This window comes from Pezoporus flaviventris, unplaced genomic scaffold, assembly GCF_033815535.1.
Source record: "Pezoporus flaviventris isolate CSIRO_AGI_PZ_B2104156 unplaced genomic scaffold, CSIRO_AGI_Pfla_v1 ptg000025l, whole genome shotgun sequence".
Classification (NCBI taxonomy): Eukaryota; Metazoa; Chordata; class Aves; order Psittaciformes; family Psittacidae; genus Pezoporus; species Pezoporus flaviventris.
In genome coordinates, this window is record NW_026892573.1 from 22237703 (window position 1) to 22381881 (window position 144179).

At 39.5% G+C, this 144179-nt stretch overlaps 1 protein-coding gene across 1 annotated transcript; it reads left to right on the forward strand.

Moving 5' to 3' along the window:
• The first annotated feature begins 10037 nt into the window (after nucleotides 1-10037).
• On the forward strand, nucleotides 10038-96249 carry TRPC6 (transient receptor potential cation channel subfamily C member 6). The gene is made up of 12 exons (XM_061457832.1): nucleotides 10038-10352; nucleotides 63598-64372; nucleotides 70847-71032; nucleotides 71431-71595; nucleotides 76267-76480; nucleotides 78321-78548; nucleotides 80468-80732; nucleotides 83535-83730; nucleotides 85365-85568; nucleotides 92641-92724; nucleotides 94596-94671; nucleotides 95623-96249. The coding sequence occupies exons 1-12, from the start codon at nucleotides 10210-10212 to the stop codon at nucleotides 95772-95774; spliced, it is 2688 nt and encodes an 895-aa protein (XP_061313816.1). The 5' UTR covers nucleotides 10038-10209; the 3' UTR covers nucleotides 95775-96249.
• The last annotated feature ends 47930 nt before the right edge of the window (nucleotides 96250-144179 follow it).

Genomic DNA, 144179 nt, shown 5'->3' on the forward strand with positions numbered 1-144179 from the left:
CAAAAAGCTGCTAAAGCTTACCTGGAAATGTTGAGTGGGTGAATTTAGTTTGTCTCTTGATGGTCCTGGTTTATAAATAAATTTTTCTAAATATCTTTTTTCCCAGATAACATTTCTCTGGGTAATTTCTTTAATGTGTTGAACATCATTACTATTTTAAACACTGATCATGTCCATAAGTTTCTTAACTTTCAATCTACTTTTGCTTTTTACATACATATTTATCCATTCCTCATTAATCCTACTTGTCAGGAACAAACTGAATACCCCAGATTCCTTTTGTGGTGTTTGTGCACATTGATACCTTGCAGAATTTCATTACATGCGGTGCATCTGGTCTCAGGGGATAAAAGGAGACCCTGAATATTTATTGAAAAGGAAATGAGCATAACAATTCAATGCATTAATTTTCACATCATATTTCTCTGCTAGCATGATTTACAAATGCACCAACCATGCAGACGTTTTGCAAAGCTTGAACAAAAAAGTATCCAACCAGATTTTCATATTGCTATTTTATTAATTACTGATTCCAGATGGGAAGTTTTCTTTAGAGAAACTGCAGATGTGCCATGATCTGTTTTATCATTTTCTAGTTTGAAATTGATTTTACTTAATTTAAATGTTTAATGAATATATTTCTTGTAGCTTTTCATGGACTGCAACAATTTTTTATGTGCCTTAAGTTTCTTTGTTCTATGCTATTGTGTTATCTAGCCCCTTTCTTACTATCATACAGTCACAGAATCATCTAGGATGGAAAAGAACTTTAAGATCATCAAGTCCAACTGCTATCCCAGGACTGCCAACTCCACCTCTAAAACATGCTACTGCTTTCAGAATTTCCGCGGAACAAATAACAGCAAGTTTCTCAAAGCAAACTTCCTGACTACAGACCAGTAGCAATCCAGTTGAAAATACATGTTTTGTATCCTGAAGTGGAAACGAAGTCTGTGTTAAACCACAGTCTGTTTTATGGGCTGTGCCTTTACTTCTTGGAAATACTATGGAAGAAACCATTTGACTTTAACAATGCTTATAACATTGTGACATTGTGGTGTCACAGCCAGACACAATGAATCATGCATAAGTATGTCAGGGATGTAACCTCTGAAGGGGATAATAATTTAATGTTCCCAGAATTAATATGTTTAACAAGACCAAGCAATCTCTCAGACCGTGTGTTCTGCATCAGACAGCAATAGATGCCTAATACTGTACAAAATAAGGCAAATATAAGATGAAACCTCCCTTTTTCTTTTTTATTAAAGGTCCAGTGTATTGTATTTCAGAAGCATTTTTTGAGTCCATTAATATCCTTCTGCTTAGTGAAAACTGGTATTAATGCATTCAATTAAAAACTCAGCTGTCAGGTTATCAGTGCTTGCTGATCCTACAGACTGAGCTTCCACAAATCAGTGAGGCTGGCATTCATGGAATAAGGGTGTTTCCCTCACAGAGGTGCACTGATTGCTAGATGTGTCATTCCAGGAGCAGAGAAATATTCCAAACAGCCATGATGACTCTAAGCAAACAAAATCTACAGAAACACTACACATTTTCTATCTTGAAGACATGTCATTTCCCCCCCCAAATCAATATTGTAACAGTCCAACACTTGTATAAAGACTGGTAGCATCTATTAAGTTTTAACATCTCCTATTCTAGAGTGTATATTTATCAGGGGTTTAGAAGGTAGGCTTAGCACTTTAAGAATAATTGAAGTGAATAAGACCCTGACTTTTTTGGCTAATTACTACAGCAACCACCCAATTTCCTCAAAGTGATTACGATCAGAAAAGTTACAACATAAAACTGAAGAGAAGGAATGACATGAAAATCATCTGCTCTATATCACAGCTGCTAGCTCACTCAGTGATGCCACATGCAATTTAAGTTTCATAAAATACAGGTAAAAGATAAATAAACACCAGACTCTACCATCCGGTGACAGGACATGGAGTGACTACTTGCTGAGGTAGCAGGAATGATGGGTAGAACTTTGTGTCAAAGCACACCCTGGCAGATGCCACCACAACTCAAATTGTTGGATGGAGAACATATATATGCAGAATATATTTATACAAGACTTTATCTTATCCAGAATGTCAGGTAGAGCTTGTCAAATTGCTTGTGAGAAACCCACCATGTAGCAGAGTTGTTTCATGTTTTCTAGATCAGCCTGTTTTCTTCCTCAAGAAATAAGTATGACTATGTTATATACACTGTATTTAATATTTAATAATTTATTTCCTAGAATTAAAAACAAAAGTATGTAAACAAACTTAACCCCAGAAATCTGTTTTGTGCTTTGTGGTTGTTTTTTTTTTCTGAAGTTATGATAAGCAAATAATTATCCAAGTTTTATGATATTTTGTCTTCTTTATGAATGCCCAGTGCTACTTTCAAAAAAAAAAAAAAGAACAATAACAGCAAGTAAATGAACAATCTTGGCCACATGTGACCACTGATGTGTGATTACAGACATGAATTTTCTCTCACAAGAGTTATGCAAAAAAATCCCTTACTAATAATCCAGCATACCAAAACATAGAAGCCATGAATGCAGAGGAACCAGAGTCACGCAGATGGGAAGGCTGGTGGTGAACAACATAACATAGGAAAGCCCATGGTCCTTAGGTACCACATCCTTTCATGCAACACAACATCCTTTTCCTAACTCATTTTTACTCTATTTCCAGACCAAATAGATCAGGCAAATCATCTGCAGCAAGAACACATAGAAGATATAGTGATAGAATGACAGTGAAAATGTGTAAAATACAGGCCTGCCTGCAGGAGCCAGAGGGGAAAGTCTCTGATAGTTGGTGGATGCATTGCATCAGCAAACAAATAAAAAGATGGGTCTGAGCAAAGGTAATCTCAGCTTGATGTCAGTAAATACAGCATGATGTTTTCTCTGAAACACTGATGCTCTCAGACCTTGGAATTACAAGAAAAAAAAAAACCAAAACAAAACAACCAGTTTTAGAAGATGGAATCCCCCCAAAGAGTAATGCTGAGAAGTATTAATGCCATCTACTACCGAAGTCACTGAATAAGATGGTGCAGCATCTACTTGTAGCAAAAGAAACATAAATGCAAAACAAAATATTATTCCAGACTGGGTTATTTTAAATCTTAGAGCATTGATAACAAGAAACTTGGGGTAGAAACTGATTTACTATAAAAGAACATGATATACATACATAAATCAGAGAAAACATAAATAAGAGATCATGTGGTTAACTTAGAAAACATATCTTTGGCAGATGAAGTGTTCTGAGTTACTGCTTTTAACACAGCAGGATGAAATCAGTGAGATATCGATGATTATGAATTCCAGCTTGAAGTCAGCATTACAAGACTAGTATCCATCATGTCAGAATCTCTATATGATGAAGTCGACAGAGAAGTGAGACATGTTCAGCAGGTACTCACTACAGTGAGTCTGCTTTTAAATGCGACAAATCTGTTGGTCTCCTACCAACATATTTTTCACATGTTATGCTTTCATCTGTTTCTCAAAGGGGGCAGAAAATTGCTTGTGTTATGCTGGGCAAATAACTGATAACTGTTATACAATATCATCCATAAGCATGGGGACCCTTCCTTACCAAATCATAAAATAATGTCCCTATGCATGACATTTGGTTTAAGAACTGTAGTAACATCTTTTAATATGACAGAGGCAAATCTGAATGTTAAACCAACAGGGCTGACTCAAGATTTCTAGTACTCACCAGAAAAAAACCCTTCACACCTTAAACTTATAAGTTATTGGAAACTTCACTCCTTAAACTTATATATACTACCTAAATCAAAATGAAAAGGAAATCGAAAATGTTGCAACTGTTATGAACCACATAATTCTCATGGCTGTATGTGATCACGTCAAGCTAAACAACTCATTTGTACAAATACACTTCTTTGCCTGTAAAGGCTAAATGTCGTTAATAATTATTTGATATTTTAAGACCATATCTTTGCTTTAGTTTATTTGTCACTATTTATGGTACTTGGTTATCCTTTATCCACTAGTATGTCTAAAACTCAGATCTCCAGTATAAGTACCGCATACTGATTCTGTAAAATATGTCTGTTAAAGGCTTCACTGTATCACATTCTTTACTCCTGTGATAAAATTAGGCAACAAGTGAAGATGCTTCGAACCAATTGGGCAGGATGCAGAAGTTAATATGATATCTTGAGTGAACATGGAAGGCAAATTGAAAAGCTCTTATGTAAGTCATGAAAAGGACAAAGGGCTATTGACAATATTTTGTTACTTTATGTAATGACAGAAGGTAGACAAAGGAAAAAACCTAACTTTGATCTCACACTGATTTAATAACTCTGTAATTCTATTAACTATTGTTAGATTACTCCGGCTTTCTACAGCATATCTGATATCTGGTCCAACATCTCTTTACATATATATACACTTTTTGGAAGTTTCATATTTTTCCACTTTCTTGGAAACTAGCAAGATATTTTCTACTTAATTCTATATAGGTTTGACTCAAATATCCACCTACTCACTTAGAAATCAGAAAGAGTATCATATTATCTGTAATGGGAATAGGGGCTTGATCACTAGTAGTGTTTTTACCTTTGAGCAGCTTGCTTCAGACTAGTGGGTTGGAAACACCGTATTTATCCCAAAACCACAGAACTATGTATCCTGGTTTTGTCTGGGATTGAGTTATCATCTCTTTTTTTCTTACTAGCCAGTACTGTGCTGTGTTTTGGATTTAGGACAAGAATAATGTTGATAACATACTGATGTTTTAGTTGTTGCTAAGTTCTGTTTATATCAAGTCAAGGAATTCTCAGTCTCTCAAGCTCTGCCAGTGAGGAAAGGCACAAGAAGCCACGGGTGGGGGGGAAGGGGAGCACAGCCAGTACAGTTGACCCTAGCCAAAGGGGTATTCCACAGCACAACACATCATTCCCAGTATATAAACTGGGAGGAGTCGGCTGGAAGGGGCCAATCACTGTTGATAGGCTGTGTATTGGTCAGCAAAGGTTTATTCCCCTCTCTCTCTGGTCCCTCCCTTTCATTACTATTAGTATAATATTTTATTTTATTTCAATTTTTAAAAGGTTCTTATCTCAACCCACAGGTTTTTTCTTTTTCCAGTTCTCCTCCATGTTCCACAGGTGAGGAGTGGGGGAAGCGACTGAGTGGCTGCTTGGTGTTTAGTTGGTGGTTGGGGATAAACTGTGACACTAATGAAACTGCAATGGATTTAATGACAGTATTTCAGTTGTACTCACTGTTGCAGTGTAGACACAGTACAAGTGGGTGTTACTCCATTTTAGATTTTTAAAACTAATTGACAATAATTAATTATATCATGTAAACCAAGGCAAATGTAGCATGACAGACCTTGTGTGAAAGTGCATAGAGAAGAATCGAATGTGTCTGACAGCAAAAAATAGTATAATGGCTGTGTGGGATCCTGTGTTGTGTGTGTGTGCACATGGCTAAGTGACGGCGGCAGGAACATCCCTGACAGGCAGCAATAACGATGATCATAGAAATCTCTGTCTGCGCACAAACTGGAATCCTCAGTATAAATATCCAGGTAGGAACACATCCTTAAATTCATTCCTTCTCATCACAGACTCTACTTCTCTCCCTTCTCTTTTAGAGTGCAAAAGTCCTTCAGCATCTCCAGTCCCTGAAAACCCCAGACTCTCATTAGCCAGGACATTTTGGACAGTTTCTGAAAACTTTCTTGTGTTTCTTTGATCCAGTCCTAGTGTTCTCACCCGGGTGCTCACATCCAGTAGCCATCTGAGCCCACCTCTTGATCAAGCCCCCCTTTGCAGAAAAAAGACTCAGTTGTAATTTTTGACAGTGATTAAAATTAGCACTTCAGTTTCATAAATGTATCCAGGCAGCATTCTGTGGGAAGAAAAGGAGTACAGTTATGAAAGCTTGGATGTGGAGCAGTAGGCTGGATCATGGCCAGAAAAGACTATACAGAGTAATAATTTTAGAAACATGAAAAGTTTTTTGGTGGCGCAACATGTTTCCGATCTCATTCACATTTAGACAAAGGCAGAAATTACCTGTGATTAGAATTAGTAGTTGACAATAGTTATTCCATTTTTTCTTAAGGAAAGAACTAACAAAACCACTGAGTTGCAATGGTTTGATATGTTGGCTTTTTAAAAGTGAGTTTTGTGTCCTGTACTATACAGTAGGAAGGAATTCCAGGAGGCATCTTTCACACTTCCAAGAAACCAGCATTCCTTTGCTGTACAGCATACTTTGGTTTCCAAGTGATGCTGACACTAACAGCAGTGACACTGCTTAGCCATGGCACAAGTATGCTGACTTGCCCTTTTCCTGGCTTACTCAAGTGTGTCTTTGACAGTATTTCAGTGCAGAACAGAGCCAGGAAATTATGACTGTGGTGTGTGCTAGAGCACCTTTGTTAGTGCCTTCTAACCAGCTCACATAACAAGAGGTTGGTTGAACACAAGCAACTGAACATCATTCTATGAAACACTGAAAGTTTCTGGAAACTACAGGTAGAGGTTGCCACTTTCTTTGTTCCTAAATGGGTTTAGATTAGTCTGCAAGTAAGCAATACAATTGCACCTATGTTCTGCTGTACAGTGATAACCTTTATGCAAGTTATTCAGTGAAGCTGAATCATGGTACTGTGCTGTTCTGCACGGCTTCCTTTGCAGCTTTCATTGCCATGGTACCCAAGTGACTTCTAGCAGTGCATTAAGCAACGTGCCTGTCACTTGTCACACAAGTTCACTCTGTCTCTCATCCTTTCCCCTGTACAGGGAACAGGAGATTTCAGTTTCTCTTTTTCATCTTTCTGAGTGAAATATCTCAGTCACCATACTTGATTGAGTGAATGATGATGGAATAGTTTGTAACTTGCTGTCTGTAACACAACTAATTAAGAAAGCTCTAAAGTAAATAAAAGCAAAGCTCTAAGCTCCATTCCACACTAAATACATCAATCCTTTTTATCCAAGAAGACAGACGTATTTTCAGATTCTGTAACAAAAAGGGTGCACAAAAGGGAAATATTAAGCAGGTAATCTTCTCAGATTTTATACCACCAGACAGAATTACAGATTTTTTATTTCAAAAGAACAAAAGGTTAATATGCGTACAAGCCAGATAATGTGGAGTGTTGACCCTGGCTGGACACCAGATGCCCACCAAAGTTATCTATGACTCCCCTCCTCATTTGGACAGGGGAGGAAAATTGTAACAGAAGGTTCATGCATTGAGAAGAGGACATGGAGAGATCATTCACCAATTGCTGTCATGGGCAAAACAGACATAACTTGGGTAAAATTAGTTTAATTTATTACATATAATCAGAGTAGGGTAATGAGAAATGAAAACTAAATCTCAAAACATCTTTCCCACAGTGGTGCGGAGGTACAGAGATTGGGAGTTGTCCCTGCCACTCCTTCCTCCTCAGGGGGAGGACTCCTCACGCTCTTCCCCTGCTCCAGCGTGGGATCCTTCCCATAGGAGACAGTCCTCCATGAACTTCTACAATGTGAATCCCTTCCATGGGCTGCAGTTCTTCATGAACTGCTCCAGCATGGCTCCCTTCCATGGGGTGCAGTACTTCAGGAACAGGCTGTTCCAGCGTGGGTCCCTTCCATGGGGTGCAGTCCTTCAGGAACAGGCTGCTCCAGCATGGGTCCCTTCCATGGGGTGCAGTCCTTCAGGAACAGGCTGCTCCAGCATGGGTCCCTTCCACGGGGTCACAAATCCTTCAGCAAACCTGCTCCAGCGCAGGCTCTTCTCTCCATGAAGCCACAGGTCCTGCAAGAAGCCTGCTCCAGTGCAGACTTCCCATGGGGTCACAGTCTCCTTTGGGCATCTCCCTGCTCTGGTGTGGGGTCCTCCCTAGCCTCCCAGGGCTGCTCCACCATGGGCCTCCATGGGCTGCAGGGGCACAGCCTGCCTCACCATGGGCTTCAGCACGGGCTGCAGTGGAATCTCTGCTTGGCTGCCTGCAGCATCTCTTCTTCTCCTTCTGCACTGATGTTGGTGTCTGCTGGACAGTTACTCTCACATATTCATTCCTCTCTCTGGCTGCAATTGCTCCTGTGTGGTAACTTTTCCCCTTCTTAGCTATGTTATAGCAGAAGCACTAGCACCATCACTGATAGTCTAACCTTTGGCTAGTGGTGGGTCTGTCTTGGAGCAAGCTGGAACTGGCTCTATGGGATATGGGGGAAGCTTCTAGCAGCTTCTCATAGAAGCCACCCCTATAACCCCCTGTTACCAAAACCTTCCCATGTAAACTCAATATAGGTTCAGAAAAAATAGTCCTTTTGTCTAGCTCTGTATGCACGCTGACTTAAAACAATACCTGGATGGGAAAGACAGCAGTGAAGATCTAATAACTTTCTAGAGCAAATACAGCTATTTCATTGTAATTTGATTTGCAATTTACATGTCTAATAAAACACTGTAAAAATACCAATAATCATAGAAACATAGAATGATTTGGTTTGGAAAGGACCTTAAAGATTATCTAGTTCCAACCCACCCACCACAGGCAGGGACACCTTTCACTAGACCAGGTTGCTCAAAGCCCCCTTCAGCTTAGCCTTGAACCTGCCAGGGATGGGGCAGATACTGCTTCTCTGGGCAACCTGTGCCAGTGTCTCACCACTCGCATAGTAAAGAACTTCTTCCCAATATCTAATCTGAATTTACTTTCTGTCAGTTTAAAGCCATCCCCCCTTGTTCTGTCACTACATGCCCTTGTAAAAAGTCCCTCTCCTTTAGGTACTGAAAGCTCCCCTAAGGTCTCCCCTGGAGCCTTCTCTTCTCCAGGCTGAACAAGCCCAACTCTCTCAGCCTGTCTCCACAGCAGAGGTGCTCCAGCCCTCTGATGATCTTCGCGTCCTCCTCTGGCCTTGCTCAAGCAGGTCCATGTCCTTCTTATAGTGGGGTCACAGACCTGGACGCAATTCTGCGGGTGGGGTCTCACAAGAGCAGAGTAGAGGGGCAGAATCACTTCCCTTGACCTGCTGTACATGTTCTTTTTGATGCAGCCCAGGATATAGTTAAATACAAACACTGACAGTAGTTCCAATACATGAACGTGGCTGAGGATGTGAGAGAGATTTTATCTGGATGCGTGCATTTTTAACTGCACACACTTTTAACATTTACAAAATTTAGTTTTAAATGATCCCTTATTAAGTAGTAAGTCTATTATGTTTAATGTGAAAGATGCCTACAGGTCTCACGTTATTTCTTCAGTGCCTTACATTTTGTCCTAGAAAGGCTTGTAATTATTTTAGTATATTTAAGCTATTACAAGCTAAGCAAGTAAAATGAGAATATCATCAAAGTGAAGCAGAACTGAGAAACACAAGTGGACTGCAGAACTATTGGTGAGGGTTTTGCTATTAAGGGTGGCATTTTGCCCCGGGTCGCCTCTGGAGTTATTAAAGATGATAAATACAAGTTGTGTGAAGCGTTTGTAAAAGGACACATGCACAGCACACAGTGTATTGCCCATCCAAACCAAAGGCAGACGACCCGTCCTGCTCCTGCACCGCAGCAGCGGAGTCAGCCGCACACTCTCCGTCCTGCCTTGCCCCCAAGCACAGCTCAGCTCTTCGGCCAGGCTGTACACGAGGCGGTGGAAGGGGAGCGCTGTCCGTCTCGGCGCTGTCTGTAGAACGACCCCGCTCGGAGCACCGGCAATGCACACCTCTGCTCGGGAGGCTGCACCGTGCAGGTGCAGGTGAGACGGTGCCACCGCGGCAGACGGGCGGTGCCGACCTCCACGTTCGTTCGGGTGGCGGGAGCCGGGGCGGGACCGGGAGGGGGCGGTGACGGCGGCGCGGAGAGGGCACCGCAGCTCCTCGGGGAGGCGAGTGGGCTCCGCCGCCCTCCCAGCGCCCGCCCCTCGCCGCCGCCCGGGGACCGCCGAGCCGCCTGGCTCGCCGCAAACTTTCCTGCGGCCGTTCGAGCTGCGCCTCGCCTCAGCGGGCGGCAGCTCTCAGGGCGGCGCGGAGCGGCACCGCTCGGTACAGGCACCGCCCGGCGGGGCGCGGTGGGAGCCGCTACCGCGCTGCGCTGTTCCGCCGCGGGACGCAGGCTGCGAGGACACCGAGCGCCCACCGGCTCCGCGCTGCTTCCGCGCCGCGCTGAGCAGCCTCTGTGCGCCCCAGCCGCGGGGCACCATGAGCCAGGCGCAGCCCTACGCCCCGCGGAAGAGCAGCTCCCCGGAGGGCGGCGCCCGGCGCAACGACAGCCAAGACTACCTGCTGCTCGACGCGGAGCCCTGCGAGGAGAGCGCCCTGCCGCCCTACGCTTTCTACCCAGTGTGAGTCCCTCCGGCCGGGACCGGCCTCCCTCCTTCCCTGCCTCCCTTCCTCCGCGGGTGGCACCAGTTGGGTACATCAGCCGCGCCGAAGGAGAGGGTGCACAGTGCAGGAGTGTTCATAAATCCGTAATCCTTTCATAACTTTGTTTTGTCAAAATCTTATAGCCTTGTGTGTTTTCATTAAATTTTGTTGGATAGCTGTGGTTTAGGGTGTAAGAGCATACGCAACAAAATCTAAATGAAATAGAAATTGCAAGGGTCCCAGGAACGGCAGTTTGTAACATCCAGTCCAGTTGACATTCAGTGTTGACAGTGACCCTCTGGTTACCTGTTGTCAGCAGGACTTACGTAATTACCGCTTGTTAATGCTTCTGAGAAGCTATCCCACAGAGGGGGAAATGAGTATTAAGCAGTGCAAGATGAGCCCTAAAATCTCAGGTGATTACCAGAAAATGTACACTTCATTTGTACGAATTGTATTTTATTGCTTGACTGGTAAGTTCCAGTTGTCAATCTCTCCTAATTTTTGCTGGTTTATCTGTGAGCAGGTTAAAAGCCACTTGACAACTACCTGGGTATAGGAAAGGAGTAATAGCAACAGAAGTGGCAACACTCTCAGTGTTTGATTATTTATAAACTCAGGTATGAACAATCAGAGTTTTCAGAATTCACTGCTGTATTGCTCTTCTAAGTGTTTTTGAGAGTACTAGTTCAGTGTGCTCATGTAAGAGCACACATAATTGCACATTGGACTTAAAACTCCATATCAAAATACATGAATTTGCACATTGGACTTAAACTCCATATCAAAATACATGAAAAACCTCATGATGATTAGTTCAGAGATTGGTTCTGACTAGTGGTCTTCAACTTTGCACTAATATGGCAATTCTGAAGTTCCTTTGCTGTGTATTTATTCAGAATGGTTGTGCAGCTGTGAGAGAATGTATCTTGCAGAAGTGATTCAGAGCATTTCTTCAAACAAAATTGTCAAGGTCAGTGGGGTGCTGATATTTTCCCTTCAGCAGTATAAGCAGGTCTTGGTCCAGTACACAAGTGTGGAGATTGCCTTTCATCCTCTTACAGTGGCTATAAGGATAGTATACATCCTAATCAAGTGGCTGTGTAGAACTAAGGGTAGCACTAAGTGCAGGAATTTATCTTCAGTTATGTCATGTCAAGCTCTTAGATGACTGATTCTGTGTACAGGTAGGTCCATGACTCTAGAATCCCTCCCTGATGGAAGATGCTTCCATCAGTCTGAGAGAATAAACAGAAGCTACCTGATATATGTGGTGGGTATAAATTTGAGGAATGTGCTCCTTCACAAATGTATATAATCTTTACTAAAAAGGGTACTTTAGTGGGCAGTGTTTGTTTTTTACATGCACATTAAGCATGGGGAAGCTGTCCTTTGAGGCTTCTCTGAGTGTGGAAAGAAGCCACCTCATAGGTGCCCATAGACAATGGCTATACACAACTTTTATGCAAGGACTTCCTTGGCTGGCAGCGGTGAACGCAGGGAGTATAGGCTTCTCCAGGGTATGCTGATTACTAAGTACAGATTTTGAATTTTCCTGCCCTAAATTCCACCTACATCATGTTTTTAGGTACATTTTGCAGATCTGTCTTTTCAGCCAGAAGTTAGTTTTACTAGTGGCCTTTGTATGGCCAAGAACAGAATCAGCTGATGTTAGGATATACTGTTTATAATCTTTGTCATCTACATGCAGTAAGAATACTTTTCTCTACTTTATCTGAAAATCCCTAAATGACGAGTATTTCCTGATGTTACTATGGTACAGAGTACTATATGAATCTTACCTTGTATCTTTAGAATTGTAAGGTCTCTGGATATTCTGAGTATACTGCTGATGGAGGGTCTGTATGACCCCAACAGATAAATTATTTAAAACCAGTATTTTATGTGCTGTGAATGTACTTGGGCTCAGCATACATGCCTTATCAAGTCTGCCCATACATGGCTTATCAGTCTTTATTCTTTAGCTACTTCTCCAGAAATGTGGCAGCTCAGGAAGCTGGTCCTGCTGTCAGATGCTATATTTTTCCTTTAAAGTCCTTGTATGTATCTCCAGTGGCCATTCGATTATGAGTCTAAAGTATGGGTTCTGTGGGTCTGTCCATTAGGAGGGAGCTCCGTGTTCCTTGAGGTTGAATGGTATGTCTGTGCTTAAATGCAAACACAAGAAAATAACCCTCCAGATTACATTAGTTGATGTATTAAAATGTTTTAACTAAAGTTACATTTCACTTGGAGTATTTTTTGGTATATCTAATTGCTAGGGTGTTTTTATATTTTAAACTAAGTGGAAAATTATAGGCATCATTTGCATGGGCAAAAATGCCCCAGGAACATCTTTTTGGTGGTGATAAATGCAGAACAGTAATGCAGGGTACAGCTGGCATCCAAAAAAAGCTGAAGTGTCCCTCCTTTTGAACATTATTGAGAGGGTATCGCACTTGCTGGTGTAATATGGCATGTTACTGTCACTTGAAAAGTAGTCTGATACTGAGCAATAGTTTTCCTCAAGTGGTGATTTACTGCTAATGCTGACGTTATTGCTTTTGTTGTTTATAGAACATGTTTTTCATATGTTGTTTTGTGATTGCCTTTAAGTGATTTAGTGCCTGAATAATAACCACAATAATAGAAAACATTTAAAGAGACCTATTTCTTGTATTTGTAGCTAAAGTCCTAATCCATCAAACTAGTTCAGTGGTATTACTCCTGAGCCTTGATATACAGCCCCTTTATAACAGCAAAAAATTGTCTGTTTAATAAAAGGCATGGAATTTGCTTTTTTTTTTCCCCCAGATGATTTTTCAGATGATTCACTAATTGCAAAGTAACGGGGTCACATTAAAGATCAGAGTAATTGTCAGTGTTCAACCCAGCTGGCTCGATGTTGTGTCAGTGAGTTCAGCAGTGCTGACTGGGTTATTAGGTTCAGGCTGAGACGTTATGGTGTGCTTAAATATTAAGTTACCTGTAAACTGGAAAAACATTTGAAATACTGAGCTGTCAGTGCTAACTGACTCTGTGATTATGCAGCAAGAGACCCGACAGATTTACAGATATTGTTGAGGCTTTCAGTTTCAGTACTGGTGCTCAACAGGCTGCCCAGGGAAGTGGTTGAGTCACAGTCCCTGGAGGTAGTTAAAAGGTGTAGATGTGGCACTTAATTTAGTGGTGGACTTGGCAGTACTGGGTTAATTGTTGGATCCGGTCACCTTAAAGGTGCTTTCTAAACTAAATGATTCTATATTGAATAAGTATGAATTCAGTACCACTCTTTCTGAAGAACAGCTTCATTGTGTCTGAGGTAGCTGCTAACTGTTGCAAACAAGACTTCAGCAAGGTACCTTGGGCTCATTAGCTATGCCAAGTCTTTTGGCAGTAAGTGAACAGAAGACTCTTACCTTTATTTGCGGTATGGTACAAAATGAAATTTTAATGTGATTTTGTGCTGAAAAATCTTGCTTTTCTTTTGAATTTTGAACCTTTGGTAGGAAAACCGCACTTCAAGATATCTGCAGAATTTGTAACTAAATGGTTTCCAAGAGGTAAGGCTACTTTTTAAGAATTGAATAATTGTGTATTAGAAATTATGTGCAAGTAAACACTTTCTTTCTGGTAGTCCTTTTCCACCTAGTCAGCAAGTCTTGCCCCTGATGTATCAAAACCTACATCGCAATCTACATGTCAGAAGATTGCCTCCTGAAGTACAAAAATGTGGATCCATTTTATTGTCTCTTGTGCAAGTATTTCATTGGCAAAAGGCCCAGTTTTGTAGGTTAAAACAGGATAGAAAGTGCATTTTCAAGTCTAACCCCAAATCTGAGTGCTGATGTGTGGTGGGATTTGAAAGTGATAGCACTTGTATGTAAACTCGCTACTGAAAAAACATTATTGACGAACAGCTTGTCAGCTTACTAAACTAGTGAGAATACGCTAATTCAGTCAGACATCTGGTTATATTGAAATTGGTTAAATTTGAAGGTTTTTGCCCTGTGAAAAATAAATATGTTTTCTTGTACATGTGAGGAAGGGTAATTATGCGTTAAAATGTTAGCTGTAAAGTAAATGAGGCACACAAATTATCAGATGAAAACAGAGGGGGAAAAGGGTTCTGATGTGCATAACTGCCTTCAGGCACAGATTATTCCTCAGCTTTTGTGGTTTTCAGATCAAGTGTTTTTTGGCACTGTCGAACCCAATGCAGACTTTTAAACCATTTCTCTGTTAAATAATATCCTTAATAATTTCTTTCCTGCCTGCAATATTACAGTTTCTGCTATTGGCATAACATCAGTTTTATCTTCAGCCTCAACTATCTTGCTTGAAATGACCTGTAAAATTATCTTCCAGACTCTTCATTAGACATAATCTCTTCAGGGAGTACTGCGCAGCGTGGCAGCTGCGCTTCAGATTGCTCGTCTCTTTGCTGAGATGCTGTGTCCTCTGAAAATATGTTGCAAGGGTTTTGTAAAAGGTAGAAGAGTTAGCATGGGGGAGGGGGATTATTTCCTTTTACAGCCTAGTTGATGGAACACTTTCCTATGAATTAGGACTAATGGATCTACTTCCTGCTGGGCTCAGGAAAAAAAAATCATGTCTAGATCACTCATATTCTGGGTGACTGAATTTAATCCCCGAAGTCTTGGGTTAAAGAACATCACCATCGTTACCAAGCACCAGAAGAAATTCCAGCTTTTAGTTCCCTCTGCATTTCCTACCAGTATCTGGAAGGGAATGCTTCACTTTCAACATTAAGTGTGTCTTTAGTTCAGTTCTACTTTTTTTTTTTTCCCCTGCGTAAGTTCGATTTTGGTGAAGATTTGTGAGATTTGTTGTGTTTAGTTGTTAGGCACTTTTGTATTCACTTGTTGCACTCACTAATTTGGCTGTGAGCTTCCTTTTGTGGGCTGCATTACCTGAACGGTTTCCTATGCTAATACTTCATAATTGATTTTTGTTTCACCTATTGTGGCATTTCTGTAGATTTATATCTTAACCCTTACATGGTTACTGAACAAAAGAAATTAATCTCCCTGTGGGGCCTAATTTTATGAAACTGGAAGCTTTCCATGTAAGTAATTTGTTAAAATTTGCATGAGGAAGGTGGAGTAGTGATTAAGAAACGTGTGGGGTATGTACAGCGTACTTTTCACTGTAAATGTTAATAACAAGTGTGTTCTTTGTCGAGCACCCGCACAGCAGTATTTGTCACCACAGAAGCTGAAGGTTGTAATAACTGGCTACTTGAAGAATTCCTGCCAGCTCTCAGTGTCCCCAAATGAAGGTGACTTGGCATGGTGGGTCTACCTTCTCAAGCTGTGTTTAGACTTTCCAGCACTGCAAACATGAGCAAAAGAGAATTTTGGCAGTTAATCTGTATTCATCAATTTCTTTATAACTTGGTTTCATTCCTCAAACTGTGATGCAGTGCAAGGCAATGACTTAGTAAAGGGCTTCAATCTTAAAGCGCATAAAAGAAGTCTTACATACATGTTTGCGCACATATTTGTGAGTATCGACACTTGCACACAGGGTCTACTCAAACTAGAGGCTTAAAAGTTTTGTGCTGATAAGCAATATTTAAATGTAAGTTTTGGTAATTAAATGTGTACAGAAAGGTTAATGGTAATTAAATTACATGCGGTTTTCTCTGGAAAGGATTATCATTTTTATCTTCCAGTAGAATGGTTATTATTGGTTTAACAGTGACAATTTAAATACATAATGAAGTATACTATTTTTAGCAAAATACAAGTTATGGAATATAATGTGAAAATGACTAATTAAAGCCTGGATTTATTTTCTGTATCTGTTTCTATACAACTGTGCTATTTCATACCTTTAGTACAATCGACAGCAAAGCTCTATTGTCCCCCAAACCTAATATATTTAAATAAATGTCAAGATCAAAAAAGAAGAAAGAGGAAAAGGCAAGCATTGGCACTAGGAATGAAATGTGAGATTGGGCTGAAGAACCCCAAGTAAGTGGAGTAACAAAGGAACTCCGTGTCAAGGACTGTCATTTTAGGTGTATTCTCTAAGCTATGTGGGAAGTGTGGATGGCTTGTTTTCTGCCAGAGCTGAATATTTTGTTTAAAAACTTTTACTAATTTGAACAAATGGCAGTGGTGTGGGTGAAAGCTTTGTCGTGGGTGGGCCATTTTCTTTTAATGTGGAGTAGTAGTGATAAAATAAAAATGACAAATAGTAATAATAATAGTAATTGTAAAGAAGTAGATGGGATGCCTGCCTCTTTGTTCAGGCGTTCCTTCAGTAGTGCCCTTAGTCATACCGCTGTTAAAGTTCTGCCTTGTACATCAGTAATTAAAACTAAAACCAACCTTGGCCGCTGCCAGCCCAGGAGAACATGACTGAGTTGCTTTTTGCCCTTAGAAATTAATTAAATACAGGTTTTGGTGTCAGATTTGTTTAATCTCTGAAGAGATTAAAGAACTGAGAGATTTTTAAAAATTCTGTAGTATCTATGAGGTCTTCACATGCAGGTAGAAAGAAGGATCATGAACCAAAAAATCACCTTTGAAGCAAATTTGATTTAAAAATACCCCAGAAAACAGATCATGGATCACATTGTCTAGTGCTGCACCACTAGCAATTTTACAGAATACTCAGATTGGAGAATTTCTGTGAAACTCTGATGCATGTTACCAAATCTTGGATGAAACAGGTCAATTCTTACAAATGGCACCTCATATTCTTCTGAGTTAAATCCTGATCTGTTGAATGTAGTGTGAGTTTTGGTGGTAACTCAAGCGTTTGTCAGGTTTATATTAGAAATTGACTCAGTTGTAAATGACCTGCAGCAGCAGCAACTGCAGCAGCCCCTTCTGACCATCTGCACAAATAGCTGTTTCAACAGATTTACTCTTGGTGTACGCCAGTAGCTGTGCATGTTGCAGATTGTAATCCCTGAGCTGCACAGACCTCACGCATTTCTAAGGAGATGCTGGTTCATTGCTGCTAATAAGGGCAAATTACTGTGGAGCCAGATGAATTGTTGCTTCGAAAAGAGGACCTGGGTTTCACCATGACACATAGGGACCCACTATGTGCAAGCAGGCAGTGTCTAATTCAGAGGTGGACAGTAACTAGCCTGAAACTGAGGAGCTATTGAAGAGACTTGGCAGCTACAGCTTTCCTGGTTCTTTCTGAAATGTTATTTTTATTCATCTTGGTTAGCTTAACTAGCAAATAAGTATTTGCCCAGCAGGCTGGCAGGTAGACTACAGACTACAGTGCTAGTTGCACTGGTGTTAGTTCAGACGGACACTTGGCAGTGCTGATTTTCTCTTGGCCCATTCTGTGTTTCTCCTGTTGTGCACATTGACTGAATTTAGGAGTGATGACTGATTGTTTAGAAGCCTTTCAAAAGGAAAGATTCACTCATCTTTAAGGAGTGATTTACATTTTCTTTTCTGTTAGTTTTTTGCCTGTGGTGTATGTGTTTCAGTTCTTCTAGACATGACTTTTGTCCCCTTTTTTAGGACAGGTAGCCAGGTCAGACTGGTGAACTTTGTTAGAACTATTGTGTGTGCATGTCTTAGGCCTGCCAAGTGGTATTAACCCAACACTTCGTGCTTTTTGTAAGTTTCTTGAAGTGCATTGCAAACAGACCCATTGCACACAGTCTGGCTGTCAGCCTTCCAGCTGCTGGATGTTTGGCAGCAGAGAGAGCAGCTCTTTCAACAGCAGTGTTTTAAATCACGGACTGTGTCAACTAAACACCTCTACAGCACGTGGCACATTGCAGGAGAATGTAAGGGCAGTGCCACCAGGAAATACTTGCAATTGAGGTGCAGCTTGTGGGAAGATGCTTTGGAAACTGCCATTGCCAAGCTCAGAGCAACTGTGCAATTAAGACTTGAGCCGTGAACATCATAAATACCATTTCTCTGCTGATTATGTTGTAGGAAAGTGCCCTACCTTCCCCACATACTGATGTGCATGTGAATCGCACGTGGCAGAAGCACACTTACGAGTGGGAGCTTGTGATGGGGACAGTGTCTGACATGCTTGATCACTTAGCAGTGGACTCCTGCATCCCTCCCCCATGAAATAGATGAGCTTGAGAGATGTGTGTTGAGTTGGAAGACCCACCGCACAGGGAAATTAGTGCTGTGGAGGATCCCAGATATTAGTTAAAATAGGGGATTGTGTGTGTTTTTTTTTTTTCTCTAAGCATTAGCAGTATGTGCCAATGTGAGACCAGAACCATCATTTTGAGGTTTGTTTTTTTTTTTTTTTAGTTCTTTCAGAAAATACTTTGAGCTTCTTTGAGAATTGTTCCTAATCAGCTGAGGGGTTTTATGATTGAAGAATGTAAACCAATTTTCTCTTCTACTTTGCGATGCAGCAATTGATTTTTCTATATTAGTTTAGTTCTGCTCTGCTAATCTTTGGTTTTATGCATTATTTCCTTAAACTAATTTAAAATTTCAATTCTCAAGTGGTTTTTTTTAATTTATTAATGACATATCACATTTCTATATTATCCTATTCATTTCTCAAGAGAGTTTTTGTAGAATGCTGCTCTCGTGGCTTGCTTAAATGAATCTTAAAATCTTGCTTCTACCCTTACAATACCTGAATTTGTTTGTCTCTCTGTAAGTGTAGAAATCCAAACTAAAAAAATGCAACAACTGACAACAATTGACAACAATTGGATGGAAGTGCTGTAGTGATAACAGAAGTTAGTTAATATAATTTAATTTTCAGGTAGTAGGACTGGGATGAAACTTTCCAAGGATACGAGGTATTTTGTATGACCTTATGTATGGCAGTCTTACTTCAGGATCTTCAAAACTAAGCCATACAACATCTAAATGTCTGGAAAGTTTGGGCAGCAATCCATGTTACTGCTCAAGTCCCAAGAGGGTTGAGAGTCTGTAACAGCCTCTTGCTGGCCAGAAAAGGATAAGGAGCAACATGGCAGACGTGGTGAAGGAAGAATAGCAGTGTCTTGACATCTAAGCAACAGATTAAACAAGCAAAAATTAGAGTGAGAGAGGAACGTAAGTTTCTGAAGACAGCAGTTTGTATAATCTAAAACCTTTCCTAGAGCACTGGAACAAAAGTCAGCAATAGCAGTATCTCCAGGAGGTCTGCAGAATGAACACTGCCTGCGGTATGAACCAGTAGCAGTTAATGTTCTTCACTTTTCTGCAGAAAAAAAGCCCCAAAACTTAGAGGATTAAGTCAGAAATATATTTAATCATTTAGTAACATCTGATGTGAGCACAGTGGTAGGTAAATAGTGACTGATGTGATCGTGAAATTTCAGTACTGCTTTGTATGATAAAATAATGATCTTATCTAACAAGTCGATATATAAAATATACACTGGGATTTCTTACCCCACAGCCACTTCCAATCAAGGGAAACTTGAAAAAAGAATCTTAAGACTTACAGACAGCAAGGCTAATTTCTCTAGTCTTACTAGGCTGTTTGAGGATCTTTAATGACCGGAGGTTTCCATGTTATTCATTCTTACAGCAAATCTGAAAACCAGCAGAAATTTCCCCAGTCTGTGAGTGAGAACATTGATAATGCCTTAAAGGTAAAGAATATCCTTTGTGGATTACTCAGGTTCAGTTTGTGCATGTCTCCCTGACTCAATGAGGGGCAGAGGTAGCAGCCTGGCCGGGGGTCGGTGTGCCTTTTCTGATCTCTGGCTGTGCATGCATGTCTTCATATCCCCAGAGGGTCAGAAAAGGCATGGAGGTACACAGTGAGGAAGAGGGGAAATAAGGGGACTCACTGTGCTGTGGGGGATATGGTGCAGTTCCTGTCTGGATTTCCTCATTGGAACTGGAGTGCGGGGTGGGAGGAATGGTGCATGTCCAGGTATCACTCCAAAGACAGCATGCATGCGTGCCTACAGGAAGGTGCAGGAACTCGGGAGCACTCCTAGTGGTGGTGATGTATACTTCTGATGCTTCATGTTCCTAAGTTCCTGATTTCATGAGTCTGGAACTTCTAGATCAGGTAACAGACATTGCATATTGTGGATAAAACATAGTAAGGCTGGTAGAATCTCCATGTCCATACATGGTTTATTTTCAAAATCTGTATACTTTAGTAAAATATCAGGAACTTTACCACTTTCTTTCGATTTAGACATGGGATTTGAGGTTATAAGGTAAAAATCTTGCTGGTACCTGCTTTCATCTCTCTCGTGGTCTTCAGGCTTTTAGTTGCTACATCTTTGACTGCTGATTTTGTGACAGGAGTGGCAGCAAATGTAGAAGAGGCTGAGAGGTTTGTCTGAAATGAAGCATTTAGCCTGACCTTGTGGTCTGGGCTCTTTCTGTAGTGCATAAAAGAGACAGGCACCTTCAGGGGCTGGCTCATCAGATCTGTTTCAGGACTGGGTAAATCATGCTGGTGTCTAAAATGCAGGAGATTGTTGACAAATGGCAAATCTATATTGTACAACATGCAGATGCATTGGCGCTCACTTCAGTGGGATTTGTGTTCATGTATATGTGAAGGATATTATCATCAGTCTTCAATATCCCATAATGTATATTTTGTGCTGTGTTTCACTGTTTGTGTTTGGGAACAAACTACAGAAATGTGAAATCTGCAATAGACAGTGAAAATCAGCATGTATGTCTTTGGTGAAAGCTAAAATCTGGCATATGTATATTTATATAGATGAATTTTCTGACCTTTGGCTACTGAACTATACAACATTTAGATTGACTATTTCGGGGAGAATTAAGAGGGATACTCTGCATGTCAATCATCTGCACTGCATTAGTGAACAGAAGCAAGAAGAACAGGATATATATGTAGACCCAAATGGTTTTGCCTTTTACCAGAAGTAATCTTGGTTCTAATCTTAAATTCAGATTTGAGCTAAGCAACTAGAGCATAATCTTTCATTTTCATTAGAATGTTTACTAGCAATTTGCAAAAGTATTAAACCTGACTTTTTTTTAAGTAAACCCGAAAGATAGATTCCATAAGCATCACAAAAGATTTTGCAGAACTTCCTGATTTTCCAGTTGGTTGTCGCAGGTAAAGTAGCATTGCTAGTGGTCGTGTAACTTTGTCTCAAAACAGGTTTTCCTACAGTTGAGGCTGTTTAGTGACATTCTGTGATATCGGATCCTGTTCTTCCCTCTTGAGTTACATTCGTGGCTGTATCACCTTTAATTAATTTCATGCTTCTGCAGTCTGCATGCAGGCTAGTTCAAACTGAAGGTGAGGCTGTACCTTAGTTATAACCAGGATGTTGCTCTGCAATTATTTTAAATTTTAAAACATTAATTGCATAAAACTGGCATAAAGTTTACGTAGAAAACAGGCACATTTTCTGTTCAGGAATTAATTAAGTTCTTAATTTTCAGTGTCTTGGTCACCTGAACATTCGTGCAGAATGATTTTTCTCCATTCACAAAGTATTTACACTTATACAGGTTTTTGTCTCAGGTGGCTAGAAACTCTTCCTGGAGTTTAAGGAAGGATCCTGCCCGTTTGGAGACATGAGGACAGTTTTGGTGAATCAGAATTGCATGAATCAGCACATTGCCTTTTCTGAGTGAGAGGTAATTTCTTTATCTGGAATTGCTCTTTTAAATGTATTAGTGTTATATTGGGAGAGGGAGAATGTTACCCCAAATACAAATTACCAGCCAGGCATCCCCTGGGCACTGGCACATTGCAGCTGGCTGCTTATTATTGTAAGAAATAAGTAACAAGATTCGGAGTGCTGAATGCTACCTGAAAATTCGAGTTCATCCTTGTGTGCAGGCTCACAACTGGACCCAGCAGCAGGGTGCTGCTTCTTGGTTTGTATGGGGTGTGAGTTGGTTCTTTTGGTGTTGGGATTCTGCCTCTCTACCTGCTGGGGTTGTGTTGCTCTTCTGTGTGGTGATAGCAAACAGTCAAGATTGTTGCAACTTTATCAGCACAATATCTCACCTGTTTGTATGAGGAAAGCATATTTTTCTGTGACACTCGTTGGGCATGTTTGCATGTTGCTGGACTTACAGCGTTTGTCCTGAACATAGGCAATGTTAGGGGAATGTGTTCAGTTATACCCATTGGTATCACTGAATTGGCTAAAGATTCAGTGATCAATAGGATCACCTTGCCTCTTGCTCTGCTTAATAACCCCTGAGCTCAGAACTGAGATAGATGGTGGAAGAGAACAAGAAAATATCTAATGCTGCTGTTATGTACATCTGAAAGTATCCATTCTGAGAATGTAAGGTGCAGTAAATACCAAATAAAAAACAAAAACCCAAACAAAATGAAACAAACAAACAAACAAAACCACCGAAAAACCCAAGATGCTAAAAATGTAACTGGAAAGAATGCTTGAAAGGTATGTAGAAAGTTAGGGATGTACAAAATGAGAATTCCTTCTTTTGCTACCTGTTTCCAATCATCAATAAACACCTTCCTAAAAATTCAAGGTAATTTCCAGAAAACAGCAAAGCCAGTTGAAGCTGCTGTACATTCCTGTGCCCTGGACCTGGATACTGCAGAGTCCCCCATCATGGGGGAGAGAGACTAAGAAACTATTTCATGACACTTTTCATATGCAGCATCCAGAGAAAAGATAAATTGTCGAAGTTAACTTTGTATCCCAGAGATTATTTCTGCATGAGGGTGTGACTCTTCGTTTCTCACACTTGTGCATTTACTGCTGCTCCAGAGACTACAGAGTATAACACTTACAAGAGGATCATGGGGGAAAAAAAAACAACTTCTAAGTAAATAAAATTGTAAGTGAATCTCTGCAAGTGAGATATCTCCCCCTCCTCTCCCTCATCATTCTAGAGTGTTGCCTTGTACACTTGGCAAAACAGAACAATTTCATTTTCCAATAAGGGAACACTGTGTTCCCACTTTCTCAAGTCCTATGTAAAAGTGAAAGCTGAGTAAATGTGGAATTTCTCTTCATATGTAATGTTACTGTTTTGTGTCTGTATTCATGGTTAAAAGAATTACAGTTTCAGTTGGTTTATTTTGCCAAACAAGTCTTGTCAAAACTGTTCTCAGAAATACTGACCATTTACTTTTTGATCCAAAGTGTTTCAATATGTCTGAAATAAGAATGTTTAACTTGGCTTGTTGAAGCCACCCTCAATTACATGTGAGTCGATTTGATATTAACTGCTTTTGTTTTCCCCCACGTGACTGTATAGAGGACAGTTTAAGCTCTCTGCTGAACTCTTTTCCATAGTATGTGTGATATGACTGCCTTGGCAGTCAGCAGCATTCAGAGTGTATGTGGGTTTGTGTTCAGACAATGGTGTTCTCTCAGGTTCAACCCAGGCAAGGCACTTCTGACCAAAGCTACAATTCAGTCTCCCTTCTTTAGGAAAATGTAGTTGTTCTGTGGAACACTAACAAATGCCCACATTGTCTTTTGGTTTTGATTCACTGAATTCTCTGGGTATTAGTGTTAAGTTATAAAGGATGGTGTTTCTATGTAACAAAAGTTTTAATTAAATGATAGTTCTTCTTGAGCATATTGCAAACCCAGTATAATGTGATACTAAGTAGAATTAAGTAGGAACTATTTTCAGGTGATGTTTACGATTGCACCATGATGTCAAATGCCCCAAAATCTACTTTCATATGTCAGTTTGAGTAAATACCCCTTCGGAAGAATTCTTTTTTCTCAATTTCACCATGGTGAATTACTGAGTGATAAGGTATGTTTGTGTGGTGTCAAAGACCAGGTTGCAAGAAGTGTTTCAACTTGGGCAGAACAGAAATCTCAGTCCACAGTTGCTACCTCCTAGAAAAATGTCAGCAAGGTAGAGCCATTGTTCTGTCTCTTCCTTGTGTTTCTTCTTGAAGATTATGATCTTGAAGTTTCCTCAGTGTATTTTGAAACTTTTATTTTCTGCTGTGAAAGTGAACCTCTTGATTTCCATTTAGATATAATTACAGTCTTTGTCAAGTAGTTGTAAAAGCTTCCCTATGCTGTCCTATTATTACTACATAACTGGACAACGTCAATAACTAATTTTTTTTTTCAAATATACTGGCCCATGGATTTCTTTTTTTCTGTGGGATCAAAGGCAACACAATATTCAGTGGATGCCAGGGCTTTTTCCTTTCTTTTGAGGGAGGGGACAGAAGGTTCTTGAAATTTTACAGTTGTCACAGGAAAATATTCTGCAATTCCGCGGTAGCAGTAACTGTCAAAGGTCTCATTTTATGGTTTTGACCTACCAACTTAGGTCTCTCTTTTACATTGTTCCGTTTATTGGAATTGTTTCTACACCTCAGGTCTGAGAAAGGCAATTTGTGTGGGGATTGCATGTACGACTTGACACCAGTTTTCACTAGATATGTCCCTGAGGTCGGGATATCAAATATTTCATTTGTGCGTAGCAGAGAACAATAAACATCATCATTGTTTCTTTATAAGGAAGTTCTTTACTGTGAGGGTCATGAGGCAGTGGAATGGGTTGCCCAAGGAGGCAGAGAATGCTTCATCCCTGGCGGTGTTCAAGGCCAGGCTGGATGGAGTCTTGGGTGCCGTGATTTAGTGTGAGGTGTCCCTGCCCATGGCAAGGGGGGTTGGAACTAGATGATCTTAAGGTCCTTTCCAACCCTAACTATTCTATGATTCTTACAGAGTAATTACTTTTTAATAACAGTAATTAAAATTATTAAAAAAAAACCCAAAGTAATTACTTTTTTTTTTTATATATACATGGTTTTCCTTTGGGATTTTCTTGGGGTTTTTTGTTTTTGTTTTGCTTTTTTTTTTGTCTTTTTGAGGTTTTTTTTTTTTGATGCTGAATACATATTTCTTCAGGCTGCTTTGCAGCAGATAGCGGGTAACATCTACAGAAATAACTCTTCTCACTGGGATTCAGTTTAATGCTTTTAAATTGGTTTTAGTTTTTTTTCTGGGTAGCAGCACTCGGCTATTTGTTTTGTTGAATACCACTTTGGTTTTTAAGCACTTTTAAGGTGAATTTTATCGTATTGCCTTGGTTCTTCCATTTAATTAGTAATACATCATGTTTGCATAATGAGAATTGCTGCTTTTGAACATAGATGCATGGAACATTGCATTATTTTCCCACAAGCAGATAAGGGTAAAAAAAACCCAAAAAAACCCCAAACTCCTGTACTGAAACTAGAATTACTGTGAAAATCGTTATTTTACTGAAGAAGGAAAAATTGGTTTAGATTTACTCTTTTCTCTGAACTTGTTAAAACCCAGAGCTGCTAGTTAACATCAGCATTTCAGCATTGGTTGAGTTACAACTGAAACTATTCTGGGTAGCTTTCAGTTTGTAGAAGTACTTGGTTACACCAACATTCATGTTGCTGATGGACACATTTCACTGTGTTACAGAATATGATGAATGAACAAATAGATAAACAAGGTCTTTAATCAGTCAAATATGACTACTAGAATAATCATACCCATTACCTTTTTGGAATTGTGTATATGTATTATTGCTTGTCTGTTTTATGGGAAACAATTATTTCTAGGTTAATTGCTGTCTTTAATACAGTTATACCCTCCTCTGCTTTTCTTGTGATGCAGAGACAACTTCTTGTCTGCTCTTTCTTGGGTGCTGAGCAGAATGTGTATGTGCTGCTTCTGCAGAAGGTAGTTCTCTTGTCACCAAGCCCTAGTCACTTGCCTAATTGCAGCAGGTTCTCCTATTGTTCTTTCCTTTTCAGGCATTTATAAGACCTTTAGTGTTTTTTCCCATGCTGTGAGTAGTTCTGAGGTGAGAGTTGTCATTTTCCTAATCAGTTGTTTACATGGCTTTCATTTCATATCAGTCCCTTTTACCCACAATTGCATCTTCTCATACTTACCATATTAGTCTTGTTAGAATCATAGAATAGTTAGGGTTGGAAAGGACTTTAAGATCATCTAGTTCCAACTCCCCTTGCCATTGGCAGGGACACCTCCCACTAAACCATCTCACCCAAGGCTCTGTCCAACCTGGCCTTGAACACTGCCAGGGATGGAGCATTCACAATTTCCCTGGGCAACCCATTCCAGTGCCTCACCACTCTTACAGTAAAGAACTTCCTCCTTGTATCCAACCTAAACTTCCCCTCCTTCAATCACAAGACATTTGTGTTCAGCATGGAGAATCCATGATGTTAAAATTCGTGTTTTTCTCCTCATGTTATTGGCAATTTTCTTCCATTCAGAACCCTCACCCATGAAGTTGACAAATATGATTAAAGCACAGTTCATTCCTATGTTTGAGTGTTAGTTCAGTTCTGACCGGAGGGCTTGCTGATCTGTCATATCCCTGTTGCAGGCTTGCTGGTCTCTGTTGTACCAGTAGGTTTTACAGATGAACCATGCAGGTGTACTTCCTCTAATTCAATAAACCTGTTTTTGTTTCTTCCACTCTCTTCTATCTTTACTGGCATTGCATGTGGAAATATTGAGGTGATTTTACTTGCTACATCATTTCCCATCGAGAATTCATACTTTGCAGCTTGATGGGGTTTTATTGCCAACTCTGTGCTACAGAAAATAAGAATTATGCTACTGAAGATCTTAATTTTTGTGCATTTTTTTCTTAAAAGATGCCCAGTAGTCGTGTTTAGGACAAGCAATAAAAAATGTGAATAGCTAAAATGAGTAAAGGTTTAAAACACCCAAGTGATTGTTTTGTATTTAGTCATATTTAGACAATACCTTTGGCAGCATTTCTCTGACCAGGTAGCAAAGGAAGCATCTAGCTGAAATGCTGTCTTGTTAAGGCATTTTCATTGTTTCTATCATCCTTTTCGAAATCCTTTGCAGCTCTTCTATTGGAGGTACTTTTTCTTTTTCTCTGACCTTTTTGCTGATATTGTAGCCTATTGCTTGGAACTACAGCTCTGTATAATAAGTTGTGCTAAAGGTAATGGTGAAAATTGTGTCTGACTCATGCCAGGAGAAGTAATTCATACCACTAGGAGAACAGGGAAAAGGAAGAAAAGGCAACCTTTTGAGTTTGGTCTGAACTCTGTGCTGGTGTTTCACCCCGTGCTTGAATCTCCCCGTGCATTTCCTGGATTGCTGTTGGATTTAGATACATGAGTGGCTGGGATGAGCTCATTAAACTGTGCTTTGTAATACATGTTTGTTTTCCCTTCTTTTATAAACCTACCTATAATACATACATGCACTGATGTGTGTACCCTTTTTGAAAATAGATGGCATTAAATTGAATTAAAGGAAATCACTCCGTGTTAAATGACAAAGGCAATGAGAGCTCAGCAGAACTCTTGGCAACTGCAACACTGGCTTGTGTTAGCCTGTCAGAATAGTGTCATGTTGCTCCTCATCAGTTGGAGTCCTGTGCTTAGATGGTGGCTGCACCTTACATGGGTATGAATTGTGTGAAGGCAGTCAGGAGCTGCTTCTCCCTCCCCATCACCCTTGAGGGGCATTGCAGCTTCTGAGCTAAGTAAATGTGTAGCACTGCTGCCAGAATACCATATGGCAGGGTAGCCAGAAAACATAGAGAGGGAGAAGACAGGATCATGTCTCTGTCTCAGAGGTACACAGAAGGGGTGGCCAAGGTAACCAGTCCTGTGGGATGCTGAGCAAGAGTTATTTTGCATCTAGTACATGCAGAACTGTTTTCTCTGGGTTAGTTTTTGCAATGCAATGTGAACTGCTGCATGCCAATTCATCTCTCTTAAATTGACATTGTCTAAAGGCTTGGCCAGTTTGAGCATGAGTTTTAGGGGGAGCTGGCATGTCCTAGCATCACACCTTTTAAATACAAGCCTACGGAAGCTCTGAAGCAGAAAATCTCAGTGCCCGAGCACCCACTTGTTATTGCAATAATATGGTTAAGCATGTGTTCTAGCATTTGACAAGTGATTGCAAACATAAGCAAAGCAGTTGAGTCAGACTATGGCATTTTCAAATAAGGCTCCACAGAGCTAAAGACACAAATATTTACTGCTTGAGCTCAAATCTGTTGCCTGGAAAGATTCTTGGTTTTTTATGTTGACCAGGCATACAGCTGGGAAGGCAAAAGGTGGAGTCCTGGTGAGCGCTGTCACGGACAGGGCTTGTTTGCCAGCCTGAAATCAGTTTTACTTCCTCTGTTTCAGCATAGCCTGGCTAATATTTTCATACTTTGTAACAGCTGCCAAACAGAAGATGCTGTCTGTGCAACTCTCCAGGTTATTATGGCTAGAAAAAGACAGTGCTCTGTAGAGCTCACCTAGTGCTGATAGATCATTACATTAATAAGGAAAGCAGTTAAATACTGTTTAAATATTGAAAAATAAACATATGTTGAAGAGGTTGACAACTGAAGCATAAGAGATGTAGCTTGAGCACTTTCTAAAGAGAACTGTACTAAACATGGGACTTGCACTGAAACAATTCAGATCCAGCCAAATGCCACAAAATCTAGTTTGACAAAAGCAGCAGTCAGTAGCTTTATAATGCAGACGTTAAAGTGAAGGGTGCCACAGCTGTCCATCTGGCTTTCCCAGTTTCTGTGTTCTGCTTAATCACAGATGCCAGCCAGGGAGGTATTTGTGTCTGCAGAGGCATAACCCCAGGCCTGGGAAGGGCCAGGCAGTGTTACAGAAACTGCTATATCTTCTATGGCTGTCTCTGCATATGGGGATTCCCTTCAAACAGAATAGCCATCAACTTCTGACCAGGAAAGCATGACAGGTTTGTTATTAGTAGTTTAAAATCAGAGGGCTATCAGGCACCCGACAACTATTGGTTTGTTTTCACAAATGTGATTATATGAGCTTAAATGGCAGCTCTGTTAGACTCTCTTTTGCTTTTGAATTCATCTGTACACAACTGGAGTAGGGAGCAGTGGCAAGTGGTATGAAAATGTAAATTATCTGTCTACCCATAAGGTTGAACACATATGAAAGACCCTTCCAATTCAGAAAGCACTTGAGCTTGTGATTAAGTCTTCATGGTTTTAATGGAACTAAAGTGTATCCTTAAGTGAAAACTTTTAGTTTACAGAAGAGGAAATGGAAAGAACCCATTCTGGTATTTTACTATTTTTATGTTCCTTATGTGCTTTTAAATAATTTAAATTATGGTTCTATTTTATATTTCTTTTATGTTTTTTTTCATTGGGAAGCAATAAATCAACTTTTCTGTAGTGTTCATTTGAATAATAATGAGTCATTTAATTGAGATGATAATAACATGAGTTAGAAATTTTGTAAGACATAAAAATTTAAGTTCCAGTCTTTAACATTAATGAACAGTATTCATTTATATGTTAAAAAGATGGGTAGGCAGAGAGGTATTTGTTATACCTATATTGACCTAATCCATTTCTGTATGTGGATTTTATAAAGCTTGTTGTAAGGCTTTAAAGCACTTGTCAGTTTTGCAAATTTAGAAGGGGATAAAAGGACAAATTAATATGCATAAATAGAGATTGAAAGATGATTTGCACAGATAAACAATAGGACCTTACCTGCTAAGAGGTTCTATCAACTGTAAAATGTAAGAATGAGAATTAGTTTAACACTAATGCTTTCATTTTGGTACCTGAGACAATTTAGACATGTCAGCACTGAGTAGTGGTGGTAGCTGACAGGAGAGAATCACAGTATTTCACGCCTAGTTGAAGAACAAGAATTTGAAAGTGAGTACTGCTCGCAACAGGAAGAAGAATCAGTCACTCATTTAATTTAAAGAGCAAATGAGAGTACTTAAGCACTGCGAACCTAAGTATATCTGAGGAAGTCTTTAAGAACATGGAGTGTATCTTGGCTACAGTCAAGCTGTTGAACTTTCTACTCTCAGAACTCCAGCTGTTCTTACAGATGACAGAGAACATGAGAACACCAGTGCTGCAGTGTTACAGCTCTCCTGAAGTAGGCCTGAAATTTGTGGCTTATGTTACAGAGAAGCAAGTTTCAGCTTAATTTAGCCACCTAGCATCTCTTCAGTCTACTTATTGCAGGTGAACTTGATTTGACTAGGTATTGTTATACTTACTCAAGACTTTATTTTCTAGTTATAAAACATGTGCTATGTTTTCTGCAGTTCTCCAGATACTTACCAGTTATCTTCTCGGTGTGTAGGCTGAAGAAAGTCTGTGTGAATTCCTGATACATCCATGACTTGCATTCTTACTGATTAAACTGCCTTTTGTGTGTGTTGTGAGGGGTGCTATGTTTTGATTTGAGAACTTTAACAATTTGCATTTTTAGAAGTTAATTGTGACTGGATGATTTGTAATGTGCTAAGCTACCAAAAAAAACCTTTACTACCATCCACTTTCTTTAATGACTGTTCAGATATCTTTATGGTTATCTTTAGAATTCCCATGAATTTACAAAACAGAACTTGGCTGGGGAGCAGCTTTGTGGAAAGGGACCTGGGGGTCCTGGTGGACAGCAAGCTCAATATGAGTGTGCAGCTGTGGCAAAGAAAACCAGCAGGATGCTGGGTTACATCAACAAGGGCATCACCAGCAGACGTAAAGATGGCATCATCCCACTCTACTCAGCACTTGTCAGGCCACACCTCGGGTACCGTGTTCAGTCTTGGTCCCTCATGTACAAAAAGTGTGTGGACAGGCTGGAAGAGGTCCAGAGGGGGGTTACAAAGGTGGTCAAAAGACTGGGAAGCCATATGAGAAAAGGCTGATAGAGATGGGTTTGTTCAGCTTGGGGGAAAAGAAGGCTCAGAGGAGACCTTCTCAGATGTTTCAGTAACTAAAAGGTGGCTACAAAGGAGATGGAGACAACGAATCATGTGGAAAAAATGATGGGTGATGGACACAAGTTACTCCTTGGAAGATTCCAGATGGACACTAGAGCAACGTTTTTCACAATGAGAACAATCAGCCATTGGAATAATCCCTTCAGAGCTCGTGGATTCCCCCAAACTGGACACTTTTTAAGATTCGGCTCGACGGGGTGCAGGGACACCTCGTCTTGGTTATGCTTTGCCTGGAAAGGTTGGACCATATGATCCCTGAGGTCCCTCCAACCTGGCGTTCTATGATTCTATGATACCTTAGGATAGTGGTACAGGTAATGTCATAAATGCAATTAAGTCAGACACAGATAAATGCTATGGTGATAATGGGGTGTTTATGCATGTCAGCTGGGAAAAGATCAGTAGTTTTGTAACAGCTTACACCACCTCCAGATCACCTTATTTATGGCATGGTTTGGGGGAAGGGAGCAGTGTTCAGACAAATTTTATATGGAAGGGAAACATTGAGAAACGTTTTATTTGAAGACCAAATTATTATGAACTTTAAAAAGCCATTTTTGCCATACATGCAAAGCCCTGCAAATGATAAAATTGTTTTAAAATTTTAAAGATTAGTCTTTCTGATTATGAATGCTCATTTTTAAGCATCACTTCTAGAATGAGGAACTTATTTTAAGGGCAGTTGTACCTCCTGTGAAATAAATGCTTTTGATTACTTGTATCTGATACTGGATTTATGAGATTTTTGATTTTGAGGCTTACACATGAATTTGCTAAAGTGAGCTTCAAGGTTGATAAAGTCACCTGTGTATGATTATAGCAGGAGGTTTTTTTATATGCATTCTGTCAGATTTTATCCTAAATCTGAAAATGATAAGTACTAGTATGTCAGCAGTTCAGTACTCGGCTATATTTCTTCAGTTACAAATGTAGTAACTTCAAGGAAAGCTAATGGTGACCTTCAAGTATGAACAACACTGAAACATTCTCTATTTTGAAGTTATATCTCAAGATATATAGTACACTTACAAGCTGTGAGTTTTCATTAACTATTTCTATACTGTGAGTTGATCTAATTTTGATTTTGGGGGTTTCAGCTCAGGGCAAATGGTATTCTTGATATTCTTATGCTAGGGCAAGTTTAGTGAGGCAGTTATTATCTGTGCTTTCTTTTTCCTAAAATGTACATTTCATTATGACCAAAACTCTTGTTTAGGGCAGGAAGGCCTCACCTCACTTGACACAATAATTAGAAACGAAATAATAATTAAATGGAATAATAATTATATGCTGTGTGAAAGTACCTTTCCACATTTGACATTTGTTTAAAGTTTACAATATTTACTGCACATTGCACAGAAATGGGGACAACTTTCAATTATAATAGGTCCTACTTCTCATTCATAAGGCAATTCTGATCCTTTTACTTATGTTGGAGAGAGCCAGACCCAACATATGACCAGAGTAATACTTGGGAAATGTTTTGTTTGTTCCCTTCTTAAGATGTCAGGTAGAGGATTTCTAAATAAGCTTCTTGGAAAGTACCAGAAATACAATTGATTTCTCAGGGACTTTGGGTTTGGAAGAGGCAAAGACCCCAGAGAGGTCAGTGGCCTCTGTGAGAATCCTGAGAGTGGAGTCAAGGCATGAATGTCATGCACAGTGTGTGAAACTTGACAAATGCGCAACAGTTGTCAAATAACTTGACTCTGAACAAAGGTGAGAGAGCAAAGTGTATCTGGTAATGTTAATTACATCATTTGGTGAACTACTCAAAGGTGCTGAAGTGCTACGTTGAGGAGTCCCAAAAATTCTTAGAAGAGTGACACATATTCAGGCTGAAAATATCAAGAGAGCTATAGTGGTTTAAATGGTACTACAGTAATAATTAGCACAGCTAAATTGTTATAAAACCAGTCATGGGTGTTTTGAAAGAGCAATTCTCTGATTTGAACTTTCAGCATCACCAGACATCACTTTAGTCATCACTGTCCTTAAAAAAAATAAAAATGACTTGCACTGTGTTGTACATAATATACTTGCTCATTGATAATGTGATTAATTGGATCACTCGAGTTACCCAAAGGTCTATTCATAATCAGTAGAGAGAAATAATTATCTTTAGTGCACTGTTTACATCAACCTGGATGTAAAACTGTTAAGATGTCTACAGCAGTGCAAAATAGGTGAGGTGTACCCCAGGGGTTTCTGGTTCTGCCAGTTAGAGTATGAACGTGTTGCCAAGCTCATGTGTCCCTTTCCATGCTGTATTCCTATGTGTCTGTTATTTAGATAGCTGCATAGAAATGCAGAGCACAGCATATCTCCATGGTGGTGTAGCACTCAAATGTGTACAGGAGTTGTGTTTAAATTAATCTTTCAGGCAAATTACATGAAATATCTGAACTTCTGTAGATTTCTTTCTGCTTCAAAATAATCTATTTTCATATGGGTATTGAAATGGCAAAGGGTCATGTAGGCCATCCAACTAAAAGTCCATTAAAATGAGAAGCTTTTTCATCTTGAAACAAGTAGAACATGACCTATGAGAGGCACAGCTCTGCCATCTTTTGCTCTGTTGTGTCAGTTAAGAGGAGATATATTGAGCAATGTCTGATCCAAAATAAACTCTTCATAGCCTTTTTTTGATTATATATTTGCTTTTTGATTGTGAATCTTTGCTGATTTAGTCTTTTTCTAAATACTATTAACTGTGAAATGATCCCTTTATCTCTTTATTATCTTTTTTTTTTTTTTAAATAAAAGGTCAGTGAAGACTAATGCCAGCAGTACATTAACTGCTTTGGAATTCTTAAATACATCGACTGTAGCTCTCCCTTGTGGTGAAGTACTGGACCAAGACTTGTCCTGGTTCCCTGCTTCCTATTAATGTGGTTTTGGAATAATCTCTGACTATTCTTCAGGCATCTTCAAGCTGTTTGAATTTCATTTCCTGCCCCTATGCTTTCTGCTTCTATATTCTTTTTCTGTGGTTTTATTATTTCTTAGGAAACTGTCACCTTAATTTCCAGTACTTTCCTCATGTATCCAAAAAGGCCCATGGTTTGGTCAAGATCATCTGTTAACCTTTTCTTCTTTCACGACAGAAAAACATGCATTTCCTTTTTTCAAGATTTATTTACTGTTTCTTGAGATACATCCTGCTTAATCTGCTTTTTTCTTTTTTTTTTTATTTGCCATTATACTTCCGTCTTGTATTAAAACCATTTCCCTTTCCATTTATTTACAAGGTTCTCATTTTCCTGACTCAGGCAATTTGATCTCAATGCATAAAATTAACTTCCTGTTGTTCCTCAACTGTTTTGTAAACAAAAAACCAGATAGGTGATTGAAATGAATTTATGAAGTATGATCAATAAAAAATAGGCTACATTTCAATCAGATAGAAGCTCAAAAGAAGAATTATAAGACAGTCTCTGAAAATGAAAGTTCATGTTGGTGGATTAAAAACATGCTATAAAAGGAATAGGGAAATATTACAATCATTTTTTTCCAAGGCTAACAGAAGTTTTCAATTTCTAAAGGCAATCTTTCAGTTTTTAATAGACCTATCAAATAGGAGTGATATTTCATGACTGGTGAATGGTAGATGTACTAACCCTGTTTTAAGAACAGTACACCAAGTTCTAGAAAAAAAAAAAAGAAGGAAAGAATAATTAGACAAAATGAAATAAAATGCATCGTAGGGTAGTGCAAGACTATTTTTATATGACTAGAAAAGAGAAGAGTTAATTTACCAGAACTCAGTAAAGCATTTAATATCATGTCATGTAGGAAATAATTTGTTAAGTTGGAAAAGGTTGTTGTAATTGAAGAAATTGGTTTATTGGAAGGCAACAGTGTTGAGTTCTGATTTTCAAATCTTTAACTTTTACAGTTTTTTCTTGATGTAACACCTTGCTTAGTCCAAGGGAATAGTTACTCCTTTCCTCTTCGAAGCATTACTTGCCTGAAAACCTTTTTATATAATGGAAGTCTTTTTATATAATGGAAGATTGAGAATAAACAACCCAGTTCCTTCAGTTTTTTCTGAAGAGCTGTTTTCTTGACTTCTACCATTTTATTGCCACATGTTTGCTGGTGATGACTGGGTCCTTATTCAATCATTTGCAAATCTCTCAGATTCATATCTCTCCTGGAAAACTGCTTTCTCTCCAGTTGGTCTCCAGCTTGTTGCATTGAGTTAATCCATCCCAGGCATAAGATTTACAATTGCCTTTTTTGCTTTTACAGACACAATGTTGAAAAATGAAGGTTATGGTGTTCCATTTGGCCCATTTCTCTAGGCTAATCTCTGAATAGCAGACCTACATTCCAGTGTATCAAACACTCCCACCATCTTGCTAAAGGTGAGCACTGTCTCATCATCTGTGTCATACATTAAACACTGTTTTCACTAGAATCATTTGTGGACAATGCAGTGTTAACCAGCTGCAGCTGGACTTTGTAGTGTTTATCACTACCTTTTGAGCCCAAACATCCTGGCAATTTTCTGCTCACATTATCACTTCCCTCTCCAAACCATATCCTGCCAATTTGTCTATCCCACCATGGGATCATGTTGAAGGCCTTGCTAAAATCAAGCTAAGTGGCAGCCCTTGGTCTGTAACAGTACAGTGCAGTCACAGAGGGCAATCAAGTTGGTCAGGTATGATGTAGCCTTTGGTAAATTGATGATGGCTGTTCCCTTTTTCTACTCATAAGAATCAGGAGCCTTTCTGATAGGAAAAACCTTTCAAACATAGTAGAGGGCAACCTTGCAATGGTATTGACAAGCTTCCTCAACAACTTTGAATGTGGCTGATGAGATCTATTGCAGTTATGTATATCCAATTGGCCCAACTTCATTTTAAGGCAGATAATGCTTCACTCCCTGGACTCTGATAGTTGGCTTGGGGATCTTGGATTGGGATAGTTGGACTGAGGGTTAGTGACTGAGATAAAGAAAACACCGAGTACCTCAACCTTACTCACGCCACTAAGTTCACTGTCACATTGATGAATGTTCTCTTTAGCCTTCCTTTTTCACCACTGTATCTGTAAAAGATTTCTAGTTGTTTTTCACATCCTTTCCTAGTATTTTACTTGAACTTATGTTTACCTAACTCCATCCCTGTGTGGTTAGGCAATATCTTTGTATTGCACTCAAATAGCTTGTTCCTTCTTCCACTATCCCTACGCTTCCTTTCTGCACCCGTGGTCAGCCAGGACTTTATTCATTCATGCTGGCCTTCTACCATGCTTGTCTGACATTTGTTTGGAACAGCACCAAGGACTGTCTTCGTACTTTGAGGAGGGTGACCTGAAGATCAACAAGTTCTCCTTGACTTACTTGCCTTCCTACAGAATGCTGCCAAGCATGTCCCTGAATGAGCTCATGTTTGCTCTCCTGAAGTCCAAGTCTCTGGTTCTACACTTTGTCTTGCTGACTTCTTTCAGGGTTTGAACTGTACAACCTCACAGTCCCTGCAGACAAGGGAGTTGTTGACTTTTGTATCTTTAACCAGTTCTTTATTTGTGAGAGGCAAGTTCAAAAGTTCCCTGGTGTGCTTTTTGCCTAAGCTGTCTAGTCTCCCAATTTCCTTCACAGTTTAGGAATTAAGAGTGTTGGAACTGTTCCCAGTTGTTGGGTTTTCATGCAGCCGCTCTGTTTTCAACAGTGAGATAGTTTATTGTAACTGAGCACAGTGGTCGTAGTTGTGGGCTACTAGATGGTATTAGTGACCTGAAACACTCAGTTTTTACTAGTGCAGACATAGCCGAGGGTTAGTCTCCACAGCCAGCCATGCAAGCAGTTGACTAAAATTGTGAAATTTGCTGTACCACCTAGTACCAATGAAAAGAACACATATCTTTGTCCTGTGAAAGCATATACATATATGTATAAAGAATTTCAGTCAGAAAGTTGTTCAAGATTCATGTTTTCAAATAAACAGCCTCTTTTATATGAGTATGTGCAATGTTTCATGCTAACCTAAGAGCAAGCAGCACTGCAATAAAGTGTGAGAATGTGGTAATGATAAAGTTAAGAATCTTTTCCTCCTTGAATGGATTCACATCTGAAAATTGAAGGCAGGTTTCTTGAACCTGTCTCCAAGCTGTTCCCTGAGAATTACATAACACCACTGAGATTTTGTGGTGATAGGATACAAGGACTTACACTTCTGTATAATCAATTCAAATCCACTCTGCTATCAATAATGTGGGAAAGATGCTTGCCTAACTGAAAATATGATACTTCATGGAACTTCAAGCATCTAGCTTCTAAATTATTAGTAGCCTCTTGCTTTGTATTCATTGGAAATTACTTGCCATTCTAATTTTAGTTTCACAGGTTCTATGAGTATAATGCTTTTGGCTGTCCAGAAAACATTTCATATGCATGGTATAGATGGCTTACAGTTCCCACAGAGATCCTGTGCATGGATACATATGCAACGTGGGTGCCAGGCTGGCCTGAACTTGCTCTTAGCTTGTAAATGCCATTGGCATGGCGCAGCTTCTGGGTTACGAGCTCTGCCTGAAGGCGAGTGGCTCGAACTGAACTTTGGGGTTAGCTGTGGTTACTCAGCTTTGCAGTTAGTGGAGGTTCACATCAGGCCAGCTTAGAAAGTCAGGAGAATGAATGCTTGCCTGCAGGCAAAGATTATACAAATGCCAGAGTGTCATTTTTGATGTCCATTAATGTTTGTGTCCAGGAACTTCAATAAGGCTGTTTCTACTAAGTGAGATAAAAAGAAAATCTCCAGTGACTACTAGCATATGGTCTATTTTTCTACGTTATCTTAACTATAATTAAGCCACTGAACTGTCCCATATCAATAACATTGATTACAATCTTTTTCTCCCACCAAAACATTAATTTCCTAACAATTTTATTTTGATTTTAAATTTAATAACATTTTTAAGGCCTTTGTTTCTTCTTACTGCTCTATTTTCCACTCAGTTCAGTGCTTACCTTCATGAGCAGGTGAACGATTACAAATTGCCTACATAGGAGGATTTAAAAGACCCAGAGGATCCCAACAGTTAAGATGAAATTGCTGTGCTATCATTTTTGGGTGGATTTTCCTCACTTTGTTTCATTTTCTAGAAAATATCTTAATATATCATTTAACAATTGTAGTCCTAGACTGATCGTTGGTTGAAACTTAAGATGCTATAGATTGTTTTAATTTTTAATTCTTCAAGCCCTCCATTTACAGAATCTACAAGTTTCACATAGTCATTAGAGCAGATCCCTCCCTTTTTTTATTAGGTTACAGCTAACTTTTAATTTTAAAATAATATTTACATTTTTAAATTGCAAATAATATGTCCAGAAGAAAACCCCGGTGGCTTTTTTTTTTTTCCTAGTAGGTTTAAATCTGAATTGATTAGAAAAGAATTAAAGAAGACTGAAGAAAAAAAGCCAGTGTATTTTCTTGTAGAAAGGACTTTTTTGGTTTTAGGAAAATCATCCATTCTTCTCAAATCCATCAATAGTTGCATGGCATTCTTTCCTTCTCTTTGTTTTGTTTCATTGCTTGTCCTTGGAAATATGTGAGGGAGAGGGAATCTTGTCATTCAGCTACCCATGTTTCCTGGGATATGCAAGGTTTATTATTTGTTTTGGAAACACAGGAGCTTTATTAGGGTTATTCTTGGGCACCATGCTCTCTCCACATTTTTCTTTCAGGACCAAATGTGCCTTTTTCAACTTTCTATGAGTACCCAGGAGTTTCACAGAGCACCTGCAAACAGAATCAGTAGGTACTAGGAATTGAAATGAAATTTACATTTTTGTCTTCCTCATAAACTTGTTGGTCACAAAGGTACTGTTTTTTTCATATGTCTCTGAACAGCATCTCACACAATGGGTTTCTGCTCAATGAGTGGAGTCCTTAGGCTATGTCTGTACTAATAAATGAATAAATGCCAGGGAATATTCCTAGGCAGCAGAGCTCAGTTGTCTGTACAGCTAAATTGTTAGCATGGCCCCTGATATGGTTTTGGGCTAAGTCAGCTAGTGCTCCCAAATATTCCCACGCACTACTCAGGAGTTAACTCAGGTCATTGCAAATTCCCATTAGAGTCTGAATGCTGCCACCCTGTTTTGGTAACTAACTGAGCTTAATAAAGGGTCATGGGCTGTTCGGTGCCAATTCACTTCAGTGGCCCCAGCACACTTCACTATTTAGTGCAGATACAGTCTTAGAGCTTTTCCTAATTCCCAGATGTGTGTCCCACTGATACTCTAGCTTTACGTCAGAGCAAGACCCAAGAACTCAATATTTTCTTCAGATTTTCCTCCCATGTCTTGAGGCTTCCAAAGAAAGAAAATGAGTCAGCTGGCTGGAAAGTGACCATAGCATGTACCAAACAGGTCCGTGGTCTGATCAGGGCCAGGGCTTGGACGAAGGAGTGCGCAGCAGAAAACACCTGCCATTCCGTAACTCTGTAACCTTACATAACATGTCCCATTCTGAGCATAAAACAATTATTTCAATTCTTATTTCCTGTATTAAAATGGAGGAGTCTATATCTTATTGGGAAATCACTTGTATTGCAGGAAGCCTGTCATTCTCTTCAGGACCCAGTGTACCAGAAGCAGCTCATTAGCCTTCCCTGTGATCCAGGAACTCACTGCACCTGGCATTTGAGAGCAGTAATTGTGAGTGAACCAAACTGTGGCAAGTTGAATGCAAGAGAAATGAATGAGCTTCATCCTCTCTATCTGGGATCCCATCTGTGAACATCTGTATCTTAATTACAGGGCTAAAGTCACCTGCATACCTCTACCAAAAATGTGATATGCACAATTTTTTCCAAGTTTACACAGATTGACTTATGTTTTGCATAGAGCAGCAAAGCAGAATACATTTGTCTTTGAAGAGTTGTAACTCTTGACATTGCCAAGTCAAACAGTGAAGTCCCAGCCTCATTAAAGTGGGCAGCAAAGCTTCTGTTGTCTTTGATGGAGTAAGAGTTTTATTCCTGTTGGATTTTGTTGTTTTTTTTTTTTGAGGGGTGTTTTGGGTTTTTGTTAACATTGATGTTACCATGAAGTGTGGTAAGATGGCTGCTTATTTTAGCAGTGATTCATCTCTTCCAAACAGATAGTATTACTTCATCTCATCACAGGACTTTTCAGACCCTTTTTGACCATTAAAGGTCCAGACCAGTTCCCACACAAGTCAGTAATACTTGGATCAGATCCAAAGAGATGTTTGGCTTTGTCTATCTTATGCTGACATAGTACAAATGCCTGGGGAATTTTCACAGCATTTTTTGACCTTTTGCAAGAGCTTTTAGAGTGAATATCAGAAAACTATGTTTTTGAGAGGGCATTGGTTCTTGTGTAAAATTCTGGGATCCATGCTTTAAATCTAATTTTTGGCATGACTTCAAGCATAATTCTCTGCATTCTGCTTTATAGATAGAGGGGCTCAGTTTGAAAAGATAGTATGTTTCAGGTTCCAGAGTCAATGTTCTTATAGTCAGAATGATTTAAGGATGTTGGCAAGGTAAATTTTGTGTATAGATGTGATACCTTTCTTGGACCAAGTAGTGCAGACCTGAGTCAGATTATGAAAACCTCTATTTCTTCTCTGATAAGTAGTGAAGTATATGTAGGTATCTACATTTCAACCAGGCATGCTTAGCTCATTTCATAATCAGTGGTGATAAATAGGCATTTCTAATGTGCAGTTTGATTTAGACGTTTACTTGGGGTGGTGAATCATGCTGTGGAAGGGCTTATTTCTGTCCATCAGCAGTGCTGGAGGTTTGGGGTGCCGAGCTCAGTTGCAGATGTCTGCATTGTGTGCATCTATATTTAGTCAAATCAATCCCATCTTATTGTGTCACACATAATGGACATGATTAGCCATTATCTCATTTTCCAAGTCAGTTCTGGTGTCAACATGAGTTACATTACAAGCCACCAGATTGTTTTCTACAGTGCTGAATGACTAATGTTTAAATTTTTTGAAGAAAAATACACCATACTGACATACATTATGTTTCCCACTAGTGGGTTTCTTCTGGAGCTTAAGTCAGAAAAATCTGGTGTAGTAATGTAGACTATGCACAACAGGAGAGAGCATGCTTAACAGAACAGCTCCCTCCAGATCTCATTAGTGGTAGAAATGTGAATGAGTCATAGTCCTGAGTTCTTTTAGGGAGTATTTGGAAGTGCCCAGGACATTCTGCTCAGGTGTGTTGAACAGAGATTTCCTGTGGCCTAATAAATGTGTGTATGGTAGTTTTTAGCAAGGATCCTATAATGCCCTCTAATGAATAGCTTGACAAGAAAACATCAGAGAAGTTGAAGCAGAGACATACTTGTGGGGTTGCCCTTGTATTGTGTTGGCAGGTGCTCACACATGAATGCAGCTGCACAACCAGTTTTTACTCTCTGAAGTTAGACAATACTAAGGACACCTGCAAAATAATAAAAAAAGAAGTATGTAATTAAAGGAATTTCAGGCCTGGAAAGGGGATTATGTCTCCCCTGCTCTGACTCATCCTGCCACATCCCAGGCCCTGAGTAAAAGGCCATTGCAGGAGGTCGTGGCCAGGCAAGTCGTCCCAGCAGGAGATGTCATGCGTAGGGCAGGTGGTTTGAATTTTGTCCCTTTATGAGCTGAGTCACAAACTGAACCTTTTGCTTTGGAAACTGAGATGATAAAACATTATCATGAGAGAACATTCTGCGAAACCTCTCAAAATCAAGCCTACGGTCACAATCATAGGAGACCTATATGCTTGCCATAAAATGGATCAAAGTAATGGGGCATATATAGAGAACCGAGTGACAGCTGTGATACTTAATGACTGGTTTTGATTGCCAGTTTGTCATCTTTCAAAGAATGTTTTTGTGACAGATGGTGCTCCTAGAGGTATAGATCAAGATCCCTCTAAGTTCTTATAAGCCTTCCTGGGTGGGGCAGCCAGCAAAATAAGAATTAGGAGGCTTTAGATGCTGTATCAGGAAATAACGGCATAACCTTTGTCATAGAATGAGTGAAATTTATTTACTTATACATAGTAATTTCAAAGAACTTCTGTCACATCATTGAATTTAGTGCATCTGAAATGGATGTGCCTTTTTATTCTGTGTCAAAAGGGGTTTCGGTGTATGCAGTCATGACCAGATATGGGATATGCAAAGCGCTGTGCCTGCCCATCACAAAAGCAATTTCAGAAGCTCAGGAAATAGAACATAAACAGTGATATTTCACAAAGCACAGGACATTTATTAGTTCTTTACCAAGCATTTAGGGCATATTTAATCCTAGCAAAACAGGTGATTTGGGAACATTATTTAGCTTCTGATAGTGTTCAACATAAAATCACCCTAGACATAGCAATGCCTACTACCACATAAATGTAAGAGGTTGCATTTTACTCCAGATTTATTTTATTATATTTATTATTCAGTTTCTTATATTTTTGCTTTTTTAAACCCTGAGGAAAATCATACTGTTGCTTAGGGATCTGGTAACACAATGATATTGTTTCCAGAAGCAAAAGCAGACAGAAATTGATTGTTATGTTTCAGGGCTGCTAACACCAAGTCTGAGATGCTAAGACAAGGCTTATTTTTCCTTTTGACGCACAAAAATGGCAATTTTTGGCAACTAGCTTGTGAACCCTGAAGATTAGGATTAAAATGTGTCCTTTTGATGCTGAGCAAAGTACTTAAGACATTGTCAGCTTTGTACAGGTGGGCCTGCAGAGAATCCCACGTTAATATTCGGGTTTTGCTCCATGCTTGCAGTCACTGAAACCTTTCATTTCCTTGCTAGTGAATTTCAGGACAGAAAAAGAAGTTCCCCTAGAAAGCAAGCTGCTTCATCCATTAAGTTCCTTTGGTGCTATCCCAAATCAGTGGGAAGCTTTTCCTTTGTTGTCTGGTTTTGGATTTGAGTTGCTGTTTTGAGGGAAGAAATATAGCATAAACCATTACTTTTTTGAGTGAAACAGAATTGGCTAATAGATATAAAGCCAAATAGATGCTGGATGTCCATGTCAGTTTCAAGTTCCAGGTAGTAACATCTGCAATTGACTTTCTCCCTTGAAAGACTTACTCAGCGGGGAGCTCAGCTGGTAGGTTTACCGTGGTTTTGTGAAGAGATAATAGGTGTAAGAAGCCTTTCCTGGGTACAAAGTTGCATGAATTTTGGCAAACTAAGGAAATAACATGTTCAGACTGTTCCTTACACGTTACTGATGATGCCTGTGATTTCATGTGAAAATAATAACCAGAATGCTTCACCACCTGCTATTTCATTGACTTTTTTTTTGTGCTGCACAGAGAACCTGGTTGGTAGTAGTACGGCTGTGAGTAGAACTGGTGTAATCCTGTTATGCCAGAGAGGCACTGAAGCTTCAACATGGAGCTGTATATTAGTTCTGTTTCTCGCAGTCCATTTATCCACAGCAGTTCCTATATATAAGCTTGTGCAGCATGTCTATTGGGGAGTGGCATTTCAGAGATGTGTATCATCAGATCCATAAATCTTTCACTGCTCTGGAGAAACACATTTAGACCACCTCACTGGTTATTGTACTTATGGGAATGGAGAATACAAACGATGATTTTATTTTTCTCTGTATCTCTGTAGCTGTTTGGTGGTACAGCATAAGGACTCCCTGCTCTCTTAATATGCAGAGGTGATGAGTTTGGACTGAGTACTTTCACTGACATTGAAATCCAATTAAATATTTTGTAGGGCACAAGAATTCTTCAAGTAAAACAAGGAATATAGAGTTCATAAAGAACACAAGGCGCTTTTTTTCTGTCATTGAGGAAAACTTGATTTAATGGCACAAAAGAAGATGGGGGACATACAGCCAGAAAAGGCCTGATTGATAGCGCACAACCTTGGAGTGTGTATGGTCCAAGCTCAGGCCATCTCTGACACCCATGAATTTTCATTTTGCAGAGAAACATCCAAGATCATACACTGCTTCAGGAAACTGAATCTGTATTCTTGAGTAATTTCCTGACCTGAGGTCCTGGTTGTTAACTTTTTCTTAAATTTTCTCATGCTCTCCCCTATTTAAAGAACATTTTTCCCCTTTGGATCATCTGACTGCCTTCTTGTCATTTTTTAAGTGCCTTAAATAATCCAGGTGCCAGTATGAGAAGTATGTTTATGAGTCAGATTTCTTACATTTTTTAACTTCTTGTCAGCATGGCTTCCTGATACAGCTGTGGAATGATAACACAGCCCTTTTAGGTCATTCAACCAATTTTTTATCGGCAAGTCCTCCTCAGAAGGCTAAGACTTCATTCAGTTTTGGTGTTTTTCTCTAAGAAAAAAATCTCCAGTGAAGACTGATACTGTTGATGATGTTTCAATTATATTGTTTGATATTTGATAGTATTTATTTTGATTACTTATTTCCTGTGTTAATTAATTTAAAAATATTTTTCCTGCTTTATTTTAGTGTGTGTTTCTCATTCTTTGTTAGTTGAAATGAATCAAAAACTGGAAAAATCTTACCCTGGAGGCAGCAGAAATGAAAGAAAATAATGTGGTTTTTGCCTTGGGATAGCTTTTTTTCTCTAATCAGTTTGCAGTAAGTTTAGCATCCTTTCAGCAAGTTCATTATTGCTACTCTAAAGCTGTCATGATTGTTCAAGCAATTGCAATAAGCAACAATTTCAAGAGGCACAGTATACATGAAAAGTTATGCAAAGGAATGCTGAAGAGTTAGACCATGATAAATAGACTGTTATGTTTGATCATGCAGACAAATGGAATGTAACGTATGAGACTTGCTTTCTCCCTGCTATGGCAATGAAAGACATTGATTGTCTTAGAAAAGATGAGGCTGACACAGCATATAAGCGTACTTTTGCTATTACTGACCTATCTATAAAAATGACAAACTATGAGGAAATACAGTAAATTCATTTAAAATCTCTGGCCTAATTTTGGAAAGGTTTGTAAGATAAGTGGTTAATGACCAGTGTATAAACAGATGAATAGAGAACAGGAAGAAATAGTACAACTTGTATATGAAGACTTGAGAACAAAGTCCCTACATTTTGTGTCTGTACATAATTCTGGCCAATTCCATACAGAATATATTGATCAGGAGAAAGGTAAAATATAATGACATTTTTTAAGAAACGTAGTAATCTTTTTGTATCTGTCTTTTCTGCTGTTTCTACTGTATTTCATCTTTTCATTTTATTCAGTCTTGAAGTTATATTTAATTTGTTCTAAAGGTCGAAAGAGGTGATCCTGCCCCTCTGCTCTGCTCTTGTGAGACCTCACTTGGAGTATTGTGTGCAGTTCTGGTGTCCTCAACATAAAAAGGACATGGAACTGTTGGAACAAGTCCAGAGGAGGGCCACAAGGATGATCAGGGACTGGAGCACCTCCTGTATGAAGATAGGCTGAGAAAGTTGGGGCTGTTCAGCCTGGAGAAGAGAAGGCTGCGTGGAGACCTCATAGCAGCCTTCCAGTATCTGAAGGGGGCCTATAGGGATGCTGGGGAGGGACTCTTCATTAGAGACTGTAGTGACAGGACAAGGGGTAACGGGTTAAAACTTAAACAGGGGAAGTTAGGATTGGATATAAGGAGGAAGTTCTTTATCGTGAGGGTGGTGAGGCACTGGAATGGGTTGCCCAAGGAAGCTGTGAATGCTCCATCCCTGGCGGTGTTCGAGGCCAGGTTGGACAAAGCCTTGGGTGACATGGTTTAGTGTGAGGTGTCCTTGCCCATGGCAGGGGGATTGGAACTCGATGATCTTAAGTTTTTTTTCAGCCCTAACTATTCTATGATTCTATGATTCTATTCTCTTCTGCATGTTTCTTCTCAGACTCTCTTGTAATGCTTGTCTTTTTTCTCCACAACCCTTTCCATTATTGTCTTATGATTTGAGAAATAGAAAACACAATAACCAAAAGCATGCCAAACTCAAAAAGAATGACTTCTTCAAACACATTTTTTAACTAACTTCCTGTAGTGCCAGGGGTTGCACTGCTTTAAGGGGACACAAAAGGTGCTTCGGTAAGAAATTCATCCATTCTGAAATTAAAGGTAGACTTAAATGAATCAATACACTTTTTTTTTTTTATGATAGCTGAACTAGTTTTTGTCCAGTGAACTTGGCTCAGATGCTTCCCGTCATTATTACTTATTTATAGGTAAAATGTAATGTATTTTTAGAAAAAAAAAAAAAGCCCATTCTTTGCTTACAAGAGTTTTTTATTTAGGTCACATAAAAAGAAGGGAGTGGGGAATTTTATGCAATATACATGAAATATGAATAAGGAAATGTAGTTCTTGCTGTGTTTCTAAAGATACAGCTCTAGATTGAAGCTGCAATGAGATCTGTAGGAAGGTGAGGAGAGAGTAACAGTTATACCAACCACTGGCTTCTTTCAGCTAAATTCAGCAAAGCTCTAGGTGCTCTGAATTACTTTTTCTGCTTCCACAAATGAATTCATCTCATACTTTTTTCCTTTTAGTATTAAGTACTGGAATGTGGAATGCTTTCACTTGGGTTTTCTGAGTGGAGATCATTTGCTGTTACTTTTCTTGTGTGTGGAGTTACCAGGCATCTCTGTAGAAAGTTTTTCTTTGGGCAGCTTGAGGAGATTTTGTTTTTTGGTGTAATAAACTAAAGTTTAGACTTTGGGATGGTTCACTTCCTCTGCTTACTGCAGAAAAATATTATTCAGGGTGACCTCTAGAGTCTTGAACAGTTGGACCAATGTTGAACAAGCAGTTGAATGGGTTGATTAGATACTTTCTAAAATTGTCCAATATGTTTGCTTAATATTCTTTTATCAGTGTGATATTGAAGCATTGCACAAACTCGTAGATTAAATGACAGGACTTCTTTTTTTTTCTCATTCTCTCCTAGTTGATGTTCTACTTTATTATTTGCATGTGAGACTATCTTGCATCCACTGATTTTTTCGCTGTGTACAGAAACTGATGTACAATGAACCAGTGAAAGTCAAAGCTCAGCACTCAGCAAGGAGCACTCAAAGCCACTGGCTTCTGCTCCAGCAGACCTCTGAGTGGAGTGGCCTTGACCTGTGTTGCTCTGCTTCTTAACAGAGGGTTTCCAAGTATTTGAACCCGGTTTGATGACACCTTGTGTGAACATAATTACCTTACTTCATCCCAGTCTGTTTTTTTTTTCTTTAAAGTAAGTTGTGGATTTTTATTTCACCCAAATTGGCCAAAGCAGAAGTTGACTTTTTTGGGGTTTTTTTGGAAGATCAACACTCACATGGATTTTAGGTAGATTTTGTTGTATTTGTGTTGTGAGAGAGATTTTTAGAGTAATGCAGAGAGAAATCTATTAAGCAGAACAGAGCTGGAGACAGGTAGCAGTGGTTTAGTACTCAAGTTCAGTTTAAACTTGCACAGCCTGAAGTACTTGCAGAGGTGATGTTGAATGGATTCTTTTCCGTCTCCTTTTATCTACTTCATTTCTATATGATCATGGTGATTGTAGGTGAAATGAGGAATTTGCATCAGGAAGATCCATCTGTTACCTGTCATGTTCTGATTTCTCTGCACTACCAGTTAATTGTGAAAGCTCGGTCAAAAAAAAACCAAAAACAAACAAAAAACCCCACAAACAAACAAACAAACAAAAAAAAAGAAAGAGGAAAGAAAACTGAATGCTTTAAAAGGCACAGAGAGTGGATGTATTTTTTATTAGCTTAATTAAACAATCTTCAGAAATAATTTCTTCAGTGGCTAGAAGAATAATGATTTTTGTTCCTTTTTCTCCCCCTTTTACTCTGCAGAGAAAATAGTGATTATCTGGTCTCAATTTAATATCCATGTTATTACTTTTAAAATGGTCAGCAGTGCTAGAAGGTAACCTGCTCTTTGTACACGTTTGCTTGCTATGGGATGGAAATTTATCACTTTTGGAAATAGAACGTGAATCCAAGGTTTGTGTGGCAAGTCCATCTAGGAGTGCAGCTTGTGTTCCTCCTGTGTTATTTCCAGTTTCTATGGCCATCTTTCATTCAGTTGCTGGACTGTTCAAAGGGAAAGAATTTGGAGAAACAGCTATATGCAGTTTGTACAACTATAGTATTTTAATTTGGTAAATGTTTGTTATATGAACACTGAAGTTTCTGTGATTTGAGGAATTGGAGAATCCCTGGAAATAGGTGATATAGCTATCAAAGGTCCAGGAGAGTTTGAAAACAAGAAAGCATGCCTTGTAATTTTCTGAAGTCCTTTTAAAGTACATTAAAAATGTTGCATCAGATAAGTGATACTCCTTTATGTTTTCTAAAATCCTCTGACAAGATTCCTTGCTGGAGATTATGAGCTGTGGTAATATGGTGTTGAGTGAAAGATGAAATAGGATATTGGCTTATTCCCAGGAACCAAGGAACAGCCATAGATGGATCTTTTCATAATGGAAAGGAGCTAAGCATGGAGTAATCCAGCAGTATATTCCTGTCAGAAGGGGAATTTTATTACACTGCTGGGCTTGACTCAGAGGTGAAAGACAGCTGAAGAGTGGTCATAGCACAGAGAAGAGAGACAAACACTGTCCTACATCCTAAAAAAATTGGACCATGTGCTCTGGGAATGTAAACATACCCTTTGTATTTCAGAGAACCAGAAATGGAAATGGCAGTCGAGGTGGGTTTTTTTTTTCTGAAAATATAATTTGGTTGGGATGTTGGATTTAGGGTAAAACCTCTACACTTATTTGTTACATCTGCAAGGCAAAAGAGATTTTGAGCACTGATTGCCTGGGTAAGCAGCTGTCTGTCTACCGGAGTCTGGTGTATCTCTATGCAAAGTTTGTGCAGCTTTTCCCCTGTCACATAGGGGAAATTCCCCTGTATTCCCTAGAGGATTTCAAAGTAGAGTGTCTTTTCAGCATGTTCTGGCACAGCTGATTTTAAACTGTGTAAAGTGCAGCCTACTACTGCCCTGAAAGCTTTCATTTTACACCTAAAATCACCTAAAGCCCACAGGTCTGCAAAGAAGGGTGCTGTGTTTTTCAATTTTTGCTATAGTATTTTAGTTTTACTGTGTGTTATTCTTTCTAGGCAATTTATTACTGTCTGCTGGCAGGTTTCGAATGTGGATAAAGAAGGTGACAGTATTGTCTCTAATGAGTGTTGGTTTAAAAATAAATGAAGAAGTTAAGAAAATGCTTGGGGAGAAGCATTTCACAACTGAGGTTAATTATCACATATGAGAGTAAGCAGGGTTCAGTTTAAGAAAATAAAAGCTAGCAGAATGAACAAGGGCTGTGGTAAAGGGAGTAAGATACAATTAAAATAACCTGAAGAGGAGCAATACTAGCAAGAGTGTCTCTGCTTTTAAAATATCTTCCCGAATGTGACAGCTTTACAAGCTGAAGTGAAATTAATCTTTAAACATGCAATCCACTGTTATCGGAAGGCTAATGCCTCAGGACCATAATAGGACATCTCTTCATATCTGAGGCATAACATAAATATATCCTTGTCCAGCACTGCTTGAGTTTTCTTTCTCCTTTCCTTTTTACTTTTTGGTCAACAGTATTCAACCAGGACTTTTTCTTGTCTCTCAATGCAGTATCCCACAGATTGACCTATTCCAGCAAGCAAAACAGAATACTCCATGATATTCTGTTACTAAAGGCTGCCAAGTTAGGTTTACCATGATTTCGCAGATTTAGGCAGTCTTTTACCTGCTGCACCTACCTACAGTGTTCAGCTGTGGTGACTACTGATGGTGTCACTTCCCTGGCCACAAACAGCCTGAAATTGCAGCTCCACAGGTATGAACTGCCCAGTTATTCCAAATTATATATCTGAGGGTTTCTGCCTTTATTTCAAGGTCGCCTGCTCCCAGCAGCGTTAAGCCTTACATGTAGTAAAGTGCTATTAAATGGGATTAAATGTACCTCACTGAAAATCCCTTGTAGTTGCATCTTGTGGCTTTTTTCTTCTAAAGGTCAAGCTATGCTATGCAAAGTATGTTTTGTACATTATTGTGTGTACTATTCAGAAGAGGGTAACTACTTTTAGAAAAAGGTTGTGAGCTGTCAGATACTTTAAAGGACTTGAACTTCAAAGTAGGGTTGGAGAGCACGGGGGAAAATTCTCAGCTTTTTACAGTTGACTACTCTTGTAGGTAGAAGTTCATCACCAGAATCATGAGGCTTACGTCTTCTGGTGTGTGCCATAGTTGTATAAGGTTTTGCAGAGGCAAGAAATGTTGGGTGTAGAGGATGATAGATGATGGTACAGTAAATCAGAGTTGCTGCAGAGTTTATGGGCTGTTGCTGCATCATCAAGAGCTCATGCCATTGAACTTTGACATTTCAGCTCTGGAATTTGCTGATGAAGAATGGACTGCTACATTGCAATGGTTGATCTCCCTGTCTTTCTGAAACATTGTACTCAGATGTTACTGTCTTTTAAAGCTGTTTTTTTAATATCAGACGTTGATATTTATTAGAAGGGAACCTAAATCAAGATCAGCTGTCTGAACACTTGACTTCTTCACATTCTAAAGAAAATATGTAACTCAGGCTAGTTTCTAATCCTTACACTTGTTTGCACTAATCTCTTTAGTATATTTTTCTCTTGGGTGTGAAGTGATTTTATAAACATGAATCCATTAACTGTAAATTACCACTGTACTAAATCAGATTCCATGTCTGATATATTGTGGCTTTACTCAGAGGAGCAATGCAAATGTAATCTTATCTCTAGTATGGAGACATACTTTCCTGTTGCCTAATTTAATAATCTTTATCCTTACTCAAGTTTATGTAATAAATGCTCATACAGAAAAGAATTTTTATTAAGCTACCTTGTTACAGCGTGCACGCAGCTATGTGATACTTCCAAGTATTAAAATTATTGGCTTAAATCCAAACCTATTCTAAATCCTGGTCAGAGAATGAGAAAAGAAACAGTCCTTTGAAGAGGTTCCTGTGCTTTTCTTGTTTATAAGGCACCTAAAAGAAAGCTGTTCACCTCTCATAGTAGGCTGAACAGCCTCAAAACCCTAGAGAACATGCCACTATGATGTGCTCATGGTGGGTTGACCCTGGCTGGACACAGGTGCTGACCAAAGCCACCCTGTTACTGCCCTCCTCAGCTGAACAGAGGAGAGAAAGTCTAACAAAAGGCCTGTGGGTCGAGATAAGGACAGAAAGAGATCACTCATCAATTGCCATCATGAGCAGAACAAGCTTGACATGGGGAAATCAGTTTATTATCAATCAAATTTCAATAGAATAATGAGAAAATAAAACTAAATCTTAAAACACGCTTCCCTCTGTGGCAGAGGCAGCAGGGAATGGGGGTTGTGGTCTGTTCATCTCATGTTAGGTATGTACGTGGTTTTATATATTAAAAAAATATATAAAAGGGCTGAATTACAGACCTCAGGGTATCCTGTCTCCAACAGGGGCCAAAACCAGTGTCTAAAAAAAACTATGAGGCTAGTGAAGAGAAGAAGCCGTACTTTTCTAGGAAAGCAGACTTCAGAAACTTGGTATTTACTACCAGCAGGGGATTTCTGTTTGCTGAATTTGCCCAGGTACCCCTTGAATCTATTGTTAATATTCAGCACTTCTAGCATTGAGTGCCATATTCCACATACTAACTGCATAGTATAAGGGAGCATCTCTTTTTGTTTTTTTTTTCCCCAAACAGGTACCTGCTGTAAATTAACTTACTACTCTATTTTCTTCAATTTTCTTTGTAGGGAATTGTTACAAGCTCTGCTTGTTCTTGAAAAAAAAAAACAATGGAGAACAGGCAGTATAAGTCATCAGCTCTTCCTCCAAGTGCTATTTAAAACCATGCCTATGTGTGGTCAAAATCAAAGAAGACATGACAGAAGAAAAATACACATTGTGGAAGCACAACAATGTGTTACCAGATAGTTTTAAATATGTTGTTCTGTCAGTTCATCAACATATGCTGTCTAGAGGGAAGGTGTGCGTGTGTACGTATGTGTGTAAGTGCAGCTTTACTCTTTCTAGGCTCCTGACTGTTCTCTTGGATTCTCAGTTGCAAAAGTTCAGTAGCTGCCTTAAGGTGATCCGGAGATTTGAGCAAGAGAGCTGTGCCTGAGCAGTCCTGGAGGCAGGAAGCAGATAAGGGGACCAACTGCAGGAATCCCATTTGTGAACTGTAGATAGTGAGCAGACAGTAAAGCATTAAATGCTGAGAAAATAACCTGGCTTTTCTGGACCCATAGGTTTCAACTTATTGCTTGTTTAGTGTTGACTAAAACTGAAGATAGAGTTGCTTTCAGGGTTTAATACAGACCAGCTGAAGGTCTACTATTACTGATTTAAATATGAATAATACTGATGGGTTCTGTTGATGAGGTTGTGACATGGGCAACCACAACACACAGTGTGATAGAGAAAATCCACATGAAATTACGTTGTCTGTCCTGCTTTTTGCCTGTCTTCTAGGTCATCAATCTGTCCTCTTGATCATCATCATCTATCATCACTTGATGACTGAATACAAAATGTTGATTGAAAAAATAACACTATTTTTTACATTGTAGCCTGTTGTTCTGACTAACAGAGCTCACAGTATAAATATGAGATGAAGCAAAAGGGGGTTGTGCAATGGACTGAGGGAGAGCAGAAGCAAACAAGAGTCATACTAAATAACTTGGTAGGCGGCAAGTAGTCTTTGTGGCAGACTGGTATTACTGTAGAAGCTTGTTAAGTAATGTTAGATTTCCATGCACTCCATTCTGGGTGACTGTAACTATCATTGCCACCACAAGAATCAAGTCTCCCTCTCTCCTCACTCCCTGCCACCGATTCATGTTCTCACACCACCTCCTACCATGGGCTAGCACAAGTGTTTGCATCTGTGTGACGAGCAGTGAGAGAGCTGGGGTTAGAATAAGTTTGGGTTTTCTTTTTTTCCTTTTTCTTCTGAAATGCTATTTTTAATTTAGATAAGCTCCTTGATTGGGGTCAGCCTGGAGATGCCCCTATACTTATGTCAGGATAACAAACAGCATGGTGTGAGAGTAGCAGTGAGCAGAAGGTTGGGATTGCTACTGTAAGAATGCACATGAAACAACATCCTGACCTAATTTACTAAGCAGTTAGCAAAACTGCTGCACCAGATAAATTCCAAAAGTATAGGAATTAACCTGTTTAGTTGGATAGAAACCAATTTTAATCCTTTTGAGGCTAGGAAAAAAAATGTATTTGTCCCTCCATCTCTACGGGATCAACATTTTGTGCCACCGGATTTGATTTGGAGAGATGGAACACTGAACCTTGTCTGTAATTTACACTTTGAAAGACAGTTTCTCCTTAAGAAGAGTTTTCAGCAGGGGAGTACCAAGTTCAAGTTGCTTGTATATAATAGAAGTTTGCTTTGTTTATATCCAGTTTTAGCACTGGTACAAGTATCCAGGCTCTATTTTAAGTGTTTTTATTTATAACCAGTGGGACACAGCACTAAAGTACATACTACATGGTAGCATAACATTCCAGAGATCTATATGAGAAGTGGGGTTTGCTTTTATTTGAACTTCTCATCACTTTGTTCCTAAGGAATTCTGAGAAAATAACAAGTGTTATCTTGTTGATGTCTGCTACTTCATTACTAATGTAGTAATGTTCTGTTTATAGTAGCATGTTTGTTACAGACAGACAGCTGCGTTTGTGTTGCAGCCGTTATATTGATTGTGATCCTTCTAACTGGACAGTTTTAGTTTCATTTTAAAAACCATAACCTGTTAGCTTTAGTGATTCAGTCTACAACTCATTGAGAATAGTTTTATGAGAGTAATAATGAAAGAACAGTAATAGAAAGAAGTGACATTAAGAGAGTTATGGAAACTTCAGTGGTGGATCTAATATGAACTAGATAGACCTTTTTGTTGCACTCCTATGTAGGTAAACAAATGGATTCTAAATTGCCATCATGGATAAAGTCAGACCTTGAGTTTTAAGATTGCTAACTGCAGTAGCTTAGTAACACAGAAACCCCAGTCATAACTAATGGAAAGGAGAAGCTTGTTTAGGCAGCCACTTACCTAGCAATTGTTATCTGTAGTAGTCTTCATGATAGCAGCAACAACTGATAGTCATTTAGTCACCTCATAATGAGGTGAGTAACAGGAGCCAGTAACAGCAGGCTGCTTGCTTAGCATTTGTACTGTATGGCATTAATAGCTCTGGAAAAGACATTGCTTGAACTGGACAGCCAGCACTTGACCAGAAGACTCATTTTCTGAAAGGGGAAATAACTTTCCAACAGAAGGAACCTCAGAAAACAGCCCTCATCAACTGCAATGACAAAGTTAGGTACTGTCTGGTAAGGGAGGAGTGAACAAGGCACATGACATTCACATCTGCAAAGTGTGCAAGCTCAGATAGACCTACACAAATTGTTTAATCCCCAACTCCAAAATATATAGGTACCTCTGGTACCTATGCAGAATGATTTACTTCAGCTGAAAATGGCTGTTTGCCCTGTGTTGTGTGCTTTCTCTCCATCAACCATTAGATAGCCACTGAACTCCTTTCAGTGGGAGAGAGAAAAATCTTTTACTATTTCCTGAAGAAAATGTTTGTCAGGTCGTTACCCTTCCAGGTTCACATCAACAGACATGAACTTTTCACGAGGCTGTGGGCAAGGAAATACTCTCTAAAATGAAATTGGTTTTAACTGCTTCTGTATGAAAGCATTTGCACAATATAGTCAATGATCTTGGAGGAAATACTTCTCAACAGTATGTAAATAAAAAGCTATGACAGTCCAGGTCTCAGAAGTGCCTCCAGGGCAGTCCCAGAAGACACATCAGTTTCAACCATAATATCAGTTAACAGTCTTAAAGATGACTTATTTCATACTTGGTGTTAGATGTGCATGTTCTGATAAAAAAAACCACTTGAGTAGAATTACTCTTTATTTGTACCTTTCAAGTGCTGCAAAATGAAATACTTCAGGGATGTTCATTATGGGCTTTTCTCACTTCTAATGCAGTAAGTGTCATTGATTATTTGGAAATGTAACATGTACAGCTGGTTGTGGCTTGTTACAGAGCTTCAAGCTTCAGCTCTAGCCCTCTTTTAATTTTAGCATCAGCTTCTAAGGTTTATGGCGGAACCATAGATCCCATACCAAAGTGGATGTTATTAAGAGGCCTTTGCTACTGTCATTAAGTGGACCAAGGAATGGTCAAAAATCACCTCAGTTATAAAACCCCAGCAAAAGAAACCATATTGCTATCTGTAAAAGACAAACATCTCTCTGATGCTGTATGGGTGGTGGGCCTGCAAGCACCCCATCAGCTGTGCTAACTTCACACATGAAGGTAGTAGTGACCAGCACCTTGATTCAGTGTCCAGGCCTGTGAAATGGGTCATTATCAACCCTCCACACCCTTCATGCTTTCAGTTTGTACAGGCTCTAGCTTAAACCATCAGATTCGAGGCAGGGAGTAGTCATGGTCTGTAGGTTGTTACTAGTTTGCTGAGTGAGGCATATCTTGTGACTGCTGCGTGTGCTTTGTAGTAGTAAAAGGACATGGGACTATCATCAGCTTTAGTGACTGGTAATGGAGAACTGCAGGAGAAGCATGAATACTGAATAACATGATCTGAGGGGTTTATCTTCTCTCATGAGACAGATATGTCCCTGTTAATAATTTGCAGCATCAAATATATAGGTAATAGGACTAGGAGATATGGACATCTTAGCCAGTTCCTCTCCACCAGGCAAAACCAGCTGTCCCCAAACCATTCCTACCACTTGTTTATCTCAGCTGTTCTTCAAGATCTCTGGTGATGGCAAACCCAAGTTGTTTTCAGATGTTTGTTTCCAGATGTTCACTGTCATCAGATTTAGAAGTTTAAGGTAATTTTTTTCTACAGCCTATCACTTTCTGTTCCTTAGCATGGCATAAAGGTTCAGACCATGTGTCTGTCTAATCTCTGATTGGACTAAATATATATTGTTTTTTTTATATATGTTACTATTTATTTTAAATATAATAATATATATTTTCATAAAATGTCTTTCAAATTATGTTGTAAACTACATATATTGTTATATTTTTGTATAGGTATATGATAAAGAAGAGTACAAGAATAGAATGTCCAAATAATCCTCTTTTCTCTGAAATTCTTTCTTACCATCAGGTTTTAGGAACTTCAGAGCTACAGGATGCCTACTAATACTAGACCCAAATACAGACAGATTATTCCCTTCTTTTTACACCATTGCTGTACTACACCACTGTTGATCTTCCTTCAGACTTGTATATATGAAACAAAACCTACTTGTACTTTATTTCATGTCTTCTAGACCTTTAATCAGCTCTGTAGTCATTCTCTGGACTAATTGCAGTAGTTCTGTATTGTTCTTGAAGTGTGGGGCCTGTGTTGCCACAAGGCTGCATAACACCAGTATTATTTCACACCTACCCCTCCAAACCAATCTAGGCCATTTCCAGCTTTTAATGTGTGTTTACTTATTCTTACTTAGGTGCAAGCCCCTTTACTTGTTTTCAAATTGCATAACATTCATTTCACATCACTTCTTGTCAAGTCCAGTCAAAATGCCAGCCTAGCTTTCCACCTGTTTTTTAGTTCCTCTCAGACCAAGTTCCTATGCAGATGTAAACCACAGAGCCTAGATTCCATCATTTAATGAATATGTTAAATATTACCAGATCTAAGTAAGATTTTCTGAGCGAATAGGTTTTATAACCTTAGATTGATAACTCATTTTCCTACCAGCTGTGCTACCTCTTCATGATTTCAGTCTCTTTCTGCAGTTTGCTTTTTAGAGTATAATGTGTGATAGCAGCAAAAGCCTCGCTGAAGACCTCTAACGTATACATGGGTCCTGCTTGGTTCACACAGCTTCTTATTCTGTCCCAGAAGACTGTTAGATTGTTTCAAGAGAATTTATTCTTCGGTGTTTGGTGTTGATGGTCTTATTTGGTGTTACTGCTTATCTGATCTAGCTAACTGATCATTATTGAAGTTAACCAACAGCATGTGAGAACCACAGAGATGATTCAGAGGTGATTACTAATGGTTTCAGCATTGTTTCAGCTAGTTGCTCGAGTTTCAACAAGCGGTAGATACTATCTCTGTCTCACAGAGGAATCCATAATACCTAAGTGATTTTTTGGATGTAAATGCACCACAGAGGTAGCCAAATGTGTACGTTTTAACACAGAATGGTTACTAATCATTTTACTGCAAACAGTAAAATGGGATTACTGTATAATTTAGGAAAGTGTACTTGAGCATTTTTTTGTTCTGTGGCAGATATAACTGCATGGACATAGCAGGAAATGAGAGGAGCTTTATTTAGCTCAGCAAAATGAAGGCTGAGAGAGGAAATGATTGCTATGTGTGTTGCAGGTAACCGTTGTCAGGAGAAGGTGCTACTTAATTTGAAATACAATTCTGGTTCCTAAACAAAAACAAACAGATAAAAATTGTGTGTTATTAAATTTAGGCTGAAAATTTGATGAAAGTTTCTAGAAAAATCAAATTCTGGATTACTCTTTCAGTGGGATTATGAAAGAAAATAGAATTCCATCAAGACAACAATTTTCTTGGAGGCAGTCTGATATTTTAATGGGAATTGTTTGAGGTGGTATCTGTTCTTGTAAGGGACTTGACTTCTTATCCTTCTGTGGTCTATGTTCTTACTAAATTATATACATTAAAGGACGCTTTAAACTCACCAAATCAGCTGGGATTCTTTTTCAAACAATGGAAAAATGTAGATGCTCTGCATGAAAATTTATGCTATTCTAGAATAAATATTAAAGGTAGATGGGAGATTTGTCTCTCCTTATCTACAGAGTAGATCAAGATGACTAATTTATACTAGACTCCTACTGTTCCTGTAGGGGAAGTGAGATGAGTGCAGTAACGACACCCTATATAGTTCACAAAATCAACCTTACTATGAAGCAGAAAATACAGTAGAGACTGTGTGACCCCTGGTGCTCCCTGTCTTTTAATTTCTTGTTTTTAGAACTCTGTCCCGTAATATGGTATCCAAAATGATGACACTATTCCAAGCTTGGCCATGTTGGCTATTGAGTAATAACTACTAATAAGTATGGACATTTAGACCGTGTTTCCCCCAAGTGCATTAATAATCTCTTGTAATCAACAGTTATTCTGTAGACTGGGAAGACTGAGGTTTCAAGTGGCTTTAAGATTTATGTGGCCAGAATCTGTGGCAAGAGACAGTAAAATGCATATTTTTTTTGATTAAAAGATGGACTGAAAACACCTTGATGATGGTGGAATAAATGTTAAGAACATTAGGACAAAACCGGACTGAACATACCTTTGTAGATCATCAAATTCCTTTCCTTGCTCTTGGAGGCTGTCAAATACTCTTCTTAACAAACTCCTGGATTAAAATTTATTGTGTAGACCTAATTAAGCAGAAATAATAAAGCAGAACGATTTGCATTCTCTGTTACAGCTAAACGTATTTATAGTCTTGTGCTGCAAGAGCCACTTTAATTACAGACTCATAACTTTTACTGTAATTGCAGATGGGCAAAACAGGAAATTTATTTCATGCATATAAAATATATTGATGAAGGGAAAATAGATTACACTGCAATTCCAGAGCACTGCATCAGACGTGCTACAGTCCAACAAATAATGCAGGAATCTTCTGTTTCATTCTGTAATAAATTCTATTCCAGAAGATGAGCTACTGTCTAGGGAATGTATGTACTTAATCTCTCATTTAAGCAATGTCCTTCTTCTAAATACAGGCAAGAAAAGAGGAAATGCTACTGGACCAAAAAGCCAATTCTAAGTATTCTTCACTAGCAATGATTACTCTTTGTTGTGATAAATCGTACTGAATGTATTCCTGCAATAGGAATATAATTGGTTTCTGTTATTTGAAAAATGAAAAAGAAAGTGTTTAATGAACTGCAGGTTTTGGCTGGTTAACTGGTTGTTAACATCTCAGGAAAAAATAATGACCATGATCCTGTTGAAGGGCTTATTTCCTTGTATGAGGATCAAATACTAGCAGAATAATTTTATACTGGATTAGTTTTGCAGGGTGCGTAAAGATACGTATTTTAAATCGATGCTGTTATTGCCAGTTTAAATAAGATCTAAATCTACATTGAATGCATCTTTTTTTTTTAAGGTTTTTTAAAAATGATGATATTTTTTATGAACTGAATTTATTATCTGTTCAAATGATTTCAGTATAAATTGTTTAAATGATGTTTAGCTTTAAATGACTGATGCACAGATCAGGAAGAAAGAAGCAGTTGAAGCTAGGTGTGAAATTTGCCAGCATGCTGCTCAATAGGATGGTTTCTGCAGTTCAGATAATTGTGCTACTGTGTTTCAACGATTAGTTTATCCAAAACTGAGAAGCCAATGGGGAGCTAAGAAAGTTGGAAAACCTGCTTCCAATTCCCCCAGTCACTATGCACTTTAAAAGGTGATAAGAAAGCAGCTTTGCAATGATATATACCAGCTCCCTTTGTACCATTGGATGCACAGTTTCAGGACTGTGTGTCTGTCTGGCTTAATTGTAGTGCAGGTCAGTCTTGCTTCAGTGTGGGTAGTGCTTCACTCTGCTGGGGACCTTTGAGGCCTGGGCACCTCACTGGTGAAATCTGAGGCAAAGAAAGCATTGAGTACCTCAGTCTCATCTGTGTCCTTGGCCTCTGAGTCCACCAGTCTGTTGAACAGTGGGTCCATGTGAATTTCCTTAGTCTTACTTTTACATACTTACTTTCAGAAGACACCTTTTGCTGGTCTTCACATCCTTTGCTACTTTAACTCCAGCTGAACTTTAAGCTTTCCTAACTCTCTGCATGCACTCGTATTGTCTCAATGTTTCTGCCGAAAGTGAGAACCAGTAGGACAAGCAGTAGAGATGTGTTATTATGAATAGAGCAGATGTGGGGAATTTAGGCTATTTATCTTAGGCTAATATAAACATAACTTAGCTAATGTTAGGTTAATGATGCTAACCGTCTTATATGCGGTACATAATCTACAAGGAGATGGAGTTCCTGCTCTGAATCCTGGTGTCAAGGTGCCTGTTTGCTTTTACTGACTGTAAAAGTTGGAGAGATTAACCTCATTAAAACAATGTTAGTCTTTGTGAGCGCTCCCCATGCTATATAAGGGATGCAGCATGGCTTTTTGGATCGCAGATATTTGCAGGAGTAGCTTTCACATACACAATCGCAACGCATACAGAAGTAATGGGAGAGAAACTGATAGAATAAGGATTGAGGGATGAAGATCCATGATACCAGTTGAAGAAAAGCAAAAAAAAATTTCTTAAAACATGATGGTTTGGATCTTCAGAATGAATTGGGGTGAAATAAGGTAGAGGGAACATGGATGCTCTGGAGATTTCTAAGGTGAGAGATACTGCAGTGACTTTTGCTGGAAATGGTCATCACATAGTGATGCATGATAAAATTGCTCACCACCTGCTGACCAATACACAGCCTGACCCAAGCTGCGGTTGGTCCCTTGCAGATAACTCCCCCCAGTTTATATACTGGGCATGACATGTTGTGGTATGGAATACCCCTTTGGCTAGTTTGGGTCAGGTGTCCTGTCTCTGCTTCCTCCTGGCTTCTTGTGCCCCTCCTCAGTGGCAGAGCATGAGAGACTGAAATTCCTTGGTCAGGGTAAATGATACTGCGCAACAACTAAAACACTGATCTCAGACTAAAGCCAAAACACAGCACTGCATCAGCTACTAGGAAAAAAATTAACTCTATCCCAGCCAAAACCAGGACATCATCTCTTAAGAGTTATTCAGTGCATGAATCTTAAAACCCATCAGGTTTTAAAAGCTCCCTTTACAGTTTTTTTCTTTCTCATTCCCCCTCCTTCCCTGCCCTGCACTTTTTGTCTTTAGCTTCCTTCTCTTCCCTATCTCCCAGTTGATATTCACCTTACCAATGCAATCTGATATTCCATGTTTGAAAAAATCTTTCAGAAGCACGTTACTGTCCTTTAAATTATAACAACTTTCCCAACTGGTGAGTGGCAGCTGGATTCTCTGCTGCCCTATCTTCTTTTTACCATTTCGTTTCTGTTCCAATTTCATGCGTTCATTTCCAGTAAAATATTCATAGATGTATCAAAAGACTGGCCTCAATTTAGTGAATTTTAGGTTTTGATACCAATGTTGTCACCAAAGTGTCATTTTCATTCTTTCAGTTTTCATGTTTTCTGTGAGATGTCTCCAAAGGATGTCTTTTCATCAAATATAAATATCTGGAAATAATGCATTGAAAAATTTCAACCAGCCATATACTTATTCACCTGTGAGACATTAGCATATATCTGCACCCTCTGTATTGAACCCACAGCAGCTGAGACAGCCTTTGTGAAGATCTTGAGGGGTAAAAGAGAGTGGGATCTAACTTTATTCCATATTGTGAAATGATAGACATAGTCTAAACTAATGCTGTGAAGTTGCCATTGTAGCACGGTGTTAGTACTGTCTGCACATTGAACTATGTGACAGTTGTCAATTTTGACATATTCCACATTCCATACCTGTGATTATCCTGCAACAAAACTTTTCCCTTTAGGCTGAAGACGTTAACAACTTGAAGCATTTCCAATGCTGCAGAAGACTATGTCTCTGAAACTGAGAAGGCAGAAAGGAAGTTTATACTTAAATAGAAACAATCTTGCAGAAATATCTTGTACTGCTACTCTTTGTGAAGAAATTTTGAGTCACAAAGGACTGGAGTTTTTTACTGTCATTTAAATACTCAAATTCATATTCATTAGTAAGTAAATGAATAAACTATTGCTTGTGGTTATTATTTTGTGGGAAATACTAAAAATACTGAAGTGTATTTGAGCGTATGTACGTAAAGAATCATTAAGCTACCATTCAAAATAAGAAAAAAGATGAAGTAGTGAATATTATGTATTTTATTAGAATAATTCTAGGAGATAAAATTGCAGTTGAATTTCTGTTGAGGATTGGGATCTTAGTTGACTGAAGTAAGAAAGTCATGAATTAAGTTTTCTTCTTGTTAAAGAGAATGTAGCATTGCTCAGCAAACAGCTTCAATACGATTCACTTCATGTTTTAATAAATAATTTCTTAATAATTAGTATAAGAGATGAGGAATGGCTGAGGGTTTAAATAGAGTAATGGACAACATTTCAGAGCTATCTTGAAGCAAGAATTGGCAGGATTTGTTGGCAAGCAGCTGAGTCGAGGAATAAATAGGCTATCAAGGCTGTGAAACGTAAAAATGAAAAGGATGATGGAGATAAGGACTAGCAGCTGCCATATAATGTATTCAACATGCTTTTATCCTGTACAGATTCAGTTTATGACTGAGAATTCAATCATAGATGTCATAAAATCGTCATCAGGGCTAAGAGGAGAAACCATATCGAAAATGTAAGTTAGGTGCTGAATTAGTGATGGGGGTAAGGATGCTAAGAGCAAGTGAAGTCAGGCTGCCTTCTTGAGGCAAAAGGTCGTTTAGAGAGCTTCCGTAGTTGTGTGCCCTGTGCAATACCTCATCCCACCACCGCTGACTCCTGTCGCACTGTGACTTCTCTTCACTCTGAGCTGTGACTTAGCGCCAGCCCAGACCAAGCAAAGAGCTTTGCATGAATGGCATTCTGAGGAGATGGTCGCTTTCACAAGAGCCTCCTGAGGGCCAGTGGGCTCCTGCTGGGTCACTGGGACTCCTCCTGCCAGCTGAGCAGGTGTGGGCTGTTCTCACTGCATTGTGCTGTCGATACTGGCTGTCTCAGGACTGAGGCAGTCATTGCACATCATCAGTATTCTCCGGGTTATTTTTGTAGTTAAACTATGTATTTAAACAATGAACTTGAGAATTGATTTTTTTTTTTTTTTTAATACCTACTTCTTGTTCCAGTGAAGTCTTGCAAAATATCTGCCAGATCTACCAAAGATGTCAGGAAGTAGTATTCATCCAGAGAAAACTTAAAAACACTGTAATGTTTTTCTTACTGCTTTTCTAGATTAAAATAGGAAGCCATTTTTCTGTGAAGTGACCATACGTATCAGAGGGATGTGTGGGATACCAGATGGTGATGACAGTTTTAAATAGGGGAGTGCTGGAAAAGCAGAGAGGGGCTTCTGTGTAAACCTAAGAACCTTACTTTTAAAAATGTTAGTCTACCTATGTAGAATAAGCAGTAAAAATTGTGCAAAAGCTGTGGAGGACAAAAGAGGGAGATTTAAGTGTAATATTAAATGACGGTTGACTAAGGCTTTTTCTTCTTTCTGAAATAAAATGTGGCTGGCTGCTCATTCCAGGGCTGTGCAGTGACAGTGGTTACAAAATGCATCAAAGTCAGGGTTTCTGGTCTCTTGTCAGCATTAGAAATTTAGAGCAGATAAATGATTAAAATATTTGTCTTAATTATTATTTTAAATGGATATGCCCTTGCATAAAACAAAACTAATAATTTCTCTATTTCTACGCAGGCGAGGCAACGAGAACAGACTAGCGCTACGAAGACAGACCATTCTCCGGGAGAAGGGGAGGAGGCAGGCCAGTCGAGGGCCAGCCTATATGTTTAATGACCACTCAACAAGTCTTTCTCTGGAGGAAGAGCGCTTTTTGGATGCAGCAGAATATGGGAATATCCCAGTGATTCGCAAAATGCTGGAAGAATGTCCCTCGCTCAATGTGAATTGTGTGGACTACATGGGGCAGAACGCCTTGCAGCTGGCAGTTGCCAATGAGCACCTGGAGATCACAGAGCTTCTTCTGAAGAAGGAGAACCTGTCTCGCGTTGGGGATGCCTTGCTTTTGGCTATTAGCAAAGGTTATGTCCGGATAGTGGAAGCCATCCTAAACCATCCCGCATTTGCTGAAGGCAAGAGGCTTACATTGAGTCCTAGCCAGTCAGAGCTCCAGCATGATGACTTTTATGCATATGATGAAGATGGGACACGGTTTTCCCATGATGTTACACCGATCATTCTGGCCGCTCATTGCCATGAGTATGAGATTGTCCACACTCTGCTGAGAAAAGGAGCTCGGATCGATAGGCCACATGACTATTTCTGCAAGTGCAGTGAATGCAATCAGAAACAAAAACATGACTCTTTCAGCCATTCAAGATCCAGAATCAATGCCTATAAAGGTCTGGCCAGCCCTGCTTATCTGTCTTTGTCCAGTGAAGACCCTGTAATGACTGCCTTAGAGCTCAGCAATGAGCTGGCCGTGCTTGCCAACATTGAGAAAGAGTTTAAGGTATGTAGAGGGATACTGATTCTGACAGAAACAGAATTGGAAAATTCAATCAAAGCTCTTTCTCCCATTCCTTGAGCAGAAGGAGATCAGCATCATCTTCATAAATCAGAGAATAACATTGTAAAATATATAATTGTTCAATGAATGTAAAATTTCAACCTTTGGGAATGTCTTATTCCTCTGTGCTTATTATAATTTGTGCTGCTTATGTAGAATGTACGACTGAACTCACTTTCCACTTCCCATCGGGCAGAATAGTAAAGGAAGCCCTTCAAACCCATGGGTGAAGGTGGCTTAGGACAGGGGAAAGAGGAGACTGAAGTGGTACAGATTGGTCACTGGTGCAAGACAGATTGCACAGTTCTGTTCAACTATTATGCTTTCTCATTATTTTCTCATAGAGTGAAAGTTTTCTCTTTGCAATGTTTTTCATTTAGTCACAAAAATGACTGTAAATAGTGTCCTTCTATTCCTTCTTTAATATGCTGATTTTCTCTGTTATTTCTACTCCATCTTCCTTCTTTTACTTATTTGTACTTAGTTTTTTTTTTTGTGAACTTGATGAACTTAAAGACTTCTTCAGGATAACACAAATAAATTAATAGTTGAGACCCAGAGATTCAAGGCCCCTTAGATCCTTGAAGTGTGAGTGTTCTTTGGGATGAATGTTTTGGGGCTGCTTTATTATTATGTAGATAAAATGGTGCACAGCCTACAAAACTGTTAACCACAGTTTATTTCTGTTAAGACAGTAAGAATGTAAGCTTTTTGCTCTCATAAAATGCAATGCCAGGCCTTGTGCAAACATTGGCAGTGCTTAAACTAACTTAAGTTAGCTAAAATCCATTGGACTGGGTTTTCCTTATGGGAGACTGTTGAAAAGCTGATGCTAGTATATGGTACTCCTGTGACAGAGCAAGATATGTTGACTTCACCAGGAGGAGATCAGACCCCCTCCAAAGCAGTGACGGAATAATTTCCAAATTGAGTTAGGAAGAGTTTGAAGTCGTTCTGATCAATATTTAATGTTACTATTCATAGCAGTGGTACAGTTCACAAAGCCATGAACCACTCAGACAGACAAACCTAAACTGAGATGCTGCAATTCAGGATTAATTATTCCTGTCTCATGCTCATAGGTGTACCGTTGTTGTGGCACCAATCTGTTATACAAAGCTGAAATATTTCTTGGAGAGGGAAAAGAAGGAGGTGGAATGTGCAAGGGGATCTTAAAGCCAGCATCTGAACAGGCAGGATAGGAGCAGAGGACAATTTTTGTCAGTAAGATGAAATGCTGGGAAGAGCATTTAATTAGTGCAGCAGATTAATGTCTACCCATGAAGTTCCCAGCAGAAATCCGTAGGACTTAAGTGGACTGAGATTTCATCAACTGCTTGCATGTACAGTTCAGAGAAGACTATTTAAACCACATATTCTTGTCTTTTCTCTTTAGCAGCTGCTGAAGATGTGAACAAAAGGACTTGATTAACTTAAAGAAAAGTAAATTTAGAACAAATGAGAAAAACATTTTTCATATACCATAAATGCAGCCTTTTAAGTTCACAGCTATGGTGAGATAAATGGCATGTCTGATTTGTAGGGACTCTGTAGCTCCGTTAACCACAGTTGAAGAAAATCAACAAGCTAAAATCATCATCTGGAACAGTCAGCAGGAATTGTCCTTCAAATGTATGCTGCAGCATACAATTGTTGCAATGAGCTGGGAGTGCAGTTATTTGTCCCTGGTCCCACCAGTGCAGGAAGAGAGCACACAGGTGAGAAGAGGTGGGCTCATTCAGAGAGCAAACTTAGGTAGCCTGCCTTTCAGAGTCATGAGGAGGCCCTTCCCGAGTGACTTTTGGGTTTTTGGTTCCTCTCTTGTCTCAGTTGCCTTCTTTCAAATTAGAGCTGTACTTCTTAGTGTTGTATAATGAGTTACAACAGAGATTTTGAGGTACTGTCCTTCAACAGAAACAGGAGGCTTAGACAAGAGACAGAGCAGCTCCATATTGCTGGAAGTTAATCAGCCAAGCTCTGCTGGGGATGTACATGCTCAGCATGTAGAAATAAATGGAGTGAAGGTAAATAGGAACAATCAGGAGCAGGAGCACAAGGCAACATGAAAATTCAACTCTCCCTTAATTTGAGGTTTCACCAGGAGCAGCTGACTGGCAACATAAGGTCTTTTGGGAATGTTTTTGTAGGTACTAAAATCATGTGGTGGTTCTGGATAAATATTAAGGACCATGGAGTATGTTTATACATGCATTGATGAGAGTTGACATTTACACTATTGATAAGTGATAACTTTGACAATATCTAGACAGGCTGGGGGCTTGACTGGGAAATACCTGTCTTAAGTTCAGTGTAGACAGTACAAAGCCTTTGCAAGCAAGTTGCAGAATATGGGTACTATTGTGTTTACTGAGTGAGTCTGGGCTTGTCTGTGCTGCTGCAGGCTCAGATCCCTGCTTGCAGCAACTTATCTGAAAATTATTACTCTTGCTTTATTTCATGAGTTTCCTGCAGTTATCTGGATAGTGTGGTCCCTGCATGAAACTGTGGTTTTCATAAAAATGTGTTACACGTGTTAGGGTAATCAAGGCAATTTTAGGGCATAAATTAGCTGGACATGCAAACTTTAGCTCCACCTAGGGTTGGCCTCAGCCATTTAGAGTATTTCAAACCTTACTTAAATGAAAATTGAACTTTGTGGTAATACACCATTTAAGTCACCTATTATATAGTGTTGATGGGGTATTTATCTGCAGGGGAGCTTCCTAGTGGGTGCCTGCAGCCAGTGGAACACATAAATCCCAGGTTTTCCTCAGAGAGAATGGAAAGGGTTAATGTTCAACTGTGATGCTGGTTGTTTTCTGACTATCTTATAAATTACTCCTCTCTCCTGTATTACACCATCACTTAATGTTAGAGATAGCATTGACCATGAAACTGTGATTCATGCAAAATAGGAGATGCCATAATCAGTAGAAACCACTATTCTCTGGAATAAACTCCTCTCTTTGCTTCAACCCTCTGTAATGGTGTCATTTAGCGTTACACACCTGTTGCATTTGGTTTCAGATACAGTTTTTGCAAGTATGGTGGAAGATCATTTTTTATTGGGAGTAAGAACAAAAAAAAGTAGAAGATGACTTCTGCAGGAAAACTAACTGGAGAGATGTGTCAAGTGGAGTGTAAGAGTACTGTGCCAAGCAAACAGATAATTCAGGCTTCCTGAGTAATTCTGAGATCTTCAGGATTCTATCTTTTTGACATGACTAAATGTGCAGCTTTACAGGTTTGATATTATGCAGAATATTTTTATTTTGGGGGATTGTGCTCATAGTTTTTGTCATCTAAATTGTTTGCCCACCCTAGGGCTAATATCTCTACTATGTCCGTAAGGATGCAGATGATATCTGACACATGTTGTCCTGCAGAGATGTGACCTAGAGTTTTGAGAGCGACAGCTGTGGCCCAGTGCTATTCAAAATAGATAAAAGATTTGTGTTTAGTACAGAGTCCTCTGCAGCTACAATGGCAGCAGACTCTTTTATTGTTTAATGGGGTGGAATGGAAAATGTATTTTTAAATTAAGCATAGACATGTTACTGTTTGCTGCAAATTAATGCCAGTGCTGCCCCTTCATCTTTGGTGTGGCAAAATTTGGCAAAACTGTTTTTTGGCTAAACTGTTGAAGAGCCCTGAGCCAGTGTTGCCACGTGCATGTTGTCACATGTGTGCTGTACTGCTGAATTAAAGGCTGATGCTTTTTAGAGCCTCCAGCTATACTTCAGGTGCAAACTTTCTTTCCGAGTCTCCCAGGACTGGTTTTATAATTCATTCAGTTTCAATTTGCAGTGAAGGAAAACTTGTGGAATTAATTGTGTGTCTTTGGCCATTTTCAAAACTAAGTTAAGCCAAAAAAATTCCCATGTTCCCTTGACTCACATTAATGGTGAGAGACATGGAAGACTGTGGGAGAAGGGGAACTTTCAGTGAATGTGTGACAGAGTGTATCAATAATTTTTGCTGTCACTACATATTGAAGTGGACCAAGGAGACAAAGGGCAAAAGGCAGCCAGTGCAGTAGTCTCTGCAAGTTAACACACTTGATTTCTTAGAACCAAAGTTGCCCAAATAGAGCTCCCTGACTAATGTTCAGACCCTGACAAATCCTCCTGTAGCAGTTTAAGATATTATCATCCCGTCTGTCCTCTATAACCTTCCCTGGAAGGATAAATTCTTCATAAGGAATATGTCTGAAGACAGTGACCTGTGAACTGGAGCGGTGCCGTGCACTGCCTTCAGCTGACTCTGCTGGTGACAGAGATGCTGTGCCGTGGCTGTGGTGGAGGCGTGGTGCTGGGCAGCTCTCAGCTCCTCAAAGCTCATCTGCTGTAATCTGACCAGTGAGGGCATTTCAGATCAGCTACCACCACTTGTCATGGCTGTGGCAGTATTTCACAGGAGGGGAAGCAGGTTTAGTGCATTTGCAAATGAGAAAGTAAACGAGTGAAGTTTTTGAATGAATTTACTGGCTGCTAATATATATATATGATACCATGTACAAACTTAAATTCAGAAGGGGTATTCTTCTAAGTGTGAGTGGGGATATCTGGCTTTTCTAAAAGTGCCTGTTCAGTGTTCATTCTGGTAAACAGGACTACACTCAGACCAAAATCATATTCATCGTTAAAATAAGTTGTATATGATTTTTCTTTTGAGACTACCCAAAGGCATTGGACTCCTAGGAGTCACCTGAAATGGAAAATACTGATGAAGAGTGTGTGTGAGTGTGCATGTACAAATATGTCCTACCAGAAAATACGTGCCCACCAGTATATTGCAAATATATTACACTATTTTTAGGAGTTATTTCTGAATGCCAAATTATTTTGTTCCTAAATTTATTGAAAAATACTCCTATTTTCATTCGAGGTTCAAAGGTCAGATACCAGTTTGGAACAGTTCATGGTACCTAATCATACAAGGGTGCATAATTTGACTCTTACGAACAGTTTTTCTTTTTGTCTGTGAACCTTAAATACCTGCTTTTCCTTCCATTTTAAAGAGGACATTTATGTATTAAGATGACTGAACACTGAATCTTATCTTACCTGCTGCCAAACAGAAGATGATCTATTACTCTCAAAAAATGTCTTTCTGTAGTGCCAGGAAGTCCGGATTTTGGTTAATCTTTCTTATTACGCTTCTGAAGAGAGGGAAAATAAATAATACATTGAAAATATGTAGCATGTCATGAAATGGTTAGTTTTAGTATTTAACTTCTCTTGTCTTTGTAGAGACATTAAAGTTCCTTTCTCTTGTGTAACAGATCTGAGCTATCTTGCTTACATTACAGTATTAAAAAAATAAATCACTAACACTTTTATGTAGACATATAATAGTGTCTATAACTATTTGTTTGTGAATGGTTGCATCTATCTAAGTAAAGTGAAATGTAAAACTTGGATTCAGTCCTTTAATATATTAAAGTAATAAACTGGTATTGTGGTCTTGTGGGTAATAAAGCAGAAACATGCATGAAGTATAGCCTCAGCAAATAAATTAGGGTATTCTATATACTCAAAATAATGGTTTATCTTCCAGGGTGTGCATCTTCCATTCCTGCATGAAGGGAGTAATTAAAAAGAAGGGACTAAATAGAGACTAAGAGTGGGAGAAGAGGGAATGCTATGAAGAACAGACCGGAATAGGGGAAAATGTGTCACTACAATAAAAGGATTCCTAGAAAGATACTTGGAACATAAAACAGAGACTGCATGAGCAGTCCTGTATGGTGTGGGGTGGTTTGGAGGGTTTTATTTTTATTCTTTGGGAAAAATTCTACAGCAGTTTCATCTTTTTAGGACATTTTTGACACACGTATGAGTAAATCTCCTGTAAGGTCTAGGCCAGGGGCAGTATGTTTGTACATAATTTTTAGCTTTAGATATCCATCTGTATCTATAGCTACCTGACTTGCTGTCTGTCTAGCTATGTTAATCTTTTATGACCCAAACACAGCTGCAAGTAAGGGGTGGTTAATGATCTGTGGATTGCAGTGATCAAAATTCTCTTTTTCTGGTTGATTTATGCCTTTTGGAAAACAGTGACTCAAAACTTGAAATAGTCATTAAAGGATGTCCTACTATATTTCTGAAAGTTTTTGTTTTTGTTTTTTAACTTCCAATTGGCTCTAAAGCAAGTCTAGAGAAGTTGTTTGTAAAAGTTGATAATGTAGATGTCCAAGGTAACCAAGGTGAGACAAATCCTACTCTTTGAACGTTCAGGGGAAGCAGATGTCTGATACCAAAGTGCTGTTAATCTACCAGACAAAAAACCCAAAAACATGACCAGATGCAAACAAGCTATTGATGCTTACAGATGCGTAGCTGGGATGTAGAACTATTTCTCTCATGTTAGGTCAAAACAAGAAGTTACTTTCTTTTTTCTTTTCTTTTCTAGAATGATTACAAGAAATTGTCTATGCAATGCAAGGATTTTGTAGTTGGACTCCTTGATTTGTGCAGAAATACAGAAGAAGTGGAAGCTATTTTGAATGGTGATGTAGAGATGAGCCATAATAATGGAGAACATGGTCGCCCCAGCCTTAGCCGCTTAAAACTTGCCATTAAGTATGAAGTTAAAAAAGTAAGCAATTTTGTTGACCAAGCATGCATATCATGATAGTGGTATTAAATTGTGCTGTTATTAAATGTTTATGTTTTGATAGCCTGTAACACTAGATTTTGCCCAGATAAAGTTTATGTTTAATTATCCTTAGATGGAAAATAATAGTTTGTGATGGAACACAGGGTCATTAAAATAATAGATATTTAATTAATGGATTTACTGTTGCTGATAGCACATGCCTGCATGCTGGGATTATGCTCATCAAAAAACTTTTTCTTATACCTTGTTAGTGCTCCTCTGAATATGAGCTTGAGTTGTTGCTATTCCAGCATTCTTAATGTACTTCATATAGGTGTTATTTTAATAAAAGATTTTCTGAAAGCAATACTTTTTTGTGCTCCTCTTCTTTGTTACAGTTTGTAGCACATCCAAACTGCCAACAGCAGCTTCTTTCAATCTGGTACGAGAATTTGTCAGGTTTACGGCAGCAGACCATGGCAGTGAAGTTCCTGGTTGTTCTTGCTGTTGCGGTAGGACTGCCCTTCCTTTCCATGGCTTACTGGATTGCTCCTTGCAGTAAGGTCAGTCTGTGAAATCTTGTAATGGCCTTTTACTAACTCTTGTATCATCTGTATGTAGATTCCAGTCTGGCAAAGATAAAGCATGACTATCAATTACTTGTAGAAACATGTTATTTTAATGGAATGGCTTCAAGATTGCATGTTAGGACAATCATAATTAAGACAGGTAAATGTGTTATGTTAAAGGCTGTGTATATTAAATTACAATGGCTGAGCAAGAGTTGTGTTGTAGAAATTGTAATTCAGAAACAGAGTGAAATCATTCTTTATTTCATTGTTGCTGTAGTAGGCGGATGCAAAGGATCATTTCCCATTGATTCAGATATAGGCTAAGCTCAGGCTGTGGGTTGATTCCAGTTACCTCAAAGGCAATTTTATTTTTTATTATTAAAAATTAATAGATAGAAGTCACTGAAATGTGAATGCCAGAAGTTAAAACAATCATCATCAGTTTTAACTGTTGACTTGTCAAGACAGTGCTTATACTTATCAGGAGGTTTTTAAAGCAGTAACACAGCCTCCTTTGCCTCTATTTATAATGAATGCACAGGCTGGATTTGGATGCTACCACTGTGTCTGTTTCAAATGGTATATGAAGTATAGAAAACCTTTCCACTGAAGAGGGATTACAGTCTCTGACCTTTCTTTCTGAACTTTATGTTGAATCTCTGTTTTATTTGGTCACAATCCATTTTAAATGGACACTGATGGAAAATTCCCTAGAGAATATATTAGAGAGAATAAAAGGGACATGTAGGGTTTATTCAATGGGTTACAGTATAGCACCTATGATTTTAGCAGGTTGAATCCTGTACACATGCGGTGATTCCAAGGGAAGAGGAAGGTTGAAAGGGAGGACTGAGCCCTTTGTGTTGTTTTGGTTTTGTTTGTTTTTTATTCTTCTCTGAGAGGGGAAAGGTGGGCCTTTTTTGTTTTGACATGCTTTTCATTTATTTCAGTCTGGACAATAAAGATAGGTTATATAATTTTCACTTCTGTGTATAGTGACTGGGATTTTTATGAATGCTTTTGTCTTACAACATGCCTTGAGATTGAACGTACTTCAGTAATTGCCTTTCAGCTCTAGCAGTGACTTTCTATTTGTCATTTTCCTTTTTCCAATGATTTATCGTACCTTAAAGTAGTTTTGAACCATTGTGCATTCTGAAGAAAGCTATTTCAGAGTTCCTTTTTAAAGTCAAGGTTCAAAGGACAACATTCTTTAAGGTTCCACATCCTTTGTCGCTATTTAATTGTCTCATTGTGTGATATATATGTTGAATGCTTTTTGTTTCATTACATTCTGCAAATATAAAACCTAATCCACCTTTTTTTCATTAGTTCCCACTTCTTACCTTGTGCTTCACTCATACCTCAAATTTTGCTTTTTTTGAAGACAAAAATATTCACTCTTTGATTTCAGGATAGGATGGCTCCAATATGGAACATGGTCGGTATCAGCAGAGTCTATTCTGTGTATGAATAGATGGAATTTTATAAATCTCCTCTCCTACTGAGATAAAGTACCCATTGTTTTTCCAGGTTCGGCACTGTAGGGCACAGTGACAGAAGAGTGAAAATACTCACAGTATTTGTGGGGAAAATAACAGCTTGCAGTGGAGTTACTGTGACACATTTCTTTATATTCTGATGCCATGGCTCTGAGAAAGACAAAAATATCTTTACAAGATTTGCAACATCTCTGTCAGTTACCTATACAGCTGACCGGTTTTATGTTTAGGAAAATGATAACTTGAGCTTGACCCACAGGTATTGAATTGAGAGTTTCATATCTGAAAGAAAATTCATAGAAATACGTGGACAAAAACCTGTTGTTTTGAGAGGAATTCACTAGAGTCAGATGCTGAAAGGAATTAAAATTGCCCCTTATTTGGGTTTCAGCCAGCAATCCACATGGAGGCACTTTGAAGTTTTGTGACCTGTTTGCTCTGCATTTCTAATTGGTAATTCAGTGTATCAACTGACATAATTAACCCTAAACCTCTAGAATACTATTTTGTTACATGATATTTTGAAAGAGTAAGAACTCTTTTCAGTTATCTCCAAAAATCTGTAATGTCTATGATGTTCAGCTATAATTAATAATAGAATTTAGGATTTTAGTTTTATGAATTCTTAAATAATTTACTCAGCCCCTGGCCAAGATGAAGGATCTGATTTGAAATTGAGTCTTCTTTCACTGTTCCCAGCCTCCTGGGCTGGCATTTCTAAAAAAATAACTTGGTACGTTCCTACATGTTTTCTAGAAGCATGTTCTGAGGGTTGTACGTATTCCTCTTTCACACTGTGGTAGGGGAAAAGAAATTGAATGCTATGTCCAGTATATGAGAAGCTAGGAAATGCTTTTCCTAGGAAAGTATAAGTATTATATTTTTTGTTATCAGTCCTTTTCTCCTTTGTGACAAGTGTGCTACATAAAGTCCTATTTTATCATTTCTGTATCAATACCATACTCCATCACATTATGATAATGATTGTTTCTGCAGAGTCACAAGGGGAAATAATGTGAATCACTGACCGAGTCCTCAGTGATTTCAGGTGACCCTGTATACAGACAGATACATGTTGAAGTATCCACAGTGTAACTAGTGTATATCTTGTCCTAAACCAAACCAATCTACAAAACACTCTCCAAAACTCTATAGCAAACCAAAGACTATAGTGAAAAGGATCAGAAACCAGAAAAAAACAAAGAAAGCAAAACCGAAACCCACTTAAGTTACAGAATGAGATTCTGAGCATTTAGAAGACCATGTCTTGATCTGCATGCCTTGGTCTGTGAAAGGGGAGGAAATATATTATGTCAAAATGCACAGTGAAAGTGTATTAAGGAGAGACTCTAGCTTATAGAAGAGTCCAAACTTTAAAGGTTATGGCCTTGTTTTTACATATTATTTTTAATTTCCCTGATTCATACTTTCTGACCTATCCCTTCTCTGTAAAGAGATTGGGAATTTTAAGTGTCATTTAAAGATTTTATTGGATCATTGTTACATGGCAATGTCATAATAGCTTCCAGCATTTGTGTTATCAGTTCAACCATAGTCAATCCTACTTCCAAGGGAGATTTTAGTACATGTACGTAAAAGACTATTTTTGTCCCTTTTGAGGGGTGGAAGGGAGGGCACTAGTAGTTCAGTCTTTTAAATTTTCTATTTTTTGAACAAGGCATATATTAACATTACTTTCTTCAGTATCTTTACTTCTTTTCTGGGTATGTCTCTTTCTGGCATCTTGTCTCCTAACCCCATCTTCATTTGTGAACACAAGAATAATGCATTTAAAAGGACACTGTCAAGGTACTTTATCATTTTTCAGCTCTGCTTTATTGTGTGTTGTTTATGACTGTTCCTTCCTATCTTGAAATAAAATCTTTCCCCATGACAGTTACCTGTTCTTTTTGTGGTTCAAGCAAAATAATTGGTCATTGAAGTTAATCTTATGAGGCTGATGCAATATTTTATCTAATAAAAGATAAATTAATTTTATTGAGTGAGAAAAGTAATGAATGGCATGGGTTTGTGAAACAATATAATAGAGAAAGAAGATCTAATTTTGTGCCTGCTAACCTTGACAGTGCTCTTTTAACAGTATCTTCTTTTTACATTTGTCTAGTTCTCTTACTGTTATCTGTATTTGAGACCTTAGAATCGCATCCTTGGCTACATCCTCTTACACTGTGTTTCTGTAAAAGCTGACTGTAACGTCAGAAAAAATCTGACTTTGATATTGAAACAAGTGTAGCAAAAATGTGAATACAAATAACTTATCTTTCTGCTTTCCCCTCCCTTTTCCAGACCACAGATTGTTATACATTTCAGCTGAGATCCATGACACTTGCTTTCAATTCTTTCCAGGGAATTTTGGCAGAGATACTGTCTTAATCTAGTATTGAAAAGTATTTTTCTGCAGCTGCTAACCAAGTGAGCAAACTGAGACTTTTACTATTAATACAGGCACTCTCAAAATAAATAATTGCTAGAAGTTCAGCCTTGTGTGAACTTCAATTTTTTTAAGTGTCACTCTAAACCATTTTAAAGTTGTTCTTATCCGTGACATCCTGACAAATTTGAGGACGTATCCATTAAAGAAGTCAGGAAGGAGATGAAGACCCTATACAGAGCTATAGATTTGACTTTTTGAGGCCTCATGAATTTTTTTTTTAAAGGAAAATATGTTGAGAAAACTGCACAACAATTGTGCTAAGCTGAGTATCACATCAGCCAGAAACCAGAATTCTTTAGTCATAATTCACTTCTCGCGATGATTTAATGTTTTTAGTATAAAAATCTCATTGTCTTTGTTGCCATATAAAGATGACTAGCATGTAAGAAATTCAACAACTATAGTACATTTTTCCCTTGATTACCTATAACAGACATAGATGCCCCCAAATAATTACAGTTTTATTTCAAAACACTGAGTTAAAAATACATGTATGGTGAAACTGGTAGATTTACCCACTGAAAATAGTAAATAAGTAGGAACTTTTAAAGGTGACTGCCAGTATGGCATCATAGTAAACAACTTTTTCCAAATGTTTGTTCCTGAATGTTATTGAAATACGTATTTATCTGTGTCACTGTTCTTTTCTATACATTTTTGAAGAAGGCAACGCAATATCCTTGTGTTTCGTAACCTCTGTTGCAGCTGGGGAGGATAATGCGTGGACCATTTATGAAGTTTGTAGCCCATGCAGCCTCTTTCACCATTTTTCTTGGTCTGCTTGTCATGAATGCAGCTGACAGATTTGATGGCACCAAACTTCGACCTAATGAAACGACAGGCAACGTAAAACAGCTATTTAGGATGAAAACATCGTGTTTCTCATGGATGGAGATGCTCATTATTTCTTGGGTAATAGGTAAAAAGTAATTTTCACTTAAATTTGTCTTGCTATGGTTCAATGAAGCTGGATCCAATTTAATCCTTTGCTATTAATTTTATGTGTAAAAATTGCAACAAAGGGAGTTTATTCATCTGACTACATTCCCACACAGGTCTTGTATTTTTTACTGGATGTCAGTGGGATTTACATGTGCCTAGCTAATCACAGCCATTCAGGTTAGAGACTTAGGTGAAATCTACGTTGTCTCAATATAAATATGTTCAGTTTTATGACTATCAAAGGAAAGCGTCTGTGAGTTTTCTGTTTTGTTTTAGCCAGGCTGTGTCAGCCCCCAAGTGGAAGGATTTCCATGTCATGGGCCAAGTTTTTTGTGTCCAGTTGTCTCTTTCTTTTTCTCTTATTTTGCAAGTATTCCAGCAAATTGATAGTGTGTAGCTGGATGTGTTATCGACAAAAGGGAAGAAGAATATAGCCCCTGAACATTCAGTGGTAGATTTTTTTTCCCAAATTAGGGATGAAATTAATATTATGAATAGTACTCTGAGCTGACCTCTTCAATTTGGCAATGTAGTACTATTCAGCATCAGAACTTGAACCTAAGCATGTATCCTCAAAAATATTTTACCCGTCTCATTCTTATTTACAAGTCCAATACCATTTATACCAATGGACCACGTATTTTAAGGATCTGGGATCTGCTTGTTAGTTAAGACAGTAATATGGAAGAGTTAAATTCAACCTAAGTAAAAATCTGTTTCTATTCAAAAGCTTATTAATTTAAAATATTTTGCTTTTATGAGCTCTATGTGATTGAAATGGGAGCCATTTGTATGCCAGCTGATTCTTAGAGCTTTGAAAAACTGATAATCTTTATTTATTTCATCATAAAGCTATCTATAAAATAATATCATTGTGTATTATAGGAATAGCACGGCACTTAGATTTCCAAATAGTCCATAAATATCAATGTTTTCATCTGATAATAACAGAGTAAATAATAATTTCCCAATTTGAAGTTCTAGTTTTCTAATTCAATCTTTTTATTTATTTCTCTGTCATGCATAAGATGGTTTATGAAAAAAATGGTTCAATGCATGCAGATGTAGCATTGAATTTAGTTACTGTAATTAACATTATTGTTGTTCTTATCTGAAAATGATGAAAAGTTCCTTCAGACAATTTGGTAAGTGAAAAAATAGTGACATTGTTTCAATTCATTTTTTTATTGTCTCTCTTTAGAATCCTGTAGATGTAGTTCATGACTAAATAAATTTTATCTTGAAAAGGACAAGGATTTGCTCAATAAAAAGGATACCATAAACTAATACTGTACTCCTATATTTTATTATGAAAGGAAAATTATTAGGAATCAGATACCTGTTCCCTGTTGAAGAAGCATTAGGTCTGATTCATACTTTCATGCTGTTTTTTCACATGTATTTGCAATTGCAGTAAAAGAGACTGTACTCAAGGTATTCTGCAAATAAGGAAATGAGAGTTCTGCTATTAGTTCTAGCACTGCTATATGATCATATCAGAGCATTTCTGCTCTTCCCCTCTCCTCCTGTCTCTGTAACAGATGGTGATACTCATATCCCATTATTCCTTTTGAGAGCTTTTGTAGTTGTACAGGAAAAAAAGTGATATGAAAGACTGTTTTTATTACTCACATGAGAAAGAAGGATTGGGATGTATATGAATTGGCAGGTTCAAGGATTTTAGTTTGTGTTCAAACTCCCACTGACCAAAATTGTTTTGCATTTGACTGCAACTTGGAGCATCTTATAGAAAATAAAATATCAGATAAATGTAACGATAAAAAACCACACTCTTTTCTCTGTTCTGTCTTATACAGGCATGATATGGTCTGAATGTAAAGAAATATGGTCTCAGGGTCCAAAGGAATACCTTTTTGAGTTATGGAATATGCTTGATTTTGGTATGTTAGCAATTTTTGCAGCATCATTCATAGCAAGGTTTATGGCATTTTGGCATGCATCCAGAGCCCAGAACTTTGTTGATGCAAATATGAAAGATCTGACAAGTCCAACACTGGAGCCCAACATAAAATACTACACCTTGGGTGAGTTAATTGTACATGATTAAGATTTAACTAAATAAACTGATGAAGATGAATTGATTTTCTGCCAATAATTTAGTTCTACAATATACTGCTAGATAATTCCCATCCCTTCTTCTCTTTCTCATCCCTATTATTTCATCGCAGTTCTCACAGCTCTTTGGGGACTGGTCTAGACATCAGGTGCTGAAATGATCTAAGATTGAAATAACCCCACTGTCATCCCCCATTTTAAATATTATTATAACCCAGGTCATTTGATCTGTTCAGTTACACAATGCTATCCTGCAAACACTTGTGTTGGTACAACTGTAAATATGATGTACTATAATGCAGGGGCAGAACTAAGCAATGAAATGCAGGAGTTTCTTAAACCCGTTTTGCCAACAAAACCAATATTTGCCTTTGCTCAGAGACTTTTATATTATTTTAATAGTTCTCAATCCACTGTCTTTACCAATAAGAAATAAAAATGTTAAACTTGCGTAGAATATATGAGAAGTGTCTAGAAGCTATTTTGCCCAAATGAGGAAAAATTAAGTTCTGTTTACTGCCATCTTTGATCTTAGTTACCCATGAAATCTGAGGTAGAGCTAACACAGGTATGCCTGCTTATGTGAAAATGTGCAGTCTTTTGCCATACAGACATTTTCTCATTTGAATACAGTGTGTAATAGGCTTTGCAGTGAGGAGCTCAATAAACAAAACATGCACATACCTGTAAGAAACATGCAGCAGCTAACAAGGCAATGAAAATGCACCAACTGAGCCTTGTTGTGCCTAAAACCAGAGTAGTTTATTACTTTGTCAGGGTACATGAACATTGGCATTGCAGTAAATTCCTTGAAGAGTATAATTTTCTGATGTATGTAAGGTCGTTTTGACTAATGCTCAGCATCACTGGGTATGAATGTATTATAAAGCTGTACAAATAACTGACTTCTTATTAAATGGTTATGTGCTAATTAGCAGCTCAAATTACTATTTTTCCAAATGGCAGCCATTGTAGTATAAAGTATTCATTTATTTTGCTGGCTTTACAGTAGGGTAAACATGGATAACAGCATTCTGGGAGTAGAGAACCTATCCCAGGTTAACCTCTTCTCTTTGCCTGAAGCACAATAGTGAACTGGATTTAAGTGTCCCACATCATCAGGCAGTGCTTTAACCTCCAGCAAGGAAGGATTCTGGAGGATATTGCTTTAGATTTCTTCCTCTGACACTTTTCTGTAAATATTTCTTTAAGTACAGATTTGAACCTGAATTCTGTCCTCTGCAGCTGAGTGTGTTTCCTGTCAAAGACCAGTGTCACACTCACTCATTGATCTAAAGGGTGTTCAAGTAATTTGCACAAGTGGATTAGCTTCAACAGAAGAGATTGATAGAGATGACGATAGAAAAGGTGATAGAATGAGTGTTCAGTGTGTGCCAGGAAAGGGCCATAGCTGTTTCACTATGAGTAAAAAGATGAAATAAATAGAAATAGTAGAGAAAAATTATTGTTCCCACAGGTTTAGAGTTATGGAAGGCATTTAATGATTCCAGATCCTCACATCAAAACAATTTGTTTTGGGTAGCTAAAACAAATCACATTTCTAATTTAATGTATTCAATTGACACTGTAAGGTGAATTTTACTTAAATTCTCTAGCAGGCTGGGATTCAACTCCCAGAAAGTTACCTCAGTGATCTTACAGCCCACATTTATAATCAATGGAGATCTAATCAATACAGTCAGTGAAGCAGTGAAATGTTTCTAGTGCTACCTGGCTCAATTCAGTTAGTTAAACATAAGTGATTAGCACTGTTTGACTCACCCAGGGTTTCTTCCAGTTTTGTCCAGTTGCTATTCCAAAAAGACCTCCCATAGATCTGTACGGATATCTTGAAATGCTAACGGAAATTCTCATCTTTTGTTTCTAGCCAGAATAAACTGGGATCCGTCTGATCCTCAGATCATATCTGAAGGCCTGTATGCAATTGCAGTAGTGTTAAGTTTCTCCAGAATAGCCTACATCTTACCAGCTAATGAAAGCTTTGGACCACTGCAGATATCACTTGGCAGAACTGTGAAAGACATCTTCAAGTTCATGGTGATATTTATCATGGTGTTTGTGGCTTTCATGATAGGCATGTTTAATCTCTATTCCTATTATCTGGGGGCAAAACAAAATGAAGCATTCACAACGTAAGTACAGCTGATTAAACTATGATGATTGTGGGCTGGTTTTATGGAAAAACAGTTGCTTGCATTGATGTATTAAGTTTAGTAATTATTTTATAAGATTTGTATCTCTTAAGCATTGATTAAGTAGTCATTTTCTCTCTAGTGCTTAAAGGATATATTTGAAATCAGAGCTTGAGCTTCTGATCCTAACAATACCATAATAAATTGGGAAAGACAGGCTGGGAAGCTGAGATATAGTTGCCCTTTATGCGAGAGAGCAGCCAGAATGCCTCTACATTTGCCTAGGGATAGATGAAGAGCCAGTGTGAGCTTACAGGTCAGAACTAGAAGGCAGAACAGCACGGGTGATGTTGTAGTGGATGTCTGCTACAGAATGCATGATCAGAAAGACAAAGCAGATGAGTCCTTCTTCAGACAACTGGAAGAAGACTCACACTTGCAGAATCTGGTCTTCATGGGGATTTTTAACCACCCTGATACCTCCTGGAAGGAAAGTACAGCAGGGCACAAGCAATTGAGGAGGTCTCTGGAGGGCATTGACAATAACTTCCTGACACATGATCAAGGAGCTAATGTGGAGAGGAGCTTTGCAACACCTGACTTTTACAAACAAGGAAGAACAGGTTGGGTATGTGAAGGTTGGGAGCAGCTGTGGCTAACCTTGAGATTGCAGAGTTCAGGTTCCTGAGAAGAGAGAACAAGGCAAATAGCAGGACTGCAACCCCAGGCTTGAGGAGAGCAGACTTTGGGATTCTTCAGGGAAGACTCTCATGGCATAAGGCCGTGAAGAGAAGGGCAGTCCAGTGAAGATGATTGATTTTCAAGAATGTCTTTTCAGTGCTCAAGATTGGTCCATCTCAATGGGCAGCAAATCAAGCAGAGGTGTCAGGAGGCCTGTGTGGTTGACCAAGAGTTATAGGCTGGTTGTGATAGACCAGCTGGTTGTGATGCCAATCAGAAGGACCTTGAAAGGCTTGAGAAGTGAGCTGCAGGAACATTGTAAAGTTTAACATGGGGAAATGCCACATCCTACCCCTTAGAAGGAAGAACGCCATGCATCAGGACAGGCTGGGGATTACCAGCTGAAAAGCAGTTTGGCAGAAAAGGAGCTGGGCATCCCAATGGACCATGGCAAAGCCTCCTGAGCTGCACTAGGCTCAGGATGCTCATAAAAGAACAGAAGTACCTCAGAGCCCTTCACAGATGGGCATATGTCAGATGATCTGGCAGTGCAATCTGTAATAGCACTCCATATTGTTCCCAGGGTTGTTCAAGGATTTCAGGACACAGGCTGGGGAGCTTGTGGGACGGCATTCTGCCTGTGAGGGAGTTTGGTACAGGTAGGTCAGAGTGCAGCACAGCCCCTCCCTGCAGCACATGGGAGCAAGGCTGGTTCCTCCATCACGTGCTGCTGACATCTGTAGTTGAAGCAGACTAATCACTGCAGTGTGATACACATGAGAAAACATTTGTACTTTAGTTCAGACAATTCTGTATAGTCTTAAGGGTTAAAAAAACCCCATAAATCTAATTCCTTTTTTAAGGACTGCCTCTCAATAGTTTCCAATGGCAATAACCAAGTCCATCTTGGGAGGAGAAAATATATTCCTTTTTTTTTTTTTTGACTATTTCCTGACCTGCTCTTTTTTTTCCTCTCCACCGTAAAAATAGAAATTCTGAACTTACTGTCTTTCAGGGGTTATTTGGCATACATTTGTCATGCCTCTCCTTTCTAGATGTGATTTTAAGATAAATCACTTCAATGGAAACTCATTTTTCTGTGTGCTCTGCAGCTCTTGCCTTCTTCATGTCTGGCTGTCATGATCTTCAAGCTATTGCTGTTATGAAGTATACTCAGCCAGGAAGCAAACTTGGCTAAGAGGGAAAATAATGTTTCTTTTTTCAGTATTATTAGTTCACACAGTAGATAAAGTACCTAAAGCTACAAAACAGTAAATTCACAACTAAGAATTAGGGGGAGTTAACTTTTTTTTTCTTAACAATAACATGATAAAATCCAAATTTTGCTTTGCAATGCTACGTCTGCATTTTTAGACATGGGGATCTGAGATCTCTTCATCAAAGCAAGAGAAAGTATGTCTTCAAACAGATGGAGATAGACAGGAGAAAGTACCTCAGAGGTTTGGATTTATCTTTATGTGTGCATATGTATATATATATATATATAAGCTGATTAAGAGGAAATACATGTATCTAAATGAACTAACCTGAAAAAATCAGTATGCCCACACCATGGCTTATTGCCTTAACCCTGGATTGGTGGTACAGTGAGAACTCAACTGGATGTTTAAGGTCTGTGAGACCCATTTTTTGGAAAATGCTGATTTTCAGTCAGATCCCGTCTTCTTCCCAGTTTCAGAGTGTCAGCCCTATTAATGGTGAAATAATTCAGTCTGAGTGAACTAATGGTGCAATTAAAATAACGTATTTACAGGTTGATTATTTTTATTTAGATTCACATTACCAGCAAGAGCATAGCATATAGATTAAAGTAGTTAACAAGTGAATCGTTGTAATATTCTTTTGAGAATGTGTATGTAATTCCTAAATGGAATGAGATGGTTTTATTGTCAGTCCTAAATATTAGGAATCTCACATTACGAAACAGCCTGTACCTATGAAATTAGATAGTCTGCTTGTTCTGTATATCACTGTGGTAGAGTTCTACATTATAATGGAACTATTTGTACACTGTGTAAAAACGGTAACTGGCAATTTGAACAATAAGAATATACAGCTTTTCTTCAGTAACATATGTGTCTGTTCAATTTCTCCTTTCAGTGTTGAAGAAAGTTTCAAGACATTGTTCTGGGCTATATTTGGACTCTCAGAAGTTAAATCAGTTGTCATCAATTATAAACACAAATTTATTGAAAATACTGGTTATGTCCTTTATGGAGTCTATAATGTTACCATGGTCATTGTCTTACTCAACATGCTTATTGCAATGATCAACAGTTCATTCCAGGAAATTGAGGTAAAAATTCCATTTATTATGAAATATCACCACATTTACTGTTACAGCTAATTGTCAAGATCTGAAAATTTTCTTGCTCACATTTTATTTAAGAAAAATAACACATATTATTTCTCCTATATAATAGGAGAAAATACCCATTCCTCAGTACATTTATATTATAAAATACCTGGAAATTACCCTGCTGCATGTGCTTGCAGTACTAAGAACTAGACTGGACTAAGAAATTGCTGTTGTATTGTGTTATGTTCCTGAAGAGGAAGGGTTATATTGTGCGACTGTGAATCTTTCATTCGCCTCAGTTGTGGTTATTACATAAATACAATTCCTAAGTAATAACAATGAGAGGGAGTAGTGCCCCTATGCTGCAGGGATGTTCTTGTTCCTGTGCTTTGATCTTGCAAGCAGGTCTATAATACATTGTATTCTTCTTTTATTTAAACAGCTGTTGCTCTAGTCCTCTGCTGGGAACAAAACTTTACAGAGTAACCAGCAGGGCTACTGAAAATCAGGATGAACTTTGCATGCCATGGAAAACAAAGGGCTAAATCATTATCATTGCTTAGAAAAAAAGGAATCAGATCTCCAGAAGTTAGGCCATCCCAACCGTCCCCAGGTGACACCTTTGACACAAAGTAGCAGACTTAGATTTGACACCACTCTGGTCCCAGGTTCTGGTCTCTGGGTTGCGGCAGTGGTGCTGTCCAGCTTGAGCAAGAACAACATGCGTTCTTGAGGGAGGCTCAGATTCTTCTGACTCAGGAGGCCACGGAACAAGCTATCAGGTTCAGAGCAATAAAAAAACCAGGCTATTATCCAAAAGTGTTGTGACTGGATACAAACAGCTTCTACAAAAAGCTACAGCAATATTGCGTTATGTTCTTGAACATGAGGTCAGTCCTGTCTGCGGGAAGCCGTCTTGAACTTTATAGGTAGGAATAAAGTGAGTGTTTTGGCTGTCATTAACGTTAAACATAAACCACTGTGATGATAGCATATTTGATTTAATTATATATTCCAGCAAGTAGAAGGAATTGGAGGAGAATCACCTGTTTTTTTATCATGTTTTAATTAACAGAGTAAATTTTTAATTTAAAGTTCCAATACTGTGTCTTCTTCACAAACCAGATTATAGACTAATTGCTACAGAAGAGACCAGTACGATAAGAAATCAGAGTCTTATAGAGAGGTTTACATTTTTGTTATGTTAACATAGGGTTTTTCCATTTGCAGACATGCCAGTGTTCCAAGCAGTTTGAGTGTTGCCATGAATCTTTAACTTGGGCATTGTACTGTGTTCTTTTAATTCAGAGCTTTTGTTCTTATCAGTGTGTTTACAAAGAGGTCTATCTCTGTGAATCCTGTATTGCAGACTGTTAGCACTCACTGTGGAGTAATCAGTGATTAAATCAAATCCACTTTGTTCTTATGTAATTGCGTTATTTTAAATGGGTTAATAAGAACAGTTCCATTCATTGAAATTCAGTTTTCACAGATTATAAACAAGTTCTTGATCTGTTTGAGATTAATTTCAGCCAATTACATTCAAAACACAAGATAAGGTTTAGCTAGAGCATCTTCAGTAGTCAAGGTGGTATTCACAGTTTATTAACAGCCATGTTTCTGTTTTACAGGATGATGCTGATGTAGAATGGAAATTTGCAAGGGCTAAACTTTGGTTTTCTTACTTTGAAGAAGGGAGAACTCTTCCAGTACCCTTCAATTTAGTGCCAAGCCCCAAATCTTTGCTTTATTTCCTACTTAGAATCAAAAAATGTATTTCTAAACCATTTCTGTGCCAAAAGAAGAGCTTTCAGGAAGATGCAGAGATGAACAAGGTAATCTTCTAATGTGTATACTGGCTGCTAATTTAAAAAAATAAAAGTTCATTTTTGTTGTTGACCTGTTCTCATGATTTTCCCAACACAGTCCATACTGAAGTCAGTCACTAGGTACAGACTTAAATTCTTACTTTGTTTTCATATGTACTTGTCTACATCTGCAATCAGTTCTAAGTTTAGAAATACCATTGTAAATTTACAGTTCTTCCTGCTTCTTGTCATGGAATCAGAAAATAATTCAGGCCAGGAGGGACTTCAGAAGGTCTCTGGTCAAACCTTTTGCTCACAGCTGGATCAACTCTGAGGTCAGGCCAGGTTGCTTAGGACCTCATACAGTCAGATCTTGGAAACCTCCAAGGATGGAGACTGCACAGTCTCTCTGAGCAGCCTGTGACTGTCCCTTATGGGCAATAAGTTGCTGCTTTTACCTCTCAGTTGAATATGTCCGCTGTCTTTCCTCTTCTGTCCTGCAGCACTGTGAAGACCCCAAATCCATTCCCTCAGTGACCTTCCCATTCACACTGCTATATGCTGTTAAGTATGTCCGAATCCATCTCACTTCTGAACAAGTCCATATTTCTCAGTGTCTCTTCACAGGAAAAGTGTTCCAGCCCCAGACAGCTTTGTGACCCTCTGCTGAACTTGCTGCTGTTTTTTAATACCTTTTGATCTGTCCCTCAGCTCCCCTTCTCCGGTCCTTTTCTTCCAAGCTGCTCCCCAGCCATTCTCCAGCCTGTGTTATTGAAAGAATTATTCCTTCCCATTTGTCCTTACCGAAATTCACAGGGTTCCTGCCAGCCTTGTCCTCCTGGATGACATCCCTGCCCTCAAGACTGTCAGCTCCACACTTCCTCCCCCCAGTTTGGCTTTCCAAACTTGACAGGAGTGTGCTCCAACACCTCCTCTAACACGAACGGTTTTGTTAAAGATGTTTCAAAGGGTATGTCCTGGGACAAGACCCCTATATTACCCTCTAAGCACAAGCACCCAGCCACGATTTTGCCCATCTAGTTATCCACCCATCCAGGCAGTAACATCCTAATGTGGGTACAAGAATATTCTAGGATACAGTGTTAAAGCTCTTGCTAAAGTCAAGGTAGATGACATCTCTAGCTCTTCCCTCATCTGCAAATGCAGTCATTTTATCTCAGAAAGCCATACAGATGATTAGATCGGTTTGACTTTTCATAAATCCACATTTACTTTTCGCAGTCATAATCTGCTTTTCCATGTGTCCTGAAATGTGCTCCAAGAGTACTCAATACATCCTTTTGCCAGTTACTGAAGGGACGTTGAGTGAACTGTATTTACAAAGGGCATCATTTTGACCTTTTTTAAAGATGGGTTTGATGTTTGTCTTCCTCCAGCCTTTTTGGGACCTCTCCCAGTATTGTCTTTCAAAGACAATGGTGTATTTGCAGGGACTTCATCTGCTCTCTCAGCATCCATCAATGCAGCCCATTGGGTCTAATGGACTTGCCTGGGTCAAGTTCTCTCAAGTAACCCCTGACTTGACCCTCTCCACAGCTGCTTGCTCTCCTTTTCGAGTACCTCCACTAAGTGCAGAGACCTGGTAGACTGTTGGTGAAGCCTGAGGCAAAGAATGTGCAAAGTCGCTGAGCGCTTGCTGAATCTGCTGTCAGTAAATCCCCTGCCCCACTGAGCAACAGGCCACATTTTTCTTGTTCAGCCTTGTGCTGCTATTTTAGCAGTACAAGCTCTTTGTACTGTCCTTGCAAATGTGAGCTTAAGATGAGCTTTGTCGTTCCTCACACGTCCCTCTCATGCCTGGGAAGGGTTTATAAATTCCTCCTTTGTCATGGGTTGACCCTGGCTGAATGCCCAGCACCCACCAAAGCTGATCTGTGACTGCCATCTTCAGCTGGACAGGGGAGAGAAAATGCAACAAAAGACTCATATGTCAAGATGAGGACAGGGAGAGATCACTCACCAATTACCACCATGGGCAAAACAGAATCGACTTGGGAAAATCAGTTTAATTTATTACTCATCAAATCAGAGCTGGGTAATGAGAAATAAAACCCAATCTTTCCCTCAGCCCTCCCTTCTTCCTGGGCTCAACTTCACTGATGAATTCTCTAACTCCTCCCTCCACAGGCAGCGCAGGGGTGGTGGGAGTTGTGGTCAGTTCATCGCACATTATCTCTGCCGCTCCTTCCTCCTCAGAGATCTCCTCATGCTCTTTCCCTGCTCCAGGGTGTGGTCCCTCCCACAGGAGACAGTCCTCCATGAACTTCTCCAGTGTGAGTCCTTCCCTCCTGTCTCTGGCTGCTGTTGCACAGTAACTCTTTCCTCTTAAGTATGTTACTCTTGGCCAGTGGTGAGTCTGCCTTGGGGTCAGCTTGCGTTGGCTCTGTGGGATAGGGGGAAGCTTCTAGCAGCTTCTCAAAGAAGCTGCCCCTATAGCTGCCCCCACTACCGAAACCTAGCCATGCAAACCCAATACAAGCCCGTTGCTGCTTCCTCTGAGAGTGCCGCTGCTTTTTATTGTGAAGCGTTCTGTTATATTTTGTTTACACAAGTGCAGTAGAAGCACTTGAATTGATTCATTGCTGTATCTCATGGGCTTTTTTAAAGAGTTTGTAGTCAGTCTGGTTTTCCTGCAGTGTCTTGATATGAATCAAATTAATTTCTTTAGGAGAACATGGGACATAACACATGGTGTTAGGTGGTATTTGAAGTGTAAAGACTAGCACTGTCATAACATGTTAAGGAAGAAGAGTTTTGCAAGACAGCTGATCAGAGATAGTAAATACGAATTTGAACGTATAGTAACATTCACACAAAAAAGAAATTACAGCTTTGTCATGGTGGCAGAACAAATGTGTCCTTTATGGAAACTTTAACATGGAAGGATCTTTGTTAAAATAGGCAGTAGTCTAAGCAGAGGTCTTCTCAAGGTAAGGAGTTCTTGAGTCTGTAGTCAATAATCATTCATTATTAGACTGGGGACCAGTAAAGAATTTACATGCATCTGTCAGCGCTCTGTCACCAATGTGACAAGTGCTTTTACCATCACAGTTATCAGTTGAAGAGTAAAGAAAAGAAACTGGTTGCAGTCCTGGGGAAAAATACGGTGCCTATAACAAGCTTTTGCCTCTGGTTAAGTTCATAATAGTCTATAAAAACAAACACAGATACTACAAACACTGTCGCCAAAGTCAAGATTCTTATTAACCTCAGATGTCTCGTATGTGCTACCAGTTATTTTTCTAGCATTTCACAGGTCTCACATAATTTTTTGAGGGAAGTTTATTCCTCATGTATTTAACACTCAATGGACGTGAGACTGCATTTGCTGAAGATTTTGATGACTGACATTTGCAAAACTTTTCATCAAGCTACTTGATGCCCATCAATTTCCCAGCTTCCATGAGTGATAAAGACATCACTGAAAAATCATGGCTTTAAGGAGCTGCATATAAACTTCAAATTGAGTGTTGGCAAGAAACAACAAATCAAAGGGTTTTTTTTTACTTTTTCCTAATTCACTTAATTTGTGACTTTGAAAGCACTGAGTATGTTAGAAGCTTATTTTTAATGACTTTTTAATATGAATTTTATGTGGCTGTAAAACAGATACTCTTTAAAATCTCGTTCTTACACCCTAAGGAAAGAAGCTGTATTTTTTCATTACCTTCCAAAATGGTATTCAAACATAACAATTCATATATTAATGCTTTCTGCTCACTGCAGATTGCAGTATAGCTAATGCTAAGTGAAATATGCTTACTCTCTAGCCAAGGAAGCTATAAAAGTTTAAATCAAAAAAAAAAAAACAACAGAAAAAAGCTTTTACAGTGAAAACCGTAATAAAGCAGCTGAACCACACCTATTCATTCCTCAGCTTTTCCCTATGATTCTATGACTTGATACTACCAGAGCATTACACTTTTAATTGCCTTTTGGACCACCACATACTGTGGGGCTGACTTTATCTGGATCTATCAGATGCTGCCATCCTTCACACTTCTCAAAAGTAACTAAAGTGTTTTTGTGTCACATTTTGACCCACTGTTGATGATTCGCTATTGTTGAGTCTGGTTTACGTCATTGTCTCAAAGGCATTTGCAGGCTTTTTGGGTTTTGACTTTGGACTCATCCTGTGGTGAGCTGAGCAGATTGGTGCTGCTGTGAGTGCTGAGTAAGAAGCTACTTCTGCAAGGAGCTGCTATAAACTCAATGAGCTGTGCAAAGAGATCTGGAAATACCAGACCCAAGATCTGTTGGGTGTTTCTGTGCTAGTAAATTAAATGTGACAGAGAGCTTATCTGGGCACTAAGGCAAATTCTGGAATGGCTTGCCCCTATTCAAGTAGTTTTCCTCCCCAAGTAGGGTTGCTGCAAGCTATCATCCCCAGACCACTCCATTTGCCAAACTGTGCAAAAGGAGGCAAACAGTTGGTCTCGTGCAAATCCTACTTGGGAGGACACTAAAAGTTTATGGATAGAAGATATTGGATGGCAATGCCCAGAAATGTTAACACACACTTGAGTTTACTGATTCACCCCCAGCCTGGGGGTCTTTCTCCTGCAGAGCCTGCATTCTCTCAGTGCAAAAGCAGGAGCAGCACCAGGGTGAGTGTAAAGGCAAGAATTAGGATGTGAAGGGCAGAAGTTCTGCCCCTAAAGCCAGCTCTGCCCTCATTACCTTTGGCAGAAAATGAAGCCAGATGCCATCAGTGCTAGACAGCAGGTGATTTACATAGCTGTGTTCAAAGTGTAGCACACCAGAAACTAATTTCTTGAGACATATCTACATACAATAGCAAAGGCTGTGAAGATGTTTTCTTTCAGGCTGTTGGTTAAAACTTGCAGATTTCTTCTGTTTTAGGCTAGAACTGGTGTTTTAAAAATCAAGTGAACAAGAAACTCAAACAAGGGGAGAAATAAATGAAGAAAAAGGAAAGTTTTAAAGAAACTCTTTGAGTTTTATTCTAGATTGAAAAGCAGCCTCATGAATTAGAAAGTTTATGGTTTAAGTGTTGCAGAACTTGTTCATCTTCCTAAGCTAAAAACTGATGATGTATTTAATACTTTTTCTTAAAACTTGGCCCTTCAGAATAGAAATAAGGAAGAACTGGTTATTGAAAGAACTTTAAACTCTCACTCAAACAATAAAAAAATGTTAACTTTTGCTTACCTGGTATAAAACAGTTTCTGAAATATTCAGAAGTGATCTCTGGTTATGGGAGAACAAATTTTGAGTCCCTTCCTTCTGCCCTTCTCCTGGCATTGCAAGTTGCCAGCTGCTTCTGAAACTGGGGTTTAAGAACTTAACAAAGTGCTCACATAACAGCTGCAGTACTTGCATTACTCTTTGATCGCATCGACTTTAAATAATGGTAGAGAAAGCAAGTTCAAAGAAGAAGGTGTTTTCTAAGAGCAGTGATCCCTGTTATGCTGCATTGCTTCTTTCACACAGCTCCTGGAGGAGAGTTATTTTTGTTAGCGTTTATATCCTGGTTTTATTTGAATTGCATATTTTCCCCTCCTGTTATTCATGTGAAAATGTTCAATAGATTGTAACTTAAAAAAAAAAAAAGAATTCTAGTTCAGTCATCAATGTGACAGACTGGGTTTAGTAGTAATTTTGAGGAAAGGAAAAAGCCATAGGCATGAAGCTTAAAGAGATTGTAAAAATTTTGTGTAAAAATGAAGTTACAATGAAATCTTGGCAATCTCTGCCACCAAGTGGCCATTCAGCAAAGTACAGCAGATGTTCTGTGTTACTGCTACACTAAAGCAGGTTTAGTGGAGTGATTGATACAAGTCTAATTTATGTGCCAACTTCCAAGGTGCTGTAGCTAAGTAAAAATAAATTATTTTGTTCAAAAAATAAAGAATATTGAAGGGTCTAACTTAAAATAAAAATACTGCAGTGTGTCTGGTTTTATAGGCTTGCTCTTTGTCACAACTAATTTCACCATGTGTTACTGATTTTGCTATTTCTAGTGAAAATCAGGTTCTAGTTAAGCACTGGATTAACTTTTGAAGTGAACCAATGTAACATAAATTTGAAACCAGTAACCAGCATGACAGATTACATTTAAAATACATAATAAAAATAAAAAACCAACACCTGAAATTAATAAATAATAAAAATAATAAAATTAAATGCAGTTGCACATTAAATGTAAACTGGTAAGTAACAGGATCATGAATAGTATCACAGCTGCAGACTAAGTCCTGCTTATTCCTCATCCACATCAATCATGTTTTATATTTCACTTTCTTTTTAATTCTTCAAACAACTACTCATTGAACTGGACCCTTTATCAATCTAAAGTAATATTAATTTCACTTTGACAGTTGCCTTTCACTCTTACTGCAGCCTGGTCATTCAGCCAGCGCCTCAGTTCACCATTTTGTGATGCTTTAGTCCTCAAAGATGTAAATCAGTCATGAAGCCTGCAGTTTGCATCCTTGGTGTTTCATCAAGGAGTGATACCCTTTCAGTATATTTAGTAAAGAAGATGCTACTCAGAAATGTCAGCTGATAATTTTGTGGTCCCTGGCATGACCTGAATAACAGATTACGTTCAGCCATTAGTGCAAGTGAGTGGAAAAGCAAACACCTTGTGTATTTTGTGGTTGTGTAGGTGACATTAGATATGGGCAAGTGCTATGAAAGAAAGGAAAAGAATAATGCAGCTACCTCTCCTTCTTCCTTGACTTCTCCCACACCATGCCCTGACTCCTTCATCCATTGCCTATGAAGCTGTGGTGCACCTGTGTTGCCCTCCTCCTAATGTGGGTCCTCCTCCTCTGCAGAGGGAAAGGCTGTGAGGAGGTGTCTGCTCTGCTTTGATCATTTGAGCATGTTTAGGAGTAGGTGAGAGGCAGAATAAAGGGAGTAAACTTCCCAGTTCTCACTTTCCTGCATCAAAGTCTGAAAGGGTTTGTTTCATGAGCACTTTACCACAGTAATCGAATACTTCCCAAATTGAGTTTACAGTTAGTGTTCTGTCATATGATATATGCATGAGGTAATTTAACCATATTGTGCTTCTATTTATTTTGCACTGTAAATTATGTTTCCATTTCAGCTTGGTCAAAGGAAACAATCCAGTATAAGAAGCTCAGATGAAATCCACTTAAACAGTTTAAACAATCCTCCAAGGCAATACCAGGTAAAAAAAAAATTTATTTTTAAATGAGATCATGTATAGAACTGGCAGACTGACAGCATGAGGACAGTGTTGCATTTATGTTAAATAATATGAATCAAGAATAAATCCACAGACCTTGTATATATAATAAATAAATGCAATTATTTAGGCATTTGCAGTACAACCAGGATATTTTTCTTCCCTTGTAGCTTATTAAATACTACCTTTAATGTGCAACATTTTAAAGCTCTTGAAAAATGTTTTTAATTTTAGAGGCAGGTTGAGTCCTCAACTGCACAGTGTGAATTAGAAAAAACAAAATGAATCACAGAATCTTCCTGCTCCATCTGCTGAAGCTGCTTAGGTTATTGTGTCACATCTTTATACACCAATACTTCATGCACTGCAAATACCTTTCAGCCTTTATGCTGTCAGTACAGTCTGTTTATTCTTTGTCTCCCCAGTAACTGTAGTGCAAACCTCTGTGTAATTAAGTATGAAACACCCAGCACAGTCCACGTAAAGCTCAGCTATTCTGGTCCAGAGGCTTCTCCTTTCCTTCCTGTAATACTGCAAAGCTGGTAGAAAGCAAGAAGCAAGACCTGCTTGGGCCAAGATCATTTGAATGCCAAAGGGTGCAGAAAATAAGTTCTTTAAGACAAAAAAGCTTTTCCCTTTGGGCAGGGTAGCTCAGCTCCACTCTTACATTGTGCAGCTTCTGCGCAAGTCTTTTCTAAATACTCTAAAACCAGCCAATTTCATTATACAGTGGCAGATATTAAGATTACAAATGTATCCCTAAATGTGAGAATGTGCGGCTTTGTATTTGAAACATTCTTGTATTATTAGAATAAACAGTACAGCTGCTGACCCTGCAAGCATGACTGTAGTGGTGGTCTGGAATCATTAATCATGGACGATTCACTTCACAACCACCTCTGGTGAAGTCTGTTACTGTGGAGACAAAACCAGACATATAAACATGTGTATATTTTGTGTCTTGTAATGAAAACCAAAAAGTATTGTGTTGTCATGGGTTGCATCATATGAAAATACTAAACCCAAAGTATTCTACAGAAATACAGGAAAGACAGATCCTCAGAGGTAATTAGATACCTTGATCTTACTCAAGTAATTTGAAGTAATGGGATAATCAAGGGCAGAATCCATTTTTCCTGGAACGGTGAAGTTTACATTGGAATTTCCTGGCCTAGGTTCCACTTGTTATTAGCAGAGAGGGTAGTCATTGTAATAGTGTGATTTGTTTGATTCATTTTAGTTGTCTGAGATGAACTTTGCTCTCAGGTTTGCTTTTTCTGTCCACAGAAGGAATTAAAGGTGACTACCGCAGATATGTATATTTACATTAGAAAGTAACTGTATTTGGTTAAATGATTCCCAGCTGAGATGCTTAAATGACAGTTAGAATTGTGGGGCCCATTTTCTCCAAGCCTAATGTTAGGAAAAGTTAACTTATCAAATATAATCTAAAAAAAAAAAAATTAAAATAAATTTATGGCAAAAGGGTTTAGCAGTTAGCGCTGCTAATCATCTTCTGGTAGCAATAAAGGCTAGATGGTTTCACCTACATGGAGATCAAAGCTGCAGAGGTCTTTATTAATCATTCTGATAGACTTCAGTATTAGATTAAGCTTCGTGAATGATAACATTTGTAAGATGTGTTTAGTTTTCTAACTTTCATGTAAATATATGTGCAGATTCATGCAGTTTAAATATGTACCATAGATGAAAGCAGAGATTTTTACATTACATTCCTTTTAACCTGGCAAGTCCTATGCTGAAATGTCTGTATGCAGCACAAGGTAAGAGAGCTCATATTTTAAAATGTCACTAGAAAGTCCAACTAAGAAAAGTATCTTTCTTCTCTGCAGAAAATAATGAAGCGTCTCATTAAAAGATATGTACTGAAAGCTCAGATAGATAAGGAAAGTGATGAAGTCAATGAAGGTAAGTTGATTAATTGTATGTTTGTCCTTAGCCAGAGAATCAAAACAAACTGAAGTGGCTACATATGCCACTTCAAAAATTGTTACCAAAATACTTAATCTGCCTGTCTGCTTGACAAGTTCAAGATGTAAAATTAACATGAAGTTAAGGAAGAGATGCAGCTTTCTGTCTCTGCTCTCCCATCAGAAACTACTAATGATCTAACCACTTCTTGTGGAAAGTGTTGCTATTTCTAATAATGACCACGCATTTCCCATGGTGAAGCTGCATTTAATGCAGCAGTTGGTTTGTGACGCTCCTGTACATATTCCCCGTTGTGTGTTCTTATTGCTGATTCTTATCACTCTCTACAACTACCTGAAAGGAGGTTGTAGTGAGGTGGGTGTCAGCCTCTTCTCCCAAGTAACAAGGAATAGACAAGAGGAAATGGCTCCAAGTTGCACCAGGGGAGGTTTAGATTGTAGGTTAGGAAAAATTTCTTCTCTGAAAGAGTTGTCAAGCATTGGAACGGGCTGCCCAGAGATATGGTAAAGTTACCACCCCTGGACATATTAAAAGACGTGTAGATGTGGCCCTTAGGGGCATGGTTTAGTGGTGGACTTGGTACTGCTAAGTTAACAGTTGCACTCAGAGATCTTCAGTCTTTTCCAACCTAAATGATTCTGTGATTCTGTGATCTCTCTTGCAGCAGAAGAGCAGATTCCATTTAACTTATCATTTGAGTTTTGTGAACTCATGTGATCTCTCGCACTTCTGCCTTCAGATTTGGTTCCTGAACTGTATTTTCATATTCCTATCCCTAAGTCACCATTCACCAATAAGCAGCAGAAATTGGCTTTTCGTGTTTCAGCAAAGAAATCCAGAGAAGGCTCTTGATAACTGTGAGATATTTGAATATGCTCATTTTTTATTGTGTTTCTTAATAGTGTGGTCTTCTAATGTCTGTTGCAGGTGAACTGAAAGAAATTAAACAGGACATCTCAAGTCTTCGATATGAACTCCTTGAGGAAAAATCTCAAAATTCTGAAGATCTGGCAGAACTTATAAGGAAACTTGGGGAAAAACTGTCAATTGACTCTAAGGAAGAAGAAAGCAAGAGATAACCTAAATGATGAAGAAATGCAACAGAACATTAACAGTTCACTTAAAGCCATATTTCTGTTTTGCTCAAGTCTAGCTCACATTTCTACAACAGATTCAGAAATTAAATCATTCCAATGCTTTATTGAAAAAAACAGAGTGGCAAATCCCCCATGTCTATGGCAGGGAGGAGATACCACTTGAGTAAAGATATTTATTCTTTACCTGCTGAAGAATACTCAATTTGAGATAATTTTAATATTCCATTTACCTCTTTTAGAATTCCAGTGGAATCTTGATAAGCCCAGTCATGAAAGATTAAAAGCATAAACCTTAACTTTTCCTACATTAACTGATTATTTTTGCAAATTTCCTTTTATAGATGTTCTTACATATATTTTAGTGAAGCAAAAGAAGAAAATTCCAGACTTTTACGTATTTATATCAGCATAAAATATTTAATTTTTCAAGCATTCCCAACTAGCAAAAAAAAGAAAAAAAAGCTGTATCTGCCTTTCTTACAAATGTAATAATTTATTTGAACTTTTCCTTGAAGAGGTAGATAGCAGAATGCTCACACACTGTGTTAACACTTTTCCCTACTTATCCTTGTCACCACTGGAGTATCCTGAAAGATACCTAAGTTCCAACGGGAGTTAGCACATTAGGAAAGAAATATTTTTCACCAAGTTTATGAAAAGCTATTGCTGAGGCCTAAAGAAAAATTATTTAATCAAAAATAATTAATCCTTGAAGTTCTAATCTGCTCCAGAATTTCCAAGTTCTTCAGCTTTTATGTGTTGAACTAAAACTCCCAAACTGCAGGGTAGGGTTTGGATATAAAGCCAGTAAGAGGTTTATTTAAGGTAGAAGATGCTAAAATATTAGATGCAAGACCTCTCTCTGAATTCTGGGAATGTCATACATTGGAGACCATGTATTCCCACAGTTAAACTTGTTTAAATCCTTGAAGTTTGTTCAGATCTATTGTTAGCAAACAAAACCATGTTATTGCAAAAGTTCATGAAATATCATCTCTGGGTTTGCATCCCTTGTCCTTTTTTCCTCTGAAGAAAGCTCAGCTCTTGTGCTGTATTCCCTAAGAATCATTCAATGAAGAATCTTCCCTCCATGTTGTCAGCAGAAGCCTCCAATGCTTCTGCCCTACCCACTGCAATACTTCTTCTATGTCTGTTAAACTGGTGAAGAGGTAGCCCATGCCATGCCTGGCTGGTAGGTGTGTAACTAGCCAGCTAATATGTCTGTGCAGAACAGTCAGCTAGCTTCTGTCTCTCCAGATGGATCTGGCTAAATTTTGTCCATTTTTCCTCCTCAGTTAGTAGAGTAATTTGGTTTCTCCTGACACTCAGCAATTCTGGGGCTGTTAGAAGCATATATTACATTGGGGTTCTCTGTTCCTCTTCAAGCCTGGTTAAAATTAGTGAAAGGGCTGTGAGAAACTGTAACCAGAACTTTAAGATTTATGATGCTCCTGTAAAAGCCTTGTATGTTGAGGAAGCAAGGCTGAAAATGGCTTGTCAGTAATTGCTTTTAAATCAGCTTTGTGAAACTTATTGTGGAATGTAACAGAATGTTTCCACTTCTCTCTTTGAGGCTGGAGGTTATTTTTTAATGGATTTAGATTAGTTTCTAGATGAATTTACTGATAGTCTGTTTTTAAAAAAATTGTTGTTGAAATCACTGTGCATTTTCAGGGAAAAAAAAAAAAAGAGTGCATTAGAACAGGTTTTGAAATCATGTGGAGACAAGTGGAGGTGGAGGGCTATGTCCTGCCTGGAGAGCAGTGGAAACTGCTCAGGAGTTCAGCCTGCCCTGAAGGAGTGTGTCATGGTTTGTCATGGAGGAACTGCTCAGCCTTTTGCTTAGCCCATTAGTTTAGCCACAAGTGGAGTTATGTGGAACAATCCATGTCCTATTGGCTGAGTTATGAACTCAGGGTTTAGAAACTTGTAAGGCTTCTTCCTCTGAGGGAGAAGGGAAATGAGATTTTCAAAGGTAGTAGAGCAGTTTGAACTAAAAACCACAGTGTGCTGACCTGAAAAGCTATGAGCTACCGAATAGCCAATGTCATTACGCCTTTGATCATGAGAAAGCATTACCTCATACTCTGCAGCATTTCCTGCAGTAATCTACAGGGGGTACTGCAGACTCTGAGATGACCCAACTGGCTGGTCTTCTGCAGAAGCACTCTGGGTTCCGTGTCAGATGTTGTGTGGAAAATGAAAGCAGCTGGGGTCATCTTAGGCTGGAAGGCAGCGTGACCCTAACTTCACTGCCGTTCATCTCCTGCATGGTTCCTGCCCATCTCCCTTGGCCAAGACTGGCCGCTGATTTTGAGCTCTGGGTTGAGTATTTTGGGGCTGGTTTTCTGAAGTCGTAAGAACTTACTACAGCTCTATTGAATGAGCACGTCAGAGGCCATACTGCTCAAAGCAGATCTCCCACCTTTGGCAAGCTCTTTGGAAGATCTGTTGGTCAGAACTTCAGGTAACAAGGACAGTCTAAAGTCCATTTTTGGTAATTAAAAAATCTTTATTTTTTGCCTTTGCAATGTAAAATTTGGATCTATGGTCCTGTGCTAGATGTTGGTAAAACCCTCATAAACCCAATATAAGGAAACACATAAACACAGTTTAAGATCCAGGCACTTTTAAAGTGAAAATTTTTACTACAGAGGTAAAATGTACACTGTGAATTTGTTTAAGCCCAAATTTTGACTTACCTTTAAACTATAAGATCATCATGTATATATTGTATTTCATGAAGAAAATACATATGGATTTTTTAATTCAATGAAGATATTTTATATGTAGTTATTACTCATGGAAAAATTTGTTAAATATATTTGAAGAGGTCTATTGCCAAATGTAGTGTGACAAGCAATGTAGTATTTAAAATGAGCACAATATCAAATATATTATTCTGATAAAAAAATTAAAGGTAACAGACTAAAAACACCTTTGTGATGCATTGTATGAACACATTGGTCCTTCACTGGGAACCTTTGTCTGCTCTTGCTTGGAAGACAGCAGCAAGACAAATATGGTGAAATAATTTGCTAGCAACACTAGTACAGAAATGGTTTCACAGAAGGAATGAAGGTTTCTTCATATGTGATTAGACTTGAGGTCAAACATTTTGTCTGCTGTGACTAGTGGTGACTGATGCTAGATGTTTCAGAACATCTGTAATAGGTAACAGACATTTTGCATCCTGCATAGTTCTCCTAGTTTCTAGAAAGACAAGATTGACATAATTTTGATGAGGAAGTGTTTCCAGGGTTGGTTTTGTTTTGTTTTTGTTGGTTTTTTTTTTTGTGAGCTATTAGCAAGATAGTCTTGCTACATAGTCAGTGTTTTCTTAAATAGTTATTTTTTTGAGCTCAGCATTTCACAGTTTCTGCAGCAGCAGCGTACACATCAAAACCAGACCTACTATGAAGAAGTATTGCCTTTGTAACTTCTTTATAATTTCTGAGTATCCCTAACTATTGGGAAAAGTTCATACATCATGGAGGACTGCAGATATTAGAAACTAATACTGCAATGCAAGCTTAAGGTACTCAAGATTTACAGTAACAGGTTCTGAGTAAGCTACAGGGTTTCACATATAGATCTGGATATTCCAGATTAAAGTCTTCTGTATTTCACCATATTTTAGAGCACTTCCAGGCCAAGCCAATGAATCTTACTAGTTTTAGAGGTGGGATTTACAGGTTCATCTGGTTTTAGCCGTAAGGACTGCTGCATCAGAGGTCATCTAGACTTCCTTTATGTTCAGTGGATTGAAATGGTCAAAGGCATGATTTTGTTTCATGTTATGGTAGGCAAGTATCCCAGGTAAGGCATGTAGTAGAAGGGAACATTTCATTCAAATTACTCTAAAGAAGCCTTTGCAACTGCTGCTGTTGCAATCATATAAAATGTATTGAAGTGTGAGTAATCCCAGTTTGGCAGGAATGAGCACTGCAGTACGCTTCGGAGCCATGACCCATTCCAGATGCTCATTTACTTGGAAGTGCTTGAACCAATCAGGCCTGTTGTTGAGAGAAGCAGGATCTAATCTGCCTCAAGAAGAATCCAGCCCATCCCCTAGGAACTGTGGATGAGTGCAATTTTTCTTTACTCTGGGACATTATTACATTTTGTACTTCTTCATAAAGTCTAATTATTTGTAGATATAAATGAAAATACCTATTTACTGCATCTACCCCAGACATAAGAAAAACTGTACTTACTGTGAACAGGGCAACTAAATTCTTGTTACTCAACCAGAAGCTTTATGAAGTTCATAATCCATGTCTTAGTATCTTGGTGAGCATCTATATATATATATATGTCTTTAAAATTTACAAAGTACAGTTTGATCTTGGCAGTACTTCAGCTATAGCAGCTGTATCATGTAATTTACTAAGAATATGTTATCGTAACCACTGGGTCCCAAAATGCAGTTTTGACCAATGAAATCTTTTATTTGCCTCTCAGAGATTTCCCTCAAGCCTGATATTTGTAGCTGAACATTATAATTAATATGCAACATAATGTGCAACTGTGCTCATTTACAGAACAGTGAGAATTGTTTTTATGTTGAAAATTGCTCATTTTTCATGTAAGTATTTAACACTTTTTTTTAATTCATTAGAAAATGCCTGGTGTATAATATTTCCAAGCATTTATGTTCCTGCTTAAATTTTAATTCGGCCTGTGGAAAATAGAACTCAAATGTAAAAGTTTGTGTTTGGAAAAATACTTGTACTTCAGGAGCTCATATCAAAAGAGAAGTTATGTGAAGCTGAGGAGAGTACCTTAAACTCCACGCGCTTAGAAGGCCAGGGAATCCCATATGATACACTGCTCTTCCCTGGTGTGTATGACCTTGAGTAGCTCAAAATATTTCATTTGTTCTCTTGTTTCCATTGCTGCAAAACACAAGTATCCTGTTCCTCTTTATATTTTTGTCACCATCCTTCATATGACAGTGTAGTAGGGATCACAGGGATCACAGCCTTCCAGTGCTTTCTGTGTCCAGTCAATTGTATTTTAGTAGCATCTGATTTTGTTTTAACCTTTTCAATATTTTGTGGTTCAGCTCCTTGACATTTACTCTTTGCTCCTTTAAGTGATTTTCCTGGGTTCAGCAGTAGCAGTCATTTTTTCTCCTTCTTAGTAGCTGGTGCAGCACTGTGTTTTTGACTTTCGGCCTGGGAACAGTGCCGATAACACTGATGTTTTTAGTTACTGCTCAGATGTTTAGTCTGACCAAGAGTCTCATGCTTTGCCAGGGAGGATTGGAAGCTGGGAGGGAGCAGAGACAGTACACCTGACCCAAACTAGCCAAAGAGGTATTCCATACCACAGTACGTCATGCCCAGGATGTAAACTGAGAGTTACCTGGAAGGGCAAGATCACTGCTCACTCGGGCTGGGTATTGGTCAGCGGGTAGTGAGCGGCTGTATTCTCTTCCCTTGTTATTTCCCTTATCATTATTATTATTGGTGGCAGCAGCAGTGGTTTGTGTTATACCTTAGTTACTGGACTGCTCTTATCTCAACCCGTGGGAGTTACATTCTTTTGATTCTCCTCCTCATCCCTTCAGGAGTGGGGGGAGGAAAGGGGTGGGGAGTGAGCGAGGGCTGCGTGGCTGATTTACGACTGAGCTTAAACCACAGTTATGGATCTCCAATCAACGTAATTGAAAAAGATCAGATCATATATTATGCAAAGTACAGTTAAATAGATAAATTATCAATAGCAATATTTGTATGCATTTTTATGTCTGAAAACTTATATCACTTTGATATTTGATTGTGCTTTATAAACAACAAGGAGCATATTCTGGTAGGTTTGCACATTCTGTCATAAGGGGCGTAAGTAAAAGGTTAAGTAGTCCAAAACCCTTTTGACTGTAGGCTAGTGAATAGATCTTACTCTTGGATAATGAATGGATTTCTGCTAATAAATTTATTTTCCCATGACCTTTGTCAAGCCAGTTAAACTCTCTGTTCCTTAGCTTCTTCATTTATGGCAGAGGAGAACGATACTGATGTAAAAATGGTCAAATGCGTATTTTGAGGAATTTATAAAAGACAGAACTTCAATACTTTCTCAAAGGGAGAAATGTCCTTGCTTCCAGAAAAGATTCAATAAGATACACAAGAACTCCAGTGGTGTAATCCACTTCAATACAGAAAAAACACGTGATTTTGTGCGTTGAGTGTCTTCACAGCAAAAGGCATTGCTATGGGATTATTCTTGAGAACTGCAGTTCTAAAAATTTCATTTAAAACACTTACTGAGCCAGTCCTATTTGTAGCCCAATTACTCAGTTCCAATCTCCCCCTGGTATATTAAGGCTCATGACGTACTTCTGGATGGAGAAAAGTCACTGACACAGTAAATTGTTTAAAAACCTGTATATCATGAGCAAGCCTTTCTGGCAAACAGAAAATAAGGTACAATATCAGGTTGCTATCAAACCATGTTGGTAATAAAAGATGTAAGGCTACTTTGGGCAGCTATACTAGAACATGTGTGATCTCTTCTGAGGTGGTAGTTCTGTTTTTCAAAAGGAAATATTTCTCATAGAAGTGACCTTATGCTGAATTTGCCAGCATAATTTATGAGTGCTTAGGGTTTCTTCCCTCTGAAACGGACCTTACACTTTGGTTTGCAGTTTATTTGGGGAAACTAAACTGCCTGATAAAGCCACATCCATTCATCAGAGACATCTCTCTGCTACACAGAGAGAAGTACCTACCCTACAGGAGGCTGTTAACTGTAGTACTATCAACAGTGGTAAAGCCAAGCCCTGGCTTGACCAAGAAAGATTTCTCAGTATCAGAATGGGAGGAAACAAAGATGAAATCACTCCCAAAGAGCCTAAGGTACTTTTACTGTCTGAAGTTTGCCTGTAACCACCCATGAATGTTCCACATGTCTGGTGATTTTGTCTCTTCTGGGTTAGATATCCACAACGCAGATAACTCGTCAAGCCATCCAGGCTCCTCTTCCAGTCTCTGAAAACACATAGAAAATTCCAAGGCACAATTTTAGATGTCTAAAATATGCCAGCAGAATGTGCTTTCAAAATGCCTCTTTCTCTCCACTGCTCAGGCAAGTCCCACCCATTGCCATAAACCCCTTGTCATCAACATCAGTGAAATCAAGCACCAGTCACCAGCACCTTCTTCAGGGCATCCACTCAACTCAGGCTTCTATTGCCTGAATGGTGCTGCAGAGGTGTATCCTGCCTTCAAGTGGAGGCTCAGTTCCAACTCTACTCTAGTAGTAGTGACTGTCTGAAAGACAGCTTCTGACAACTTCTGAAGTGTATGGTCCACCAGACATCTCAGGAGAGTTAGATGCATAATTCCTTCTTTGCCAAAAACCATATGGTAGTGGGTGTCCACACGTGAACAACAGGCAGAGAAACCATTAACATCTCACCATTAACTTAGCTGAGTTGCAAACCCACATTTTTTGTAGTGCTATCCAAAATGCACACAATTACTGTCTGGATCAAAGAGAGGATTTGACGTTGCCTAGAATCTTATTTTCTCCAGTTTATGAGAATTTGATTCCCTCTTGATACACTAACACTGGTTTATGTGAGTCCAAATAACCACTATCTTGTGCTGAGTCCATCCCTGTAAATGTCTTAACTGGGTATGTAAATACATGAGGAATCATTCTCTTTCCAATAAATCAAATATTTTCACAATTGTATTTCCCAACTGTATTTCCATGTTCCCTCATCTACTCTTTTCCTAAGTAACAATGAGCTTAAAAAAATAATGTCCCGCAGCAGTGCCTTGTCCCTGCCAACATAAACTCATTATACAGTGGCCAGAGGTTTGAATTAACAAGTACTGTTAGGAAATAGATGTATTGATTTAGTAACTATTATAATATAACTTACTTATCTTTGTGCAGTAGATTTATCAATGTCATGGCTAATTGCATTAAGCACATCAGCTGTCCAGAAACCTTGCTATAAGAAAGGGAAAAAAGACAAAAACACCCACTTGTCTGAGCAAACTCAATTCTGTAAATCAGAACCACTGTCCTCATTCTTATTTCTTCTTGTTTACAGTGTGAAAGGATTTGATTATTACAAACAGGCCCTTAAAAGCCCAGTTTCTGCTGGGAGAGGTTATCCTTAGCACTGCAATGGTCTCTAAACAACTTAATATAGATAAATCACCTTCATCAGGTTGTACCTCTATAAAATTTAAACCTTATCACCTGGCTCATATTTTACCTGTACTTGCAGGCTGTGGCACAGATGAATGTGATGGATGTCCTAATTGGGCATCAGAAGGAATAAAATACATCAGCCCCTGATGGTCTGGTGGCTCACTCTATTCCTACAGCCATGAGCTTTATTTTTCTCAGGAATGTGCATGTAACCTGTCTGCCAAGCGTGAACACAAGCCTTAAGCAAGCTAAAACCTGCACCCCACCTAGTTTATTTGGATGAAGGTGTTTGTTAAAAAAAAGCCGCAGATGGAAACAGAGCCCATGTGTACCAACAAAGTATGTTCAAGAGTATTCCTAGCTGAAGTGTATACAGACCTGACATAGGAATAGGATGTGGCCTGAAGTCACTGTTGTAATGCCCACAGTGCTGTCATTTGACTCCATATAGCTCACTCAGGACAGATAAATACACCTAAAATCCTATAAATCATGTACAATAAGGCCTTATATCGGTTATGCAGGTGCAAGAATGACAGCAATCTAAGGGCATCAGTGCTACACAGCTATCAATGCTCATCCTTTGGGTAACATGGACCTGTGGCACCCCTTTTCTACAATGGAGTGAAAAAATATGGGAAAATGCAGTGTGATTGGAGTTAGTGCTTTCGTGAGGTCTCTCTGGCACAAGCTGCCCCAGAAAACCATAGAAAATCACAAGCACAGACAACACTTCTGACAAATGTTTTAAACAACTGGTGTTGATCTATTTGTATTTATTTACAGGATATTTTCTTGTGTGTGACTTCTTAAACAACAACAACAGAAAAGTATGGCACTGTTGGAGATGCTTAATTAAAAAGCAAATCTATTATTTGAGATTCAGGCAAACTGAACCACAAAGTAAACCAAAATGCTGCTTGAACCTCATATCAACAGCACGAAGCCTTAAGGATGAAACTGGGGAAAAGTTCAGTGGATTCAAGACCTGCATTTTCAAGGCACCTGCAAGAGCACAATCCACCACTCTGGGGCAGTAATTCCCCGGTTTTGCTTAAAAAGCAAGTGATGGACTGACTGCGCAGCCCTTTCGAACCGGGCCCTGCGGGGCCTCATGTCACTAGCAGTGCTGACACGGACACAAACACACACAGTGTTTTATACAGACGCACAAAAGTGCAGATAAATTTATACATGTTACATACAGATTCATATAGACACATGTATATACTATATAGATGTATATATTATATGTACACATTCATATGCCAATCAGCCTCATATTACGGTGCCTAGGGCATACAACTTTTCCTGTAAAGCAGACCATCAAAGGAAAGTATGACTGCAGTGAAACCACCCAAAAGCTACAGTTAAATGCTCTCAAAAACATTCAGACTTACAGTTAAGCACACAAGGAGAATAAGGGGTAATGAACACAAGAAGGTAAATCCAGGTTAGATATTAGGAAATGTATTTTCCTGTGTTTCCTGGACATGCTCAAACACTGGCCCAGGCTGCTCACAGAGGTTGTAAAAAGTTGACTGGATGAAGTCTTGAGCCACCTTAACAGGATTTGGATCTACTTTGACCAGAAGGCTAGTCCAGATAATCTGTTGAGCTTGCTTCAAAACTAAGTTACTCTGTAATTCTGTAACCCTCTGGTTATATTGTGGATACTTCTATATGCCTTTACAAGCCTTGCTGATTGAAAGCGTTATCTGTACTTATCTAAAGCAACTATTTGGAATCCTGGACCAACCACGTTTGTAAAGACTCTGGTTTGTGTTCCAGTAACTGAAGGGATGTAAGAAATCTGCAGAGATGTCGACATTTTGCTTTTCCCTTGGTGAGTTTGGGAAATCTATTAACTTTTATGCATGGCTTTTAGATGTTTGATTAATCACTTCCCTCTCATCTAAATACAGCAGTTTTCCAATTTGTTTATTTTCCCAGCCAAGAAAAATAACCAAGGAACAAGCAGCCAATAAAAAGCCCAAAGTAGACAAACCAATGCAGGCAAATACAGGCCCATTCTTACTTGGGAAGGCTGGAGGCTGCAGAATACAATATTCTTATGTAGCTGAAAAAATTATCTTTGTAATCTGACACAGCAGAGCTAAAAATTGCCTAGAAAATTGTCTTAACAATATCAATTCTTTATAGTTAATCAAAATGAAGCTCTATAAAAGAAGTCACACCTCAAGTATAACTCAGTATAAATGTTTTAAATCCCTGAACATGGAAACTTAAGTTTTAAAATACATCTGGTGTCACTCCTAAGTAGAACACTTCAAGAATGCAATGGTTTGTTCTTGATCTACTTCACCTATTGTCATAGAATCATAGAATAGTTAGGGTTGGAAAAAAACCTTAAGATCATCTAGTTCCAACCCCCCTGCCGTGGGCAGGAACACCTTACGCTCAATCATATGACCCAAGGCCTCATCCAACCTGATCTTGAACACTGCCAGGGATGGATCATTCGCAACCTCCCCTGGCAACCTATTCCAGTGTCTCACCACCCTAACTCGAAAGAATTTCCTTCTTATATCCAACCTAAACTTCCCCTGTTTAAGTTTTAACCCGTTACCCCTTGTCCTGTCACTACAGTCTCTAATGAAGAGTCCCTCCCCAGCATCCCTATAGGCCCCCTTCAGATACTGGAAGGCTGCTATGAGGTCTCCAGGCAGCCTTCTCTTCTCCAGGCTGAACAGCTCCAACTTCCTCAGCCTGTCTTCATGCAGGAGGTGCTCCAGTCCCCTGATCATCCTTGTGGCCCTTCTCTGGACTTCTTCCAACAGTTCCATGTCTTTTTTATGTTGAGGACACCAGAACTGCACCCAATACTCCAGGTGAGGTCTCACGAGAGCAGAGTAGAGGGGCAGGATCACCTCCTTTGACCTGCTGGTCACGCTCCTTTTGATGCAGCCCAGGATACGGTTGGCTTTCTGGGCTGGGAGCGTGCACTGAAGCTGGCTCATGTTCATTTTCTCATCAACCAACACCCCCAAGTCCTTCTCCACAGGGCTGCTCTGAATCTCTTCTCTGCCCAACCTGTAGCTGTGCCTGGGATTGCTCCGACCCAGCTGTGGGACCTTGCACTTGTCATGGTTAAACTTCATGAGGTTGGCATCAGCCCACCTCACAAGTGTGTTAAGGTCCCTCTGGATGGCATTCCTTCCCTCCAGTGTATCAACCGAACCACACAGCTTGGTGTCATGGGCAAACTTGCTGAGGGCGCACTCAATCCCACTGTCCATGTCAAAGACGAAGGTGTTGAACAAGACCGGTCCCAACACCAATCCCCGAGGGACACCACTCGTTACTGGTCTCCAGCCGGACATTGAGCCATTGACCACACCTTTTTGTGTGTGGCCATCCAGCCAGTTCTTTATCCACCGAGTGGTCCATCCATCAAATTGATGTCTCTCCAATTTAGAGACAAGGATGTCATGTGGGACAGTGTCGAAGGTTTTGCACAAGTCCAGGTAGATGACATCAACTGCTCTACCCCTGTCCATCAGTTCTGTAGCCCCATCATAGAAGGCCACCCAATTGGTCAGGAAGGATTTCCCCATAGTGAAGCCATGCTGGCTGTCACCAAGCACCTTGTTGATTCTCGTGTGCCTTAGCATGCCTTCCAGGAGAATCTGCTCCAAGATTTTGCCTGGCACAGAAGTGAGACTGACTGGTCTGTAATTCCCCGGGTCATCCATTTTCCCCTTCTTGAAAATGGGGTTATATTTCCCTTTTTCCAGTCATCGGGAACTTCCCCTGACTGCCATGATTTCTCAAATATGATGGCCAGCGGCTTCGCAACTTCATTCTCCGGCTCCTTCAGGACCTGCGGATGGATTTCATCACGTCCCACAGACTTGTGCACATTCAGATTTTTAAGATGGCCTTGAACCAGTTCCTCTCCTACAGTGGGTTCAAGGTCTTCATTCTCACAGTCCCTGCATCTGCCTTTCAAGACTTGGGCGGTTTGGTCAGAGCCTTTGCCAGTGAAGGCCGAGGCAAGGAAGTCATTCAGAACCTCAGCCTTCTCCAGATCCTGTGTAGCCAGTTCTCCTGAGAGCTTCCTTAGGGGGCCTACATTCTCCCTAGTCTGTTTTTTATTTGCTATGTACTTGTAGAATCCCTTCCTGTTATCTTTAATACCTCTAGCTAAGTTTAATTGTCATATTATTCTCTTTCTAGAAACATGACTAAAAATTCTTTTTCTCTTGTTTCCTACCTTGAACCATTTTTTTTCAATAAACCCTTGGTTATCAGGGTTTGATGTTGATTTTGATGTGGCTGCCCCATCCCTCGAAGTGTTCAAGGCCAGGTTGAACAGGGCTTGGAGCAACCTGGTTCTAGTTGAAGGTGTCCCTGTTAGTGGCAGAGGGGTTGGAACTAGATGTTCTTAAAGGTCACTTCAAACCCAAACCATTCTATGATTTTGGGATAGCTGTGAGTCCGTCAGAGTTTATTCAGGCTGGGAAAAGACAAGAGGAAGGGAAACAGAGAACCTGATGAAGATTTACAGCAGAAGGTCAGATGACCTTCATCTGACAGCAAAGGGGAAGAGCAGCTTTGGTAGGAGGCTTGACAGACTGGTCAAGGAGGCTTTAAACTAGGTGTGTTGGGGGAGGGAGGCACTATTTCATCCCAACACACCCAGTCAGTTGCCAGCACCTATAATACATGCTTGGAGTGATGTAGATATATTCCAACCACTCCAGCCAATGAGCCAGCTTCATTCGGAACTCGGCTCAGAAGCCTCTATACAAATGCCCCTAGCATGGGGAACAAACACGAGGAATTAGAGATGTGTGCACGTCTATGGGGATATGATATAATGGGCATCACAGAAACATTGTGGGATGGCTTCTATGACTGGAGTGTTGGAATGGAAGGTTACAGGCTCTTTAGAAAAGACAGGTGTGGCACGCAGGGAGGGGGAGTTGCCCTTTATGTTAGGGATAGGCTGTATGGAACTCTGTCTGGGGAGAGGTGAGCAGTCCACAGAGAGTTTGTGGGTCAGGGTTAAAGGGAGAACAACGATGGGGGACATTATTGTGGGGATCTGTTACAGACTGCCTAATCAAGAGGACTGTGTGGATGAAGCACTCCATAGACAGATAGGAAAAGCCTCACGTTCACAGGCCCTTGTCCTCATGGGGGACTTCAACCACCCTGACATCTGTTGGAGGGATAGTATGGACCCACACAAGCAATCCAGGAGGTTCCTTGATTGTGTGGAAGACAACTTCCTTCTGCAAGTAATAGAGGAGCCGACAAGGAGAGGTGCCATGCTTTACCTTGTGCTCACCAAGAGGGAAGGGATGGTTGGAAATGTGGTGCTTCAGGGCAGCCTTGGATGCAGCGATCATGAGATGGTCGAATTCAAGCTCCTCAGGACAGTAAGAAGAGCGTGCAGCAAGCTCACTGCCCTGGACTTCAAGAGAGCAGACTTTGGCCTCTTCAGGAACCTGCTTAGTAAGGTTCCATTGGATATAGCCCTAGAGACCAGTAACAAGTGGTGTCCCTCAGGGATCAGTGTTGGGACCAGTCTTCTTCAACATCTTTGTCACTGACATGGACAGTGGGATTGAGTGCGCCCTCAGCAAGTTTGCCCATGACACCAAGCTGTGTGGTTCGGTTGATACCCTGGAGGGAAGGAATGCCATCCAGAGGGACCTTGACACACTTGTGAGGTGGGCTGATGCCAACCTCATGAAGTATAACCATGACAAGTGCAAGGTCCTACACCTCGGTCGGAGCAATCCCAGGCACAGCTACAGGTTGGGCAGAGAAGAAATTCAGAGCAGCCCTGCAGAGAAGGACTTGGGGGTGTTGGTTGATGAGAAAATGAACATGAGCCGGCTGCAGTGTGCACTTGCAGCCCAGAAAGCCAACCGTATCCTGGGCTGCATCAAAAGGAGCGTGACCAGCAGGTCGAAGGAGGTGATCCTGCCCCTCTACTCTGCTCTCGTGAGACCTCACCTGGAGTATTGTGTGCAGTTCTGGTGTCCTCAACATAAAAAGGACATGGAACTGTTGGAACAAGTCCAGAGAAGGGCCACGAGGATGATCAGGGGACTGGAGCATCTCCCGTATGAAGACAAGCTGAGGAAGTTGGAGCTGTTCAACCTGGAGAAGAGAAGGCTGCCTGGAGACCTCATAGCAGCCTTCCAGTATCTGAAGGGGGCCTATAGGGATGCTGGAGAGGGACTCTTCATTAGGGACTGTAGTGACAGGACAAGGGGTAACGGGTTAAAACTTTAACAGGAGAGCTTTAGATTGGATATAAGAAGGAAATTCTTTCCTGTTAGGGTGGTGAGGCACTGGAATAGGTTGCCCAGGGAGGCTGTGAATGCTCCATCCCTGGCAGTGTTCAAGGCCAGGTTGGACAGAGCCTTGGGTGAGATGGTTTAGTGTGAGGTGTCCTTGCCCATTGCAGGGGGATTGGAACTAGATGATCTTAAGGTTTTTTCCAACCCTAACTATTCTATGATTCTATGAGTTGGATTTTTTGTATTTTAATTGCCATGGATCAGTTTAATAGATCATAGGTAAATGAGATATATTTTGATTCTTTCTTTTCCTTGTTCCTGGAGTTGTACTAGATACAATCATATTTATGTAAAAAAAAATAATAAAATAATTATTTACAATGACATCTGTTTTCATTCATTATTTCTTCATTAATGCAAATATTTCTTTATTCCAAAAGCCAGCCAGTGTTGCAGCCTTGCACAGGGCATGTGCTGTATTTTCCTCACTCAAAAAGGATGAAGCCAGAGGTTTCTGATAGATGCCTCTGAGTAAACGGCCTCTTTGGGCATGCATTATCTTTGAAAATGGAGTAGGGAATTTGACCCAGCAGCCTTCAAACCAGCTCAGGGACAGGACTCAGCCCTGGCTGCTGCCCCATGCCCAGACGGGAGAATGCCTGAGCTCCAGGGCCAGCGTTCCTTCCAGCTCTGCACAGACATGGCTGCTGATGCTCCTTACCCCAGTTCTCAGCTGCTCTGGCCTGATAGTGATTGAGCCTGCAGAGACATATGAGAATATAACCTTCGGCTCTGGCTTTTTGGCTTTCCCACATTAGACCTGTTTACTGTCTCCCAAATGCCTCTCATTTCAGAATGGTCTAAAGGTTGTCTTGTTTTTACCCTTCAAACATAAAACATTCCAGCTACCTGTCCCACCATCTTGAAGCATCAAAAAAAGCCACTATCTGCATTTATCAGCCTGATGTCTGGTTTCTTCTTTTGGGGCTGTCATGACTCCAATCCTGCCAGGGTCATGGGAGTGGAACTACTTGCATCTCTGGGGTTTATTCTACAGAAAAGTGATTAGATGTCCTGTCCTTGTGCCTATTCACTTCCTTCCTTTGCTCTGAGTCTTGGCAGGCTGAGGAGTGGTGTGACTAAATTCACCACCAGTTTTCTATGCCTAGAAGCTAAGCTGAAACTGCTAACTACCTGGAAAAACCACAGCCATTTACTGCTGTATTACATTTTAATACTTTTTTTTCATAGGTAATTTTCAATAAAGCCAGGCCTGCAATCTGCACACTGCAGCTCAAAAAGGAAGAAGGACTTTTTAGAGTTTTATTGATAATTCTTCAACCAAGTAGGTGGTTTTGGCAAACTTTGTGAGTTATCATTCCTCAGAGTTCCGTATCTAGCTGCAGATAGGATCTGTGAAATTATCTGGGATCTAAGCAGGACTTGCTAGAACAGAGTAAATACATTTCCTTGTGTATGGTTGGGAAACATTTTTGCTGAGGTTTTGTGAAGGACAGATAGGCAATAATGTTGTCTGAAAGGTCTGCGCAACTGCTTCCCAAGTCCTAAGTGAAGGTGGTTGTGTGGAACAAATATATGATGAAGGACATGTCCTTCTACTGAAAAAAAAAAAGAGCAAACCAGTTTGATTGATTGAGTTTTGACAAATAACCTTCTTTAATCTACATCAGGTAGATTAAGGCATGAGTATCTTGTCACTGTATGTTCTGCCCAACACCAGTGCTCATAAAGGAAACACTAAATCACCCCCTGCAGCTATAAACAGCAAGGCTGTAGCCCTTCTAACCCAGAGACAGTGTGTATTTGGTGCTAGGACTTTATGATAAGCAAAATAAGGTTCATTAGAAGGCTTTCATTGTTAGTATTTCATTGCAGAAAAGGTATTCTAGTTTTAAAGGAAACAGTAATCTCTACTTTGGGTTTAGCTCCATGTATGGTGCTACCACCAGCTTCTACTGTCATTAGTGCTTATATGGCTGCCTGATTTCCAGCAACAAAAAGGACACCTTTTGTGTTAGGAATGCATTGGGAAGGGGTCTGTGTGTCCTTACCTCCAAACAGGAATGGTAGCAGAGCAGTGTATGCCTGTAGGAATCCACCCATCACTGTCTGCCTAAGAGCTCCAGTTGCTCCTCCATGGACTGCTCCCAAGCAGTCCAGAAGCCCACAAGAGATCTCTGTGTTCTGGACCTACTTACTGGATATAAAAAATAGTATTGCTTTCACATTATCACTTACTGCACTTTAAAATGAAGTTCCTGGTATTTGACCTCAGAAAGCATCAAAATGACAGTCAAGAGACTGGAGTAACAGCCTCCCAGTGCTGTGTAAGCACTCAGTCTGCTTTTTCCCTGAAAATAAATAAAGTTGTCTGAAATGGGAGACAGAAAGTTTCTTATCTCTCTTTTTCATCAGAAGATTTTTTGTTTTCCCCTCTTGACCAGCCCCATTTCCTTTTGCTTCTGTATAAGAAAGTTCAGCATCATTACTTTCTTATAAATAAATTTCTAACTACATTACTCAAATCCCTTATTGGCAAAAATTCTTATTAGTCCTCCTTTTGTTGCTAATGTATTTCTGGAAACATTTCTTAGTGTCTTCTACGGCAGTAGCCAGATTAAGTTCTAGCTGGGCTTTGGTCCTTCTAATTTTCTCCCTGCATTACCTCACAGCATGCTTGTAGTCCTCCTGAGTTGCCTTCCCCTTCTTCCAAGGGTCATAAACTTTCCTTTTTATCCTGAGTTCCAGCAAAACTCTCTGTTCAGCCAAGCCACTGTTCTTACCTGCCAGCTCATCTTTTGGCACATGGGATGGCCTGCTCCTGTTCCTTTAGATTTTCTTCCTGGAGAATGTCCAAACTTCCTGAACTCCTTTAGAACTGACTCCCAAGGGACTCTGTCAGCCAGGCTTCTAGAAAGGCCAAAAGTCTGCCCTCCGGAAGTCCAAGGTAGCACTTCTGCTGACCACCCTCCTTCTCATTTCATAGACTAATAGAATTGGTTGGAAGGGACCTTAAATATCATCTAATTCTAACCCGCCGCGATTTCAGGAGCTTTGCCCTAGATGGTTTCCAACCATCTCATCACCCACAAATACTTCTCTGTTCACAAACAAAAGGTTCAGCACCTTTCCTAGTTGGCTCCCTCACCACATGTGTCAGGAAGTTCTCTTCCACACACTCCAGGAACCCCCTGGACTCTTTTCTCTCTGCTGTATTGCATTTCCAGGAGACATCTGGTAAGTTCAAGTCCCCCACTAGAAAAAGGGCTAGTGATTGTGAGACCTCTCCCAGCTGCTTATAGAAGATGTCATCTGCCTCTTCATTGTGGTTGGGTACTCTGTTACAGACTCCCATGTTGATATCTGCCTTGTTTCTTACCCATAAACACCCAACCCTATCATCACCAACAATACCCTCTAGACAATGAAGCCACTCTCTAACATACAAGGCTATGCCACCTATCCCCTTGCTTATCCCTTCTGAAGAATTTATAGCCATCCATCGCAACACTCCAGTTGTGTAAGTCATACCACCATGTTTCTGTGATGGCAACTATGTCATAGATTTTCCTGCTGCACAATTGCTTCCAACTCCTCATGTTTGTTGCCCATGCTACAGGCACTGGTGTTGATGGACTTCAGTTGGGCTGTTGATCCCACCACCTTTTTTTGGGGGATGAAGTCCTAATTCCTACATGACCATTCCCAGCTGCTTCCATGGTTTCTAACATATCAATAACCTTGCATCTTTGCTGCCCCATGAATCTCCATCCCCTACCTCCACTGAGACGGCAGACCAAGGTATTTTACTAGCACACTCTCCCTCCAACAATAATGTGCTGTCCCCAGGCTTACCTCTTTCAAGCCTTATTTTCTCTCTTTCTCCCTTCAAATCTAGTTTAAAGCTCTTTCAATGATCCCTGCTAATTCCTGTGTGAAGTTCCTTTTCCCCTCTGAGACAGGTGTACCCTGTCTATTTGTGTCCTCTAGACCTGAAACGTCATTAAGGCATTTGGCTCACAGGATTCTGGCACTCCCAAACATGAGCTGCTGCTGCTACTTCTGTACAGACTTCATACACGGTCATGTGCTATTATAAAGGTTAAAACTAATAAAAACCAGAATTTTAGTTGTTTGGTTGGTGGGGTTTTTTTCAATCCATCACTATAAATCACAACTGAAGGGCCAGATTCAAGAGCAAATTAAATCTCCAGTCAAAATAATAACTTTTTTTGTCTTGTTGGAGATGTTATTGAAACTGACTGAGACCCATGGAATATGAAATGCTGGAACTTGTCAGAAAAATTATCATTAACTTCTCGAAACCAGCCACAGGTAATGTATTTTTGGTACTTCATAGGTTACACTTTGATCTCACTCTAAAAGAACTGCTAGACACATTGCAACTGAAAAATCAAATAGAAGCAGGTTTCTTCTGGTCTGAAACTCAAATCCTGCAATTTCTTAAAATACCGTAAAAAGTTTTCCCCAGTCAGCTCCCAGTGGCATCCATAGCATCACTTTGCGATGCCCAAAGATGGTCTGTAAATGACCCTCAAGGTTATCAGTGTTCAGGGAAAAACACAGGGAGTTAAGTCTTCCCAGCACAGGGTTAAAAATGTATTTATGGATTAAACTACCTGTAGTGGTTTTCATGGAAAGTTTCAAACGCAGAAAGTTTTCAAACCAGAAAAAAAAAAAAGCAGGGATGCAGACCTGCTAATATTTGCAGTGAAAAGAAACCAAGGAGGAAAGACATTTCAGTTCTTCAGCATCTCAAGGCAGACTGATTGCCACAGACACCAGCATGGTTGAGTGCCCTGATTATGCCAGACCATGCTGGCTACCACAGCTATGGTAATCATAGTTTCCAAACTAAAGAGTAAAACTGAATTTAGAGCCCCTGCAGGTTTAGGTACTGACGTATCTCACACCAGCTGAAAATACCTTGATGCCACAATTAGCTCAATATGAAGTTGCCACAGTGGACCCCCTGCATGCTGCAAGAGTTTGCCTACTAGCTGGCAAGCACTATCAGGGTTTCACATGGAAAACTGCAGACTTAATGTTCCTGTGCCTGTTTCTTGTAGGTATAAGAGACACAATAGCTTGTTTTTCACTCCTGTGTTGTCTCTTATAAATTCGCCATTGACAGTTTTATTATGTGGTCTCTCATGTCTTTCACAAGTGGAAAAGTAAAGGGCTGGAATAACACAAGCAACAACCATAAAAATAGGAATAAATAATGAAGTGCAACACTGTTACAGGTCAACCATCTGGCCAAAAAGACTTGTTCAGTGTTTTTTCTGTTCTTGTTATATTGATGCTCCCAGCTATTTTCTGGGGCTAGGATGAGGGAATCGCTGGCAGCTGCACCAGCAATCCCTGTCAAGCCCTGGTCAAAGAAGTCGTAAGCCAGAAAGGGGGAGGTTTGTTTTCTCTGCCTGGAATTTGTTTTCTCTTCATATATTTCCTTTGGTCTTTACAGGAGGAGACATGAATATGAGTGTTTAAAGTGAAATATTGTTTTCTAGTGTTCCAGACCTCCTCTAGGATCTTTTACCAGTTCTTGTTCCACTCTGGATGAATATAAACATTACCTTTTTTGTGAAATCTATAAGGACACCCACAAGTTCCTGCAGAGTTCAGTGAAAATGTGACTGGTAAAACAACAAAATCTACTAAAAAAACTGCTCCCATGGGGTCAGGCTCCCACACGTCTGGTATGTACTGTGTGGCTGATCAGCTTTCCTTAAAATACTGTATTCTGGCAGAAAAAGACTTGCAAGTATTCTCTTCCCAAAAGCAGCCAGGAGGCATCCTTGTCTTTTAACAACCCTTAGACTCAGTAGTCCAGCCCTCATCCTGAGAAGGGATCAGCTTTATAGATCTTTTGTCTCACTCTGCTTCTAAAACCTCAGATGCTGGTGGCTCCACAGCAACCATAACTCATAAACATGCTTTACTGCCCCTAAAGGTAGATTTTCTTTCTGTTTTTTTTTTTTTTTGTGATGTAAAGTTTTCTTGATATATTTTCTGGCCATACCGTTCCAGCACAGAGAGTTAGAACAGATGATTATGTTCCTCTTTGCCACAGACTTCTGCGTGTTTGAAGACTATTGTCATTTCAGTCATTTCAGACTAAACAATGACCCTTTCAATTGTTTTCCTTGAAAATCATGGGTTTTAAACTCTTCTCATTTGATACTTTTACTTCTGAAATTTTGTATGGTCCATACTAAACACGTCTGTCCAGCTGAGGTCCTACCAATGCAAAGCAAGCTGTAGTGTGACTTTCCCTTACAAGCTCACTTTCATCTCATGCTGGTCTTTCTCTTGACAGCATGTCACAGGTGACTTTCATTTCATTCCTGGTCTAGCATAACCTCTGGATCCCTCTTTTTGGCAGAATTCCTACCTAGCCTGTTGCTTCCCAGCATGAATCTGCAGACATCTGTAGATTTCTGCTCACGTTTGAATTGAATTATATTCTATTAGGGGTATTCCCCAAATCGTTTCTGTAACTTGTGCACATGATTTTGCATTTAGCCTGCCTTCCAGCGGCTCTGCAGTTCCTGACAACTCTGGGAAAGGGCAATTTGTAATTGAATGTTCTGCTTTTTTAAGAAGTTGTTGCCTAAGGACCTTCCTGAGTCTGAGCAAAGCTATTCTTTGATATAACAACACTGGCTTCAGCTGGGGCCTGCTGTTCCTCACCTTGTCAGGCTCAGAGCTTGCTGCATATAAATCAGGTTTTGTGAGAGGTCTCACAATGCTGCTGCCCAGTCTGACTGAGGAGCTCCTCTCTTCCCTTACAAGGCTGGGGTGAGCCACTGCTGCTAACTAATTTCATACATTGTCTTTCCCAATTTTCCTGAAGTTTCTGGGAGAGATGATCTCGTACATCAAGCAGATAAAAAAAAAAAAAAAAAAAAGCAATTGCCCCTTTCACCATAGGGGAAAATGGATACAAGATAGTTTGCTGATAAAGTAATGATGAAAAGTAGGCAGTGGTATCAATGTCAATATAACATTTTCCTCCCTAGAGGTTGTGTGAGGTGTGCACGTATTTGTCTTCTTGTGTGCAGTATCCTCCCGTCTCATCTGCTTTTCTTCAGGGTAACAGCTGTATTTTTCAGGATGGGCACCACTATGGCCCCATCTGAAGCGGTTAACACTTTGCAGTGGGCTGCAGAGCCTATTGTGTGCATTGCTCCATCTCTGCGGAGCTCTCTCTGAGCTTTCATCTTCTGAATACATTTTGTAATCTTCTGCAATGTAACCTAGCCTTGCCTTGAAGCTGTATTTAGAGCCATTATTCCATCATGTTATACAGTATTTCTCTGTGCCCTCCATTCAACTTGAAGGGAACTAGCACAAGATACTTGTCTCTAACAATACTTTTCAATTGCTTTGCCCTTCTGTACACCCTGAATTTAGACCAGAAGCCCTATTAAGTTGTTACAGCTCTAGCCTGGTTAGCTTTTTACAAATCCTGATCATTTACTAGCCGAACAGACTATATGAGTATTATTACAGAAAACAAAAAGGTAATTTAAGGTATGAGATCACTCAAGAAGAGCTAAATATAGCACACTGATATATTTGTTGAGGAAAAATCTTTACAGCAAATCTGGTGTTTATTCCCCTATGACACAAATCTGAGGATTTCTTATTTGGCAGCAAACTATGATCTATATGAGAATTGTCTTTTTGTCTTTTTCTGAGCATCACTGAACTAATTTCTTCCTCACATCCCCTCATATTCTGGGGTATGGGTAGGAAATGGGTTTCATAGTTCAGTTTCTGTTACCTGATTGCACAGATGCTCTATAAGAGATTTATGCTGCTTGAATAGTTATCTTTTTCCAGCTGTAATGTAAAGCACTGTCTCAGAAGTCTTCTAGGACTTTCATCTTATTGTGTTGGGAAGTGGCTATTTTATCAGTGTGGAGGCTGACCTTGGTTTCTGTGGCCCTCTGCTTCAGCTGGTTGGCTTGGCAGGGCCACTCACAAAGCCATGTGTCATATTTGGTGTGGGTTTTGTGTGGTGTTGCATACTAGCTAGGTGTTAATTCTGTATGTTCTAAATTTTTTCTCCACTTATTTTTATGAATTACAAGCAATTAAACTTCAACTGACTCCGTGTTTGCCACAAACCCTTTGGTAAATATTCAGCTGTAAGATTATGTCTAAATTCTCCTTAGCTATTACCAGTAACAAATTCCGGCTATAACATGCCCTAACTATTAATCAATTATTTGTTTAAGGGGCTTGATTAACAATTCCTCCAGTGAAACAGCATATTAATCTTTTAGACCAAGGGTTAATTTAATTTTCTTAGAAACAAACCAATCAGCTAAAATGTTTGTAGCAGATGCCAGATGAAGCTACAGAGAAATACAATATTGGAGATCTCTGGGTAATGTGAGGGACTGTACTGTCATGCTTTACTACTCAGAAACACACCTCAGAACTTCCAGGGAGTGAAATGTCATGAATGCAGATGTAAACGTCTATTTTCATGTAAAAGATGTATAATTTACAGAAGAGGGAAGCTGATGCAACCATCTGTCCATGTTTCTCGACTCATTCGTACCTCAGCTGACTTAAAAAAAGCTTAGAAAAAGCTGTTGTACACGTGCAGCCAAAGAAAATGTAATTCTGCCACAAATGGATACTGTGTTTTGCTGACAGGGCTATAACCAGGAGATAATTAGGTTTTATTATGCTTGATCTTTAATACTAATGCAAACTCACCGAGACTCTAGACCAGTGCTTGTGTGTGATATTTTAAAAGGAACTTTCCTTGCTATAGGTGTAGCAATAGCAGCACCTGTGCATTATGTTAATGTTGTTATGTTATAGTAAGTTATATTAAGTGCATCATGTTATATTAAGTCTGTGCATTATGAAATGCCAGAAAATAGCATCCAATTTGAACATCCAATTTGTGCTTCCATATGCCCAGTTTATAATTTTTTGGTTTGATGGTTTTCTACTCCACCTTTTGGTCACTCTTCCAGAATTAAGCACCCTTCTCTATGGTTGTTCTTCTAAGTCTAAGTTCAAAGATGCTGTGAAACTGTATCTCTTGGATTTGGAGTTATTTCCCCAATACATTTTTGGCATCAGTGAAAACTACTTGGCTGTCTGGAAGAAGATAATTCAAAAGCTGCCTAATTAGCTTATGCTGTTTTATACAATGATCAATTTAAAATATTACTTTTTGAAGTTAATTGTGTAGTCCCTGATTTATTGAAGAAAGGTACTGTGATATAGACAGACAAAGTAATCTAAGAGCCTCAACACAAACATACTGTCTTGCATTGCATTCACTCAACTAGAAAATGTAATGGGAGATTTTTCCTTTAAATAACAATACCTTTTAAATGGTAGAAAATGGTAATAAAGATACCTGTGAAGAAAAGAGTTTTTATGAAAAAAATAGCTACTAGGGAGAAATACTAAATAAGTGATCCTTGTACCATCACCCCAGGTGCTTAAAATTCTCAAGCCCTCGTTTAGCAGTATCTTCCAGCACACTGCCAGATTTCTCTAGGACAGAAGGCTGACAAGACAACAGGGAATCCATTCGCTGAGAGCAGTCTCAGCCCTTCCAGCTCTTGTTACTTCTTGGCCAGTTGGATGCTTGTTTCTACACAGTGCTACTCCAGGTAATTTAATCTGATTTTTTAGCATCAACAGATTATCTCTAGTATAGCAGTCTGCAGATACCTTAACCAGGAGAAGAAAACTGAAAAGACAACGGCTTTCTATAGTTACATTAGCTTCAGCATGTGACATGGCAAACATGGCATGTTCAGAAGTGTTTACTGAGGAAAATGCAACTTTGGAAATCATTTTTTATTAGAGCAGATAGATAGATAGATACAAAATAATTTCACTTTGATAGCATGGTATGAATACTGAAAACCAGCAAACATGTCACCAAAAGCAGTATGAATAACTTGAAAATAATTCATAGTATCAAAGTTATTAGTAAAAGTAAATGGTTATTAAAAAAAAAATCTCAAAAATCATCTTGCTTCATGATTAGGAGAACCTACTTTTGGCTGAAGACTATGGACACATAGAAACAGGTGGCTTATATAGAGGTACTAATATTAACTTGTTCTCAGCTTTCTGCCCTAGATTTTAATGAAAAAAACACTGAACTTGGTCTACCATTTCACACCAATTAATACTGAGAAAGATAATCACAAGTTCAAGGAAAACTATATTCTCCTTTTCATGATCTCTACTGGCACACCTAATTAAGTAAATGTGTTCAGGGATAAGGCAGATCACATTAAGAAGACTCAGTTCAGTTCCTGTAGACAAGGGACGTATGATATCTCTGTTTCTGTAACAAAAGCCAAAGTCCAGGTAGGAGCTACAGAGGATCTGACAATGCACTGGTTAGTCCCCAGTCATCTTAAGTCTCTGAGTATCCCATGTGTCTAAGATTGTACAAACCTACTGCGCTACAAACAGAGATACAATCCTACAGCCAATGAGCTACTATGGACTGCAGAAATGCTCAACTGAAAATCCTAGAAAGTAAAACAACCAGGCAAGCACTGGGAAAGAACAAGGCTCTTCTTATAGCTAGGGTAAATCTGTACGTGGTATATAGGAAAGCTGGTTTAGGTTCCTCTTCTGTCTGAGTGCTTTCAACCATGTTTCCCACTCCTATACCTTAGGTATAATCTAAAATTTCAGGTAATTGGGATAAATCATAGAACTGTAGAATGATCTGGGTTGGAAAGATTCCAGTTCTAACCTCCTTCCACTAGAACAGATTGCTCAAAACGCTGTCCAACCTGGCCTTGAACACTGCCAGGGATGTGGCAGCCATAACTTCTCTGGGCAACCTCTTCCAGTGCCTCACCACCCTCACCCTTATATCTAATATAAATATGCCCTCTTTCAGTTTAAATTCATTCCCCATTGTCCTGTCGCTACATGCCCTTGTAGAAAGTCCCTCTCCAGCTCTCTTATAGACCCTCTTTAGGTATTGAAAGGCTGCTCTAAGGTCTTCCATGAGCCTTCTCTTCTCCAGGCTGAACAAGCCCAACCCTCTCAACCTGTCTTCATAGGAGAGGTTCTCCAGCCCCCTGGTCATCTTCCCAGCCCACCTCTAGGGTCACTACAACAGGTCCATGTCCTTCTTATGTTGGGGACACCAGAGCTGGACACAGTACTGCAGGTGGGGTCTCACGAGAGCAGAGTAGAGGGGCAGGATCACCTCCTTCGACCTGCTGGTCACGCTCCTCTTGATGCAGCCCAGGATATGGTTGGCTTTCTGGGCTGTGAGCGCACACTGCTGGCTCATATACCGTTCCTCATTGACTAACATCCCCAGGTCCTTCTCTGCAGGGCTGCTCTCCATCCATTCTCCACCCAACCTGTGTTTGTGCTTGGGATTGTCCCGACCCAATTGTAGGACCCTGCGCTTGGCCTTGTTGAACTTCATGAGGTTGGCACAGGCTCTCAAGCCTGTCAAGGTCCCTCTGGATGGCATCCCTTCCTCCCAGTGTCGACCGCAGCACACAGCTTGATGTCATCAACAAACTTGCTGAAAGCGCACTCAATCCCACTTCCCATGTCAGTGACAAAGATGTTGAACAGCACCAGTCCCAATACCAGCTCCTGAGGAGCAGCACTCATCACTGGTGTCAACTGGGACATCAAGCCATTGACAACTCCTCTTTCAGTGTGACCATCCAGCCAATTCCTTATCCACCAAGCAGTTCATATGTCAAATCCATGCCTCTCCAATTTAGAGACAAGGAAGTCATGTGGGACAGTGACAAATGCTTCACACAATCCAGGTATAGGGTATCAGTCTCTTTTCCTTACCCACCCCTGCTGTCACAACATTGTAGAAGGCCACCAAATTTGTCAGGCGTAGTCTGCCCCTAGTGAACCTATGTTGGCTGTCACCAATCACCTCATTAATGAATCATTTCTATTATTTTTGTTTCACCCAATGTAGATATCAGAGCATAAATCTACAGGGGCATTTAATTTCCACCTCCTTCTGAAATTAAATCTTCAGTAGCTTCAGAGGTTTCTCAGGATCAGTTCCATGAGTGCCTAATTCTCCCCAGGCTGACTGACTTGCAGACTACAATATCACATATTCAGGGGCCCCAGATGTTGCTCATCTCTGCGTTGGAGATAAAGGTTAGCCCTTAATCTGTCTTGTTCATTCTTTACCCACATCCATGATAAAGTTCCTGCTTCAAAACCACAGTTTGTTCTGAGGAACAATTCATTCTTCAGTGCTTGTAAAGAACTCAGTTACTGTAATAATGGATATAAAAGTGGACAGGCAGATATTATATAGCCATCTACTCAACATCACAGGGCACTGTGTACGTGTTAAAAAGTGCTTTAATTTATTTGAGGGCAAAAAAGGTTGAAACCGTACCTATTGAAAATTCTATCACACATTCCTGAGAAAGAGAACTGTTTCAAAGAATCTGGTTTCACATTTGATTAGGTTAGGTTGACATGGTTTCTGGAAATCAGAGAAAAACATAGAGAGATCAGCTACATTGAGAGATACTTAGGAATCTCCTGGAAGAAAGTTAGACTGACAAAACCAGCAGCACAGTACTTGAAATCTCAAAAGTGGTCTGTGAGGTATTGCATTTCTCCTGACTGCAAACTTCAGTTAGCACTTTGAAAGGCTTAGAATAATGCCAAGAAAAAAAACTTACTGGGTTTTGCTGATCTTAATTGAATGAAAAAAATGTTGAGGGAGGGGTTTGCATGGATTAGGCTCAGAAACAATATATTTGCTTCTGAGACAATCTTTTTTTTTTTTTTTTTGAGTAATGATATAGGATTCAAAAAATTAAGCTGCAGATTGAGAATGTCTTTAGGTAAAGGTAAACATGACATAACTTGTGCCTCACAGAGCTGCAAAATGAAGATCCAATAGAGTGACTAGATTTTTGACATCAGAACAACAGGAAGCCAGGCAAGAATAATTAACCATGTATTCCTTCTTGTATCAGCGGTTAAGCCTGAAAAATAAAATCTAAAAGATATCTCTGCAAAATGGTATGACACTGGTTTTGTTCCTCATCTCTTGTGGAGTACTTTAAAGGCCTTAATGAAATACAGACAAGCAATCTGCTCTGCAGCTTGACTGGTCTGGGCCCAGGTATGGCAGTATAATACCCCCAGCTATAAACATTTCCTCTAAGATAGTTGTGATCTGGAGACTTGCCTACTAGAAAATGCCCCTTCTGTCTCCTTATCTCAATGCCAGTGGGTGGAGAGCTGAGGTTCCAAATTATAAGTCTTAAATCTACAGTGGGAGTAAGGCTCGAAAAAGTTAACTCAGCCCTTCTTCTACCTGATATTTTATGATTTACTTCAGGCTATCAAGAAAGAATGCACAAAAAAGTGATTTGGTCTTATGGGTCTCACCAAAGGTCTTAACCACTGAGAAGCCAAAGAATAAGACACATCTTTACTCAACTGAGACAGAAACACATCTTAACCTAAAGTTATATCAAATTGTTAAAGTACTTAAATGTTCTAATATCTTATTGTCCTGGGTTCACTTATGAAACAATCAAATCAAGGGATGTAAAAAAGCATAAATAGTTTTACATTTTCCATGCAGAAAAAAAATCAGGAAAAGGCAAAAAAGAGCACACAGCTGAATAAGTCACATGTGCCTCAATGTGATAAATCCTGTTAAACCATGTCTTGTTGTCTTTTGTTGAACAATGCTCGTCTCCATCACACTACTGCAGATGAATGAGGGTGAGTGTATATAAGGATAATTTAGGCACCTCACAACTTTCATTGCAGGATTTTTGAGAGACCACAAATCTTATCATAGTGTTCTCCTGTGGGTGGAAGAGACAAACATTTTTAAGGGTAAAACTTGCTTGTAAAAGTATTATTCATTGCTCCTTAGCTTATTTTATTTGGCTACTATAAGTTTTTACTGGGCAAAAACCTCTAGAGTTACTGCCAAGTGAGCAAAGCGGGTGCCCTATGGATGCCTCAGAAAGCTCATCCTCTGGCTGACAGTGATGCACAGAGGCACAGTCAGGCAGCAAAACATGAATGGGGGAAACATGGTATTTAATGAGCTACAAATCTGATTTGATTCCCATATTATTCTTCTTACATTTCATGTGATATAATGTGATGATTTCAAGCATTCTTCTTAGCCTTCAAATAATACGTCCTCTGGAAGTAAAAAAGAACACCTCTAACAAACTGAAATTCACTGGAAATGTTCTCACAACAGCCCTGCGGAGAAAGAATTGGGGCTTCTGGTTGATGAGAAAATGAACATGAGCCGGCTTCAGTGTGCGCTTGCAGCCCAGAAAGCCAACCGTATCCTGGGCTGCATCAAAAGGAGCGTGACCAGCAGGTCAAAGGAGGTGATCCTACCCCTTTACTCTGCTCTCGTGAGACCTCACCTGGAGTATTGGGTGCAGTTCTGGTGTCCTCAACATAAAAAGGACATGGAACTGTTGGAACAAGTCCAGAGGAGGGCCACGAGGATGATCGGGGGACTGGAGCACCTCCTGTATGAAGATAGGCTGAGGAAGTTGGGGCTGTTCAACCTGGAGAAGAGAAGGCTGCATGGAGACCTCAGAGCAGCCACTCTTGAAGGGGGCCTACAAGAGTGCCAGAGAAGGATTTTTCATTAGGGACTGTAGTGATAGGACAAGGGGCGATGGGTTAAAACTTAAACAGGGGAAGTTTAGGTTAGGTATAAGGAAGAAGTTCTTTACTGTGAGGGTGGTGAGGCACCCTCAGGAACAGGCTGCCCAAGGGAGTGTTAAATGCTCCATTCCTGGCAGTGTTCAAGACCAGGCTGAACAGAGCCTTGGCTGACATGGTTTAGTGTGAGGTGTCCCTGCCCATGGCAGGGGGGTTGGAACTCGATGATCTTAAGGTCCTTTCCAACCCAAACCATTCTGTGATTCTATGAATCTAAGTTGCTATCAGAGCACCTTGGCTTTGTCACTACGTGCAGGTGGCCATTTCCTTACCTGCTAGAAATTGCAAGAGCTGCCCTTGTGTACACAGCTGAGAGTGTGCACACATTGGTTTGAGCAATATATGATGAAGTATAGTCTGCTGCCCTCCATGAACTGCTGGAATTGCTTTGATTAGTATCTTTTTCACACAAGATGACTTCTGGGAATGCTGCCTCAGTAGCATAATGCCTTTCCTACGGCAAGTTACCTGGTTGTACAGCTTAATGCTTCAAACAGATCGTTGACTGTAAGTTATAGCTGCAGCCTGTGCCAGAGATATAGATGAACGAATGGAAAGTTGAAAGTTTCACAGTTTAGTCAGTTGAAGGGGTTACATTTTTGCAGGGTCCCTCACATTTGCCTCACCATATCAATGTCATATGGCTCACTAGGCAGAGACAATAATATGGTCTTGCTGGCAAATCAGTCACGTAAGCAACGCCACATTATTTGTCTCACTGAGGACAAGTCATTTTCCAGCACCTGGGCAAAGCATCGTTACGTTTGATTCCTTGAACAAAAATGCCTAAAGACTCTTCTATTTCATGTTCAGTATTTCAAGTTTTGTGGGTTTTGGAGAACAGTTTCATAAGAGGACTCTAAACTAGTCGAAGGTTTCAGGCTGAACTACTTGAGAGTTTTTAAAGACAGAACCCCAAGGAGATGTTGAAGCTGCCAGTACTCACTCAGCCCTGTAACGGAAGCAGTGACTTTCACCCTAAGCGCAGTCTGGAAGCAGTTATTGTGGCTTGGGATCATTATGTTAATTTTCTGAGTGCTTGGGCAGGCATTATGATTTGCTGTGAAGTGGAAGGCAAAGGTGAGACAGTTTGTTGTCTTTATTCATCTTCTTGGCACAGAAGCAGAGAAAACTCTTTGTAAAAGCAACTAATACCCACAAATAGCTTTACAGCACGCCACCTGAAGAGTTAGCAAAAGAAGCTCTAGCCTCTAGCTGTTTGTTCCTCCTTCTGCACACCCTCAGATTGTCCCACTCTTAGGCTTTTACTAGTCTATTTTATTAGGAAGTAAACTGGATCACAAAAACAGATGTTTGGGGATTCTTTTTTCAGTCAAGTGCAAAGTAAAAGGAGAATCCAGTCCATAAAATACAATGACCCAATAAATGTCATGATTGTTCTAAATTCGAAATTAATAAGGGGAATAAGGCATCATGTGTAAAAATGTGCTGGCAGGGCTGAGTACAACCTAAGCCCAGTTTTCAAATATGCAAGGGACAGAAGAAGTCCTAATGCTAGTGTTTGTCAGAAAAAAGGCAATAATGAGTAATGTAAAAAATAAACAAACAGTGGAAACACTCAGTAGTTAATCTTACTCTGACCCTGGGAAGAAGCAGTTGTATAGCATTCTAGATAAGGTACTTTCACTTACTGAGGATGACAATGGGCAATATCTATTAAAATAGCATTAAAATGGTTAGGTGTGTATATTCTTTGGCCTCCACTACTCCAAATGGCAGGTTATTCCAGATCCTCACTGGTCTTATGATCAGAAATATTATTTTAGTTTGAAGACTATAGTTCTTTCTGAAGAACTTATACCTGTGTGTTCTTGTGCCAGTGCTGTCATTTAGCTTCTGTTTTCCCCAAACTGTACTTGCAAAAGCAATTCCCTCAATAAATAAAGGCAGTTCCCTTTGTTTAATTGTGTTAAAAAATTAATCCCTTCTACTTTCTGATCTATGAGAGAGTCTCTGATCCCTAGATCAGCTTCATAACGCTTTCCAGTCATGACAAAAATTCAGTTTTCATCCCAGATAACTGCAGTGCCTCGTACACTGGCACACACATTTCAGCTGTTATTTCTACTCTTTAATATGCACTAGAATACCCTTTGCTTTCTATGCTATCAAAGCACATTAACGAATTAGTAAAATGTGACTGTGGTGTTCTTAAGTCCTTCCTCTTCCAATTAAATATGCTTTCAGTATCCAGTGAATTTTTGCATGCTTAACTTTTCCATGCCAAATTATGTAATTTTCTGCTGGGAAACTTTCTTCTTGTCCTCAAGATACTACTTTATATATTTATGTTCCCATATTTTGATAAATCAGTCAGGACATTGATAAAAAAATTCTAAAAGAGCTCCTTCAAGAATTTCACTATTAGTCCTCCTTAATCTTACCTTTCTGTTTGATACCCTAGTCAATAAGGTCTCTGCTTCGATTAGTTCTCATTCATTTCCTAATCTGTGCTCTGATCCAGATTAGAGGCTGTGTTTGTGGAACTGTATCATCTTGACTTCGGATAACATTACCAGACTAGTTGATTTTGATCCAGAGGATATGACAACAGTCTTCTTCTTTCCAATATTTCCTTTGAACTGCTGACTGAGATAATAAAAAAAACTCAAAGTGAGATCTCGCTGAAATTTTCCTACTTCAAGTATTTTATTTAATTCACTGTAAAACTATAACCTGTGATCTTTTAGCCCATGAGAGTAAATCAGCCAGGATTCCTCCAGAGCATAGACTCACAGAATGGTTTGTGTTGGAAGGGACCTTAAAAATCATCTAGTTCCAAACCCCTGCTATGGGCAGGGGCACCTTCCACTGGACCAGGTTGCTCAAAGCTGACTGGATCAGGAAATTTTTGAGAAATAAGAACTAACAAAGTGTGATTTGATAAGAAATATATTGTTCATGTATGATCACAGGAGTGAATCTATCTCTTACCAAAGTACATGTGTCCATATCTGTTTAATTAAACACAAGATGGCACAGTGTGATATTAGGAAAAAAAAATCAATATCAAACCATTTTCTGAAAAGGAAATAGCACTGATTCTCCTCCTTACAGTAGACACAGGCCTGTGTAGTGTAATTTAATTTAGGAAAATCCAGTGACACAAGATTACTTGAGGCATACTTCACCAATCAACTACTCTTCATAGTTAACCAGCCTCAGCTGTACTGCAGAAGTTTTAAAATACCTATCTGAAAGCCTATAAGTGAAGAGAATCAGTATGGGCTGTCTTTGATCCATTTTTAAAATTAATATATTACATGAGTTCTGTAGTTCACACACTCTGAGACTATGATTAAATATATCCTTTGTGAAGCATTTGGCTTGGTAAGGCCAAGGCCAGAATGAAGCTCCTGCCCAGTGGCAAGAGGTGTTGAGAAACCCACCACCCTCTGTGGGAAGGCTTCATGCTTGATGAGACACAATGAGGGAGTATCATTTGAATTATTTATAAGAGCATGGAGCATGGTGTAGAGCATTGTTGTCACTTGACCAAAAACCTTACACCTCTGAAATGGTATTATTTAAGGCCTGGCATCATTTTCTTAGTGAGGGTTTCCCATAGATGCACCTTGTCTCCCTGCTGGAGCCAGAGTGTGAAGGTGTGTACCTTGCGGGGTGGGAAAGGGCACAGCTTTCACCTGCTGCTCAGCTCAGTTTGCCAAAGTGGAGGCTGAGAGGAGCCATTTGGAGCTGTTGCTGGCCAGGGAAGTGCCTGTGTTGCCTCAACAAGGCTGCTGAGAGCCCTGACCACAATCCATGCTGCAGGAGAGGGGTGGTTAAATGTAGGTGACCCTGTGAGCAGAGGGCTGGACGGAGGCTGACCTCCCACACAGAAGAGCTTGGGAAAGGGTCCTTTTACTTGGTTTTGTTCCTACTCCTTCAGCACTGAGCCAGGTCTAGCTGAGGACTGCCTCCAAACGTTTCTCTGCATTGCTTTGTTCCACATCTGCTGTACAGAAATTATGATGTGGGTATGCTCTACTCTCGTAACAAATACCATGTCCCTTGTGCTCCTATAAAATTGTTCTGTCTTTAAGCCTAGAATCTTCAGTTACACATAGTCTTTAAAGTCCCTTTTACTAGGCAATAAAATAAAAAATTTATTAAGAAACTGCATACACAGATTTATTCAAGTGACCAAAGCGCACAGTACATTTCACAAGGAAAATATGGAACACAGTGACCTGAAAAGCTTTGTGCTGGTAGCCAGCAGATCCTCATGGCAAAACATCAGACAGAGTGGGTGTTGTTTTTTCCCCTCTGTACTGTTAATAGTTTATTACTTTTTAGCATTCCTCTCCCAAGCAATATCAGAAAATGATGAGTCTCAGCAATTTTGAAGTGGCATCCAATTGCTATTTCTGTTACAATGGTTTCTATTAATCCTCTTTTCTGATTTTTTTTTTTATTTATTTCAATTTGTGTTCAAGTCATGCTCATGTGAACAGTGTTTGTTCAGAGGTTAGGGAAAGTGCTGAGCAATGATCTGTGCATAACTGCACAACCTTCAAAGGCACTGTTCTCCCTTGCCACCCATCCCCACCCCAAAGTAAGCCATGGGGAGGAAAGCTGCAATGTGCTATTGAATGTACCCACATTTTTAGCCACAATACTTCAGGGACAAAACTGAAATCAGCTGCCACCCCCTTTGCCATCAAATCAAGGCTGGCAGGAAGAAGTTTTGCTGGGTCTTATGGCTAATTTCTTAGTAGATGGTAGAGTGTGTGGTGAGAGGGTTTCTTATCCTCTTCGTCTCTTGTATCACTGTATTGTCTACATCACACTTTAACCCTGAAGAATTAATCTGCTGCTTTGCAGAGGATGTTCAGGAAATAAAGTTGGCAAAGAGTAAATGTCAAATGAATTCATCCCACCTACTTACCCAAGCAAGGTCAGAGACGGATGAGAAAGCAATTAATTTATATGGCCTCAGAAAACTGAGCTGCCACTATAACTCATTAGTTTAATATGTTATTTTTAATTATATTACTATAAACTGCTATATTATGAAAGTAAAGATGGTTGTAAATGCAAAGTCAAGGTACCCAAAGAGTCGAGTACCTTGGTGCATTACAAGCAGAGTTCAGTCCCGGCATTTTGACAGAAGTCCCTCAGTTTCCACAGGAACCTAAGACCTATTACTCATCTCTTTCCCAACTGCCTCTCCAACTGCATTATCAATGGAAAACACATCATTTTGAAAGCTATCTTTTCATTTGAGCCCTGCTATCCTTTAACTGTACATTACTTACATACTGCTATTACATCTGTATAATCCCATAACTATACTGCATTGTGAATTCATTCCCGAGGGCTGGCTGACTAATTCTGAGGAAGAATTTGTGGGTTTCTCCATACACAAGACATGGCACTACTACACAGGCCTTTTGCAAGATCTTTCAAGCCTTCCTCCTGTGCCTCACTTATCAATTTGTGTGGCCACCATGCTCCTTTTGGTGTCATACCACAGTGAGCCTGCCAGGCTCAAGAAAGCTCTGCCCTTTGAGGTGACACACCTCAGGCTGCATCCAGAGTGGTCTTGCTATTTGAGACATTGCAAACAACTTCCATCCTCATGCTCCCCCTTTTTCTGGCAAAATGGAGTTTCTAGAGATGTGTGCAGCATCCTGACCTTTCACAAGAGAAGACTGAAGAATTCACTGTTTATCTGATTACCACCTCAAAAGATGATGAAAGGCAATGGCTCCCTTATTTTGGAAAGAACACCAGCTTTATAGTTTTTTGGTAAAACCTTTATATCAGCCTTGACTCATCCGCTCCTGGCTACTGACATGTACTTGTCTTTCCACTGCATTTTATGTAGCTATCAGATTTGTCAGCCTAATGACCTTTGGGGGATATAAACCTAATTTCTCAATGGCTGAAAAGTAGATGGTACTGCACAGATAATTAACTGTGTCTATAACACAGGATTCACGGTGAATTGAGTTCTGGGAGACATACCTAACCTCTGAATTATTTTTTTTTTAAATTTTAAGTAGTTAAAATATTTTTACAAATGAAACAATCTTATAAAGATTTGGAAGGAGAAACTGTTGGTTTTTTCTGGTTGGTTGCTTGCTTTTGTTTTGTTGTTTTTTTTTTTCCTATCTCTTGAATAGTTTCAGTTGGAACAGAGAAGTACCACAATTTCATTTACATTAAGGAAAAAAAAGACCACAACAAAAGAAAAAATATTTATTCATCATTTACCCTGGTGATATTTTTCATCATCTCTTGAAGATGCTTGAAAAATCTTTGACATTACCCAACACTGAGTTTGGGCACAACCATCCTGTTCCTATTCACTATTCACTCTGTACAGCAAAGGTCTTTGAAATAGCTGTTCGTAGTTGATGCATGCATTTATTTTGATGTCTCATAAATTTTCAAATCAGTGAGTCACTTCTCCACAGATAAAAGGACTACAGATACACCATCATAATCTGAGATAAACTGGGTCTATCATCTCAGACTGTAAAAACGGCAAAGTAAAGAAGTGACATCACAGCTACACTAAATTTAAGATGACTGTGCTTTAATGTAATTTGGATATGTCAGATGCTGTACCTAAGAAGTGAATAAGATTTTTTGCTGACTTTCATAATTGCCAGTGTGCAGGCCTTTGTGTTTCAGAACACTTTGGAGCTATTCTCTTTCCTCCTGTTCATGAGTCAACACTTGCTGCCTTCTGAACTCACCAGAATTCAGGAATGTCAGCACATCCAAATAAGCTTTAGAGGTTCAAGAGGGAGTCCTCTATACGAAAAGGGATAAGACTGATTCCCCCAAATTCATTGTATATATGTACCAAGTCATATGCATAGGGAAAGAACAACAGCAGCACATACTGATACATACAAATATTGAAATCAGAAAGCACACAGGAAATATAGAATCATGTTATTGCACTACATAGATATCTGCTACTCAGCTGCCTGAACCACGATAGACTGGGACGTTCTAGCTGTAAATGACTAGGCAGCAGAGCAGATAGCACTGGTATGCCATTGCCTAAACTGACCGTCCAAAAAAATGCATTTCAGTGCGAGAGGTCAGATAAAATGACTTGAAAACTAAGGACACGGGTTATACCCCTGAGTTTTAAAAGACTTGGTTTTGGAAGGCAGAATTCTGGGAGAAGACGGTATGTAGTGTTAGTGAAACTGTCTCTGGATGGGATTGCAGTAAGACAGAAAGGTCACACAGCAGGGCTTCATGTTAAAGTCTGACTCATATCAAAACACACATTTGATATCTGCCATGTGTAACGTAAATTTATGTACTTTATTATTGTTGTAATTTTCTAATTACTCAGGAGTCTACAAGAGGTAAAGGAGGGGGAGCTTTTGTAAGTACACTTCTTTTATAAACTTGTTAAGCAAGAGAAATAAAATAAGCCATCTTGTTCTAATCTCCCTAAGCAAAGCAACACATTCACATTGGAAAAAAAACAGACAACTACTTCAAATTAATCACTTAAGAATCTCAGAGAACAAATTGGATTTCAATTGCAAAAGTATTTTTTCTAGCATTGCTTTAATTTAGAAGGCAAAAAATAAATAAAATAAATGAAGACAAGAGTGTATGTTTGGAAATACCCCTTAATATCTCAGACTGAATTGAGGACATGTAGTAAGTCCATGAATACCTCAGTTCTCTTGTTGTACAGAGAAACTGTACATCCTATCTGTAATCCATGATTTTTTTCAGTAAATTAAGTTTTAAAAAGCAAATTTGTCTTTTTTTTCTTTTCCAATAGATGTAGAAAAGCTATTCAAGCTGAAGAAGATCATATAGCCAAGTCAACGTGCTTGACTGAATTCAGAGAAAGGCCATGAAACCAGAGCAAGGATTGAAGGATATAATATTTTTTGGCTTCTTGAAAAAAAAGGTAGAGAAATGTTTTGGATCCTACTCTGTAAGTAGAATCCATTTCCCAAGGATTACATAGGATTTTTCACCGTAATTAACAGAGGCTTAACAAAATACTATTGCTAGTTGTTATAGATCAGAAATTCAGCCTAGAAATACAGAATAAGACAAGGATGATGAATTTTCCACCACTTACCCTTTAAAATAAGGTCAGATTTTTCTGGAATACTCTTTTTTTTGTGGAAGAAGTTCTGTGTTTAATACGTATCCACACACATATGTGTGTGCAGGTTACCAGAGATTAAATAATACTTGTTAAACTCTCTGCTAAAAACATGTTTCTAAGCTTTGGCCATTGATGTAACAACTTACACCAGTTGTTAGGATGGGGGTCTGGGAAAATCCTTCCTCAGGTCTGAGATCTCAGGGTACTTTTGTTTTCCTCTGTGATTCATCTGTGACGAGCAATGCACAGTTTACTTGTTTAGATGTCCCAGATTAATAGCACCCTAAGCAATAGCAATAGCACCCTATTGTCAACCAGTAGCACACACTTCTTCATCCTAGTGACTGCATTTTTTTCCTGTGTAAATCATTACAAAAGAATACAAAACTTAATGACTTAAAATTATATAGGTCATAGTCAAAGATGTAGTATTCGCTCATGGATATAAACAGTGTGTAGTGAAACATTTCTATGTGTTGTACCTAAAAAGTATCAGGCAGATTTGAGTAATAAGGTTAAGAAATGCCTTATGGCATATCTTTAAGGGGCAGCATGACATTTATAGTTAAAGGAAGCCAGAACAAATATTTTTAAATTCAAATGTACATTAAGAGAAAATACAAAAATTAATGAGGGTATACTGACCCACCGTACGTTGCTGTTTTCATTGAATAAGCTACCTTGAAAAAGAATAGGAAGATTTACAGAACCAGCCATACTCACACACCAGTGGCATCTTAAAATAAGTAGGTGTAGCTAAACAATAACCACTGCTCTGCCTCAAAGTAGAGTATTTGTCATTGTGCCCTAGTTCCAGTAAATCATGTTTAGGCATCACCTACTCCTAACACATTATTACTCCCCAAAAATATATTTGCTATCCTGTCTAATCATTAGCCAAGAGTCCTTGCTCTTCTATCAAATATCTTGTAAAATATAATATAATGAACTAGAAATGATAGGGTACCTGAGAGTTTTAGAAACTTTTATTACTCTGAGGGATGCGATTAATTTAAAGCACATACTTTTAAAACAGACAAAGCATTTGCATACAGCCAAAACCAGCATTGCACTTGTGAAGTTTTGCATTAACATAGACAAAATCTTTATCTAGAGTCATATAAACATTGAATTGGCTGAGCCCATCTGGCAGGAATAGCACATTACGTAGCAAACACTGAAGATCTGAGAGGCAGCACAACATTAGCTGTGAACAGGGGATGGTGCTATGACTGAAACCACTGTCAGAACTTAGGCTGAAAGAAGCCCCTGATGGTGAATCACTTATATAAAATAATCCCTGTAGGTCCTTAACAGGAAAGTTTATGCCTTTGTCATGATCCTGGTCAGGCACAGCAAAACCTAGCTAATGGGTTAACTCTCTCCTCGTTCTTTTGAGAGAATTGTTCGTCTGACCAGCCATAAGGTGTCTACTACAGGAACACCCTATGGGCAAACATTTTGGGTGAACTGAATTACCTCCAAGTTACATTGACTGTTTATCTATCTATCTCCATCATCTACTGGGGGAGCTTAGCCACCTTGTTTACCTGCAGCTACCTACTTGCATACACACACGTCTTGGTATTTTGATAACAAAATAAACCACATCCATGCCGTTCAGTTAGAGCAGAACCAAAGTCTTATTATAACCTCAAGAGGCACTCAGAGAGGTTTGGATAAAATGTACAGTGCAGAAGTTGTCTAAAGCCTTTAGGTTTCTAAAGGGTGGAAGAGGATGCACGGGGTGTCAGGCAGGACAGGGAAGAATTAACAAGCTGGTGTGTGTGTTAAACTGTCAGTCTCTAAAAATGCAAAGCAACAAAGCAGCTAGCACGATCCAGCAGCTGTTTGCAATGGATACAACCTGGGTTTATACTGTTCATCAGGAGGAAAAGAAACTAAATTCTACCATAAATCAGCAGTTTTGGCTGGGCTATATGTAGAGATGTATGTATGATATCAGGCTGGTTTGTGAGCTGCTCAGTTCCTTTAATAACCAGACTGACTTCCTGCCTACTGTTGGAACATTTGAATTAACAAATCACTTAGCTTTCCATAGTCTCAGCTTCCATTATTTTCATTTCCTTCTGCATGACTTTCATCACTTCTACTCCAGGGTAAGGATTACACCACTATTTAGCTTATCACCATTACAGTAATTTAGAAACCCTTTCTGTAGCACAGGGATAGCAGCTGCTCCCTCTAGTTTTTCTCCCTCTGCTACACTAGCCCAGAGTATTTCATACAATGTCCAGTACAGTTTAAGTGGACAACATCCTGTATTTATAAGAATTCACCTATTGACCATTGGTTCCACCCCATGTTTGATTATTTATACAGAATGATAAATGACCTGCTTTACATGTGTGTTAGGTCGCTTGCCAGTCTCCCCCTCTGCTGTTTAGCTCCCACACTGAGAAAAGCTGTTAGTGATAATTCATGGTATGTTTTCCTGGTGACTGTTCAGTGCTAACTACAAACACATGGCATTTTGCCCAGCATTTAAAGTATTTTGCTGCTGAGCCAGTCCATCAAGGGATCTTTGCCCTGCTCTACAGACATACCAGATAGAAGATCACATAACTAATGGCGAACAACCTCTTTGGCTGGTACGTAGCAGGACGGCCCTATAAGCCAGTCAGGCATCTCACCAGCTGTTGTGGTGAATCTCAGGAGCAGAGGTTGCATGCAGTCCCAATGGCTGCTTGGCTGTTCACCAGCAACACCAATTTCCCACTCCCAGGGCGAGCTGTGCTATCTACATCTCTTAGTTGTATGCAATAGCTCTTAGTCCCTGAAGGTTCTTTACTGTCCTGCACAAGAGGCACAGCTCTTGCAAGCTGCCCAACTGGAAAATACTTGAGTTCTTCTCACATTTCCTTTTCATCAGCTGCTATCTACAAGTTGAGATGTTCTCTGACTGAGCTTGAAGCAGCACAGCTTTTTTTAAGGTGTTTCACCCATTTTGAGCAGAACTATGAAAAAGGTTTTCATTATTTTCTACTTAAATTTAATGTTACATTTTTTCAAGTTCTTATGAGGACTTTTGTTAAAAATCCCTCACAGGATGGTTTTGTGCTGAAAACCCTAAGAGTAATAACTTCATGTAAAGCTGAAAGCACTATGCTCCAACTCAGCAACAGTCAAATTCTCCCTTATGTAATGTTGATGTTTCTCATGGTTGTAATCAAACTGCAGTCTTAATCACTTACACTAATTTGATATTGATCACTAATCTCCTGTCTGCTTTGAATTTTTCCTAACTAACTGCTGCTTTTAGGAAGAACTGGTAAAAACAGCTTATCCAGCTGATCTCATGAATTATAGAATCATAGAATAGTCAGGGTTGGAAAGGACCTTAAGATCATCAAGTTCCAGCCCCCTTGCCATGGGCAGGGACACCTCACACTAAACCATGTCACCCAAGGCTCTGTCCAACCTGGTCTTGAACACCACCAGGGATGGAGCATTCACATGCTATTGTTAATAATTAATAATACTAATAAAATTAAGCTTAAATGATATTATTAATTATTTTAGTTTTACCAAGGCTGTAATCAATCAGGTATACAAACTTACATTTTTACCAGCCAAATGAATGGGTTTTTTTTCAGATCTACAATAACACAAATGAATAGAGTGAGATGACTTTAATGTAGCTTTAATGTACCCATAGTTACCACTCACTTATTTTCCAGTTTTTGAAAACTTTTTAGATGATATACATATTTTCCTTATCTTTGTGTCTAAAATAGTGGGCAGGTTTTGAAACCACCTATGCATCTTATTCTGGGCACCTATTACTATTGTCTATATGTTGTTGTTTTGGCAACAGGTATACATGTACAGCCATCAGTACCAGACTTATGAAAAGCTATGTGCTTGGGAGTTTCAGTGGCTCAAGTACTAGAACTTTTTCAGGGGTCAAAATTCAGCAAGACTGCTAATAACTCTTGTTTAAAGAAAAGCCTTCAAACTAAACCAGGATAGTGTAACACTTAAGTATTTTTGAGATTTCAAAGGAAAAAAAACAAGTAATAAAATCTGATGAAAAATCTTCCAATTTTATGCTTATGAAACAACCTGCTGTAGACAGATACTGGTTATGGTGGAGGTACACAAGTCACTTGGAAGAGCAGCAGATTATCTTATATATTTTTCAGACTTGTGAACTCATATTTCAGTAGAAGCCAATGTATGTTGCCTCTAAAGAGTTTGAAAGTAGAGTAAGAATGATAACAATATCTCTTGTTCAGCAACATTCTTAAGCACAAACTTATTTCTCATCTAAGTCAGCATGACTTAAATTCATCCTTAAGTACTCGGCTGAATGGGAGCTTAAACATCTGCTTCTACAATTCTCATTCTTGCAGAGCAGTATTTATAGGGTCAGACCAACTGAAATTATGTCAGCTCACCCTCAGCTCAGTACAATTCAAGAACAGATGTATGGGCTTGATAAGATCAGTATCCTTGCTTGTGAGCTGCACCTCTCCTGGGAAGCTGGCCAGGTTGATAGCCAAGGTGGACAAACTCTTGGGCTCTCAGGGCAATTACAGCATTTCATGAAATGAGATTCACAGGTTTTCCCCTGGTGATCATTTACACAGGCCAGAGGTAACAAGTGGTTTCAGCACTAACATCTCCACTGGTGTGTAAAGATCCATTTTGCTTTCCACTGGAAAATAATATGGTTGTCTACCCAAAAGCTACTTTAAAAATCAGAGTAGTGTTGATGTTAGAGTGAACTGACAGCAAATATTCAAAGCAAATTGCTGCAGCAGGCACAGTCAAAAAGTTCTTCCTCTGGAACTGCTTTTACTGCTATTCTTCTGAGATAGCATTGGCCACTGTCAGAGACAGGATACAGGGCTGGCTGTATCTTTGACCCACTACAATTGTTCTTGTGTCCTCACAACATCCTTCCACTGCAGACAGCAATGGGCAGATACACACTGACAGTCCCCAATGAAATGAAAGCTCCTAGACCATCTGTGTCTGGAACAGTTTCTGCTGTTTCTGCAGGACTGAAGCCAACATTTGCAGCTGCTTTATAACTTCAGTAAACTTGCTGTTGCTATTCCATCACCCATGTCAGGTTCTCTTAAGAGAAAAGAAAGCTGAAACCAAAAGCAGAATTTGGAAAAGTCCTGAAACAATAATTCAAGCACTTCTCCAAACCTGCACGCATGGACCACACATAAAGTTGATGTCAAACTCATTAACTTCTTGACATTTGTTTTTGTGGGTTTTTTTATTGGTACTTGTTAATAAAACATATAAAGATAACAGAAAGCATGATTAGTTCAAGCCTCCTTTGTGATACGACTCTTCCCAGGTTTTCACTGGCCCACAGTATCACATTCTTGGGAAATCACACACGTTCACTCTTTCCTTTCTGTTTCCTCTACCACATGAAATTAGGAGTGTGCTAATCCTGCAGCCCACAGGGTAGAGCAGAGATGTGTGAGATAGCTCCAAAAAAACCAGCTCATGTACTGAAAACACTCTATTCTTGTCATGGCAGCACCAAGCTGTGCACAGTTTGACTTAACTTTCTAGTTTTCAGTGCAAAGCCTGCCAGCACAGTCCTCAGCAGACAAATAAAAACACTTACCTGCTTCCTAAAAGTCTCAAACCATGTACAAGTACTTGAGACAAACATTGCACACACTCTGAATACATTGTTTTGCAGAATTTATCATCATAACTAGAGTTGTAGGCACAGGTATTTAAAAATGGCAGCCTTTAATCTTGCCAGCTAAACAGGAACTACGCTGTGATTTCTCAGGAATGGCCTTTGAAATAGAAAATGGGTCTTTTTCTCATTCTACCTATCATTGTAAATGGAAGAGGAAATCAATGGCTGAGAAGAATATCTTTGCTTTACTTATGACTTTTCAGAAACAAATGTATTTTCATACTGAAGGTAATCTTTGTCATTAAAATCCCTTACATGGCAAGCATAAACAATAAACTGCAGTAAGCATTGGTTCTGGAAAGCTGCAAACAGATTTCTCTTCTAACTTTTCTGCAAACGTAAAAAATCCAACGCAAGAACTTCCAGGTAATGACTATATTTCTGCCAGTTCTTTTGCAAATACAGAAAAGATGCAAGTGTCCAAGTCAAGAGAAAGTTGTGTTTGGTAGTACAATAATCAATCAATCTTTTCCCTGTAATCACTTTTTCTCACTTCAGTATTTTTTTCCTGTCAATGTCTTCACCATTCCTACATCTGTCTTGTTATTTCTTAATCATTACTTGGTCTTGTGCAGTCAGATTATTCTGTAAACTGCCTAGTTCTATCTTCTCCCTGCCTTGGCTTACAACCATTTTTGACTCAGCACACATTCACCCACTGACTATGCTTCTTCAAGATATTTCACTGGCACGTTTCATGAACTACATTGTAGAAGCAATGCACTTCCCCTAGAGGTGTGAGTAGAAGCACAGTGCTTCACTAGGTGATCATCTGCTTTCAGGGCAAAGCAAATGACTGAACCACACAGACATGCAGAAACATTGCACTGTACATTTGAAACAATCACAAAGCAAATAAAAAAAAAAACAAAAAAAGAGAATTTAATTGAATGATTAAAAATGTTATCTCCTAGTCAAGAAAGAAGACAAATATCTAATTTAGATGAGGAACAACTATATTTGGACTCAGTACTTTCCTGTAAGAGGAAACAAGAGTATAACGTAACTGCCCAGGACCTCAGTGAGATAGTCTATGACTCTCACAGATCCTCCCTCTCCCCCGCAAACTCTCAAGCTCCTTTCATCCAGGAATTCTTCTCCCTCCCTTTCCAGTTGCTTCCTATTTTCCTAGTCTTGATCCAGCTGCTGCAACCACTGTCTACTTGATCTGCTATCACAGACATATGGCCCTTTTGCAGAATCAGTGTTCAGAGCAGCAGCAGCACCTTGAAGAGACCTACAGGCATATGAGAGGGGTGGCTGAGTTTACTCACATTCTTCAAAGTAAGTGTGCAGGTTACAAAAGTGCTGGTCAGGATAATATTTAAAATGTATCTAATTAAAGGAAAATTAGCACAACAGATATAACGTGATTTATCTTTATGGGGCTCTGTGAAGCTGCCAACTGCTATGGAAATGGTATGTATTTTATTATTACCATGGTAGGAAAAATTCACCAAAGGATGCATCCTGACACCACTGGAATGCAGGAGTCACAGACACATTCAGAGGCACTTCATATATGCTCATCAAACTAAAATAGCACTGTGAGATATACACCATTAAAAATACCATGAATACCCTGAATAGTCTTCAGAAAACAGAAGTACTGCTGCACAGCACTGCAGCAGTTTTCTGAAGCTTTCTTAAACAGGGCTGGGCAACTTTGGCTAAGGCTCAGCCAAGGACGGGACCTGTGTTGAAGGTCATGCTTAGTGAGAGACAAAGCCTGAGGCTCCAGCAAGGGTGAGGTTGCCAAAAGGAAGGAGGGAGGGAGTCTGAACAGGAATATTTTGGGGGAACTTTTTTCAGGAGCAGTATTGTGGGTTGCAGAGTAGTGCACATTTGAGACCAGGGGCCGTTAGCCCAGGATGCCCACCACTATAGTGTTGAACAAGTTGTCAGTAATGACTTCTGTCTTTAGCCCACACCTTCCCCTGGAAACCCTGCTGCAGCCACACACCAACTGCAGCTATGGGCTTTGCCTCTGTAGCAGCTATCACCCTAACCCAACCCTATGCTCAAACATAATCCTGTCAGTGACTGAGCCTTACCCCAAGACCCTCAGTCAAGTTCCCAAGAATGATTTCTTTTTGAAGTCCACCCCCTCCTTTGGCAGCCCCATTGTGGTCCACACTCTACCTATAGCCCTATGCCCCTCCCACACTTGAGCCCTATGTTTTGGGTTTCTCCTAACTCCACCTTTAACTCAACACCCCTGACTTCATTGCTCCAACCATGTTTTAATGGGACATATTATTTTTCCCACTGCTCATACCTTGCTTGAGTAATAAATTTGCAGCTTCACTCCATCAGGACTCGTAGGCCTTGTCTCTCACTTATCCTAAACCTAACTCTGGCATTAAGATCTTGGCTTCAGCATAAACTTATCACAAGACTCCCAGTCAAGGCACTGTTGAAGAAGTTCCCATAAATGATTTGACTTTGCAGTCTACCCCTTTCTTGATCAGTCCCTTTGAAACAACACTCTCCTGAAGCTGTGCATGTTATTCTTGTTATACTAATCCTAGACCAGGGCCTTGGCTTTGGCTCAGCTATATCTCAAGATCCTCTGTCATGGTCCTCTTGAATAAGCTATCAGTGTAGATTTCTCTTGGAGTTCCACCCCTTCTTGGACAGTCACCTTTGCAGCCTCACTCCAAGTGGAGGCAGAGGCTTTGTCTCTATCCTAACCCTAACTCTTAGCCTAACAATAGTCCTTGAGCTGGTCTGAACCATACCCCAATACTATTGATACATTGCCCTGTTGTACAGGTTCTCAGGGGAGATTATTTTTGCAGCCCAACTCTCTCTTTAGCACTGACACTGCAATTAGAGCCCTAGGCATGTTCTCTCTCCTAAACCTGACAGTAAATATCTCCCTAGGTCTTGGCCTTTGGTGATCCTTAGTCATGGCCCTGTTGACCAAGGTCTCAAGGGAGATTTCTCCTGAGGCCTTGCTGTAGACCCCTCCTTCCTTTGCAGGCCCTTTGAATCTTGTTGCTATAACCTTACAGGTAAACCTAAATCTTGAGAACAGATGATCCTTAACACCAATCCTCCCGTCACAGTCTTCACAGACTAGTTCTCAAGGGAGAAGCCTTTCTGAAGTCCACCCCTTTCTTGTAAAGCTTTTATGCATTTCTGTTAGGGTTAGAGTCAGATTTGGACTAGTGTCAGGGTCATAGTTAAGAGACTGGCAAATCCTATGGCTCCAGTTGGAGTGGGTTTGCAAACAGGATGACCAAGGGTTAAACTAAAAGAAAACATATCCCAAGAGCTTTTTTGATATTATCATATCTGGGAATCTGGAGAAGGCTCAGCCAAGATCTAGGCAAAGTCATGGTGATAGTCTTGGGGTGAGAAGGGAGGCAAAGCCTTGCACTTGTAATGTGCAAAGGTGAAAAAATGCAGACTGGAACTTCAATTTTATTGTGGGCTGGAAGTCATGATCCACCACATGCCAGCCAAGAGCTGCTCTAGCCAGCTCTGCACCCTACAGAAGCAAAACCCACCACATGCTGAATGAACTTCAGCCAGTCAGAGACCTAGGAAGTGCCCCTCATCACACTTAATTCAAAGGAAATGGGCAGCCAGGAAAGGCTGAAGACATGCTGCTGAGGACACTCCAGGCCAAGGGGACAAGGATACCCCTGAGGGGCTGTGGCTGTGGGTGACCAACATTAGGACAGGGATATGACTGTGGCCATGGGTGACTCATGCTGAGGCAAGGACATCCATGAGGGTCTGTGTCCATGTGCAGAGCAGAGATGCCCATGAATCTAAATCATTTAAAAACTGCACCTTCTTACCAAGACATGTAGTCAGGTGGTTTGTCTCTAAAAAGCATAATACCTTGATGACAGCAATAAAATCGCCATTCCAGAACTTTATTTCTCAAGAGCAGATTGTTTCAGATATTGTTTCAGATCCCTTACCTGGTGACACTTGCTAAAGGTGTCACCATGGCAACCTGACAAGGTCAGCATGACTGTTGCTAGGCAGCATAACACCCTGGCAGACTCCCCTCTCCTCCCCAGGTGCCTGTAAGGCCCCTGGACCTGCCACCCAGGATGCTCAGGCAGCTGTGGTGGTGGTACCTGTGCATGGAGGTGTCAGGAAATGAGAAGAAATTCCGGATGGTGCATTTTTAGATAATTACAGCACAGTCCTGGCAGGTTTATGAGCTCTGGAGGTGACAGCAGTGTGACATCAACCACTCAAGACGTGCAATAACCTGCTAAGGATGGGCTACATGAAAAACCCTGGTCCCGTTCCAAAATTGAATTTTCCCTTTTTTATTAACAGAGCATTATTAATATAGACAGGAGTGAAATGGATTATAATAAGATCCTTCAGAAAATTGTGCAAGTAGATGGGAAATGAGTATTTGCATGTAATGACAGCTTAGGGTGCCTGTAATAGGAACAGCTGCCTATAAAAGCTGGCAGGCAGTGGAAGTGAGCATTACCAGCTGGTTTTCCCCCTGTGAAAGGCTCCACATCATTATGTTTTGTCCCAGCATCCAAGGCACTTTATAGGTGACACCTGTGACAGCAAGAGAATGCCAGAATCTTCCACTCAGGAAATTTATCCCTTTCCTACCACCTCCACCTCTAAGAGGCAATGCATGTCTTCTGCAGTCGCTGCCCTGAGGGAGTCACACATTTTGTTTGGGGTGGGTGGTTCAGGACAAACCCCATCTTACCATGCAGACAGTCTTTTCCTGTAGAAATAAGTGGAACAAGGGAAAATTTTCTCCTTCACAAACCCACTCCTGATATATCAATGTGTTCATGCTGTCTGCAATACTGTTCAAGAGCCTGTTCAGTCCTTAGTGTTCCTCACCCTAGGGCAAGCATAGAAAGGACTGCAGGAAAAGAAAGTAGTTTTCCGTTGACTGTCTGTAGTGGCTGGTGCCTGGATGATCTCTCTGACCCAGCTGAGGAAAAGTGTGCACAGGGACCTGTACCTCACAGGGCTGCAAAACTATGACTTCTCCTTTAAAGGTCCCTTCCAATCCAAACTATTCTGATTTTATGATTTCTGCCTTTCTGCTGTTTGTACTGCCATGTATTTTTGTCTCCCAAAGAACTGAGTTATGACTGTAAGGCTCAAGGTGTTCAGTTACTTTTGGATAGCGACAAATCAATAAAGAAAAAATATCCCAAAAGAGAACACAGATTTTACCCATACTTGGTACGGATGAAAATCAAAAATAACATAGTGTTAAAACCATTACCACTATTTTATTAACAAACTGGAGTAGAGATTCCCCTGTTGCCCATGGTGCAGACCATGGTGGGGCA

Bases quoted from the DNA above. Each gene is read 5' to 3' on its own strand.
- TRPC6 (XM_061457832.1), top strand. From the start codon at position 10,210: ATGAGCCAGGCGCAGCCCTACGCCCCGCGGAAGAGCAGCTCCCCGGAG. The intron at 71,596-76,266 runs GTCAGTCTGTGA...CCTCTGTTGCAG, and splicing joins GGATTGCTCCTTGCAGTAAG to CTGGGGAGGATAATGCGTGG. The intron at 76,481-78,320 runs GTAAAAAGTAAT...TGTCTTATACAG, and splicing joins CATTATTTCTTGGGTAATAG to GCATGATATGGTCTGAATGT.